This window comes from Protomyctophum parallelum (assembly GCF_964188405.1).
Source record: "Protomyctophum parallelum genome assembly, chromosome: 4".
In the NCBI taxonomy this organism is placed as follows: domain Eukaryota; kingdom Metazoa; phylum Chordata; class Actinopteri; order Myctophiformes; family Myctophidae; genus Protomyctophum; species Protomyctophum parallelum.
Window position 1 is genome coordinate 48,071,280 of NC_139700.1, and position 144,179 is coordinate 48,215,458.

General features: G+C 43.9%; 5 protein-coding genes across 5 annotated transcripts in view; 3 read left to right on the forward strand and 2 right to left on the reverse strand.

Annotated features, from left to right (window-relative positions):
* Nucleotides 1-5,733: 5,733 nt before the first annotated feature.
* LOC310857234 (transmembrane protein 178B-like) lies at nucleotides 5,734-12,204 on the forward strand (the record flags this gene model as incomplete). Its single annotated transcript, XM_083762846.1, has 5 exons — nucleotides 5,734-5,877; nucleotides 5,914-6,271; nucleotides 9,062-9,175; nucleotides 9,533-9,670; nucleotides 11,903-12,204. 5 exons carry the CDS (start codon nucleotides 5,734-5,736, stop codon nucleotides 12,202-12,204), a joined length of 1,056 nt encoding a protein of 351 aa, XP_083618972.1.
* Nucleotides 12,205-17,938: 5,734 nt separating this feature from the next.
* Nucleotides 17,939-40,589, forward strand: slc5a12 (solute carrier family 5 member 12; the record flags this gene model as incomplete). The annotated part of the gene is made up of 16 exons (XM_083762847.1): nucleotides 17,939-18,051; nucleotides 20,262-20,484; nucleotides 24,396-24,461; nucleotides 25,313-25,364; nucleotides 26,521-26,588; nucleotides 26,872-27,026; nucleotides 29,231-29,371; nucleotides 30,029-30,158; nucleotides 32,959-33,047; nucleotides 33,814-33,929; nucleotides 35,218-35,285; nucleotides 36,607-36,693; nucleotides 37,901-38,091; nucleotides 38,707-38,810; nucleotides 39,978-40,072; nucleotides 40,446-40,589. 16 exons carry the CDS (start codon nucleotides 17,939-17,941, stop codon nucleotides 40,587-40,589), a joined length of 1,842 nt encoding a protein of 613 aa, XP_083618973.1.
* A 12,099-nt stretch (nucleotides 40,590-52,688) lies between these two features.
* ano3 (anoctamin 3) lies at nucleotides 52,689-93,417 on the reverse strand (the record flags this gene model as incomplete). Its single annotated transcript, XM_083763541.1, has 22 exons — nucleotides 93,385-93,417; nucleotides 90,571-90,671; nucleotides 88,974-89,018; nucleotides 87,169-87,303; nucleotides 85,891-85,997; nucleotides 77,241-77,293; nucleotides 75,755-75,876; nucleotides 74,964-75,098; nucleotides 73,465-73,558; nucleotides 72,664-72,724; nucleotides 72,218-72,300; nucleotides 69,496-69,636; nucleotides 67,657-67,821; nucleotides 66,548-66,584; nucleotides 66,134-66,245; nucleotides 64,849-64,906; nucleotides 64,564-64,661; nucleotides 57,233-57,390; nucleotides 55,189-55,341; nucleotides 54,889-55,036; nucleotides 54,171-54,357; nucleotides 52,689-52,871 (listed from the first exon to the last, which is right to left on the reverse strand). Exons 1-22 carry the CDS (start codon nucleotides 93,400-93,402, stop codon nucleotides 52,689-52,691), a joined length of 2,394 nt encoding a protein of 797 aa, XP_083619667.1. The 5' UTR covers nucleotides 93,403-93,417.
* Nucleotides 93,418-100,531: 7,114 nt separating this feature from the next.
* Nucleotides 100,532-101,050, forward strand: LOC310857236 (PRA1 family protein 3-like; the record flags this gene model as incomplete). Its single annotated transcript, XM_083762848.1, has 1 exon — nucleotides 100,532-101,050. One exon carries the CDS (start codon nucleotides 100,532-100,534, stop codon nucleotides 101,048-101,050), a length of 519 nt encoding a protein of 172 aa, XP_083618974.1.
* Nucleotides 101,051-107,562: 6,512 nt separating this feature from the next.
* LOC310857237 (uncharacterized protein) overlaps nucleotides 107,563-144,179 on the reverse strand; it is a gene marked incomplete at both ends in the record, with an annotated part of 44,336 nt that continues 7,719 nt past the window's right edge. The window contains 2 exons of the mRNA XM_083762849.1: nucleotides 107,563-107,639; nucleotides 109,390-109,611. Coding sequence (XP_083618975.1) covers nucleotides 107,563-107,639; nucleotides 109,390-109,611 — 299 coding nt within the window. The remainder of the gene's footprint in view (nucleotides 107,640-109,389; nucleotides 109,612-144,179) is intronic.

The window sequence follows — 144,179 nt, forward strand, 5'->3', positions numbered from 1 at the left end:
AGTGCTATGTCTACATAAACATGCCATCTACTCTCTAACAGGGGTATAAAGCATGTAAACACAGATCAGTGAATGTGTGAAACACTTCTGAATGACTGAACCCACAGAAGCTACCAGAGCACATCCTTCAGAGAATGAATTAATTAGGTGCAGTCAGACAGTTTGTTATAATGACAAACATTTATAAAACGTGAAATAATTGTACAGTAATACTCAACTCCATCAGTCTCCAAGTAAGGTCAATATAGTAGGCTAATAGTTAAACAAAAGGTGAAATAATTGGTACTTTAATTGATAAGGAATATGTCTTTTCCAGACTAACTGTGGTTGAATGGTAGCCCTCCAAGCAGAACCCAATGGTAGGCCTACTGAAGTTTCTGACATTTTGTTCGACCCAGTCCATGGGGTCCTGTTGCACCACTACCATGCCACCTGGTACGCAGCCATTCTTAAACATAAACAAGTTTAGAGCCTGTCCGCGCTCTGTGACGACATTTTTCCTTGTGAGGCTTTCTGAATATGTAAAGTATAAGTACCCATACATGCCGCTGCGAATATCTCCTGTGGCGCGGAAGCCGCTAAGTATTTTTAATCTATGTTTGCCCGATTTGGAAGCTTGGATTAATCGCTTCCTTCCTTGTTTATTGACACCTCATTGTACCGCCTATCTGGCTAGCTAGTGGCGCTATAGCTATGACACAGCAGATCAGAGGCAGGGACGTAGCCGCACAAGCCAACCGCACACCGGGAGGCGGTACAATAAACGGTAAACAAACAAGAAGAAATAAAGCGACCAAATCGGTCAAACAAAGATTAAAAATACTTAACGGCTTCCGCGACACAGGAGATATTGACAGCGGAATGTAGGCTATAGGTACTTAAAGTTCCCGAATTCAGAATAATTTAAACTAAAACAGGCCGTCAAACGGCGAAGATTCTATCTTAGAGAGAATGTCTACTTCCGCGTTCCGAAATTCCCATATGAAAATATAGTTATGACCAGGGACCCAACATAAAACTCATCAAAATTTCAGAAAAGCTTTATGTAGGGTCCCGAAAGGGGCTAGTTGAATGGCTGCACAACCCACTTCTACAATGGTCACTTCTCTATTATGTCATCAACAACAACATCTGATGTAGGCCTATTAGTTGTCTCTCTCGCACACACACACATGTGTACACACACACACACACACACACACACACACACACAATTGTGTTGTGTTTCACAATTGAAATTAAAGAGTCCAATATGGGCTCAGAGGCGGTCAATGACACACGTTTTAACAGCACATTTCTGCACGGCGGCAGAAGCAATGAACAATAATGTGTGTCTTACTCACCTGGGATAAAGTTCCTTCCCTTTCCCCATGAATTAATCCAACAGGGTTGTCGCGAACCAGGCTGGATAAAGAGGTTGAATGCCGACTGATGATGTGAAGTTTCTTTAATAGATCAACGTGAAAACTAAAAACAAGACACAAACATATCAACACAGGCAGACATATACAATAATATGAGGCATTCATATAAACAAATACGTTTACAAATAACCAGTAAAAAGGTAGCCTACATATCAAACCATATAAACAAACCAATAAGGTACATATCAAACAATAATACCACATGAGCAAAATACCAACTAAACAAAATCCCACAACAATATGACACAAACCAATAACCATAAAAATTGACATTCACCTTGTTCCCTCTCCAGCTATAGTGCTAACTTGTTACCAGGTGTCCCAATATCATGATGTCACTCGACCATGTCATTCTCCAGGAAAGTCACTAAAACCAATAAATCAATAATAAAAATCCGGCAGTTCCATTTCCATTTAATTTGTTGTTTCATTTGTCTGCATTCACTTGATCCGTTTGGTGTTCCATTTCATCCCGTTGGTGAGGTTAGGCTTAGCTTTCAATGATCATGGTTTGGAGCACATGAGAACCAAACATTTTCTGTCTGACTGATGCTGGGCTGTCTTTATCAGTCAGTATGACTCTGGTGAGTGAGCAAGCTTCCCGTTTGCCCACATAGCCTTTCAAAATAAAAGTATTTCGTCCATTTCATTCCGGGGTCCGTTTAGTCAAGGCAGGATTTCAGAGAATGTGCTTATTTAAAGTGCTGAAGGCAAATCGTGTTAATTTATGGCATACATGTTTTCTAGGGGTATTAAGGTCTGCTGAATCCAAATCTGCTGTATGGCAAACTCAAAAATGGATGCTAAGCCCTCAAAATGGACCATTTAAAGATGGCGGCCAAAATTATGCTGAAACATAATAAAACGCCTATATTTTTGACTAAACAAGGTAGAAATATAGACTGAAGTGTCATTTTTTATGGTAGAAAGAAAGAAAACAGGCAGTTTTTTAGCTGATGCGCATTTGAAAGTCTAAAATGTAAAATAGCGAATGTAGAGGAGAAATAATTATATATTTAGTTACATAACCTATTTATCGATGAATAAATAATATAATCTTGGTAAACTTGTTTGTAAATAACCGAACGGACCGGATCTCAATCCTCCCCAGTCTTCAGTGCTCATCTCCCCCCTGCACTCCGCTCTCCTCTCCCGCTCTCGAGCGAAACCCTCCGGGCATTTCTTTATATAGCGGCTCTGTATGTAATGTTAATGTTGATTTAGCAAGAGCATACCGTAGAAATACAATTGTATATATACAGCACGTCGTAAAAGCAATTAAAACAGCTTATGTTTACGTGTGATTTCCGGACATTCAGTCCCAAGTCTCCCCCGCAGCGCTGTCTGTCTGTCACTGACCCTCCTCGGCTGGCTATATGTGGCAGTAGGAGACCGCTCTTCCACACTGCACATTATCATTTTACAGTCCTCAGTTCAGGACAGGTCGGATCAGGGATGTCGGCATGCATATCATACAACTGATATAATATCAATTATTGATATCTCTCGCGCGCACACACACACACACACACACGTGTCCCCGTGTCGGGCGCTCAATATCACACACACACACACACACACACACACACACACACACACACACACACACGGGGATTGTGTTCTATCTATCTATCTATAAATATAGGCTATCTACTGTCTTTCAACTTTTGCTATGAGGTTCATCGATAGGCCTACATGAACGCAATAAACCAATTGAAATGATTCCCTCAAATAAATGGGTGAATGCAGGATCAATTCTCCCCAGAAAAAGTGACAATCCAGTGGGAACACGGAACACAACCTGTTTTCACCGCTTCGACAACTTGTTTCTCATATAAACTTTCATTTCTATCGATAAAATCTGCTATGGTCTTGCCAAATATCCATTCATATTTCATATACAGCCCATATTCAAAAAGTTTATTTTTTAATTTGGAGATTCGGGCCGCACAGCAAATGAGAGGCAAATGGTTTTGTGAAATGATCTCAACTCCGCCTCCTCAAACCACGCTGTGCTCTGATTGGCTACACGCAGCTTTTAAAAGCTCCAGCGTTTCAAAGCAGCTTTCAAGTTGAGTTTTGGGGAGAAAAAAAGAAAGCACAAAAAAAAAAAGCTGTTCATTCCAAGCTTCAAAACGCAAAAGCTGCTCTGCATAGAGATAACATGGGACCACGAAGCTAAAGCAGAAGCTAGCTTGTGCAGTGTGAATGGTCTTGTATTAGGAACTTTGAGCAGGTCTTTACCTGAAGACCTCAGTGTTCTCACATTGGATATGGGGAATAATAGTTCAGTTATGTACAAGGGAGACAGCCCATGGAGCGCTTTAAAAGTAATTAATACAATTTTAAAAACAATTCTGCAGTCAATTGGAAGCCAGTGTAACGCAGCAAGCACAGGGGTGATATGAGACCTTCTAAAAGTGTTCGTTAAAAGTCTGGCAGCTGTATTCTGCACCAACTGGAGGCAATGTATTGAAGAGCGACTGAGGGTAGTGAATAATGAGTTGCAATAAAGAAATAAAAGCATGAATGGAGTTGTTCCAGATCTCGAGGGGTTAAAAGCGACTTCATTTTGGAAATCTTTCTACAAGCTCACAATGAGTCGCGATGTGACGCATTGGGGACTTGTAGATCTGTTATTTTAAAAGTATTTGTATACGTGTCATGTTGTGTCGTATTGCGAGGTTGTAGATTGTCTATTTTATTTTTTTGGTTTTTGGTAAAGTGATTTGGTGTAGACCAGGTAGACTCAGAGGGGGGGAAAGGAGTGGACAAATTATAGAGGCCATGCCCATGTCACCCCGCCCAGGAAATGATTCCCTGTTCATTTTCCTCTAGACATTTCAAAAAGTATTTATTTAAAGACCCTTAAGCGTCGTACAAAGCCAAATAATTAGGAAGAAGAAAACGGCGAAAATAGCAGATCTACACGTTGAGAGCTTGCAGATCGTCTATTTTCAGGGCGCAACCCAGCACTCTTTAGCTATAGGCTACTGCGATGCAGGTGTAACGACATGGATTTCTAAACAAATGTCTTCAGCGCAAAATATAGCCTACTGTGTTCACGTTCAGGCAATGCTTTCCGGCATGGCATGGAAAGGAGAGGAGGGCATTTGCATTTCTTTCACTAGTACATTTTACAGTTGTGGGTCTGGAAAGGGCAGTTGTTTTACAGACGGGAAAAAGGGCAGGAGCTGAAGCCCCCTTTGATGTCTATGTGTGCACGACTGCACGTCCCTGTGTTCAAATGCTACAGCATGTGGTTCACCAAACCTTTTAGCCGGGGACCCAAACTATAGTGAAAATAGCCAATCTACAAGCTCACTGCACGTCGCTTTGGGCCACATTGTGAGCTTGTAGATTGGTTATTTTCACTACTAGCCTACTTAAACATTTGTTTTCTATACATATGGAATTTCTTTGATTTTTCTTTCATTACTTTGTTAAATTACTGAAATTGTCATTTAATTCGTTTTCAATTCAATATATTCAATATATTTACACACACACACACACACACACACACACACACACACACACACACACACACACACACACACACACACACACACACACACACACACACACACACACACACACACACAACACAACACAACACAACACAACACAACACAACACAACACAACACCACACAACACAACACTATAGTGAACCAGCCAATGAGGTGCCCACTCTTCCTACCCAGTTAAAAAATAAGCACTCAGCATTTCCCAGTGCAGCTGAGTTCAGACAGACAGGCAGGCAGGCAGGCAGACAGACAGACAGGCAGACAGCCAGACAGACAGACAGGCAGGCAGGCAGGCAGGCAGACAGACAGACAGACAGACAGACAGACAGACAGACAGACAGACAGACAGACAGACAGACAGACAGACAGACAGACAGACAGACAGACAGGCAGGCAGGCAGACAGCCAGACAGACAGGCAGGCAGGCAGGCAGACTTTAAATTCCACCGGTGGAAATAAATCTGACACTAATATGCTGAAGGCATTCATTTCAGAATTCGGGACGATTCAGTTATTAAGCCATTACAAAATATATCTTTGAATTAATACCTAGGCTACATCGCGGTCTCCATTTATAAATTATTAATTAACAATAGGCTAAAAACCAGCAGGCAGCGGCAGCAACAGCCTTATATAGCCTACGATCGACCAGCGAACGGAATAGTAGCATATTATAATCTGCTCAGTCCCGTTGCAAGCAGCAGACCCCCCCACACCACCCCCATCCATCCATCCATCCACCCACCCATCCACCCAGGCAGCGGCACCACGCATGGAACCATGGCCGCTCTGAGGGCTCTGACGGCGGCCGGCCTGGCTCTGGCGCTGTGCGCGCTGGGACTCATCTCCGTGGCCGTGGGCACGGACCACTGGTACGAGACGGACGCGCGGCGGCACCGCGAGCGCTGCAGGACATTCTACTCCGTCTCCTCCTCCTCCAACAACAACAACCACAACCAGAACCAGAACCACAACCAGCGGAGCAGCGACCCTCACCCGGGCTACATCTACATATCCAGCAGCAGCCTGCCGCTGCGGCAAGCCCCACCGCCGCACGGCCCCGGCCCAGCGGAGGACTACGGTGTCAGAGGCGGAGCGCCGCTAAGAGCCAGGCGGCACTTCGACGCTCTTCCCCCGGCCTCGGAGGCCTCCTCCTCCTCCGCCGCGGCGGTCCCGCTGCAGGCTGCTACTGCTGCTGCCGCCGCCGGGATGGTGGAGTCTCTCTGCGGGCGGCGGTTCAACTCCACTGCGGCGGGGCTGTGGAGGAGGTGTCACCGCGAGGGCTTCGACCTGGAGACGGAGGACCTGATCTTTAAAGGTTATCTATTGATTGATGTACGATGATTGATTGATTGATTGATTGATTGATTGATTGATTGATTGATTGATTGAGTAGGCCTATACTATTAGGCTATCAGTTTGCAGGATGCATTGAAAATTGAGGATCCTGCATGTAAACAATGAAGTCTTAGTGCTTTTCATGATTTCGTGTGAAATACAAATCATTTAAATCAATCAATCAATCAATCAATCAATCAATCAATCAATCAATCAATCAATCAGGAGGGGGCGGCACCCAAGAAAGCATAGCCTATATGGCTGATTGTTTTCACTGTGGGTCCTTTATATTCGATTCGTCTGAACATTTCAAATACTATATGAAAAAAAGGTTGTTTTTTCTACTCTCTAGGCTTACAGTTATGCATATTATTTTTTACCGATATGAAATGCATATGAATCCGATAGTCTTTGATCCAACATGAGGCTGTACGACTGCGCAGCGCTTTATTCCTATAGTCCCACTCCAAATCTCAACAAAATAATAGCCGATCTACAATTAAGCTCACACTGCAGTCATGTTGTTGACACATTGTGAGCCTGTAGGCTCATTTTGGAGGAGGGGGGAATGTGTGTGCGTGTGTGTGTGTGTGTGTGTGTGTGTGTTACTGCCTGCATGCAAGTATGCAGTAACACAACGCAACACCACATCACACCACACAACAGCGTCATCATTATAATTATACAACACCTCATGTATGTTATATAGGCTACTGTATGCTGCATGTACGTGGGCCTGCATTATGCACTAGCTTAGAATGCTATGTGTGTACAGTATGTATGGAGAGAGGGGGGGCATGAATATAGAGCCAGGAAGAGAAAGAGGGGGCAGCTTTTTGAGTGGTGCAACCACTCCAAGGAACAGCAATGTCCGTGTCCGCCTATGTGTTCACCTATGCATGTGTTCACCTATGTATGTGTTCACCTTGTATGTATGTGTTAATGAGCACCATAATGAGTACCAGTAGGGGGCGCTGTTTGCCAGAAACAGAGAGAGAGAGACAGTGTTGCCTGCTAATGAGAGAGAGAGAGAGAGAGAGAGAGGAGGGGGTGAAGAGGGAGAGTGGAGTTGCACCACTCGGTTCACACGGGTGTGATTTTTTTGTGTGATTGGATTACTGTCTCCTAGCTGTGCACACATGCCTTCATGGTCACTTGTATATGTTGTTTATAGACCAGTGGTTCCCAAAGTGGGGTCCGGGGACCCCCAGGGCATGGGGTCCAGCAAAAATGATAGTTATAAACCAAATGGACCCTTATGGGTCTGTATAACTCTTGAGAGTGTTAATGGGTCCATTTGGTTCCATTTGTACACTCTCAGAGTTAAATTAACATTGATTTTACAATATAAATTGGGGGTCCCAGAGATAGAAATGCCATTAAATGGGGGGTCCATAATACTAATGCAGGTCTAACTGTGGGGGTTGAAATGAAAATGGTTGACAATCACTTCTAGAACCGTATAATTAAAATCACATTTCCTGCCGGCATGTTTTCGGGCACCTTACCGTAGATTGCCAGGCGAAAAACTACAAAATGACTACAATTCGCGGGTCTGTCGTCGGCCATTTTGAAACCCGGGAGTAAGAGCGCATCCTGTCCGTCCCCAACTATAGCATGTGTGGCGATATGCTAACCGGAGCGATGCGCCAGCCTTTTAGAGCCATCCTAAGAGCATACTTCATCTCATGTCACCAAATCATAGGATTACTTCGGAGATCGGAAGACCGTTTTTTCGACTGTTTTTGTTTATCTCTCGCTCGTTTCAAGATGGATGCCGTTCAGGTCATAGGCGGGTGCCATAAGAGGCCTTTAGCCGTAAACGGGGGGTCGCGACCCCCCGTTTACGGCAAAAGGCCTCTTACGGCACGGTTAAAAATCTTCTCTAATGGGGGTCCTTGGCATATCTTTGTGGCCAATTACATATATATTTGTGGGGGTCCTTGACATTAAATAGTTTGAGAACCACTGACATAGAAACATGAGTTTTTAAAAAAACTGTCAGGATTTAGAAGACATTTGTAGAATCGTCCTCAGGTCTAAATGGGTTACGTGTCAATTTGGGGGTTAGGTCCTTGATATGAAAAGGTTAATTGCGTATACCTTCTTATCCCAGGGGTTCTCAAAGTTGGAGACCCCCGGAAATGCTTTGACCATGTCTCGCGAAGTAAATAGAAAGACCATTACTGCATCAAAGTAATCAACAAACTGATCAAACATTGGCCAAATTCTCAAATGATATAAGAATGAGACACAACATTTTGAAAATAGCCAAGAATCTTCTATTTTCAAATCTGTGGAAGTGAGTCAAACTAAATGTAGGCCTAATGCCTCAACTGAATGGGACCACTGTGAGTGATTATATTGGAGGGTCCAAGTTCATATATTATTTTGGAGGGGTCCCGGCCTGAAAAGGTTGAGAAGCACTGTGCTAAATAGAGCACTGAAGTCTGACGTCAATATCGGTAGAGGGCGCTAAGTCCACAGGTCCACATGTACTTTTTATTTGCATTGTAATCCCCATAGGGGAATTTTAGATCGCCTCACTTCCTTTCGACATTGTGTGGTGTCTATGCTCAGGGTTGGTGCAGCGCTGCACCCCCATCAAATACTACTACAGGTCGTCAGGCCTGCCCAGGAACCTGTATTAAATAACTTACATTGTCTCCTCAGGGTTGGTGCAGCGCTGCACCCCCATCAGATACTACTACAGGCCCTCAGGCCTGCCCAGGAACCTGTATTAAATAACTTGCATTGTCTCTGTGCTCAGGGTTGGTGCAGCGCTGCACCCCCATCAGATACTACTATAGGTCATCAGGCCTGCCCAGGAACCTGCCCGTCGAGCTCACCAACACCATACGACAGGACGAGTGGCACGCGCTGCGTAAGTCATTCTCTACACTCACAATTACAACCATTTAGGGCATTTAGCAGACGCAGACTTACAGTAAAGCGGTATTCATAGTCTGGATTTTCGGTGGTAAGGTGACCACCGAACTACAACATGACATCACTGAGCCACAGTGAAGAGCAAACCACCGCTCTCCCAAGCCCTTCTCTCTGTTTTTACTCACCACCGCTCAACGTTATTACAGCTCCGGTGGTCACCTCACCACTGGAGCGGTGGTCACCTCACCACTGGAGCGGTGGTCACCTCACCACTGGAGCGGTGGTCACCATTCCATGATTTTTTTGCGCATTGCCATACCGGTGGCCCCATGGGTGTTGTTTCTCGTTGCAGACCTCCAGCGCATGACGGCCAGCTTCGTGGGCATGGCGGTGGCCATCATCCTGTTCGGCTGGGTCATAGGCGTCCTGGGATGCCTGAAGGACCACGACCTCATGCAGTATGTGGCCGGGTTGCTCTTCCTCATGGGAGGTATAAGTACATTGTGACATAATAGTCAATCAAACTTTATATAGAAAAGCATTTATTTTGCTTGTGAATGACCTGATTGCAGAAATAACATGGCAAATCTCATGATTCCCATTTCCCAAATCAGCCCCCATCAACCAACAGTCTATGGTTGCCTTCACAACAGAAAGCTTTACTGTGATTAAAATGAATCTTGCTGCACATTGTCAGAAAGTGCGCAGGTGTGAAGCTTCATTAGAATCCTAATGCACACCAAAGAACCGCATTCTAATCCGCCAAAAAACTGGGCTTTCGCTTCGCTTCAAAACGCAGCAGAGTCCGGAACACTGCAGGTGTGAATGCAATTGCATTAAACATAGTAGGGAGTGAATGTACCAATGTGGGACGAATAAGTTGGTATTTGGCACACTAGAAGATAGGAGAAGGCATTATTACACAGCGACCCATAAAGATGTCCCGTGGACAGACGTGGTCTAATGAAGAGATAGAACGAAGCCCTTATTGCAATATGGCCAGACCATCATACAGGCTTATGCTGAAGGTTACACACACGACAAATGCAGTGTACAGGATATATAGCAAGAGCATGGAGGCGATTAGGTTCCATCGCACCATCACTTTACGTCCTAAAGTCCTAACTATCACTCAAAGTATATTTTAACACATATTTCACTGTGTAGTTTAGATTGAACACATTGATAAAGGTCCCTGGTGCGTTTCCAATTGCTGCGGTTATACAGCGCAGTGTGAAGGCAAACTTCAGCAAATTAAATATGCAAGAATCCCAACTTCAAAGCCCATTCGCATCGAGTCTACTGAAGTATTAGGTGAGAGTGTGACCTATAGACAGTTAAAATTACATTATTAAGCATTGGAACACCTTTTATTTCACATGTCCATTAATTTTGCTTTATAATATTCACATATAATTTCATCTTAAATAGAGCCTCTATGTGGCGTTCGTCAGACTGCACTGCAGGTGGACAGAGAGACTCTTCCGGACTCTCAAATCTCGTGAGAGTTTGTTGAAGAAAGTCAATTTTCTCCTGATTTGTCTCGCTAAAAGAAGACAGTTTTTTATGAATATCTTGTAAATATTGTGTGCCTTTAAAGTAATTATTAATTTATAATTTGTTAAAAGGTAAAAGGGGCTTCGTTAAGACCTCCATAATATTATGGTCAATGCCCGTGTGAAAAGTGAGAGCGATTGGTGCAGGCAGTGAGGAGCAGCGGCAGTGTTTCAGACATTCATTCAGACATTGAGTGAATTATATAGTTTGATGATGATGTTGAGCACAATGATTAAACCAGTCAAACCTGGCATCACTGTTGTGTGGAAAGAAAGACATTTAACATTGTCTCAATATTTTTTCACATATCATGAACTTAAAAAAGCAAATAGCAGAAATACCATATCTCCAAGCTCACAATGGATCACAATGCAAAACATAGTGAGCTTGTAGATCACTATTTTAGAATATTTCTTCAAAACACTTCTTCAAATCACTAACCTTCTTCTGATCAGTGTTTATTATAGGCTATTGGGCTTTTGGTGCAGATCCAAATAAAACAATTAAAATGCTTGTGCGTCTCTCTCTCTCTCTCTCTCTCTCTCTCTCTCTCTCTCTCCGATAAATTCAACTCAAAGGTGCTTTAGTGCCATGAGAAAACGTACATTTACATTGCCAAAGCAAAAGTGGAACAAAACCATCAAGATAAAACAATGTATGTACAACAAAATATGAAATATCTCTGCTGTCCGGAGGAAACTTCATAACTCCAAAATGATCATTTTTCAGGAAATGAAAAATATACCTTTTTAAATAAATGAATAAAACCTTATATATTTTTAAACGATGCAATACTGCCTCATCAAAGTTGGTGTTGTGACTTTAGATATTGTCAATTACTTGCATGAGAAGGAGAGAGGTGGTGGAGTTAGTTGCTTTCGCAGACAGTTTGAGGGTCCAATGGAGTTAAGAGGTTTTCTCCAGTGTGTTTTTTACTACTTTCCATTGGTTCAATATTTTTGAAACAACACACAGACGTAAAGGGTGTTCAATATTATAGCAATGATTTATGGAATAAAATCAAAAACTTAAAAAATGGAGTTATGAGGTTTCCTCCGGACAGCAACGATATTTAATAAAGGTGTAAACAGAGATACAGTATGTTAAATCTCTCTCTCTCTCTCTCTCTCTCTCTCTCTCTCTCTCTCTCCCCCCTGCCATCCAGGCACGTGCTGCATCATATCGCTGTGCACGTGCGTGGCGGGCATCAACTTCGAGCTGTCGCGCTACCCGCGCCACCTGTTCGGCATCCCGGAGGACATCGGCCACGGCTACGGCTGGTCCATGTTCTGCGCCTGGGGCGGGCTGGGCTTCACCCTGCTGGCCGGCTTTCTGTGCACGCTGGCGCCCTCCCTCTACCCCCCGCCGTCCTCCTCACTGCCGCGGCGGCCCCCCCGCCACGCCCCCGCCCCAGTGCCGGCAGTGCACGACAAAGAGCACCACCGGCAGGAGAACGGCTGCGTCTGACAAGAGAGGCGAACAACCATGTCGTCGCCATAGACCGCAGCAACAAAAAGTATATATGTATATAGAACTCGATCTGTGCCCTAGATGTCTTTTTTGAAAGATTCTTTTGTGCTTTTATTCATAGTTACAGTGAAGACGGACGGGAAATAAGGAGAGAGAGTGTGAAGGCGAGAGACATGCAGCAAAGGTCGTCATGAACGGCACTCGAACATGCGATGCGCTGTCAGGCCAGAGCCGATACAGTATGTGGCATGATGCGCCTGGACCGCTAGGCCAGCGGGGCGGGCCTCCCTACCCTCAAAGTCTTTGACAACTTTTTTTTTGTAACATTAGAGGAACATCCATGGTTTCCGATGAGCTGCGGAGGCCCTCGGGACACGTTGATCACGTGAACGGAAAATAATGTGCGTGCACAGGACTGGAGTGAAAACTGCATGCCCGTATTTCAACAGCTTGTCGTGTATAGACCTTTCCCCCCCCCCAATTTTACGACATCCGTGCGCGTAATTCTTTTGAGAGCACTCGTGCACGGAATGGAGTGATGCAAAAATATTCTGTGATTTTTCTTTCTGGGCACAGAAAGAGACAAAATGGACAAAACATTTCTTTTTTTGGAAGGTTTCTAGTTCAGCGGAACTACAGTGGCTGCGAGTGCAAAACCAACCACCGCAAACCTGTGCGTGCTGCTGTTATTGGTCTGAGCGAGAGGGGGCGGGGTCATCACTCCAGTACAACCCAATCACAACGCAGTTTGTCTTCGTCTTTTCTTTTTAACGGGACCATGAGTTTATACAGAGACTTGAAACACAATCTTCATGAAACGTGTATTTTTCTCTATTTACTACGGTAACCAAGGTCAAGTCCAGGTTAAATTAAAGTTTTTGCTATTTTTGCGTCTGCAGCCACAGGAGGGGAATTAGCGGCACCTGCTGGCCTACTTAATAAGAACCACAGTGTTTTCATTCATTATAGACCCCCGCACTGGCTTCAGAATGAACAGAGACCGGTGCCACCGTTGGGCTGTGTGCGACAGTGACACCCTGTGGTCAGGCTGTGTGCATAATGCTCTTTTCCCACTACAACAAACTAAGTGAACTGCATTGTGTCATGTTTTGGGTATTTCAAAAGGGTAAGACCACTTTTCTAGATTTTTTGATTGTTTTCTTATCTTGGTATGATCAAACTAGTCCATTCGATGAAATATTTCAACAGCTCTCAAAAATTCGCCGAGCGAATCACTTTTGTTCGCCGCACTTGTAAACAAACGGATTTGATGTTGTCCGCGTGTCGCTAAAAACATACATGATGGACGCGTTTGAGTCGGGGAAGAGCGTGTCTGTGTCGGGGACTGCTCATCTGCAGCTGGGTGCCTCTCAAACAGCGCGGCGACTTGTTTATAGACGAAACCTCGCAAGATGTACCCCGCGAGAGTTGGGAAGGCCACAGTACCGCTTCAGTATATCTCCAACCAAAATAGTAACCTTTTATAAATCTTAAAAGACGAAAATAATACTGCATGCAGTTTTCCTGATATATTTTGATGAATTGAAAATGGTGGACCCTATTGTAAACAAGTGTGATGCTTTAATGGTGTCGTCTACTCACCGTTAACAGTTTTTGTATTGAGTTGTACTTGAAATGTACTGTAATTCTGCAAACAACATCAATCAATCAATCAATCAAAGTCAGAATCATCTTTTGTTGCGTTTGTTTATGTGCTAAAAGAGTGACTTTGAGAGCTGTTTCCCCGTTACAATGGAAGTCAATGACAGCCTATTTTTAGTTCTTAATTTGCTATTAAACTGCACAACGGAGCAAAGATAATGCATAGACTGAACTAGTTTGAACAAGGTAAGAAAACAACCCAAATCTCTAGAAAAGTGGTCTTACCCTTTAAAGGGCCACTTCACCCCTTTTGCAACCAAATCTAATTTCAATGATGTTTAGGATACAAGAAACACTTTCCTGGGATGTGTATGTGTATACTCTGTGTCATGAAAATGTGGCCTCACTTTACTTCATGGACTACATGTTGTCTCAGTAAGACAGCCCCACACGGGGTGTCTTCACTCCACAAGTGCCCCAAAGCATTATAGGACTTCAACAATCCAGTCAAATTCTAGTCAAAGACACAGACTTCATTCTTCTTCTGGCTATTATATGACGTCGAAATTTAAAAAAATGTAAATCATGACAGTTTTCTGAAAAACCTATGTCAGTGGTGCTAAACCTTTTTCATGTATCTGGCCGCCGACCCCTATCTGAAAATATGTTGTTCCAGGGACCCCCCCCCCAGAAGCAAAGATTTCAGTTAAAAACGTTCGCTCTGAAAGAATATATATTCAATGATTTGCATCACATTTTCACGATTTTTCAAAAATAGCAGACCTACAAGCTGGTGGCGCACTATGAGCTTGTAGATCTGCTATTTTTCAATAGCTAAATTATAACATAATGTTTAAAACACCAAAGTGTCATGGAAAAGTTTCAGTTTCTGGAATGTTCTGGACTAACCCTTCATAGTTGTGGAGAGACAACTGAAAAATTCTCCAGCCGTGAACAAAAAATCACACCTGTGTGAACTGAGTGGTGCAACTCCCCTCTCCTCTCCTCTCCCCCCCCCCCCCTCCTCTCCCCCCTCTCTCTCTCTCTCTCTCTCATTAGCAGGCAACAGTGCAGCACTAATACTATCTCTCTCTCTGTTTCTGGCAAACAGCGCCCCTACTGGTACTAATAGTCATATACTGGCGCTCATGTACCAGGTACATAGGTGAACACGGACATTGCTGTTCCTTGGAGTGGTTGCACCACTAAAAAAAAAGGTGACGCCGAAATATAGCCGGAAACCACAAACGGGAATACACTTTTCTTTTCGGGAATACACGTTTCTAAATCACACAGCGATTTAGAAACACAGACCAGGTTTTCCTCCATGGTTCAGCCACCTGCAGCATTTAAGATCACAAAAACGTGCGGTTGCCAAGAGATCCACAATAGCACAACTTTGGAATAATGTAATGAAACAATGTATGGGTGTTTCCCTCCCCCCCCCCCCCCCCCCCCACATTTCAGGAGGGCAATTAACCGTGTATAAATGATATGTACTCGTTCTGAAGAAGAACACTGTTGTACCTCTTTTTATTTGGAATTGTGTGTATGCAGTTGTACTGCTAAGAGGACTTGTGTGTATGCAGTTGTACAGCTAAGAGGACTTGTGTGTATGCAGTTGTACTACTAAGAGGACTGTGTGTTTGAGAGGGAGATTATGAGGTGGTCTCTCGCACACACCCCGATCGGTCAGAAATGTTTTGTTTTTTAATAAAAAATAAAATGGTCATGCAGAACACTGCCGGTGTCAGTCCTGTGTAACACCAGGTAACGCCGATGACCGCTAGGAGTCGGCACTGATGGACAGTGATGGCCTGACGACGATTATACAAATGACAGTACTGACAGTTTTCTGAAAAACCCATGTTTCTATGTCAGTGGTGCTCAAACATTTTCATGTCAAGGAGCCCCAGAATTATCTGTATTTGGCCGCCGACCCCCATCTTAAAATATGTTGTTCCAGGGAGCCTCCCCAGAAGCAAAGATTTGAGTTGAAAACGTTCACTCTGAAAGAATATATATTCAAAGATTTGTGGCCACATTTTCACTTTTTCAAAAATAGCAGACCTACAAGTTCATAGCGCGGCACTCGGTGTGTACGACCTGGATTTCTTGAACGTTGTTCAACGTAAAATGCTGCGTTCAATTTCAGGAGACTTCGGAGAGAAAAAGAAAAAGCTATTCTCCTGAATGCTGCCTTCCGGCATGGCATGGAAAGGAGTTTCTTTCTCCATAGTAAATGCTGCACATGTGGTCTGGAGAGGGCAGTTGTTTTACAGACGGGTAAAGGGGCATGGGGCTGAAGCCCCCTTTGATGTCTATGTGTGCACGTTCCTGATACTGTATAGGTATCGTATTGCTGGACACTTTGACAGTAACTCTGGGGGAGTTCCGGGAGTCAATCTACAGTTTATTTAGTCGACCAAAATGTATTTTGTCAGGCCTTGATGCCGTCGTAATGGCTGATGTTACACTTTGAAAATAGCTTTCAAAATGCAACCAAGTGTAAAATGACTTATACTGGATCTCTTGTCCACTAGTCCCATCCTAACATTTCTTTTTAACAATAATATATTGCATTTTTCCTTTTTTTTGTACAAACAGACAATACAACAAAACAATACATAATACATCAGACAATACAATTACTTAAAAAAAAGAAAGAAAAAAAAACATACAGTACATTATATAAATACAGTATAACAAAATAAGGGCACCCAGACTGGCAACAACAACAGAGTCCCCATGGCCACAAGACCAAACAGCCGCAGAGAATACAATTAAACATTTTCAGTTTCCACCATTAAATAAGATAAATCATTGACCGTAATATATTGGATAAACCGTCTTGTTTATTCTTCAAAGTATACGTGATTCCTTCCAGAGGAAGACACAATGATAGCTCCCTAAACCACTGAGCAATACTGGGTTTGCCTATCTTTTTCCACGATAAAGCTATAGCCCTTTTGGCTTGTAGTAAACATAAGTCTATACATCTTTGTTCGCTACTCTGAATCTTATGGCCAGGTGGGTAAAGATAATAGAAAATAGAAGCAGTTTTGGGTCAAGCTCAATATCTATCGACAATATCTTCTGAATCTCCCTCCTTACTTCTTCCCAGAATTCTTTCACTCTTGGGCATGCCCACAGACAATGGAAAAGTGTACCTTTACCACATCTGATACAAGTATCTGGAATATCTACACTAAATTTATTTAATTTCTCTAGAGTGATATACACCCTCATCAGCCAATTATATTGCAATAGTTTTAACCGAGCGTTACCCGTCTGGGATTGAGCCTCCATACAGGCTGAGCTCCACTCTTCCAATGTCAATTCCTCTTGTAGATCAGCCTTCCATGCATTATATTTGGATTCAGAGGATTCAGGAGAGAATTCTACTAACATAGAGTATAAATCAGAAATGATGCCCCTATTAAAGGGTCATCATCCTAACATTTTAGTCAATTTTTTATTTGTTGGCAAAATTGTCAATACATTTAGTCTTTAGTTTTAGTCACCGTCCATAGCTTAGTTTTCATTTAGTTTCCATTTAGTTTTCGTTGGTGAGAATAGGTACAGTAGTCGACATACATTTTTCGTCTTAGTATTAGTCGACAAATTCAACACTGCCTCCACTGCTGTGACCAGTATGTCGGGAATAGAAATGTGCTACTGTGCTCTTTTTGTTTATATTATGTCAATCAGTCAAGTCACTCTGGAGAAGAGGCTCTGTTAAATGCCCTAAATTGTTAACGTTTAAACGTGAAGAGATAATCTTTAGCAGAGCCTCCTGTATCATTAACTTTATCTCTCTCTCACACACACACACACACACACACACACACAGACCTTTGAGTTGCTCGGTTAATCCCTGGAGTCCATAGGAGAAGGCCGGAGAACTGACCTCGTCAATACCGATACTGACTCAAGACATGTCCTTATAATATTATTAAACAAATCAAATTAACGTTTTCTTCCCATCACCTGGAGTTTCCACCGGTTGTATACGTATAGCGCGTGGATAAGGAACACGTTATTCCAACCAGTTCCCTTTGCCCTCCATTTAGGCGCCCCGGGCTGGCCAGGGGGAGGCAGCATAGAGACCAGGACCCAGTCAAGCGATATGGAGTCCTTCGGTGTGTGGGATTACGTCGTGTTCGCCGGCCTCTTCGTCGTCACCTGCGGCATCGGCCTGGCTTTCGCCGTCAAAGACAGGAAGCAGAAGTTCTCGTCAAGGTTGATATCGTTTTAAAATGATGTATTTGGTTTGCACAATGTTTTCAATTTCACATTAGTGTGGAATGTGGATTCGTTTTTTAAGTGGGTTTGATACTTTATTCTTATTTGTTTAGTATTAGTTTTGTCATTGCGATTACAGGGTTATCAGGGGTGATAAAAAAACACAACATTTAAAACAATATATTCATAGTTAGAAACAGCACAGCTACAAAATTGGAAGACTAGTTTTGTAAACACGATACAGTTTCAGCTAGTTATCCTTTTCTATAAAGCCTTGTTTTTATTTTCATTTAATACAAAATTGTTGTAAATGGTGCATTTATTTATTAATTCTTAGCATTTGTATCCAAATCCGTTCGCGGTGCCATTTTCCGGCCACCCCTGCCACCCCTATAGTTCAGATCGAGGCTCTCAACCTTTTCTTGATCTTGAAAATCTCTAAATTGTTCATGCGTTGTGAACTTGTAGATTTGCTATTTTTGTCGTTTTTTATTTTCTTTTATAGATCGAAAAATAACAAACCAACTACAGTTGCAACTCAGGTCTGTTTTATTAAGTCTGGAGGGTCTAATAAGTGGTTAAACTGAAATGACGATCGATGAATTCAGAATATTATCAAAGTAGCCTGCTCTTGTGTCACGACTCACGGCACTATACTGTTGATTTGGACAGCACATTTTCATTTAGTCTTTTGAATAATATTTCAGTTAGTTTTTGTCATATTGTATAGTCACCTGCAATGTTTTAGTGTTTTGTCTATATAGTTGTCTCAATATCATACGATTTTAGTCGATTCAATCTACAGTCGATTTTGTCGTAATGCCTGATCTGACACATGGTTGTATGCTGACAACAGTAGATCCACGTTGTGAGCTTGTAGGCACCCACTCTGACAAGCCCTGAACAAAAATCGGGGCGACGTGCAACAGTCCGATAAATGCGCGAGTCCGACACGCACATGGCCGGTTAAGACTCATCCGTGGCGGTTAGGCCTCACTCACACCTAAAAAACATTTGTCTTGTCCGTGTCTTGTGTCTTGTACGTGTGTAATGGCCACCCCAATGCATCATTACGACGGCATCAATGCCCGCCATAAATTAATTTTGTTCTAAATCAACTGTAGATTTAGTCGACTAAAATCTTATGATATTTAATTGACTAAAACTACACTAACACTAAAATTCCAAGTGACTAAAATATGCCTAAAACTAAATGAAAACTATTCAAGAGACTATGACTAAAACTAAAATAAATATGTGCTGCCAAAAACAACACTGGTACGTCATAACTCATAACAAACATAATTATGCACCCACAATAATCACCTCTGGGCTATATAGTCTCGTCTCGCGTTGCCAGACCTTTAAAAGCTTCCGTCATACAGTCTGGAGCAATGGAAGCTCTAGCAATAAAGCAGAAGTGGAGACTCCTTCCCACTTCCGTTTTGTCTTTACAGTCACGCAAATGTATCCAAATACGAATAGAAATCATCTAAACATAATATGTTTACACATTATGTATAGCTTGTTGCTTAGCAGAAAAGTAAATACAAAAATCACACCAGTGTGAAGTGAGGGGCGCTAATATATTAAAGTCTAACTCATGTTGCTATGATTAGGTGATGTAATGGTGATGTGATACAAACGGTGACGAAACAAACTCTTTATTGTTAATGGCATTTCATGTTTGTGTTTGTCGTTTTTAAAACAAACATTGAACTAAAAACAAACATTAAACCTGTGTAGCCTATAGGAGGGGAAAGAAAACGTAAAGATATTTAGCTAAGTTTCCTTGCTCGGTTTTCGGGAGGTGTAGCTCCAGACTCTATATAACATTCGGAGATTGTGGAATAGTTGTCTGGCTATACCAGGGGTGGGCAACTTTGACGATGGAGAGGGCCACTATATTTTTGCTATATTCGAATTGGAATCCTGAAAATTTACATTTTTATGTAATTTCAAATGCCTTTAATTATATGTGTGTTGAGCAATGAGCTACTAATTTAGACTGAAGTAATTAAAGCAGATCATGTTTGCATGTTGTGGAATTGTAAACAGCTGAAACCAATATTATATCAGTATTCTGATATTAACCTGAGGGCCACATTAAGTGAAGGTGGGGGCCACATGTGGCCCCCGGGCCGCCAGTTGCCCACCCCTGGGCTATACTATACGTGAGACCTCTGGCTCCAATCCCATCCACGCAGGGAGTTCCTGGCGGGCGGGCGGCAGATGACCTTTGGCCCCGTGGCGCTCTCGCTGACCACCAGCTTCATGTCGGCGGTCACCGTGGTGGGCTCGCCGTCGGACGTGTACCGCTTCGGAGCGTCCTTCGTCCTGTTCGGAGTGGCGTACGCCGTCGTCATGGTGACCACCGCCGAGGTCTTCCTGCCCGTCTTCTACCGCTCTGGGATCACCAGCGTCTACGAGGTTTGTAAAACCAATCATCACAGTCATTTATTATAGGTAGGGAAGTCTGATATTATCGGACGATATTTGCATAATTATGGAATATCGGGAAAATATCGCTTTCATTAATTTAAAACAAAATTTCTCCCCAATTTATAATAATGCCTATTTTCATTTGGATAACCTTATACATTTATGGATGCATACAGCGGGACATCACAATAATACTGGGCAGATTGTGTTAAAGATGGAGTGCCATGATTTTTGTATTTTATCTGTTTTGCATGTGTTTATTGCTGTCACTCGATCCTGTAGGTTCACACTCTATAACATTATGACAAATTTGACCGTTCCTCAGCCAGGAGTCAGGCCAGCTCCTAATCCAGACATCTTGTAAAAACTTGACTATTGTAACTCCCTTCTTTCTGGCCTATACCGGCATGTGAACTTAAGCCTCTCCAACTGATCCAAAATGCTGCAGCTCGCTTGGTCTTCAACCAGCCAAAGTTCCACTGGCTCCCGGTCGCTGCCCGCACAGAATACAAAACTCTAATGCTGGCATTCAAAGCAACCAAAGGTATATGGCTCCCCCATATCTCCCCCATATCTGCCCCATATTATGATTGAACCCTCTCGCGCACTCAGATCAGCAAGATCAACGCAGGGAAGCTGGAAGTACCCTCACTAAAAACGTGGGGACAACGCTCCACACATCCCAAACTATTCTCCCTTCTGGCTCCAAAACTGTGGAATGCACTTCCCATTGCAGTCAGAACTGCAGCATCACTCCCAATCTTCCGCCGCAGTCTGAAAACCCACCTTTCCAGACTCCGTCATGGCCCATAGCACTTACCCCCTTAGGTTAAACTTTATAATATAAACTACATATTATGTAAAGTTTCATTATATAGATATATTCCACTGTTATGTTCTTAGCGTACGCATGTTTCATGATAACTACTTCTTATGTATGTAATGTATTGCCATGCTTTTTGTTCTTGTTTAATGCAAATCGCTCTGGATTAAGAGTGTCTGCTAAATGCCTATACATTGTAAATTGTTTATAGCTAACATTACTCTAATAGACCCACAAGTGTGGTTATAATATTCAAATTATGTCTTCCCTGTGTATTTTTGTTTTCTCCCTGAAAGCTGAAAGCCTTTCAGTCAAAAGGCCCAATCGAAATAACATAATTTTAGTGACATCATAACCCTAACCCCTCCCCTAACCCCTCCCACATCATCATACAACAACAGCTGTGGGCGAGGCTTAAGTTCAGGTGGGTGGTGCAATGGTGAAAACCAGGCATACTTGATGAACTGGTGCGGGTGTGGCCAAATAAAAACATAATTTTAACACTTTCTGTACACTTTTTTGGAAGAAATCTTCTTCCTAGTATAATCATAGTACCTGATGATCATGTTTTAGGCGGGGGGGAATCACGGCACTCCATCTTTAATAATAATACAAATCTACGAAGTTACTAGTCACTATAAAGTTTTGAAATAATCATAGTGGAGTCATAGTAAAATCATAGTAAAAGTAAAAATGTTGCCTGAAGTACAGAAAATTGGAAATACTCCAGTAAAGTAAAAAATCTATACCTCAAAACTGTACAGTACTAAATGTTCTTAGTTACTTTCCACCACTGGGTTTAAAGATGGAGTGCCACGATTTTTTTCCACCCTAAAACATGATCATCAGGTATTATCACAATATAAGGGGGAATAACTTTTTCCAAAAAGTGTACAGTATTTGTTAAAATCATGCTTTTATGTGGACACGCCCACCAGTTCATTAAGTATGCCTGGTTTGCCTGGTGGGTGTTGATCCACCTGAACTGAAGCCGCACCCACAGCTGTCGTTGTATGATAAAGGGGGAGGGGTTAGGGGAGGGGCTGATAGTGTGGTGTCACTATATTACTGCTTATTTCATTGGCCCGTTTGACTGTCAAGGGTTTACCCTCCAGGAAGAAACCCTAAATACAAAGTTAATACACCATTGCACATAAAACAACTCCAGGGTGTCTAATGAAGTACTGTCACCTCATAGACACATGACAAACTGGAAAAATACAAAAATTGTGGCACTCCATCTTTAACTAAACTGAACTAAACAAAAGTGAATCCAACAGACATGGTTCAACTCTGTGCAGGAGGCTGCTTTACACACCTTTGCAGTGGTGCGTAAAGCAGCAGCAGAACAATCTACATGTAAAGTCTGAAAAAGACAAAAAAGTGGCCGCACACTCATAGCCACAGTGTATGACACATAGTATAAGCGTAGACACCCTTTCCGGCTCTGGAGCGTATGTGCAAAACATAACCCGAGATTCCTTGCGAAGCCCCGCGGAAGCATGGAGCGTGCGTCACAGAGCGCATGTTCGGGTCTGATAAGTCCCGGAAAAGATGCGCTGTGATTGGCCAGTAATCACTCGAGTGGCAGCGTGATGTAATGTGCCTTCCACTCTTCCGGCGTACTTCCTCTCCCAGTGTAAATTCCTCCGCCCCTCCTTCAACACAAACACATCGCTCGAACGAACTGCAGCGGCCAATGAGGCATCTATTTTTTTAATATCTATGTTATGACATACCCTGAAGACAGGCCGAAGTCTGACGAAATGTTGGTCTTTTAATAATAATAATAATAATAAAACTTTATTTGTATAGCACCTTTCATGACATGAAATGCAGCTCAAAGTGCTTTACAGAACAATGGAGAATAAAAGAAAAGCAAGGCAACGACATTAAAAAAACAAGCAGTAATGCAATACAGTGAGGACATGAATAACAAAAAATAAAAAAATAAAAGATCAATTAAAAGCAATGTTGTAGAAGTGGGTCTTGAGCTGAGCTTTAAAAATGTCTACAGAGGCTGCCTGACGAAGGTACAGTGGGAGCTTGTTCCATGCCGACGGCCCGTAGAAGCAAAAAGCTGCTTCCCCGTATTTTTTAGTTGCCATTTTTTTAGGCAAAGCGAGCAGGCCAGCAGTGGAAGACCTTAGGGGGCGGTTTGGGACATATTTAGGCAGGCAGTCATGTAGGTAGGAAGGTGCGAGACCATTGAGAGCTTTATAGACAAGTAAAATAATTTTAAAATCAATCCTAAAAACAACCGGAAGCCAGTGCAGTGATGCCAAAACTGGAGTAATATGTTCTCTCATCTTAGTTCTAGTTAAAACTCTGGCTGCTGCATTTTGGACAAGTTGTAATCTGTCAGTTGTTTTCTTAATAGGCAGTCCTGAAAAAAGTGCATTGCAGTAATCAAGCCGAGAAAAAACAAAGGCGTGGATTAGCGTTTTTGCATCGTCCAAGTACACATAGGCTCTGATTCGTGCAATATTTCGAAGGTGAAAAAAGGCAATCTTGGTAACATGATTAATGTGTGAATTAAAATTCAATTCAGAATTAATAATAACCCCCAGGTTCTTTACTGTACTGTTACTTTCTACAGTCAGGTTGCCAAGTCTGCTTAATATTGATTCTTTCTGTTCACTAGAACCGATTATGAGAACTTCTGTCTTATCCTCATTTAGCTTGAGAAAGTTCTCACTCATCCAACATTTGATGCTAGACAGACAGGTAAACAGCGGGTCTAAAGCACAGGGATCATCTGGAGCCACAGAAAGATATAGTTGCAGGGTATCATCAGCATATAAATGAAAATTGACTCCGTGATTGGCAATGAGTTCGCCCAATGGCAGTATGTACAAGGAGAAAAGCAGAGGGCCAAGAATCGAGCCCTGTGGAATACCAGAACTGATGTTGTGTTTGTCTGAGTCAAACTCGGCTAGATTGTCAAAGTAACTTCTCTTTGTCCCAAATTAATGAGTAATCTGCACTTTGGCTATGAGTGTGTGCGGCCACTTTCTATTAAGACTGTACATTGCGACATGGTTTAACTAACAGGAACCATGATGTCTCTCTGCAGTATTTGGAGCTGAGGTTCTGTAGAGCGGTTCGACTCGCTGCCACACTGATATACATGATCCAAACGGTATGTGCACACACACACACACCCACCCACCAGTAAGACTCCTTAAAGCCAAGGCGAGAAGCGACCGTATGCAGGTCTGAAGCAAAGGCTGTGCAAAGCACACGAACATAGACACTTCACAGTATAGACCACTTGGAATTATACAAATCGTTTGAAGACTGGCAGAGTCTGGCATGAGTGAAGCCATTGTGTGTGTGTGTGTGTGTGTGTGTGTGTGTGTGTGTGTGTGTGTGTGTGTGTGTGTGTGTGTGTCCGGAGAATGACCCAAAACATTGAGTGCAGCATTACATGAAGAGTGTGTGGAAGCGTGTGACAGGCTTGAGCGTTACAGGCTTCCTGCGGGTTTGCATATTAAGTGCGACCTATAGACCGATTCAGAAACGGGTCTCATTTGTGTTCCTAAAACAGAAATATTGGGTATTGGGTAAGACTGATGTTATGTATCTTTCAGGACCTTTCACTGCTTTGTCTCAACCATTACTCAATGGCTCTGGTCTCAGCCACCGCAGTAGATATTTTGACATTCCGTTTTATTTATTTTTTGGGGGGAATGTTGCCACTACTGTTGCAGCAGCCATAAATTACATAGGTTCACCCCGATGTTCTGGGATTCTTTGTAATGTTAGTGTTAGTAAAAAGCAGGTAAAAGAGTAACGTTTGAGGCAGACTAACATTAGTCACTTTTCCATTCACTGTAGTAGAAGGAGGTGCGGGGAAACTGCAGATATGTCGTCTCCGCCTACAGCAGGAAATACGGTTGCCTGCGACCATGAGACCCATTTCTGAATCGGTCTATAGTCGCAATGACAATCACACATCATGTCTGAGGTACAAATGTTGAAATATTTCAGATTCTCTACACAGGGATTGTGGTCTACGCTCCGGCCCTGGCACTCAATCAAGGTAAACCTTTCAGATAAAATACACTAGACGAGTATATTTATTCTTTTGGTTCATAAATCAATGTCATTAAAATAATATTATTAACACTCGCATGACTGAAGTAAGGGCACCTACCACACAAGCTGAATTCAGATCGAAGAGTCATTGTTTTTATTGGCCACTGTCTCAAGACGCTTTGACACCTCCCCCTGCTGTCTGGACACACACACACACACACACACACACACACACACACACACACACACACACACACACACACACACACACACACACACACACACACACACACACACACACACACACACACACACACACACACACACACACACACACACACACACACACACACTTTGTCCTAGTGTGAAGGTAGCGTGCCAAGTGTGGGCCCAAAAATGGCACTGAACCAGCTCAAAAATAGTGAAAAGTACTGAAAACACAAGTCTTTTGATGCACAATCAATACGTTTTTATTCACCTTGCAGAGTTCACATGAAAGAGTCGTTCCAACAAACGGCATACAAAAAAATAAGTACTATATACAGCCCACTGGCCAGGTTGGCTCTATCAAGGTCAGCTCTGCACCCTGTGGTGCAATCCTACATCGATTGCCCGGGCAGTGGCAGGTGCTCCTTATAAAGGCTAGGCCCCTCCCATGGACCAAACCAACCCTGGATTGATTCCACAGTCATACCAGGACACCAGTGCATTCCCAATGTCCAGAGACATCACAATTCATAACATATTTTAGTGTCACATAATACTGTAAATTATCCACATAATATGATTAAAGAGTTCTCTAAACAAACCCTCCCACTGTTGGCATGTTCCCCATACCCCACAGTAGTTGCTCCCTTCAATGAAGTCAACAATCAATTATCAATCAACAAATAACAACAAACAAATAAATAATGTCAAACTAAATTAATTTTCTGCAAATTCAAACGCTGTTGGTTAACTTCAGTCTCAGTGGCAGGGTGAACTGCCACACACACACACACACGCACGCACGCACACACACGCACGCACACACACACACACACACACACACACACACACACACACACACACACACACACACACACACACACACACACACACACACACACACACAGTACAGTATCTATAGATAATAGTAAAAGTTGTAAATGTGCGTTCAGTGACAGGCTTCAGTATCTGGGGCTCCATAGCAGCTACAGGCATCGTGTGTACCTTCTACTGTACTGTGGTGAGATTATTATTATTATTATTATTATTATTACCCTTATTATTATTATTCCTTCTACTGTATTGTGGTGATATTATTATTATTATTATTATTCAAGATTAAAAAAGAATGGGGGAGATAATTGAGGTTATTCGATGTGAGGGCTTGCGTATAGCGGCCCAAACCTCCAATAATACAAACCTGTGTGTGCGTGTGTGTGTGTGTGTGTGTGTGTGTGTGTGTGTGTGTGTGTGTGTGTGTGTGTGTGTGTGTGTGTGCGTGTGCGTGCGTGATCGCGCGTCAGGGAGGCCTGAAGGCAGTCGTGTGGTCAGATGTGTTCCAGATGCTGGTCATGGTGTTGGGCTTCGTGGCGGTGCTCGCTCAGGGGAGCAGAACCGTGGGGGGGCTGCAGGCGGTCTGGGGGGCCGCGCGCAACGGCAGCAGACTCGCCGTGTTTGAGTATGACATCATCATCATCATCACCGCCCCTTCATGACATCACAGCCTGTTCCCATGACATCATTCTCACTCTCAGAGTCAGGCCCCTTTTCCAGCAGGGTTGAACCGGCCCGGTTCTTACAGTCCAAAATTTGAATGTTAATTATGAATTGAGTGGCAAAACCATACCTATATTAAATTGTTTATTGGCGCCCTCTACTGAAAGTGCGCCAATACACAGGTTAATGTATTTTTTTATTTGCAGTGAAATCTCCGTAGGGCGATTTTAGGTCACTTCATATAAGAACTGTGTTTGAAAAATAAACCGACCAACCCGGCCTTTCTGTCAGGGGAGTGGCTGTGTGTCGTTAATGATGTCCATTCATATTTGATACAGCCAGTTTCTGGAGAAAATGGAATTAAAGTGGCCGCAAAAGCCTTGGAACTACGAAGGCAATGTCGCTGCTAATATACGTCACGCCCAGCTGTCAACACATTGCGTTCCTGAGATTCCTCGTTGACGTAAGCTCAGCTGGTGGTGACTCGACTCGTACTAACCACGAAACATTAAATATCAATTAAATAAAAATAAACGTAATTAACATTCAGTTTCTATTGTGCGACAGGCAGATGCAGCCACCTGCCTACCCAGAAATGTAGTCTCTGGGTTGTTTGACTCATTTCTAACGCTTATTTTTTTACTCTTTGTGTATATTTGTACATTTCCACCTTCAGTCGATGCTTCATATCCATATGAGTGAAAAGGCCGGGGTGATCGGTTTATTTTTCAAACAGAGTTCTTATATGAGGCAAACTAAAATCCCCCTATGGAGATTACAATGCAAATAAAAACGCCCTCTACTGACAGTGACGTCAGGACTTCGGTGCTCTATATAAGTAGATTAATATATGATAACCAGTAAATGTGCACTTGTAGTACAATAAATCATTGTCTTCTTCGTGTAAGTAATCAACTGGGGAAGTTTCATGGTGATAACTATTCATATTATTTTTACCTAATCACCTATCATGTATACACGTAGGCCTACTGATGTTATTCAGACCGCGGCCATCATGCTAGCAAGATGCTAGTCTCGCATTACCAGACTGTTGCCTCTGCAATTTCCATACATACAGTCTGGACAACGGAAGAGCTGTCATGAGTAAACTATAAAGCGGAAGTGGAGCCTCCTCGCCACTTCCGTTTCGTCTTTACAGTCGCGCACATTTATCCTAATAGAAAACATCTAAGCATGTAGCTTGTTGCTTAGCAGGAAAGGAAATAAAACAAACGGAAATGGCAGCTTTCGTTACTCAGCTCATAGGGGCTATAGGTCCAGACTCTATATAGCATTCGGAGATTGTGGAAAAGTTGTCTGGCTACACGAGACTACAAGGTGCTAACAAGGTTCAACTTCCCATAGACAGCCCATTCATCCAAACAGAAAAGTCCTATCTAATTGTATTAAACAACGTCATACTCACAAACATTGCAGCTGTACGGAAAGTTTGAATTATCCTCTTTCTATCTGCAAGGTGTTTGTTTCATAAAAAATACACTGTAGACATTTTATGAGCTATACTTCCATGCAGTTCTTTTCGAAGTGTCAGAGTTTGGGAGTGCTCGTTGATTATCACTCAACAGCGCTGCGTAGCTGTTTTGAATTTGCACATTATGCAGGAGGTTGCTTTACTAGAAATCACACCTGTGTGAAGTGAGGGGCGCTAATATATTAGTTAAGTCTAACTCATGTTGATTAGGTGATGTAATGGTGATGTAAAACAGGTGCCGTGTCATTAGTCAGAAGCTTCATTGTTCCGAAATTACTATCCCTATCTCTAACCCTAACCTAAACCTAACCGCAAGCATGGGAGCAAACCTAAACCTAACCGCAAGCACGGGAGCAGTGCATGTTCGGACTAACGGGACTTCGGATCTATGGGCATTTTCCGTAAAACAAACGCTGTCAAAACAAACTAAATTATCTTTATTGTTAAGGGCATTTAATGTTTGTGTTGACAAGATGACGTACATGGCGTTTTTTAAAACAAACATTGAACTAAAAACAAACATTAAACCTGTATATAGGAGGGGCTAGCGCCCCTCAAAAACGAGTGCTTCCAAACTCCAATACTGAAAAAAATCACCTGCAAAAAAAAAGAAGAAATCCCTCATGTCGAGAGCCATGCACTGGTGTTGACCCCTCCCTCCCTTTGAACCCCAGCTTTGACCCCAGCCCTCTGAGACGTCACACCTTCTGGACACTGTGCGTGGGCGGGACGTTCACCTACCTCGGCATCTACGGGGTTAACCAGTCCGTGGTCCAGAGGTGCCTCTCCTGCAGGACGGAGGGCCACGCCCGACTGTAAGGGGTTAAAATAATTCAGGTTCATAATTAATCATCGTTATCACCTTCACTCCTTTATTACCCACTAAACCAGGGGTGGGCAACTTTGATGATGGTGAGGGCCAGTATATTTCCACACTCACTCCAGAGTGGAATAGTAGGAGAGTGGCGACAAGCTTTGATCTCGCCGCAAAGCGGGGTGCTATGGGCTATAGTTCCCTGGTTGGACGTAGCACGTGGAAGGAACACGTTATTCCAACCTGTTCCTTTCCCCTCCATCAGGCGCCCCGGCTGGCCAGGGGGAGGATGTTTAGAGACCAGGATTACTGCATGTTTTTTGTGAGGGTACCTACCCTAGGGGACACGGGGAGAACATGTGAGGGTACCTACCCTAGGGGACACGGGGAGAACATGTGAGGGTACCTACCCTAGGGGACACGGGGAGAACGTGAAGGTATACCTACCCTAGGGGACACGGGGAGAACATGCAAATTTAACAGATTACACAGATTTCAGATCAGCAGCGATTAACACGCCTAGTAATTCATTTTCAATGAGAACGGCGTTTTTTTTCTTTCATGTACGCGCAAAGAAGTCGCAGGGCTACAATGCAACGCACTAAGCATAATTATAGTGCACCATAGTCTCGGTAACAGTGTTGGTGGTGTTCCACAGGGCTCTGTACGTCAACCTCCTGGGTCTGTGGCTCATCCTGGTCTGCAGCGTTCTGTCTGGTCTCGTCATGTACGCTCTCTACGCCCGCTGTGACCCCCTGACCTCCGGCAGGGTCTCCGCTCCTGACCAGGTCAGTCACTGATTGGTTTAACTCAGTGGTTCTCAACCTGTGGGTGTTTATTTTTTATTTATTTTTTCATTGTACGCTCTCAAGAGTTAAAGAGTTAAATGGTCCATTTGGTTATACCAACTCTCCATCATTTAGCTGGGGACCACTGGTTTAGTGGGAACCAGCTGGCACTGGACGTCAGTTGACGTTGAATTTTGGTTTGGATTTAGGTTCTGACAACCAAAACCAAATGTCAGAATAACATCAAATTACAACGTCATATTGACATATCAATTTGACATCAACTGACGTTGATATTTGGTTGGTTTTAAGTTGTGTTGGTAAGTAAGGTCAAAATGACGTAAAATACTAACATTATGTTTTCGGTATTTTGACCAAAACCCAATGTCTGCTTAACGTTATTATACCAACGTCCAAACAATGTTAAATTATAACATCATTACACGATGATATTTGGTTGGTTTTAAGTTGTGTTGGTAAGTACCCAATACTCAACATCGGTGTAACATAATATCACAAGGTCAAATTGACGTAGAATGCAAACATTCTGTTGTCGGTATTTTGACCAAAGCCCAATGTCTGCTTAACGTTATTATACCAACGTCCAAACAATGTTAAATTCTAACATCAATGCACGTTGATATTTGGTTGGTTTTAAGTTGTGTTTGTAAGTAATCAATAATTAATTGCATTTGATAGCGCTTTTCCAAGTGCTCAAAGCGCTTTACAATGGTTCATTCAGTCATACATTGGGAGGTGAAGCAGCGAACAGTCGACGCCAGCTTCCTCACTTCCCACATTCACACACCAATGGTGGCAAGCTCACAACGACCAAATCATTGGAGGCAATGTAGGGTTCAGTGTCTTGCCCAAGGACACTTTGACATGTGGACAAGAGGAGCCGGGATTCGAACCGCCGACCCAGGGATCATTGGACGACCTGCTCTACCTCCTGAGCCACAGCCGCCCAATACACAACGTCAGTGCAACATAATACCACAACGTCAAAATTACGTAGAATACTAACATTATGTTTTCGGTAGACCCGACTTCACCAACAGAGACCCGAGTGCCACCTAAACAACAAGTTTGGACAGCCCCACCAATTAGTGTTACAGAAAATAGCAAGTGTCTACCCTAGACCCAGAGGGAGACACGTACAGAACTTAGATGCGGCTCACATGTTGCACGACTCCTTAACAAGCTGCCACCAGAGATGTGAGCTGAATTCCGCCGCACAATGCTCTGCGGCCCAGGAGCAACCAACACCCTGTTGGAGTTCTGAGTGGTTGAAGCACGAGTCCTAGCCATACACACAGAGCTCATGAGAAGGATGGAGAAACACTGGCAGGAGGCCACCAAGATACAACGCCCCAGAGACCCAGAGTGTGCCACCGCTGGCAGTAATGAGATCAACTGCTGCAGCAACGATGTCATGAAAGGCAAGTCTCCACCAAAAAAACCCTGAACCTAATCGGGGTGTCAAGAGACCAAAGTTTCTCCCCACAGTTCCCTGCAGTAGCCAGTGAAGTCAAACTGTGCATCTGTACCTGAAAGGGACAAGTCAAAGGCCAGAAAGCCCACCTCCTTTTAATGTCCTGTCAGTAGCAACTCAACCGGCACCTGAAATAAGCCCTGACCCCTCCCAGAGAAAGTTCATCCTTGAAAATGTAATGATTAGTCGCCAGAATCAAGATCCTTGGTGGTCTAAAACTTGAGTTATTGGTATAATAACAGCAGGTTGGTGGTAATTTTGAAAAGCAATGGCTTCCATGGTCACAGGACAAATCTAAATAGTACCAATGTATCCTACATCCTTGAAAATGTATGATTAGTCACCAGATCAAGATCCTAGGTGGTGTAGAACTTGAGTTATTATAAAATAACAGCAGGTGGCGGCCATTTTGACAAATGGCTGCCATGGTCACAGGGAAAATCTAAATTGTACCACTGTATCCCTCATCCTTGAAAATGTAGTCTCAGTCACCAGAATCAAGATCCTAGGTGGTGTAGAACTTGAGTTATTGTAAAATAACATCAGGTGGCGGCTATTTTGGAGAATGGCTGGCTTTGTCACCACGAGACAAATCTGTGATGGCCCTATAGCCAAAAATGTTTTTTAAGGCATGCTCTAACTGTGTGACAAATTAGAATACTTTTATTCAAAAACTATAATTTTATTGTTTTAGGAACACTTTTGTCAACTCCGTCAGATACATGTCAACTTCGTCAGACACAAAACCTGACGGAGTTGACGTCTGACGGAGTTGACAAAATGGCATTTGTTTTCATCTTAACCCTCTGTAGTACAATGTAGCCATTTCGTTTTTTTTTTTCAGTTAGCTAAACCTAACCCTAAACTAAAATACTAAACATTATTTTGGAATTCTTAACAAAGATCATAATAATGTCCTGACGGAGTTGACATGTAAAAGCTGTGACCACATTGATATCAACATTGTTTGTTTAAAACTGGCTTGATCCTTTCTCTAAACAATATGATCCTCGGTTACAAAATGTATGTTTTGGGTGAATTAAATAACATTCACGTAACATGTTACATAGAACTTACACTTCCTGTTATCCATTTCTGAGTGAAACGGCTTTCAAAATAAGACGGTCTAACGTTGAAGTGAAAAAGTAACTAGTTATCAGATAATTGTGAGTAAATGTACAATATTTACCTCTGTGTAGAGTAGAAGTAAAATGATTGAACTAAAGTAAAAGTGCCTCAAAATTGCACTAAGATACTTAATTAAATGTAACGATATACTTTCCACCACTGGTCATGTATTTTCAGATCATGCCGTACTTTGTGATGGAGATTCTGAGCGGGTTCCCAGGGCTTCCAGGGCTGTTCGTGGCCGCTGTGTTCAGCGCAACTCTGAGGTTGGAGCAGTGTTGTTTTCGTAGACTAAAACCAAGACGAAAAATGTTCGTCGACTACCTTTTTTCACTGACGAAAACTAAATGACAACAAAATGAAAACTAAGCTATGATGACTAGAACTAAGACTAAATATACTGACAATTTCGTCAACAAATAAAAACTAGACTAAAATGTTAGGAATTAGGGACCCAGTAATAATAATAATAATAATAATAAAACTTTATTTGTATAGCACCTTTCATGACATGAAATGCAGATCAAAGTGCTTTACAGAACAATGGAGAATAAAAGAAAAGCAAGGCAACGACATTAAAAAACAAGCAGTTACAGTGAGGATGTTACCGTAGGTGTTTGATGAGCGAGAAGGGGATCTTCCGCGGATTCCGTCGTTCTTCCGGGTTCTTGGAAACTCCCCCAGCCACTGCATTTAGTTTTACAGAGGTTAGGTTTAGATATAGTTTATTGAGGTTAGGTTTAGGTATAGTTTTACTGAGGTTAAGGTTAGGTTTAGGTATAGTGTTACTGAGGTTAAGGTTAGGTTTAGGTTTAGGTGTAGGCTGTCAATCACAGCGACTATTTATTATTTTATTTGTCCTTTTTTCTCTGGCACCTGCACAACACTTTCTGTCCAACAGGTGGCACTGATCTGTGTTGATTTTGTATGACTTTCGGTTTAGTTTTTTGAAGAAAACAAAAGGTCTTTCTCTGCAAAGTTTTATAGATGAATGGAGATATAAACCTTAACGTGACGTGTCGTCCTCCTCAGCACAGTGGCTGCCAGCATCAACGCTCTGGCCACCGTCACCTTCGAGGACTTTGTCCGGCCGTGCTGCGCCACCCTGCCACGCACCGATGCCAGCGTCGTGATCAGCAAAGGCCTCTGTAACTATGCACTCCCCAGCCTTAAAGACTCATTTCGTAATATATCTGTAAATACAGCCCTGGCCTTAAGGCCTTTTCAGATGGGCAGCGACTGACGTAGTAATTCATTTTCAATGAAAGGTGTGCAGGTTTTAGTGAATGATAAGGGGACGTCGCAGGACAACAGCAGTAGCTGTGTGGGGTGAGTTTAGTGAATGATAAGGGGATGTTGCAGGACAACAGCAGTAGCTGTGTGGGGTGAGTTTAGTGAATGATAAGGGGACGTCGCAGGACAACAGCAGTAGCTGTGTGGGGTGAGTTTAGTGAATGATAAGGGGACGTTGCAGGGCAACAGCAGTAGCTGTGTGGGGTGAGTTTAGTGAATGATAAGGGGACGTTGCAGGACAACAGCAGTAGCTGTGTGGGGTGAGTTTAGTGAATGATAAGGGGACGTCGCAGGACAACAGCAGTAGCTGTGTGGGGTGAGTTTAGTGAATGATAAGGGGACGTTGCAGGGCAACAGCAGTAGCTGTGTGGGGTGAGTTTAGTGAATGATAAGGGGACGTTGCAGGACAACAGCAGTAGCTGTGTGGGGTGAGTTTAGTGAATGATAAGGGGACGTTGCAGGACAACAGCTGTAGCTGTGTGGGGTGAGTTTAGTGAATGATAAGGGGACGTTGCAGGACAACATGCAGTAGCTGTGTGGGGTGAGTTTAGTGAATGATAAGGGGGACGTTGCAGGACAACAGTAGTAGCTGTGTGGGGTGAGTTTATTGAATGATAAGGGGACGTTGCAGGACAACAGCAGTAGCTGTGTGGGGTGAGTTTAGTGAATGATAAGAGGGACGTTGCAGGACAACATGCAGTAGCTGTGTGGGGTGAGTTTAGTGAATGATAAGGGGACGTTGCAGGACAACATGCAGTAGCTGTGTGGGGTGAGTTTAGTGAATGATAAGGGGGACGTTGCAGGACAACAGTAGTAGCTGTGTGGGGTGAGTTTAGTGAATGATAAGGGGACATTGCAGGACAACATGCAGTAGCTGTGCAGTGCACATTGATACGTCAAACTGGTGTTTTTCCTCAACCCGCACCACAGACCAATCAGAAGCCACTGTTCCATTTCAGCCTTCATATATCGCGCTTACCTCATGTGGAGAATAGGAGACTGTCCAGACTGAGTAACGCAGTGACATTTTCAGATCCGCGGAAAGCAGCGAATCAGGCTAGTAATTACGTACATTAAACGTGTGCAGGTGTGCTGTTTGGATGTGAAATGTACTGTGCAATTATGACAGTATAATTATAACAGGTGTGCTGTTTGGAGCAGCTTGCACTGCGATGGCAGTCCTTGCTTCCTACATGGGAGCTCTTATACAGGTAATGCTGATGGTTTAACCCAAAGATCAATACTGGTTGATTATCTGATTGGTTAACCCAATGATCAATACTGATTGATACAGATTGAGACGTACAGTACTGTAAGCTGCTGATGAAGGGACATCTCCCAAATCAAAACACGCGTTATTGAGTTCAATCTATGTGAAATACAATTAAGCAATATTGTACAACAGGTCGTTTCGAGGAAGCAATCTGACTGAAACAGCCTTCTAGCTGTGGTTCAAACGAGCACCACTCCACACCTAATCAAAACAAAGAATTCAGCTGCTCTGTTTTCCCAGAGAGCAGCAAACTCGGTGGCTAGGCTAGCTAGGTTTCTTGGGACATTTGTGGTCGTATTGACTACATCTGTCATTAAAAAGATATGTTTTAATATAACTTTTAAGTAACTGTTGTATAATTGCAATATTACACGAGAGGGTGTGGTTTAACGTGATTATTGCCACGACAGTGATGCGGTCAGGAACGAGACTTAGTCGAGTTCCGCAAGCATCACTGAAGTGGCAAGAATCCACACCCTCTCGTGTAATATTGCTTAATTACATGAGAGGGCGCTGCTTTACCGTCGTTAATGCACATCTGCGTTGCTGCAGGAATGAGAAATTGCCCTAAAAAAACATGTTGACTCAATTCAATTAAAACTAAAATAGTCTCTAAAACAAAATCTTTTTTTTTAATGACATATGTAGCCACAACGACCACAAATGTACGTCCCAAGAAACTCGGTAGCATAGCAACCCAGTCGGCTCCGCTCTAGGAGATCAGCACAGCTGTGTTTTGATTAGTTGTTTCATCATGCTCGTTTGAAGCACGATTAGATGGCTACTTAAACCAATCAGATTGCTTCCTCGAAACGACCCGTTACATTTAAACCCTGAGAACCTCTCTCCCAGTGGTGTAAAGTAACTATGTACATTTACTTAAGAACCATTGTATGGTATTTGTACTTTACTTCCACATCTCAGATCCAATAATGTTTCTTTTACAATTACAATACAATAATGTTACTTTTACAATTATTGTAAAACTTCAGTTACTAGTTACTTTGGGGATTCTCATTTTGATTAGAAAACATACATTAATCATTTCGGCCATTCGAAAATAGCAGATCTACAAGCTTGTAGATTGGCTATTTTCAAAACATTTTGTACACATTTTGAACTTTCTGCAATAAGAGCACTTTTACTTTTAGTACTTTAGGTACATTTTGTTGCAGATACTTTTGTACTTTTACTCGAGTACATTTTGAAAAGTATACTTTCTTTCCCACCCCTGCTGTCCTACGTACGTACGCCACCAGGCCGCGCTGAGCATCCATGGCATGTGTGGAGGACCCATGCTGGGGCTGTTCACGTTGGGGATCATCTCTCCATGGACCAACTCCAAGGTTTGATCCACCAACACACGGAAGATGCCCCCAATTTACTATAGTTGCACATGTTCTCTCAGGCGATTTGCAGTGGGCTAGTGTTTGAACCATTCAGAAGGTGCCATCCTCTCAGGCTATAGAGCGTCGCAATCCAGCCCCCTTTCATGATGACGCCAGGCCCAGGAAATTAATCCCAATGCATTTTTCCCATAGACATTTCACAAAGTATTTATTTAAAGACCTTTTAAGCGTTGTACGAAGCCAACTCGAGTCGTGACAAATCATGACAACAAACACAATATTTTGGACCAAACAAATAATTACAAAAAAATAATAAAAAAATAAGTGTAATCTGCCGTTTTCTTTCTACTTTCGAATTCTTTGTTTGGCCCAAAACATTGTGTTTATTGTCTTGATTTGTCACGACAAGAGTTGGCTTTGTCTGCGGCGTAAACATCTTTAAATAAATACTTTCTGAAAAGTCTATGAGGAAAATTAACGGGGATTTCTTTTCCGGGTCTCTCTAAGGGGCGGGACTGTGACGCTAATAGGGACGGTATATTTGCACAGGGCTATAGCACAGCCATAGATATTAAAAATCACACCCGTGTGAAGTGATCTTACCATCTTACAACATCGATGTGATGCAATGATGACGTCAAACAAACGGTGTCAGAACAAACATTAAATTCTCTTTATTGTTAATGGGATTTAATGTTTGTGGTATAATGACTAAACAAACAGTAATTTCTCTTCATTAATGGCGTTTTTAAAACAAAAAATGACCTAAAAACAAACATTAAACTTGTACATAGCGCCCCTCAAAAAATATAGATGCCTCATTGGCCACTGCAGTTCATTGGAGAGACGTGTCTCCATTGAAGGCAGGAGGTCAAGCGGAATGCTCGTTTAAAGTTTGCATTTTCAATTGAGCGCTATTGCGCCACCCTTTGGCCAATGGTGGTGGGCTTCGCTTCCTCACCGTTTTGCATAGCCCTCTACCTACCATGTTGCCAAGAAAAACGACTGCACGGTTAAGCCAGAACTCCTACTTTTGGCGGAAGGAGGAGAAGAAAAAAAAAACCAGACAAACACAATAAGGGACCTGCAACAAGTTATTTCGGCCTTTGTCCCATCATAAAAAAAAACATTGATGAATTAAGAAACTTCAGTACAAGAATACCTCCCACGCCTTTGACTGTGCAGTGTTCATGTCGGTCCACAGGGGGCAGCGGGGGGCTTGCTGGTGGGCATCGGCCTGACTTTCTGGACCCGGGTGGGTTCTCTGCTGTACCCGCCTCTGGCCCACAGCTCCAGACCGCTGGCACTGAGCACGGCGGGGTGCCAGCCGCACTTCAACATGACCCACCTTTCTACCGCTACCGACGCCATGGCGGATGCCAACTCTACAGCCAGGTAACTAGTCAGAGGGTACGGACATACATAATAAGTGCACAATAATATTACCCGAAACACAATGAGATAAAGACTATGCTGTCTGTAACTCTCAGAGTTAAAGGGGTCGTTGCAAATGAAACATTTGAGAACCACGAGTACTAGTTGGACTCCTAAGAGATGAATGCATAACGTCGTATCGCTGATGTATTACAACATGGGCGTGCAGCCGTGCACTGATGGTGGTGCTAGAGCACATGCACCAATTTGCCCTCTGGACAGCAATGTGCCCCTTTGAAAGACTTTGAAACACTAGCAATGATTACTGTCACAATATAGAGTTACTTAAGACTTATTTTAACAAACACGTGACTTATCACTTACATGCATGCAGTCTTAGTCTAATTGTCAGGTATTAATTAATTAATTATTCCACTCCCGGCCAGCATTTCTTACCTTATTTGGTTGACCCACAGAACCCACGACCTGAACCAGACATCAGTACTTTAGTTATGGGGACCCATAATATTTTCTGGAACCGAGAATGACCACCTGTAGGTCCTGGGACTCTTTTACATTGAAAACTGCAACACTGTCAGTGACGTGTAACGTTGCTCTGCTCTGTGCTGCCTGCAGGCCCCTGCTGGCGGACACCTGGTACTGCATGTCATATCTCCACCTCAGCACGCTGGGATTCACAGCCACCGTCGCCATGGGAACACTGATTAGCATACTCACTGGTACGTCAGCATGGGAACACTGATTAGCATACTCACTGGTACGTCAGCATGGGAACACTGATTAGCATCCTCACTGGTATGGTAATGATAGATGTTTGCAAAGTGTTAAAAAAAAGAAAAAGAAAAAAGAAAACACCTTTCGGGCCGTGTAGGGCGTAAAATGTGTGTAATTTATTTTTTTATATATTTTTTATCCCACGATTTTGTAACCCATTTTTCACCCCTGTGTCAATCATCTAATGTGATCCTGGGCTCTACACACCCTCCACCAACCTAGTCCCCATATATGGGGGACAAGGGGAGAGCAACAGACTTGAACTCATGCTCAACTCAAATGTGTGTAATTTCAATTTACATTTGAGGCATTTAGTCTTATCTTAATCCAGAGTGATTTACAGTAAGCATGAACAAAAGACATGGGTAATACATCAAATACATATTTAAGTTGAGCCTTTGCATACACCTGTAAGGTCATCAAGGCTATAATGTTTTTTCAGACTATGGCGGAAGATTGGGAGTGCAATGGGAAATGCATTCCATAGTTTTGGAGCCAGAAGGGAGAAGAGTTTGGGGCGTGTGGAGCGTTGTCCCGGAGTTTTTAGTGAAGGTATACCTCCAGCTTCCCTGCGTTGGCTGATCTGAGTGCGCGGGAGGGTTTGTAGGGTTCTATCATACTAGCAAGATATGGGGGAGCCTATACCTTTGGTTGCTTTGAATGCCAGCATCAGAGTTTTGGATTTTGTGCGGGCAGCAACCGGGAGCCAATGGAGGGAGCGCAGAAGGGGGAAAACATGTGAGAATTGTGGCTGGTTGAAGACCAAGCAAGCTGCGGAGTTTTGGATCAATTGGAGAGGATTAAGTGTGCATGCCGGTAGACCAGTAAAGACGTAGTCACAATAGTCAAGTTTTGACAAGACTGATTATATTTAGTATAAAGCCAGGCGGGGCCTCGGGCCTTAATTGTCGGGCCTGTTGAGAACTCTAGTTTTCCCCGGGTGCGGCTGCACTAATGACTTTGGAGCGGGCCCGTCTAGAGTTTGATGGACATGGTATCAGTCAAAGGGGAGACATCAAAGAGGAAGGACGGATGGGAAAGGATCAACATAATGGAATGTCAGCAAATCTCCAGATTGAGTTTTGTTTTTGTTTTTTCTTTCTTTTTTTAAGGAGCCAATAAGGGGAAGGATGTTAATCCATTGCTCCTCCGGCCAGCAGGGGGCCTCAGCTGCTTCAAGAGTGCATGTCGTGACGACGACAAACCAGTAAGAGATTTACTATCTGACCTGCTATTCAGTGATAATTTCGGTGACTAAAACTATGGCAAAAACTGTTTGTCAACTACTTTTACTTCACTGACGAGAACTAAATCAAAACTAAACCAGTCATTTGCACCTCCACATCACACTAAAGTTCAAACCTAGCCTGGTTATAGCTTAGTTTAATGGCTATGCATTGTATGTATACAGTAGCCTAAGATATTGACTTAATTTAAGCTATATAACTAGGCTAAGTTTGTGTGAGGTGGTGCAACTGGCTCTAAAAGATGACTTAAACATAACATAATTTTATTCAAAGACTGACTAAAACTTAATGAAAATTTGCTGTCCAAATCATACTGTGTGCGTGTGGCTTCAGGCCGAGGAGCGTCCAGACGTCGACACTGAGCGCCAGCAGGGCACGGACAAGATGGCCGCCACAGCCAGCCCAACATCATCTGGCCACAACAACAGAGAAGACGGGTGCTACATCAACGCTGCATTCAACACACAAACACACTAGAGACCTGCGTATGGCGGATTTAGCCGCGGTTGCTGCTGGTAACAGCGGTTGGCGGATGGTGCGGTTAATATAAATAGGATGATATAATTAATGCGGTTGGATTATGAGTTATGCCCTCATATATTTCAATGGTGGTGTCACAAGCCAGTAGAGACCTGGGGATGGCGGATTTAGACGCGGGTAACCACGGTTGGCGGATGGTGCGGTTAATATTAATAGGATCTAGAATCACTAAAGAAGGAAAGGCCAAGCCAAAAAAAAATTAAAAAAATAAACCAGCGATCCGGTTTGATATCAATAATAAAGCTTATCAGATGGAACGTTGCACCAATATCAGTTGCCGGTTGGGTTCCACTAGCAGAACCTTCCGTCAGGAGCAGTTGATTTGTTAAACATCACCTTTCCGTTCTGGAAGTTACAATAGCTGGCGGCCCGGGGCCACATGCGGCCCCCACCTTCACCTCCACCTGATATATTATTGATTTCAGCTGTTACAATTCCAAACATGCAAACACGATCCGCTTTAATCACGTCACTGTAGTTTAAAACCCTTTTCTCTCTGATTATTTTTCCAAATTGCGTTTTTGGATCAAAGCAAGCTGTTGTACCATACGGCTCATAAGTCAAAGCATCACCTTTCGCTAACATCCCGGGTAATTGTTACCCCTTTTTTTTTTTACAATAGCGCTATTGCTTCACAATGGCAAAAACAACAGAATTAAAATGTGATGTAAAAGATACAATCCATGATTTATTATTTTACACAAAAGAGTGATATCCAAATGATTTGATGGTACTCAGTTGTTTTTATACATTTCAGTGTTTTTTTGTAGTGCATACAGCTGTACGCCTGCATGGGCTTCCATTCCGAGTGTAGCGTGTAACGTTGTCAGACAACATGAGAAGGAAAACTAAGAAACGGATAAAACATCTTCACATCTTCAAAATAAAAAATAAAGATACATTTAATCATAATATTATCTCGTCTTCTTCTTTCCCAGGCTTTTTTGTGATACAGTCAAGCAAACGTAGTTAACTTTAAATATATCAAAATACATAAATGGTCATTCCAAATGTTTGCTCATTTAACCCTGTAACACCCAGCGTTGCAATAATACAACATATTTTAATTATTATATATATATATATTATTTTTTTATGATATTCTTTCACCTAAACATCATCATTGATGTTCATTGCAATGCCAATAGTCATAATATTTGTATATAAATACCCCCCCCCCCCCCGAGGCTGAAATTCACACAAATTAAAAATCCCCGGACTATGTGCAATTTAGATTTTTTTTAACCTTTGACCTTTAACTTTAAAAAAGTAGTAGTAAGGTTGAAATCTCGTTTTTGCAAGTATAAATTAATCCGGGTTTTACAGGGTTAAACACCAGTACTATTTCAATGTTGTCAGTATGGAATGTGAGTACAGACGTCCTGACGTCACTCGTTCGTCCCCCTGGGTTGCGGGATCGTCCCCCTGGGTCGCGGGAGTCATTTTCTCCATGCATGGAGAATAACATTGGATCATCTTAGAATCGTCTCATATAAAGCGTCGCAGTCCCGCCCCCTTTCAGAACGGCGAGTGGCCCAGGAAATGATTCTCCATTCATTTTCTCCATATAGGCTTTTCAAAAAGTTTATTTAAAGACGGTTACGCCGTGGACAAAGCCAACTCGAGTTGTGACAAATCATGACAATAAACACAATATTTTGGACCAAACAAAATAATTACAAAAAATTTGACGCAATGAAAAACAATATATATGTAAAAATGTCTGTGGGAACGCAACCCAGGTAGGATGTGTAAATTACGTCAGACTTCGGTGCTCTATATTGCTGTGGACACTTCAGAAACTCGCCTACCAGTGAAGTGTCATCATCATTAGTCAACTTTCCAGGAATAGAAAAGCCTGCGGTTTCAATTAGATTGGATTTCCCCATCGATGATGTTACTGGTAGGAAGGTTTCTGAACTGCCCTCCTCTGAGACACAGAGTGAGTAGACAGGTTACTGAACCGTCCACAGCCCTCCTCTGAGACACAGAGTGAGTAGACAGGTTTCTGAACTGTCCACAGCCCTCCTCTGAGACACAGACAGGGTAGACAAAAATTGTATTATAATGACCATTAGTGAGGATTGAGGAAGATAGGTTGAAAATGGGTGAAGTCTTCCTTTAATGTCCAGGGAACTGTGTAACCAAAGCTATAATTTATATACAACACGCACACACGCACGCACGCACAAGCACACACACATACACATGAAGTAATGAGTAACGTAGTGTAATGGTTACACTTCACTATTGCCATGATAAGAGGTGAAACAACAGCAGCGGTTTACACCACCGTGCAGCATTCATTGTGTTTGTGGAAAGATATTCAACATAAATAAATACCCCCAACACAACAAGGTCACATTATACAGACAGAACTAGGGATATAATAATCGGCATCCCGATATTATCGGATGATATTTGCATACAAATCGGAAAATACAGTTTCTCCCGAATATATGATAAGAATGTGACCAGATTTGACTGAGGGACTGCCATTGGATTTTTTTAAATTATCAAATGTCATATGAAAAGGGAATCAATCATAGCTTAAAATTTACATATTGGTTGTTCACCAGTTTTGGAGATATGGCTCATAGAGAAATTGATGTCTTGCAGAAAACAACGAGTGGAGAAAACAGCAGCGCCGTCGCTACATATACGCACAATACGCACTGCGAGTAGGGCAACACGCCGAGGGGGGCAACAAAATGTGCCAAAAAGTGCCAAGCCGACCCTCGTAATAAAAAAGAAATCTCCGCGGCTCTGCCGCGTAATAATGCACGCACATGTGTGCTTCTTCGCAAATGGCAAAAGAAGCCGATCTGCGTGAGATAACGCAGCGCTCTCCCGAATCGGCAGCGACGTCCCTGGAAAACAGGCTTGAAAGGTTCACTTCTGTGGACTCTAACATTACACCTAGCTACATGCTTAAGCATTTATTTCATAGTCGATGTAGCTCGATGTAGCTCTGATATTTATTTCAGACATGCTCTAGTATTTGAAGAGTCTATATTAGTCTATTAGTCTAATAGTGCTATTAACTAATTTTGTATAAAGAAAATAAATAGATATGTTATACATGTGCAATAAAGAATAAACAACATGCCAACACAACATTGTGAATGTTTGCGCCACAGTAGTGCACTTTGCACTCCAGTGCAAACATACGTGCGTGCAAAATATATTATGTAAAGAATAAATGAAAGCATTATGCCTTTGATTGCTTCTTAGGAAGAAAAAACAAAATTTGAGATCATCATCATTCATATGCTGACTGCACATTTGTACTTATTGATGGAGTTTACGTAACTTCATTCAAATGTCCGAGTGCACATCAGGTGTGGGACGATTCACACACCTCAATACCTAGGGTGCCGATTTATATTATTATTATTATTGGTTGCCCAAAGGCCAGACTATTGTTATTGTGACACTTTCCTTTTCCTCCAGAGTAATTGAATAATCAAATCAAGTAATCAAATAATCAAATCGAACTTCCGCTGTGATTGGCCGAGCTTTGCATAAGGTTTGTAGCTGCTAATTGGCTGTTGTTGGTTATGTAACCAATCTATGTTTTACAAACAGACTATTCCGGAGTAATCTAACTTCTGCTGTGATTGGTCGAGCTTTGCATAACGTTTGTAGTAGCTAATTGGCTATTCCGGAGTAATCTAACTTCCACTGTGATTGGCCGGGCTGTGCATAATGTTTGTACTAGTAGCTAATTGGCTGTTGTTTTACAATCGTTTATAAAGACAGTTTTATTGAAGGGCAGAAGACCAAACTATTCAAGCGTTACAGAAGTTTTCAAATTAGGGAGGGGCCTATGTAACCGACTGTGGCAACCACACTTTGCAATTTTTCAAAATGTGTGACTTTTCTAGTATTTATTATTATTATTGGTTTTACATTTTGCTAATATTCACTGCACAAACGGAATGCTATGATGAATACATGTCATACCATAGTATAACTAGAAAAAGTGCAGCCCCTCGGGGCACAGGTCTCCACCAGGTCAGGTAGGCTATTGTGGCCTCCTGGTGGCGCTATAATACTCTAATGTGAAAAGGGTGGGATATACTCAGCCTAGTAGGAAAGTGCGTGAACATTGTCACGTAAATTGTACAAGGCATTCATGATTTGAGGCTGTTTGTTCAAAACGGGCCAATCCTCCAAACTTTGAAAGCCAATGTTGGCCAATTAGGATGGAATATGAAATATTGGAGAGATCCGTCTCGTGCACATGCCTATATAGATAGTGTGTAACAAATTGCGGGATTATTGGAGATAATCTGGAGGAGTAATATCAAAGATATGTGTTTTACAGTAGTCGGCCTCCTGGTGGCACGGGATGCACACGCAGATCCGGCACACCAAAGATCCGACATGCGGGAACAACGGTCGGACGTGCTTGCGGTTAGGGTTAGGTTAGGGTTTGAGGTAGGTTGTCGGTCTAATGACACTCGGACCAATAGTATGTCGGAACTAAAGCCTGTAGCCGTTATAAAAGGCAGATGTGAAAAATGCAGGTCAAAGGTTTTTTCCTTGGCCTCCAGGGAGTGTGCATGCAACGTTTCACGCAGATCAGGGAAGTTATAGGCCTAGGTAAAAATGTGAACATCTGCCTCACGGTGGCGCTATAACAGTTTAGAGGAGTCAAAAGCCTAGTATACTGTCGTTAGTGGGAACACCTGGAGCCAAACACACACCTCACGTTTAAAATATACTTTTTGGCCAGAAAAAGAAAATATTTCACCGGAATGAAAAATCTGGTCAATGGAATTGTACGATTGACAAGATCTGTAGAGGGACGGAAGTACCATAGTGTTATTATAAGGAGAAGTCCTTTAAACGCCATGGACCAGAGCTATAAGTAACATAGCATTAAGGTCAAGGAGAAGTCCTTCTAACACTATGGACCAGAGCTATAAGTAATAGGGTTAAGGAGAAGTCCTTCTAACACCACAGCTATAAGTAACATAGTGTTAAGGAGAACTCTTTCTAACACTATGGACCAGAGCTATAAGTAACATAGCATTAAGGAGAACTCTTTCAAACACTATGGACCAGAGCTAGAAGCACCTTAACAGTTAAGGAGAAGTCCTTCTAACAACATGGACCAGAGCTAGAAGCACCATAACCTTAAGGAGAAGTCCTTCTAACAACATGGACCAGAGCTAGAAGCACTATAACCTTAAGGAGAAGTCCTTCTAACAACATGGACCAGAGCTAGAAGCACCATAACCTTAAGGAGAAGTCCTTCTAACAACATGGACCAGAGCTAGAAGCCACATATTACCTAAAAGGAGAAGTCCTTCTAACAACATGGACCAGAGCTATAATGGTAAAAACACATTAACATCACTGATTTCTATAGGAGTCACACGGTGATTATAACAGCTGTCTATACTTATTGCAAAGCCATTTGCTGAGATCAGCGGTTACTGTACGTACTGTACTCACATTTCACACCGCGAGCCGCGTGCATGTGCAGCCGCAAGCAGGCACACGACGTGACGACGACGACACACGACCACTGGAGGCACTATCACCACACACACACGGAACTCACTCAGAGGACACGCGTACAGGCTCACACACACACACACACACACACACACACACACACACACACACACACACACACACACACACACACACACACACACACACACAGGCAGGACCAGGCAGTCAAGACAATCTATCAAAATAAATATACAAAACATCGTTATTAATATTATTAGTATTATTAATATTATTACCATGCGTTTGACATTCCACAGAGTTCCTCTATCAAATATTTGAACGTTTACACCTTCGATGGATTTTTTTTCTTTTTCTTTTCTTTTTTTCAATACAAACTCACCAATGCAAATAGAACTGGGCATGCTGTAGGAAGAATGTAATGTAATTACAGTCCGTTTGCATAAAACACGTCACCAGAATCACTGTGTCTGTTGAGTTCTGTCTGAGCCGTAGAACCTGACTCATGGAGAGAGATGCATAGTCAAACATTACAATTACACAGGACTTCCCTAAAGTAGCCAGGACACCACACAGGGCCAATGGGGAAACTCCTACTTGAAGCCAAGGGGACAATGGGGAGACCCCTACTTGAAGCTAGGGGGCCAACGGGGAGACTCCTACTTGAAGCCAGGGGGCCAATGGGGAGACTCCTACTTGAAGCCAAGGGGCCAATGGGGAGACTCCTACTTGAAGCCAGGAGGAGGGGGGGGGGGGGGGGGTTGGGGAGACCCCATACATCAGGAGTTCTCAAAACGGGCTCCTTGATTTTGTGGGTGGGGTTCCAAATGGACCCTCACAGTTCTGTAACTGAGAGCGCACACATAGAATCAAATGCTATTTGTACAGTCCCAGTTATAGGAGTCCTTGGAAAAAGAAAAAAATTGACTGTGGAAAGACCACTATAAATGATCCAGGACCATGGAACCGAGCCCTACCAGGAGTCCAGGACTTTGAGAAGACCAAGAAATACATACATGATGACTCCATCACAGGCCAATGAGAAAGGCCCTATGAGTCCAGGAGAGTGCCAATAGGAAGGCTCCTTACGTGAAGTCATACTGTATACGTCTGAGGAGGAATGTATAAGTCACCGGGTGCAGTCCAGGGTGTTGCTTTAACTCATTCGCCGCCGATATCGTCTTTTGACGCTTAAAAAAATGATTATGGTTCACAACTCTGTTCTGTTCGTGCTCTGTTCTGTTTGAGAAAAAAGAATAAAGTGAAATGTCTGCTGGTTTATGTCGTCTATGGGAACGCATTTTTTCCACGCTGCATTTTATGATCAAAACAAGCTTGATATGTGGCTCACTTCTATACATGCTATGATCGCCGGTTACAAAATGTATGTTTTTTCCTGTTTCTCCGTTTCCGAGTGAAACACCGTTCAAAATGAGACGGTTCTCCACAGAGATGAATGTGGTTGGTGGTCTTCGAGTAACAAAATCAGGCGGTCTCGGTGGCGAATGTTATCTGCAGGAAGTTGAGGTCCAGTTCAGGGTCTTTTTTTTTTGAAGAGGAGAAAACCAAGGAGGGATTCTTCTTTGGTGTGTCTAGTCCCACAGAGCAGGACTCTCAAAGCTGTGTCCAGTCCAGTGGACTGTACTAAAATGTCTTACTTAAGTAAAAGTATCAACATTGCAATGCAGAACTAGGCTATATACAACGTTACAAGTACCAGTAAGACGTCCTTAGGGTGACAGCAGACTGCGGGGCGAGTGCTGGCACTTTGGTATGGGGGGTCAGATCAAAAGGAGTGTGACTTGAGTGTACAGGGTTTGATGATAGTCCAGGCAATCTAGCCCATTTTAGACCCAAAAAACAGACTAATTAAAATAGTTTTTTTTTCAACAGATATCATTTCTATGAGGTGTCTAGAATAACATACTAAAAGTCCTAAGAAATCCTAGATGCGGAAATATGTTTAATTCTCATCAATTCAAGATGTGTGATAATACCTCGAGAAAACTAAACACCCTAATGGGCTTTTTTTTTTCTTTTGTTCTATCACAATGAAACTTTCCACAATGAATCTTAACCTGACAACTAAACTTTTTTGTATTACAAGTTTCTCTGAAACTTAATTTGAATATGCAAATTAGCTTAATATATATTGAATATGCCCACATTTGCATATCACGAAAATTACTTTTCCCCAAAATGTATAATATTTACATTGTTGTTTGTTAATGATATCAAACACACTGATCAGACTTTCATGAACCATTTCATAAAAATATTGTGACTTCATATAATAACATCAAAAACATGTATGACAAATGCATAAATCCGTCAAATCTTCCTCCAACCATCCTACTGCTAATGGTTGATGGCAATGCTGCTTTTGGACTGGCCTCTAACCTGAAACCTGCCGGGCTTGGTTGTACCTACCGGGGGCATAACCCCCACCGGTATAGTCCTCAGGGTCACAGAGGCACACAAGCCTCCCCACCACGACAAGGTAGCAACAACAGGGGAGGTTCCCCTGCTAACGTGGCCCAGGAAAGAGAAGTCTGGAACTCTATGCAACCCGACTTCGGATGAGCGGATGAAGATGAATGGATGGATGAATTTGCAAAACATTAAAGGGATTGTGACATTAAAAATAAATGAATTAATGTCACATGTGAAACCTTTAAGGAGTAGGAAAGACACAACATAATTGTAGCGACAGCTGTGTGATGGAGTCTACCTGGAGGAGACAGAGCTGTGTGATGGAGTCTACCTGGAGGTGACAGAGCTGTGTGATGGAGTCTACCTGGAGGAGACAGAGCTGTGTGATGGAGTCTACCTGGAGGAGACAGAGCTGTGTGATGGAGTCTACCTGGAGGAGACAGAGCTGTGTGATGGAGTCTACCTGGAGGAGACAGAGCTGTGTGATGGAGTCTACCTGGAGGTGGGAGAGCTGTGTGATGGAGTCTACCTGGAGGAGACAGAGCTGTGTGATGGAGTCTACCTGGAGGAGACAGAGCTGTGTGATGGAGTCTACCTGGAGGAGACAGAGCTGTGTGATGGAGTCTACCTGGAGGAGACAGAGCTGTGTGATGGAGTCTACCTGGAGGTGGGAGAGCTGTGTGATGGAGTCTACCTGGAGGAGACAGAGCTGTGTGATGGAGTCTACCTGGAGGAGACAGAGCTGTGTGATCGAGTCTACCTGGAGGTGGGAGAGCTGTGTGATCGAGTCTACCTGGAGGAGACAGAGCTGTGTGATGGAGTCTACCTGGAGGTGGGAGAGCTGTGTGATGGAGTCTACCTGGAGGAGACAGAGCTGTGTGATGGAGTCTACCTGGAGGTGGGAGAGCTGTGTGATGGAGTCTACCTGGAGGTGGGAGAGCTGTGTGATCGAGTCTACCTGGAGGTGACAGAGCTGTTTGATGGAGTCTACCTGGAGGTGAAAGAGCTGTGTGATGGAGTCTACCTGGAGGTGACAGAGCTGTGTGATGGAGTCTACCTGGAGGTGGGAGAGCTGTGTGATGGAGTCTACCTGGAGGTGGGAGAGCTGTGTGATGGAGTATACCTGGAGGTGACAGAGCTGTTTGATGGAGTCTACCTGGAGGTGAAAGAGCTGTGTGATGGAGTCTACCTGGAGGTGGGAGATGGCCTGCAACAGCTTCAGGTGCGTCTGCAGAGTACAGGAACAAGAAGACTGGGATGGACTGAGACACTGCTGCAGCCAGGGGATGTCCTCCCAGAGGTAGGTCACCTGGCCTCTGTGACCCTGAGGACTATACCGGTGGGGGTTATGCCCCCAGTAGGTACAACCAAGCCCGGCAGGTTTCAGGTTAGAGGCCAGTCCAAAAGCAGCATTGCCATCAACCATTAGCAGTAGGATGGTTGGAGGAAAATTTGATGGATTTATACATTTGTCATACATATGAATGGTGTTTTTGATGTTATTCTATGAAGTCACAATATTTCGATGAAATGGTTCATGAAAGTCTGATCAGTGTGTTTGATATCATTAACAAACAACAATGTAAATATTATACATTTTGGGGGAAAGTAATTTCCGTGATATGCAAATGTGGGCATATTCAATATATATTAAGCTAATTTGCATATTCAAATTAAGTTTCAGAGAAACTTGTAATACAAAAAAGTTTAGTTTTCATGTTAAGATTCATTGTGGAAAGTTTCATTGTGATAGGACAAAAGAAAAAAAAAGCCCATTAGGGTGTTTAGTTTTCTCGAGGTATTAGCACACATCTTGAATTGATGAGAATTAAACATATTTCCGCATCTAGGATTTCTTAGGACTTTTAGTATGTTGTTCTAGACACCTCATAGAGATGATCTATGGTGAAAAAAATTATATTTTAATTAGTCTGTCTGGAAATGCTACTTTGCCTGGACTATGAGGTCAGATCAGATGGAATGTCAGAACAGGTAAGCTCCATATATGGAGATATAAGGGTGGAAGCAAGGGCAGTGTCTTGAGTGTACAGGGTTTGATGAGGGGCCCAGGTAGGGCCGGTCCTTAATCTCCAGGCCTGTTGAGAACTCTAGTTTTCGCCGGCTGCCGGTCGGGCCGGTCTAGAGTTTGAATGGACAGGTATATCAGTCAAAAGGGAGACATCGAAGAGGAAGGATGGATGGGGAAGGATCAACATATGGAATGTCATAACAAGTCAGCTCCACAGGAGCTCCATGATCTACAAGCGCAAAATGCATTGTGAGCTTGTACTGCAGATCTGCTTATACAACTGGACATTCTGCAAAACGAGTACTGCTTTCGGTACTTTAAGTACATTTTGAATTCCGGACTTTTACTTGTAACAGAGTGTTTCCACATCGCAGTATTGATGCTTTTACTTGAGTGAAAATGTGAGTACTTTGTCCCACCACTTGTGTGTGTGTGATGTGCATAAAATCTACACTACAGCTTACAATGTTGTGGAGCTGCGCTGGGCTTCACCGGGGCTATAACGTTACCCTCCTTTCTTTTTTTTTCAATTCAATGTTTTACCCCACAATTCTTGCGACCCATTTATTTCACCCAGTGTCAAGTATCAAATGTAATCCATGGGCGCTACACTCCCTCTGCTAACATGGGGAGAGCAACAGACCTCATGCTTCCATTTATAAATGAGGAGTCCAAGCCGCTTCTTCTGGACGGTGCATAGTTTTGGTGAGGGTACCTACCCTAGGGGAGGAGAGAACGCGCCCCCAGCAAACACAGCGGGAATCGAACCCAGGACCTTCTAGCTGCCAGGCGACAGCCATACCGACTGCGCCACCCTGCCACCAACATTCTCCTTCTTTCACTCCAAAAAATTGTTTGAATACTTCCACCATCGTACTACAGGCAAGGGCAACGTCTTTTCTCCAAGGAGTAATACCGTCTGTCAGTCACACCAAAAGTGGGTGACCCATTGAATAGCATTGATTATGCAATCACCGACAGACTGCTGGCCCGGTCGCCGATTTGTGCAAGTCTCTGTTGACAGAGACGAGCTTGTTCAATCATCAGGAAATGGCGGCGCAAATGCAGGCAATGAATTTCCCTTTACCTTTGTGGCAACAGTAAGAAACAGGGAAATGTAGGTCTTGAATGTAACAAAGTATAACACCACTATTTGAGAAAAGGTAACTTAAGTAACACCTACCGTAAGTCCAAAACTAACGCATGGGGTTACTCCGTTAACCAAAAATCATTGTTCCGACGGTGCGTTATTCCGGCGGTGTGTTGGTCCGACTCGCCATAGACATTGAAAGGTAGATGACTCATTCACCGCTGCAATTCACCTCGTCAAGTCTCGCCCGTGGTTGTGCCCCTCTTCGCACCCATTGGTTGCCGTTTCGTGGTTGGACAGAAATCCTCTCTCTCCATCCACTACCATTGAAATAACATGTTTTTCAGTTGCTTCATATTGATATTCTGTGCACTCAATTCTTATTTTAAACTTGGTGTCAGTAAAAAGGAACATCACAGGTGCAGCATGGTAACTGGGCATATCATGTTTGTTTTTAGTTTTTTCCCAAAAAGAGGTTTTAGCAAATTCAATATAAACAGGGCGGAACAAGGCAGAAAGAGCCTGCTGGTTAGTCAGTCAGAGACCAATCAGAAGGCTGACAAAGGGTGAATTCATCGGAGCGACATGTATCCAACCGATGGCGGACGTGTACCCATAGAGTTATATGGACATGGGTGTTGTCATGGCGGCGTCCAGTCACGTGACTCAGGTCCTTTCCTTTCATTAACGTTCCTTGGCACCAACACGGAAGCGTGCCCTCCCTTGAGAGCATTCGTTCCCCCAGAGCCGGAAGAGGCGTCTACCTTTCTTATGTCTATGTGCCTCGCCACATTACTAATCCCGTCCCTAACCCTAACCACACGAAAAAGCTGCGCAGTCGGAGTAATGGGATGTCGGAATTATGGGCAGTAGTCACCGCAGTAACGACGTCACCCCCAACACTGGTGATGTGTAGACACATGTGTTTGTGCGTGTGTGCGTGCGTGCGTGCGTGCGTGCGTGCGTGCGTGCGTCCATGCGTCCATGCGTGCATGTCTTAAGGCCACTCGTGGTGGAAGCGCTGCCCGATCTTCTTCCGGGAGGTCTGCAGGTGCTCCAGCTCCGCCTCGTACATCATCTCCTGCATCAGGTACTTCTCGCGCCGCATGCGGTCACACAGGCCCTTGGGCATGTCAGGGATCAGGTAGGCGATGAACGACTTGATGCCATACACCAGGTGCTGTTGACGAAGAGAAGGGAAAATAATCAGTGTGGTGGAAAGTTTTTTTCCAACCAAGATTAGAGTAAAAGATAATTTTAGCGATTTTTAGCTATTTTTGACAGGTAGGCGGGGGCATTCGAACAAGTGGCTAAATATGTATTTTTGTATCGTCTATTTTACAAAATTCCTCCGGTGGAAAAGAGGCCTCTGTGTTTCAGAGGAGGGCTGTGGACAGTTCAGAACCTGTCTACTCACTCAGGGCTGGGACAAAAATTCTGCCCGGTAATTTCCGCGAGAATTTGGCCCAGACCAGCCCACCACAACCAGCGAGCAGATAGCAGAAACTATACCGCCCACGGCCCACTCCGTCGAGGCACATACATACAAACAAACAAGCCCTAATACCACAGAACAACATAAATTATACAAACCAACAGACAACTACATAACCCTTTGTTGCCCTCACAAGAATGATGCTGGCAAAAGGATTCAAGATAGAAGAGGTTTTTATTTGTCACTCACTGATACAGGTACAGTGAAATTACCATGATGGCACTGACAGAATGGCAGCACATCCGGACCTTTCCTGGTGGCCTGCCGCCTATTGGCCTGCCTGCCTGCCTTTTCTTTTAAATTTATATCATGGCCTACGGTCACAGCCCCCTGGGAATATGCCCGGTACGTCCTATGGCCAGTCCAGCCCTGTACTCACTCCATGTTTCAGAGGTTCCAGGGCTGTGGACATTTCAGAAACCTGTCTACTCACTCTGTCTCTCAGAGGTGGGCTGTGGACGGTTCAGAAACCTGTCTACTCACTCTGTCTCTCAGAGGTGGGCTGTGGATGGTTCAGAAACCTGTCTACTCACTCTGTCTCTCAGAGGTGGGCTGTGGACGGTTCAGAAACCTGTCTACTCACTCTGTCTCTCAGAGGTGGGCTGTGGACGGTTCAGAAAACTCACATGTCTACTCACTCAGTTCAGAAACCTGTCTACTCACTCATTCCACATGTGAGAATGGTCCAGTAAAAAAAAAAAAAAAGGGTCTATGGGATCTTTCCTTATCACTCCATCACTAAACACGGGTGAAATTAATCCGAACACCTGCCTGTAGAAATAAATAAAATAAAAGGGGTGTGGGCAGGGAAACAAACCTATACCTTCTACGATGTAACGGAGCATCATGAAGGTAGGTAATTCTCAATGAATACTCTTAACGTTTCTCGTGTTTGGCACAGCAGGGTTTAAGCTCTATACACAAGATTGTTCGAGTTTGGCATACTGTAGATTGTGTTTAAAAATGCAAAAAACATGTCCAGACCTCGAAGACGATGATGAAGGCCAGCCGGGCTGCCAGGACGTGCCAGAACTGCAGCGTGAAGTCGTAGGGGGCGGGGCTCCAGGGGGGCGCCCGGTAGTCCCTGTAGCGGCAGTACGAGGGGGCGTAGCTGTCGTTGAGCGCCATGTCGAACACAGACAGACTGCCGTTCATGTAGCCTTGCAAACACCTGGAGAAAAAAACAACAACAAACACGGCCATGTCGTAACCTCACTAACATCTGGAGAAAAAGAACCCACACAACCATGTCATAACATCGCTAACATCTGGAGAAAAAAAATCACACAACCATGTCGTAACATCGCTAACATCTGGAGAAAAAACACAGCCATGTCGTAACCTCACTAACATCTGGAGAAAAACCTCGCACAGACCTGGCGACGGAAGCAGCACAGTCAACCGTCAAGACACCAATATTTTACTCATGATCAGAGCTTCCGTTGCTCCAGACTATATGACGGAAGCATTTATATTTTACTCATGATCAGAGCTTCCGTTGCTCCAGACTATATGACGGAAGCATTTATATTTTACTCATGATCAGAGCTTCCGTTGCTCCAGACTATATGACGGAAGCATTTATATTTGACTCATGATCAGAGCTTCCGTTGTATGATGGAAGAATTTGAAAATTACGAGAGGCAACAGTCTGGCAACGCGAGACTACGGTATCCGTGGCCCATGCAGGGCCCATACTCACTTCTCGCTGCGGTATCCCTTGCCCGCGCAGGGCCCGTACTTGAAGGCGTAGACAAAGCGGGGTATGTAGTCCGACGTGATCGCTATGACGAAGGCGTTGGTGATGACGGCCAGCACGCCGATGCCCTCCAGGACGCCGTGCCAGATACCTGGTGGTAACCATGACAACCAAGAGGATATTATCAGATACCTGGTGAATACATGGTGACATAAGTTGAGCCTTTGCATATACACCTGTAAGGTCGTCAAGGCTAGGACAAGTGCTGCAGACTAAGATAGATAGATAGATAGTTTAACTAACCTATATCAGTGGCTCTGGCGGGCATGGGCCTCCTCCATTGCGTGACAAACTTGTAGGCGTCCAGACGTATCTCGATGATGTTGTTGAGCAGAGCCAGCATGGGAGCCAGGGGGAAGGCAGCCACGAAGATGGTGGTGAAACCAAACTGAAGGACTAGAGTAGAAGAGACACAGGTTAAGCTTAAAGGGACACTTTCCTGAGGTTTTTATGTGGGTAATTTGTGTTTTTAGATAGTTTAGTATTTCCAATGTCATGGACACTGGGCTCACTTCCTTCCTGGACTACAATTCCCATAATGCTTTGGTGCACTGCTCCTCCTTGTGGATGGGGGGAGGACTGTCTTACTGAGACAACATGTAGTCCAGGAAGTAAGTGAGACCAGTGTCCATGACATGATGGACACTTTGAAATACTAAAATATCTAAAAACACAAATTACCAACATAAACCCCCCAGGAAAGTGTTTCTTGTCTCCCAAACATCATTAAAGGAGCATTCAGTGATTTGGGTGATTTGGAAACTCCCCCGGTCTGCCCCGGTAACAAGATGTGCACATGCATGCATTACAGTGGGGGGACACGCAACAGGCCAACAGCACACACACCAAGGCCTTCCATGATTGGCAGAAGACCCTCTCTATCCTGATTGGATGAAGGCTGGGCCACCTAGCCAAAAACGACACCTACGGTGTTTTGACCCCAGGGGTTAACTGGGGAACAGGAAGGAACTCCTTATATGGTCAGCACACTCTATAGTAGGGAGGATTATCACAACAAAACAAAAAAAGAAGTGATATTTGAATTAAGTGAAATCACTGAATATACCTTTAAAATAAGATCTGTTTGCAAAAGGGGTGAAGTGGCCCTTTAAAGGACTACTTTGTTGTTTTTGTTTTTCAACCAAGGCATTATACAGCTTTACATCGATTGTGCATTACATTCACCCACACATTCATTTCATACACCGATGGCGGATGAAACCATGCAAGGCACCAACCTGCACATCAGGAGCAATTAGGGGTCTAATTCTAATCTGGAGGAGCTCCGGGATGGAACCGGGAACCTCACGGTTCCCATCCAGCTGCTCTACCGGCCACTCCGATTTGGCTCTACCCCTGAGCCAAATCTATTTATTATTGACATGACTGTTTTTGCAAGTAATGATCTGCATTATGTTGCTGTCTGGTGCCATCCAGTGGATATTTGCGGCTGTGTGGGGAGACTCTGAATTATTAACTACTTCAGCTCAATGTTATACCTTTAGGATTAAAGTAGATTCATGTCTTAATTTTAACCATTTTAAGTAACTGGGCGATAACATGTTCTCTAAATTACATATACTTTTCAAAAGCCTGCAAGGACGTTGGACGAGGGCAAATTCCGGCTAAGGTGCACTGGAGTCTGAAGAGGTGACTTTTCAGACTACGGCCGAAGATTGGGAGTCCACATGTAAAGTGTCTTGAGACAACTCTTAATAACATTGAATTTAATCGAGTCTGCAGTTCTGATTGCAATGGGAACAGAGGTCTCTCTTTGTCTTTCCTTTAAAGGGACACTTGACCCTTTTTGCAAAAAGAATATATGTTAACGACGTTTAGAGATTTACAACACTTTCTTGGGGGTCTTTCTTTGTGTAATATGTGGTTTTAGATACCGGTATTTTAGATTTATCAGTGAGCCCAGTGTCTCTGATGTCATCGACATCCTTCCTTCCTGGACTACATTTCCCATAATGCTTTGGGTGCACTGCTCCTCCTTGTGGATAGAGGGAGGGCTGTCTTACTGAGACAACATGTAGTGCAGGAAGTAAGTGAGCCCAGTGTCCATGACATCAGAGACACTGGGCTCACTGCTAACATCTAAAATATCTAAAACCACATATTACACACATAAATACCACCAGGAAAGTGTTCTAAACGTCATTAACATACATGTTTTTGCAAAAAGGGTGAAGTTTCCCTTTAACTACTCAACAATTAGAACCAAGAGTACTTAATGACTAATTATTGGTCAGTTGTTGGAAGTAGTGGTGTTGTTGTTGTTTACCCATCTCCAGGTACTCGTCCACAAGCCCATGGGTGTTCATGGGTTGCAGGTTCCAATCCTTGTCCCACTGGGGCAGCTGTGCCTTGCTGCTCTGCACGTTGTGGCCCACGCCCCCTCCCTTCTTCATCTTCCTCCGAGACCACCAGTTCTGCAGCAGTCTGGAGAATAAAAATAAATAAAAAACACCTTACTGTCAACCCTAACGCTCACACACGGATAAACCAGACCACCAGTTATGCAGCAGTCTGGAGAATAATAAAACACAAACAAAAATCAAACACCTTACTGTCAACCCTAACGCTCACACACACAGAGAAACCAGACCACCAGTTATGCAGCAGTCTGGAGAATAATAAAACAAAAACAAAAATCAAACACCTTACTGTCAACCCTAACGCTCACACACACAGAGAAACCAGACCACCAGTTATGCAGCAGTCTGGAGAATAATAAAACAAAAACAAAAATCTAGGCCCAGGCCGTAGCGTAACGGTCTGGGCACCGGACTGGTAATCCAGTCGCAGTGTGCCGCGGGTTCGACTCCCGGACCCGACACGGCCTTTACTGCATGTCATCCCCCATCTCTCTCCCGTTTCCTGTCAGCCTACTGTCTGTCCCTTCAAAAATCAATAAAAGGCGTAAGCCGCAAAGAAATATCTTAAAAAAAATAAAAATAAAAAAAGAAATATATATAACACCTTACTGTCAACCCTAACGCTCACACACACAGAGAAACCAGACCACCAGTTATGCAGCAGTCTGGAGAATAATAAAACAAAAACAAAAATCTAACACCTTACTGTCAACCCTAACGCTTACACACAGAGAAACCAGACCACCAGTTCTGCAGCAGTCTGGAGAATAATAAAACAAAAACAAAAATCTAACACCTTACTGTCAACCCTAACGCTCACACACACAGAGAAACCAGACCACCAGTTCTGCAGCAGTCTGGAGAAAAAACACAGAGTAACTAGACCAAGGACGTGCACACATACATCAAAGGGGCCTTTTACCCGTTTGTAAAACAACTGCCCTCTCCAGACCACAAATGCAGCATTTGCTATGGTGAAAGAAATGGAAATGCCACTCCACTCCTTTCCATGCCATATCCGAGAATTGCTTTTTTTCTGAACTCTCCTGATCTTGAACTCAGCATTTTGCATTGAAAGAGTTTGTTTAGAGATACATGTCGGTTATAATGGCGGCGGACGGTGCATGGGGAATCATTTCATTGACAGACCACAGGCGAGCGTTAGCTAGCGACGGGGACACTGCTGGACACTGCTGGATATCAGCTAGACCGTTCTGCATTAACCCTAGAACACTAAACATTTTCACTCAGAAAATGTTTGTATTATTTTCTCACAATGTTGCTGATGGTGGGCGGGTCTTTCAGTAACTTCATGATGCTCAGTGACATCATAGAAGGTAGGTTTGTTTCTCTGCCCAATTCCCTGTTTTTGAGTGGTGCAACCACTCCAAGGAACAGCAATGTCCGTGTCCGCCTATGTGACGTTAACCCACCCATGCACCTATGTGACTGTGAGCACCAATATGACTATTAGTACCAGTAGGGGCGCTGTTCTGCCAGAAACAGAGAGAGAGATAGTGCTGCACTGTTGCCTGCTAATGAGAGAGGGAGAGAGAGAGAGAGAGAGAGAGAGAGAGAGAGAGAGAGAGGAGGGGGGGGAGAGAGAGGGGAGTTGCACCACTCAGTTCACACGGGTGTGATTTTTTTTCTACAGGCAGGTGTTCGGGTGAATTTCACTCGTGTTTAGTGATAGACTGATCCCATACACCCACAATGTTTTTTGTTTTTTTCACTCAACCATTCTCACATATCCCAGGAATGGGTGGACCAAATTAAGGAGAAGTTCCCAGCTCCATTTCCTTTTTTTAGGAATATTAAAAAAATAAAGTTTTTCACCGATTTTGCCCCCTATGATCCCGCCATGAGCAATTAGTTTTAGTTTTTTTGGTGAAAAGTCATGATGACATATTAAAGAAGGGTACCTTCAAGTTACTTCAATATATTTTGATGAGATATATGTTTTAATCAGGCGATCCAAGGCCAGTGAGTGCCTTGGTCTGCCCCAGGGTCTCCACCCAGTGGGACGTGCCTCAAGGACCTCCCTATAGGGAGACGCCCCAAGAGGCATCCTAACCAGATGCCCGAACCACCTAAGCTGGCTCCTTCGCAGGCGAAGAAGCAGCGACTCTACTCCGAGTCTCTCTCTCGCGTGACTGAACTTCTCACCCTATCTCGAAGGGAGATGCCAGCCACCCGTCTGAGAAAACTAATTTTGGCTGCTTGTATCCGCAACCTTATTCTTTCGTCATGACCCACATGCCAGCTTCATAATAATGTAATGGAGTTGGAACAACTGATGTTCAGGAGGAGGAGAAACGCGCATTGGCCCTGCCCTTCATGCCACTCTCCGCCCTCCACGTCAATCTACCTGCCCCCATTTATACCTGCCCAGTACCACCCAGAATCCTCCATGCTTCGCCTGCCTCGCTGCGTCGCACACCAGCCGCCTCCCTACAGGCTTCTCGCAATGTTTATTACTACCTTTTCCTCACTCACCGTTCGTCCACGGAACCAGCTTTCTACCTCCTTCGCGTAGACACGTTCGCCACGGGATACACAGACAGATGGCCTCCCCAACCTCAAAACCGGCACACCGTGACGACACGGGACCCTCGCCGATCAGACGACATCACCCACAGCCCAAGCGTCACGCCGTTCGAGCCAAACAGAACGATCCATCCGCCTCCCCAACACTACAACCCACAAAGCTAAGTTTCATTCAACCGTCCGTCCTTTCATTAAGCCACAGCGTAGCCCAGGGCTTTCCATTCATGCCCAAGCTCACACTACGCGCAGCCCGTCACGTCATCACTCCGTGACAGCCACAACCAGAAGCAGTTCCTGCTGAAACCACACGGGGCCGCTGAAGGCCAGCTAACGGACTGCACTCAGTCTCAGGCTTCCATGCAGCCTTCTTTAACGTTAACGGTTCACACTTTCACAGTGCTTCCTTGCAGCCAAGCTTCTTTATGTCGTGCATATCATACCGTATGGACATAACCCTTGCTTGCCATTCACCCAGTCAGACAGCCATGCTCCCAGCCTCCCATCCCCAGCCATTCAGCCTTCCATTCAGCCAGCCAGCCATGCTCCCAGCTCCCCTCACAGACCCCAGCCACCCCTTCAGCCATTCATTCAGCACCAGATGTGCACTTTACGTAGCCCTAGCACTTCTTAGTACACATGTTTATCGGCTAATATAATATAGCATAGCACGCATAGTTGACATAGTTTCATATTCGTGACGCATGACATGCTTTTGTTCCTGCTCTCAGTCTCTCACTCAGCCCCAGCCATTCTTTCAGCCTTTCATTCAGCCAGCCACGCTCCCACCGTCCCTCTCAGGCCCCAGCCATTCCTTCAGCCATTCATTCAGCCAGTCACGCTCCCACCGTCCCTCTCAGGCCCCAGGCTTCATTCAGCTAGCCACGCCCCCAGCGCCTCTCTCAGACCCCAGCCATTCCTTCAGCCATTCATTCAGCCAGTCACGCTCCCACTGTCCCTCTCAGGCCCCAGGCTTCATTCAGCTAGCCACGCCCCCAGCGCCTCTCTCAGGCCCCAGCCATTCCTTCAGCCATTCATTCAGCCAGCCACGCTCCCAGTGCCTCTCTCAGGCCCCAGCCTTCTTTCAGCCTTTCATTCAGCACCAGGATTGCTTTTACGTAGCCTAGCACTTCATAGATTATATATAGCATTTGATACAGACTTATAGCATGTTATGTAGACAGCACTGTAATTGTATTGTATGTAGTCATAGCACGCCATAGTACACATATATAGCATAGTAGTAAAGATGTATAGTTTATATGTATAGTGTATGTATAGTTTCACTATATAAATATTCCACTGTTACTTTCTTAGCTTACGCATGTTTCATGATAAATGCTTTTTATGTGATGTATTCCCATGCTTTGTTCTTGCTTAAATGTAAGTCGCTCTGGATTAAGAGCGTCTGCTAAATGCCTAAATTGTAAAATTGTAAATAGTACACTTTGTATATCGTATACTATAATATAGTATAGTACGCATAGTTGACATAGATACTCCACTGTTAGGTTCTTAGTTTATACTTGTTTCACGATAACTACTTTGTATTTGTGACGTATGACATGCCCCCCCTCCCCCGTCCCCTCCCTCTCTCCTATCCCCCCCTCCCTCTCTCCCATCCCCCGTCCCCCTGTCCCGTCCCCCCACTCTCTGCCCGCCTCCGCCGAGGCTCCGCCCGCCTCCCTCATGGCTTCTCCTGCCGAGGTTCCGCCCACCCTCCCTCCGGCCTCTCATGCCTTCCCACAGGCCTCACCCGCCTACCCTCCCTTCCCGGCCCCCCCTCCCCAGGCTCCGCCCACCTTTCCCTCGGCCTCTCTTGCCTTCCCACAGGCCTCACCCGCCTACCCTCCCCCCCCCGGCCCCCCCTCCCCAGGCTCTGCCCACCTTTCCCTCGGCCTCTCTTGCCTTCCCACAGGCCTCACCCGCCTACCCTCCCCTCCCGGCCCCCCCTCCCCAGGCTCTGCCCACCTTTCCCTCGGCCTCTCTTGCCTTCCCACAGGCCTCACCCGCCTACCCTCCCCTCCCGGCCCCCCCTCTCCAGGCTCTGCCCACCTTTCCCTCGGCCTCTCTTGCCTTCCCACAGGCCTCACCCGCCTACCCTCCCCTCCTGGCCACCTACCACCCTACGCTGGATCTCCCCAGCGTTCACTCCACGCTGCTACCCCCCAGCGTCCTTTCCGACCCCTCCTACCCTCTCCCCCCCTCCTCCCAATTTTTCTCTCTCCACAGCAACCCCAGCGGTCTTCCCGCCCAACTCCCCTCCACCCCTCCTACCCCCCCCCCCCCGTCCCCTCCCTCTCTCCTATCCCTCCTCCCTCTCTCCTATCCCCCCTCTCCCGTCCCCCCATCCCCTCCCAGCCACCTCGCCACCGTGGTACCCCTTTTCATAATAGTCCATATTCGTAATATTCCATGTCAAATGTTTGGTCACCGTGCCAGGACAAATGTGCCTTGTTATCAGTCCATATCCGCAATATTCCACGTCAAATGTTTTGGTCACCGTGCTAGGACAAATGTGCCTTGTTATTAGTCCATATTTGCAATATTTGTCTTTTGTCATTTACAGATGATCCGCTGCCCGCCGCCTCACTCCCCTCTCTCCCTTCCTCGTACCCTCCCCGTCCCCCCCTCCCTCTCTCCACGGCCAGACCAGGGCCGCTCCGAGAGTGCCTGCCCCAGGAGATCCAGCTAGACCACTTCCCCCACGCTCGATCCACCTTCCTCCCGACCCACTCCCACCCCCAGTTCTAGACCTTGCTTGTTTTTTGTTTTTTTTGGGGACCTAGAATACAAACTACGCACAGACACGGGTTCCTCTCTCAGACCCGTATCCTGCCCCAGACCCTCAATTTCAGGTTCAGGTTTAGGTTCAGGCACAGGTTCAGACTCTTTTGTCACGTGTATAGATTCAGAGTATAAATACAATGAAAATTATTCGGCGTTAAGCGTTAAGACCTTGCGACATGTGATGTGTATGCCCAAGTCACCTTTCTCCCCCGGAACTTCCCCTCGACACCTCTCCGTAGCGGCCTTCCACCCTCCTCGGCCCTCACTAGCCACAGCCACCTCGCTCCTCCGCCCTCACAACTCCCCCTTCCCTGGACCTCGCCACGCTCTCCAACCTTCTCCAGTCAATTTCACTAGCCACGGCCACCTCGCTCCTCCGCCCTTACAACTCTCCCTTCCCTAGACCTCGCCACGCTCTCCAACCTCCTCCAGTCAATTTCAGTAGCCATGGCCACCTCGCTCCTCCGCCCTTACAACTCTCCCTTCCCCAGACCTCGCCACGCTCTCCAACCTCCTCCAGTCAATTTCACTAGCCACGGCCACCTCGCTCCTCCGCCCTTACAACTCTCCCTTCCCTAGACCTCGCCACGCTCTCCAACCTCCTCCAGTCAATTTCACTAGCCACGGCCACCTCGCTCCTCCGCCCTTACAACTCTCCCTTCCCCAGACCTCGCCACGCTCTCCAACCTCCTCCAGTCAATTTCACTAGCCACGGCCACCTCGCTCCTCCGCCCTTACAACTCTCCCTTCCCTAGACCTAGCCACGCTCTGCCTCCTCTAGTCACTTTCAGTAACCACGGCCACCTCGCTCCACCCCTACAACTCTCCTTTCCCTAGACCTAGCCATGCTCTCTGCCTCCTCTAGTCACCCTCAGTAGCCACGGCAACCTCGCTCCACCCCTACAACTCTCCCTTCCCATAGACCTCGCCACGCTCTCCACCTCCTCTAGTAACAACTTCCACAGCACTCCCCCCACATCGGCGCAGCATCCACCGCTGCCAGCCGAGGCCCCCCAAGACCTCGCCGCCCACCTGCTTGGCAGATGGGCTTCCCAAGCCTACCAGTTCCACCCGTACGAACCTCCCTGCTTCCCTCAATAAGTAGTCGCGGCCCGTTTGTCCTTTTTGGGGATATCGTCCATGCGCACCGTAAGACGAACGCCTTATGACGAACGCCACACGACGAGTGCCATTCGACCTCCTCCCCAAAGACTCCAGGGTCGGCGACCCCCCCGGAACCTACACATCCGCATTCATTCATCCCTCCTTCATCCCTCCATTTCTTGTCAATAAATTCCTTAAACCTCCCCAATGGCGTGTTTATTCCTACTAGTGAAATGGAGTTGGAACAACTGATGTTCAGGAGGAGGAGAAACGCGCATTGGCCCTGCCCTTCATGCCACTCTCCGCCCTCCACGTCAATCTACCTGCCCCCATTTATACCTGCCCAGTACCACCCAGAATCCTCCATGCTTCGCCTGCCTCGCTGCGTCGCACACCAGCCGCCTCCCTACAGGCTTCTCGCAACCCACCCCCACCCCTTCACCTCCATTGCAGCTCCTCTCCCCGCTCCCCCCAAAGGAGCTACTGCATCCACCTCGCCAAAAGTGGATCAAACGATTAAAACAAAACTCTCTCCTCTCCTTATCAGGTTCCTGCGGGGGGATATCGTCCATGCGCACCGTAAGACGAACGCCTTATGACGAACGCCACACGACGAGTGCCATTCGACCTCCTCCCCAAAGACTCCAGGGTCGGCGACCCCCCCGGAACCTACACATCCGCATTCATTCATCCCTCCTTCATCCCTCCATTTCTTGTCAATAAATTCCTTAAACCTCCCCAATGGCGTGTTTATTCCTACTAGTGAAACGATATTAAATGCTCATGAATGATAACTTACGGATATCCCAGCTCCATGAAGTTGTTCCATATCTGCTTGAAGAACATTATCACTCCCATCTGCAGACACAGATCAATCAGACAGCCGCTGGGATGACACTGAGGAGAGAAATATGTCATGATTAAATACAATTGTATCGTTTCTAGGAAGCAACCTGATTAAGTAATGTATACTTTGTGGAGTATAGAATTAAAAGTACTGACAGTTGGAAACGCTCCAGTAAAGTTGAAGAACCTCAAATTTTTACTTCAGTAATTAAGTACTTAAATATAAATCATCACTCACCTCCTCCAGTCTCCATCGATTAAACAGTTTGTTGTATTTCCCAGGCCTGCCAGCGAACCTGCACACACACACACACACACACACACACACACACACACACACACACACACACACACACACACACACACACACACACACACACACACACACACACACACACACACACACACACACACACACACACACACACACACACACACACACAGACATGAAATGGCCAAAATGTACAGGGTTGAAGTGGTTTTAATAATAATCAAAAAAACTAGTAGTTTTCAAATAAATGTAGTGTAAGAGTAAAAATACAAAATGTAAAGAACAACAATAGAAAAAAGAAAAGTATTGATTTCGTTTTTGGGTGCTACCCTGATGTTCAACACTGTATGTTAGTGGTTCTCAACCAGTGGTCCGGGGGACCACCGGTGGTCCTTGATGGAGAGTTGGTAACCAAATGACCCTTATGATCAAAATAAATAATGGGCCTTGATATGAAAAGAGTTGAAAACCACTGACTGACTGTGGAATTATGGAATAATCAATGTTCTTTCAATGCTGTACATGTGAGTATTATTGAATTTGTAATGCCAAATAAAATCATTAATTAATGCATTCATTCATGATTCAACACATTGACTCATTTACTGGACATAAATAGTTCTACATTTTAACGAGCATTGGTTCCAAATAAAAGGCTGGGGTCACCCCTGCATATATGTCTTGTTTTTGGGACAACCAGCAGTCAGGGTCAACTCCTTGACACCCGAGAACAAGAGAACGAGATAAACTTAACTTTGCACAGGCAGTATTTTTTGCTAACCACCGCTATAGCGTCTATGTAAAAACAGCCAAAACGGGAGGAAATAGGCATGATCGGCGTGTAATAAATCATTAATCCATCTTCCTGCTAATGAAAACAGTGATCGAAGCGCTATAGTAGGCCTCGTTGGGCCTCCAGCGACCCCGCGGTCTATAGATAATATTAAAGTTCGAACAAAATCCCCCATCTCCGAACATGTTACAGATTGGTCTGGCACCCGCTACCTAAAGCTACCTACCTTATAGGTAGCACCAGCTACCTAAAGCTACCTACCTTATAGGTAGCACCAGCTACCTAAAGCTACCTACCTTATAGGTAGCACCAGCTACCTAAAGCTACCTACCTTATAGGTAGCACCAGCTACCTAAAGCTCTGGCCAATTCATGTCGTTTTTATATAACTTTTATATCTATAGTTACGGTACCTTCCCAGGAACAAATAACTTGAAGGCTATATCTATAGTTACGGTACCTTCCCAGGAAGAAAGCGATGTAGAAAGTAGAGCTGTTCAGGTTCACAAACTGGAACAGAAACATCTTGAGAGCGAAGCTGTTCTCCCATTCTGACTCTGTGCGAGGATGCTCTGTAATATAATAATAATAGTAATTATTAATACTAATACTAATACTAATACTAATACTAATACTAATACTAATACTAATACTAATACTAATAATAATAATAATAATGATGCTTCTGAGCTTTTAAACGGGCTCTTTACTTTCACAATTCTTCCACAACATTTCATTGTGTGGCAAAATATGAAATAGCCTACTGATTCAAATGGTTAATTGCATCGTTGATAAGATACAAAAACAATAATACTCCACCAAATTATATTCAATGAATCAAAAGGTAATCAACAAGTGACAGGGCAGTGCTCACCTAGGTTGGTCAGAAGATAGGCCACTTTCTCATAAACCTGACAAGAAGACGAAAGACAGAAGACAGCATGAATGAGCTTCCACATGGGGAAAAAAAACATGATTTTTATGATCTGGTAAACATGACCCCCTGGATACTGTTATTGTTGGCGTAATAAAGCTTTGCTTTGCGGGGGAAACAGTTCCAGCAGAGAGCTCCACACTTCCCCTTTCCTGGGAAAGTTCATTCAAGCTCCTCTTGTGTGTCGGCTGGTGAGACACTCCTAGCGAGACGTATAGAACGTTCCAGTCCCGCCCCCTTTCATGACGACACCAGGCCCAGGAAAAATTCCCAATGCATTTTTCCTTTTAAGCGTCGTACAAAGCCAACTGGAGTTGTGACAAATCATGGCAATATGATGGACCAAACAAATAATTACAAAGAAGAAAAACAACAAAAAAAGTGTTGTAACCTGCATTCTTTTCCTTCTAATTATTTGTTCGGCCCCAAAAAATGTGTTTGTTGTCATGATTTGTCACAACTCGAGTTGGCTTTGTACGAGGCTTAAAAGGTCTTTAAATAAATACTTTTTGAGGAAAATGAACGGGGAATTATTTCCTGGGTCCTTGTAGAGGGTGGTACTGCTCTATACAGTCAGGCCCGGATTTACAGTTGGGCGAGGGTGGGCTGCAGCCCGGGGGCCCCGCGACTTTTTTTATGATGGAATTGTAAAGTATTGCAATCCAATTCAGGTGTGATTTGTGTTTAGTAATTGTATAATTTGTTGTATTATGGTTAAAACATTGAGAGCTTCGATCTGCTCTTCTGTGTTGTGTGGGGTAGCTGTGGAAAGCCTGATCCAGTCTAAAGCCTGCCTACTGTCTGTGTCACACACGCGCGCACACGCGTGAGCGCGCACACACACAGTCAGTGTCAGTCAGTCAGTCAGTCAGTCAGTCAGTCAGTCAGTCAGTCAGTTAGTCAGTCAGTCAGTCAGTCAGTCAGCCTGCCTGCCTGCCTGCCTCTCTTTTGGGGGGAGGCTAGATAGTGGGTATACCACAAAATTATACCAAGATGAAACCAAGAATACCGGTTGATAACATTCGAAGCCTACGTTAAAGTTCACTCACCACGTTGAGGGACATGATGATCATGAAGTTGATGCACACTCCGGTGCCGGAGGTGGCGAACTGCCAGTTCTTCTTCACAAACTCCCAGTCGAACGAGGCGAACTTCTCCATGGCAATCAGCCTGAAGACCACCACGGCAAACACCGCGGTCAGGACCAGAGAGATCTGAAATATGGACCAAACACTGTCTGTCAGGACCAGAAAGATCTAAAATATATGGACCAAACACTGTCTGTCAGGACCAGAGAGATCTGAAATATGGACCAAACATTGTCTGTCAGGACCAGAAAGATCTGAAATATATGGACCAAACACTGTCTGTCAGGACCAGAAAGATCTGAAATATATGGACCAAACACTGTCTGTCAGGACCAGAGAGATCTGAAATATGGACCAAACACTATTCCATTTTATATCGTTACTTTAAATTACTCCACAAAACTCCACAAAAATTGTAGATCTACAAGCTCACAAATGGTTGCATTGTGAGCTTGCAGATCTGCTATCATATCCTATTATGACCAGCATAAAGTGGTTACAAATAAATCATCAGTACAATAATTGGAATTGGAATTTGGTATCGTGTGATTGACAGGATTGTTTGTCCACTGGGGGGAGATATTGAGCCATGGCTGAGTTAGGACACAACACACACACACACACACACCAAGCTAGACTGCAAATTATAGTATATTCTTAACCATTATCTTAAAGGAGAATTCCATGCTAGAATGCTTTCTTATCTTTCTTACCTTTCTTTGTAGTCGTTACGTCCCCACCAAAGAGGTCCAGGTGTTTTTTGTGCAAAAGCTCCTTATTGGCTATTTCCCCTTCCATAAGCCCTCAATGAATTGCATTGCATTGAATGGGAATTGAATGGGGCTATGGGGTGTTATGCTAGTTTGCTTATTTCCATCGAAAGAAGTAGTAAAGTGTGCCGCTTGGGATAATATTTACATTATGAAGAGAGGATATATACAAAGAAATTATAATTTTGAGCAATGGAAATAAGCGAATTAGCACAACACCCCATAGCCCCATTCAATTCAATGCAATTCATTTAGGGCTTATGGTAGGGGAAATAGCCAATAAGGAGCTTTTGCACAAAATAACACCTGTACCTCTTTGATGGGGACGTAACAACTACAAAGAAAGGTAGGAAAGCATTTTAGTATGGAATTATCCTTTAACCACTAAGCCAAAAGGGATAACCCTAACTGGCTCAGGGGAGAACAATATACATTTGAGGCCATCAGTCTGAGGCTGTGAGCCACTCTGCTACACTATAGCGCCACCATCAGGCTGAGGCTGTGAGCCACTCTGCTACACTATAGCGCCACCATCAGGCTGAGGCTGTGAGCCACTCTGCTACACTATAGCGCCACCATCAGGCTGAGGCTGTGAGCCACTCTGCTACACTATAGCGCCACCATCAGGCTGAGGCTGTGAGCCACTCTGCTACACTATAGCGCCACCATCAGGCTGAGGCTGTGAGCCAGTCTGCTACACTATAGCGCCACCATCAGGCTGAGGCTGTGAGCCACTCTGCTACACTATAGCGCCACCATCAGGCTGAGGCTGTGAGCCAGTCTGCTACACTATAGCGCCACCATCAGGCTGAGGCTGTGAGCCACTCTGCTACACTATAGCGCCACCATCAGGCGGAGGCTGTGAGCCACTCTGCTACACTATATTTAAACACCTCTTTACCATGAAGCAGATACCATGCTAAATAATGTAAACACTAAAGTAATCATGATTATAGTGTATTTTAGCATAGAGTCCAGACACAGACACAATGATGATAATAATAACAACAACAACAACAATAATAATCACCATAAAGCAGATTCCAGACACAGACACCAGGAGTCTGCTCAGTTTGTCGGTGAACGGTTGGAAAGGCTCAGGTTTGCCAGAGATGGGGTTAACCCTTTCCACCCTGGAGTACTTGGCTTCAAACTGTGGTCGCAGCTCGTCCTGAAAGAGCAGTGATCTACTGTCACTTTAAGAACATTTAGGGATGGAGATCTATGACCTACTATAACCTACTGTTACTTTACAGTAAGAACATTCATAGTAGGGATGTCCCAATCAGGGTTTTTTTTTAGAGAGAGAGAGCGAGAGAGAGAGAGAGAGAGAGAGAGAGAGAGAGAGAGAGAGAGGGAAAATCAGGAATTATTCATCAATGTATTGATAATTCTGGCCATCCCTAGAAGAATGATTGGCTCATACTATGTATGTTACGGATCCATGGATAACAGGCATTCGATCAGTAAGTTATATGATATTGATCCATTCATAACAAGCATTAGATCCATATATGATATGATATTGATCCATGCATAACAAGCATTAGATCCATATATATGATATGATATTGATCCATGCATAACAAGCTTTAGATATATGATTTGATATTGATTACAATCGGTTAACATCATGTGTGTTCTGCAGACCGGTCAGTCTGGCCCAGAGCACTGGGTGGGCGTTTAGCACAAATCAAGCAGTGGAAGGGCCAATCAGAGTCTGTCAATCACAGCACCCCCATGTATTTCTTGCCTCTCATTTCAGGGTTAGCTTCGCATTGCCAGACTGTTTCCTCTCGCAATGTTCAAAAGCTTCCATCATACAGTCTGGAGCAACGGAAGCTCACAAGTAAGCAATAAAGTGGAAGTGATCGAGCCTCCTCCCCACTTCCGTTTCGTCTTTTCAGTCGCAATGTTTACCCTTATATAAATAGAAGCATCTAAGCATAATATACCTTGCTGCTTAGCAGAAATAGAAATAAATATGATAAGACGAGATGCAGCCTAAAGATATTTTAAAATATAATTTTAGTGAACGGAAATGGCAGCTTCCTTACTCCGATTGCGGGAGGTGTAGCTCCACTCTATATAGCATTCGGAGATTGTGGAATATAGTTGTCTGGCTACACGAGACCAGAGCCACAGAGTAAGACAGAGATACGACAACTCTGTTCACTTCATGGGGCCATGCAGTCCAATTCTACATAGACTTCTATTGGCGAAGAGCATTGCGAGGAGCGACAATAATGTCCTGGACACGGAAGTAGGCAAAATGCACTGGACTCGCGGGCATCAGCCCAGCTTTAATGAGCTTAAATGATTTTATTTTAGATATTTTTTTCGCGGCGGTGACGCGGTGCGGGCGCGTTCCTCTTCCGCTCTGTTGTTGTGATTGCCACTTTGGAATAATTTTCTGAACACTACGACAAGCGATTTACACCGTTTTAAAGTGGATTTTATTTGGTTTAATCTCGGCATTAAAACTGTTAACCCATTCTGAACGGGAACCCATTTTGGTGTTAGCATCACGTTATGCTTTAGCTTGTAGGTCTGCTATTTTTGAAAAATCGAAGAACGACATTTTTTTAATCTGATCTCAGGTCAGAATGGGTTGATCAGACCAGTGTGTGTCCAGTGGAAACCTTAACCGGGTTAAAGCAGTTGTCATGATGCACACATGCCTAAAATTGCTGATATTTGTGACGCCCTCGTTGAAAACAATGCATTTCAAACTCCAGCTTAATTGTCACTGTCTAGGCTGCACGAACAGCGCTCCATGCTGCTCAATTTTCGACCCCCGCAATGTCTCTTACTCTATGGCTCTGCGCGAGACGTCAGGGTTAATAACGTGGGCCTAAGTGTTGTTTTTGGCAGCAAATAGTTTTAGTCATATAGTCTCTTGAAATTTGTTTTAGTCACATTTCAGTAACCTGGACTGTTTTAGCATTAGTCTAGTTTTAGTCGACTAAATGTCATAAGATTTTAGTCGAATAAATCTACAGTTGATTTAGTCGACTAAAATGTATTTTGGTGGGCCTTGATGCCGTCGTAATGACTGTTTTACACCTGCTGAAAATAGCAGATATACAAGCTCACAACGAGTCGTGTAGATCGGTTTGTAGATCTCTTGTCCACTAGTCCCTTCCTAACATTTTAGTCTAGTTTTTATTTGTTGACGAAATTGTCAATAAATTTAGTCTTAGTTTTAGTTTCTATTTAGTTTTCACCAGTGAAAAATGGTAGTCGACGAACATTTTTCGTCTTAGTTTTAGTCAACGAAATCAACAGTGCAGTCGTCCATGTCCATATAAGGAGTTCCTGCATTGACCTGATGTCAACACTAGATGTCTCTGTCGTCTCCATATGTGAAACTCTCGTGAGAGCCTTCGTTACAATTTCGGGATGTCCCGATCACATTTTTTGGCTCCCGATCTGATTCCGATCATTTGATTCCAATATAGATTTTTCCCGATCTGATATTCATATTTATAGAACACATTTATGCCATATCATACACAATAATACAATATCCCAAATCACAGACAATAACCAGTCTAATATCATGATATGGATATTATATTGATACTAGGGATGTCCCGATTACGATTTTTGGCTCCCGATCTGATTCTGATCATTTGACAATGACGTGATCGGCCCCGATTTCCGATCACCCGATCCGATCGGGACAACCCTAGTTACAATGGCAAAAATAGCTACTTTTGAAAACAAGGTATTGATGAGGTATTGATGACCTCCTCCTCCTCCCAGTCGATCAGGTCCCAGTCGTAGGTCAGCTCTGCTCGACGCCTCTTCCAGAATTCCAGGAACACGGTGGCTATGACACAATCAATCAATCAATCAATCAATATATCAATCAATCAATCAATCAATCAATCAATATTATTGATCCGCTCCTCCGGTGAGTGTGGAATATAGTGGCCTTCTGGAGTGAGTGTGAAAGTCCACGGGTTTGTGTATTTATTTTTTTGTATTATAAGCCCCATAGATCACCTCATCTAAGAACTGTGTTTGAAAAACGATACAGAGACACATCCCCGGCAATATCGCAGAGACAGTTTGTTTATTTTTGGAACACAATTCTTATACTGTACGAGACGATTTTAAGATGACCCCATGTAATTCTCCATAGAGAAAAAACTTCCTCAAACCCTTTGGAACACTCTCGTACAGTACTTACCCCATATCGCCATGAAGATGGCGAAAAACACGGTTCCCCCATTGTCAAAAAGATGGGTCACCTAGAGAACAGAGGAAAGCAATTATTAGAAACTAAGTTGTTGAACATTGTACAGAAGTACAGAAGACACTAAGTAACTCGTGTCATGGAAGTAATTTTTTCAACAGAGAATCAAATTGGGTCATCTTAGAATTGTCCCGGCGCTATTTTCGGGGAGGTATCATTGGGGTTTCATTGGGGTGACCTCCTGTAATGGGAAAATGACATTTCAGTCTATGTAAGATAACTGCTGACACAATTTGTGTGAATTCTAGCAGACTGGAAGAACAGCCATATAAGGCCATGTGTTGGCCACATAAGGCCATGTGTTAAAGGAGTGTCTTGTTGCTTTTCAACCATGTGTGTTTTTATTTTGAGAACTCTCAAATTGTATAAGAGAGGTTGGAAACTTGTAATCAGGAGATGTCATGATACTTTGGTGTTGTGTCATTCTCCAGGAGCGCTCTTGTAATAAATCTGTGATTGTGTTCTCAACACTTTTAAACCTTTCCTTGATCTGGACTTCGACTTCATTACACTTTGATTGTGAGTTTAAGATATCCAGTACACTCCGCACTGACCTTACGACCTCCCCACTGTCCTTACGACCTCCACACTGACCTTACGACCTCCACACTGACCTTACGACCTCCACACTGACCTTACGACCTCCACACTGACCTTACGACCTCCACACTGACCTTACGACCTCCACACTGACCTTACGACCTCCACACTGACCTTATGAACCTCCACACTGACCTTGGCGAACACGCAGCTGTCACTCAGCGTCCAGGGATTGCAGTCCTCACACATCGGACACATGATGGTGGTGTTGGCCTCGCAGATCTCTTTACTGTTAACACATTAACAACATACATCATGTTAACAACATGTTAACAACACACAGAGGACACTTGATGGTGGTGTTGGCCACACAGATCTCCTTACTGAAGAAACAAACAGCATGTTAGCAGCCATGATGACTAGGGAAGGAGCTCGATAACCGATATCCGGACAAGCTTATTGAGTACCCGTTATCAATAAGCTTTGGGCTTAAACAATCAAGACAAGAGGCGATCAAGAAATAAATGTAATCATCCATGCTGGCACAAACATGTCTGTCTAAAAGTGTATTGATACCTGCCAACCAGTGCTGTCACTTTTAAAGTGATGGCACACGCATTAAACAGTTTATTTTATATTATTTTATTGGTAAACTGTTCAGAATGTATTGTCTCCCGTCTCCCGCCAATAGTGGGCTCGATAAGGTGCTCGTTATCAATAAAAATTTACGAGCTCCATCCCTAATGATGACCATTAAACATGGGGCAGCAGGAGTAGAGCGGCTGCTCGGGAACTGATTCCGACCCTGAAGGGCAGTGCATTCCAAAGTGTTGGAGCTATAGTGTTGAAAGCCAGATCTCCTTTGGTCTTTTTAATGCCAGAGACGTTAAGACGAGTTGAATCCAATTATGCACTGATTGCCAAGTTTATTTTGGTGGAAAAAATAGTTTTTCTTTTATTATTCTTTTTTTTACATTTTTATCCATATTTTGAAAATTCCTCTAATCTGGTGTACAGGTGATGACATGCACATTACATGCATAATATAATTACATTTTCTTTCTTTTCTTATAATGGGCTAATTGGCAACGAAAGCCAAAACTTGTGGCGCTGAAAGAGTTTAAATTACAGACTTGGGGATCTGGACGTTATTTTGCTGGACGATGTGAGACAGCGAGGTGGGACATACGGATTGACAAGATCAGAGCTGTAAGGTGTAGCGAGACCCGACTTAGGCTTAATGTATATGGTGAGCATATAGAATGTTTCAAGGAAGCAATCTGATTGGTTGAAACAGCCTTTTAGCCGTGCTTAACATTTTCAGAAAGCAGTGATAATTTTACAGCAATTGTTTAGAATACAATTCAATTCATATTTCTTTCAAATTTCAAAATTCAAAATTTAAATTAACATTTTAGTCACCTGGAATGTTTTAATTTTTGTCTTGTTTTAGTTAGCCGTGAGCCTAACATAGACCCATAGGAGTTGACGAATATATTTTTGTCATAGTTTTAATCAACTAACTGGCTGAAATAAGAACATTTCATCATTGTTACCTTCAGCAGTATATTGCCAGAGCTTACAGATTGTGTGCGTGTGTTTGTGTGTTTGTTTGTGTGTGTGTTTGTGTGTGTGCGTGCGTGCGTGCGTGCGTGCGTGCTTGAATGCGTGCGTGCGTGCGTGCGTTCACTGACCTGACTTGACTAGAGTCCATGGTGAACAGACCGTACAGGAAGACAAAGAGGCCGACGAACGCAGCAGGGATCAACATGCCCGTGTACCAACCGAGCCACGCAAAGTACAGCCCGATCTTCTCCCCGAAGTAACGTCTGAAATGAGACAAAACACATTAAAGGAGAATGCTAGAAGGCTTTCTTACCTTTATTTGTAGTTGTTACGTCCCCACCAAAGAGCTCCAGGTGTTATTTTGTGCAAAAGCGTATTATTGGCTATTTCCCCTGCCATAAGCCCACAATTCATTTTATTGAATTGCATTGAATGGTGCTATGGGGTGTTGTGCTAATTCGCTTATTTCCATCGCTCAAAAATCATTTTCTTTCGCATATATCCTCTCTTCATAATGTAAATAGTATCCCAAGCGGCACACTTTACTACTTTACTACTAGCACAAAAACCTAACCCCCATTGAGGGCTTATATTAACTAGTATTAGGTATGCGGTCTAGTCTAACTTGGACTCGGGGGGGTGGACGCCTCTGCCTTGCATAGTCCCCAGTGAATAGGCAGGTTGCCCTTCACTGGTAACCCTATTTTGGACTTATTTTTTAAATATATGAAGGTATTGCGGGCAGGGATGTTTTACAAAAAAGCCCCCCTTTTAAAATACATACACACATACTACATACATTTTAGAAGTTGAAGCAGTTTTTAAGGACCCACTTTTAGGCCAGTGCACCAGAGCAAGCTTTTGCCTTTTTTTTAAACCCTACCCATTTTAACCAAATACACACACACACAGTACATACCTGATGAGGTCTAGAGGTTGGTACTTGTACCACATGCCCCAGCGCGCCCAGCACTCATACAGCAGGTGTCTCTGGTTCTGCGCGCCGTGCGTCTTGATGGGATGTCTGCTCTTGTACCCTCCCTGACAACACAGAGGTCAAAAGGTCGATCTCTGCTCTTATACAGTATAAGGAGTCCTCGGAGCATAGAGTCATAGGCATCGGAGTCGCTTGGCTTTTGACTTTAACTTACTCGCTATTAGAAAGCAAAGCAGACACGTTTAATCACACAGTGTTACTTTAGTTGATTAAAAAGTGATAACAGGTGAAGCTGAAACTGAGGCAGACAGTTCGACGACAGACGATTTCTCAGCACCAAACGCGGACGGCGTATATAGAGAAAGAAAGAGAAGGTTTTACTACATATCAGGCTGCAATATTTAATATTAAAATGATATGCATTCGACATTCGATAGGTTTGAATGAGTTGAACCCATGTCACGTTTAAAGGACCACTTCACCACTTTTCAACCTATCTTCTTATAATTGCTCCTCACTATAAAACCTTCATGATAAAACGCTCAGTCTGTGTATCATAGGAGGGACCTCATCGTTAGGCAGATTAGATATTCGTTAAAGATTAAATTTTTTCATTGTGAGAACGATGGCTTCCATGATCGAATTGCAACTTTACAGGAATAGAGGGCCTGCAATTGAATTGATGTCACTGGTCGACGGGTTTCTGAACTGACCACAGCCCTCCAATGAGACACATGACTGAGAAGAACAAAATGGTGATCGTGAACATTAGTGAGGACTGGAGTGACCAATTACACGAAGATAGGTTGAGAAGTGGTCCTTTAAATGGACACTTCACCCCTTTTGCAACCAGATCTTATTTTAATGATGTTTGAAAGACAAGAAACACTTTCTTGGCGTTCTCATGTGGGTAATATGTGTTTTTAGACATTTTGGTATTTCCAAGTGTCCATGATTTCATGGACCAATGATCTCACTTACTTCCTGGACACTACATTTTGTCTCAGAAATACATCTCTCCCTCTATCCACAAGGAGGAGAATTATTGGAAATGTAGTCCAAGAAGGAAGTGAGCCCAGTGTCCATGACATCATATACACTTTGAAATACTAAAATATCTAAAAACACACATTACCCTCATAAAACCCCCCAGGAAAGTGTTTCTTGTCTCCCAAACATCATTCAAATAAGATCTGGTTGCAAAAGGGGTGAACCCATTCTGGACGGGAACCCCTTTTGGTGTTTTAACTAAGCATTATGTTATACTTTAGCTATTGAAAAATAGCAGATATACAAGCTCATAGCGCGCCACCGAGTGGCTATTCAGTAGGTCTGCTATTTTTGAAAAATCGTAAAAATGCGGCACAAATCTTTGACTATAATTATATTCTTTCAGAAGACGTTTTTTTTTATTTCGACGTCAGGCCTAAATGGGTTAAGAAGAAGTGCAGAAAGCATGGCCTCTTACCTCGTGTGGAGGGAAGGCCGCCTCATAGGTCCCGTTCAGTAAACGATTAATACCTGCAAGAACAACAGTAGTACATCAACACTACTCTAATAATACCTACAAGAACAACAGTAGTACATCAACACTACTCTAATAATACCTACAAGAACAACAGTAGTACATCGACACTACTCTAATAATGCCTGCAAGAACAACAGTAGTACATCAACACTACTCTAATAATACCTACAAGAACAACAGTAGTACATCAACACTACTCTAATAATACCTACAAGAACAACAGTAGTACATCGACACTACTCTAATAATACCTACAAGAACAACAGTAGTACATCAACACTACTCTAATAATACCTACAAGAACAACAGTAGTACATCAACACTACTCTAATAATACCTACAAGAACAACAGTAGTACATCAACACTACTCTAATAATACCTACAAGAACAACAGTAGTACATCAACACTACTCTAATAATACCTACAAGAACAACAGTAGTACATCAACACTACTCTAATAATACCTGCAAGAACAACAGTAGTACATCAACACTACTCTAATAATACCTACAAGAACAACAGTAGTACATCAACACTACTCTAATAATACCTACAAGAACAACAGTAGTACATCAACACTACTCTAATAATACCTGCAAGAACAACAGTAGTACATCAACACTACTCTAATAATACCTACAAGAACTACAGTAGTACATCAACACTACTCTAATAATACCTGCAAGAACAACAGTAGTACATCAACACTACTCTAATAATACCTGCAAGAACTACAGTAGTACATCAACACTACTCTAATAATACCTGCAAGAACAACAGTAGTACATCAACACTACTCTAATAATACCTACAAGAACAACAGTAGTACATCAACACTACTCTAATAATACCTGCAAGAACAACAGCAGTACATCAACACTACTCTAATAATACCTGCAAGAACTACAGTAGTACATCAACACTACTCTAATAATACCTACAAGAACAACAGTAGTACATCAACACTACTCTAATAATACCTACAAGAACAACAGTAGTACATCGACACTACTCTAATAATGCCTGCAAGAACAACAGTAGTACATCAACACTACTCTAATAATACCTACAAGAACAACATTAGTACATCAACACTACTCTAATAATACCTACAAGAACAACAGTAGTACATCAACACTACTCTAATAATACCTACAAGAACAACAGTAGTACATCAACACTACTAGAATAATACCTACAAGAACAACAGTAGTACATCAACACTACTCTAATAATACCTACAAGGACAACATTAGTACATCAACACTACTCTAATAATACCTACAAGGACAACATTAGTACATCAACACTACTCTAATAATACCTACAAGAACAACATTAGTACATCAACACTACTCTAATAATACCTACAAGAACAACAGTAGTACATCAACACTACTAGAATAATACCTACAAGAACAACAGTAGTACATCAACACTACTCTAATAATACCTACAAGAACTACAGTAGTACATCGACACTACTCTAATAATACCTACAAGAACAGTACAGTAGTGCAGTGCAGCGCTACAGTACAGTACAGTACAGTACAGTACAGTACAGTACAGTACAGTACAGTCCCCACCTCCCCATATATACCTCATGTCGTCTGTTTCTAGCGAAAATGTAACTAATTCAGCAGTAGTAACAGTTGATGTGCTTATTTTTCAATTACAGTTCTTACATGAGGCGATCTAAAATTCCCCCCTATGGGGATTACAATGCAAATAAAAAAGTACATGAACCAGTGGACTTAGCGCCCTCTACCGATATTGGCGTCAGACATCGGTGTGCGATGACGCAGCAACGACACATTTTACCCAGGTTATAAACAGACAATTGGTGTAACTATAGAGAGCAAGGCAGCGAGTGAGCGCATATGAGAGAGAGAGAGAGAGAGAGAGAGAGAGAGAGAGAGAGAGGGCCATGGGTGGCAGGGCACAGGCAGGGGGTTGACTGGCGCCTGACGGTCAGACGGAGCTCGGAGGCCCCCCTGAGAGTGGAGGCCCTCAATTGAAACTGGTGCACAGTGTACAGTGCAGTACAGTATAGGCTACAGTACACAGTGAATACCGAAACTAACAGGGTTTCTTTGGTTTAAGTTGAGTAACTCTTATGTTTTTGCTACTGTACAAGAGAGAGACTTCAAGAGAGGTTTAAGTCGAGCACTGTTTAAAGCCACAGTAGTTGGCTCCAGGTGCCACATTTGTTGAGCAATGAACATTTTCATGGAGAAGAAAATGTGAATTGTGTGAGAATCGAGATTCACAATTGAGCAAGAATGGTGCACAACTACATGATTAACCATGTTAATTGTTAATGAATGAGGAGCGGCTGAGTTAGTGTGGAACTGACACAGGCACTATGACACCAGGACTTAGACACAGTACCACCCCTTACCCCCTTATGTTTTTTTGCCATTTTTTGGCAAAAGGAAAAAAATAAATTAAAAAAAATTACATTTTCAAATAGCCGATCCACAAGCTCACAACCGATCGATGTAGATCGGCTAGTTAAACTATTTAACCCATTTTGGGCGGGAACCCCCTTTTGGTGTTTCAAGCATTCTGTTATACTTTAGCTATTGAAAAGTAGCAGATCTACAAGTTCATAGCGCGCCACTGCTATCTTTGAAAAATCGTAAAAATGCGGCACAAATCTTTGAATAGGTATATATTCTTTCAGAGGGAAATATTTTTTTATTTCGACGTCAGGCCTAAATGGGTTAAACATGTTTTAATAATAGTAAAAAATGGCAAATACGTTTAGGGATAATGGGTAAGGGGTGGTGCAAGAGAGGGGGCCACCAGTGTCTGTTGACACGGTCACTATAGACACCATGAGCCCTGGAACAGACAGATGAGATGAGTCCATGAGTCCTCCATGCACTCCACGGGGTACATACGTTTGTCAGACATACAAACAGTCCGACAACGCCGTCGCTCCCGACAGGCGTGGCCGTTAACGACTAACCTGTGGCAGGTTAAAACTTACCCGTGGCAGGTTAAAACTAACCTGTGAGGTTTCGTTTTGGGTAGGGTGTCGGACGAATGCCTGTCAGACTGTTAGTATGTTGGACCAAACACACTTCGTTAGCTGTAGCGTTAGCCTGACGCTGTGTAATTGTTTCCGACGGTGCATTATTCAGACACCGCGTTCGTCCGACCCGCCATATTGCTAACCCTGTTCCCTATCCCTAACCATAATAGTTGTTAATGGTATATGGTCAGATATTATGCCAATTATGAAAATTGCTCAACATGTTGCTCATGCAAGTTAGCATCTGGCGGTTTCTACATGCTGGGGACCCATAGGGGGTGGAGGGGTGGTCCCGATCATAGACTGCAACGGTAGCCACGCCCCTCAGAACATACTCGACTTTATGGTCATTTTTTTAATAAATGGGACCATCATTTTCCAAAAATAATATTATGACATGAGAAATGAGACTTTAAACTAGTGACTGGAAGCAGAAAGTATTCATGACCATGTTTATTACGGTAATACAGTCTAGGTGAAGTTGACAGCGCCACCACAGGCCATTATATGAACTTTCAGGAAGTCAGGATTCCCTACTGGCTTCAGACACTATTTGCTTCACTGCCCCCCTGATTCATACTCCAGTTTTTGGTAACCTCGCGTCACCAGGCTTTCCACCTCAGAGGAAAGCCTGGCCTGTGTTACAAACAAGTGCCGTGTGAACCTGATGATACAGTATCATTACGTCATGTTGTAGTATTGTTTTGTCGTCATCAGGCCGGAAGAATCACCGGAACTTCCTTTTTCCCTCAAACCGGAAGAACAACAATAAAAGCTATCGTAGCCTGCAGCTTTCGGTTTTACATGACGTAGCGATTATCATCCGCTCCCGACCGGATCATAAACCCGAAAAGCAATGCTGCCCAGGCTAGGTTTTCGGCGATGAGGTGACCACCGGAAAGGTGGCCACCTCGTAAGGTGGGATTATATACGGCAGATTCCTACCCGGCCCACTGAGCCTAGCCTGGTTAATAAACCAGACCGAATCAGCCGTTGGCAAAAATAAATTGCCTGCCGCCGGATTTCGGTCTGGAGAGGCTCAATTGTACGCCCATTTCCTACACCAGAGAATGTGAGCGGCCAATCGGGACACGGTATGCAATATGGGCGGGCTTTGGTACAGTGACTGTCAATGCTTGAGACCTTTGACTGACAGTAGCTCTGACCAATTGCGTCAAAGAGAAAATGTTTCCCTGGAAATGAAATCCAAGCTGAGCCTCCCCAGACTAATATCCCGCGGTCCGTGCGATATTAGTCTGGTTTATTAACCAGGCTACACTGAGCCCATGTGCGTCTCGGTTCCTGGGTATTTTGGGAATCTTTGGGGGTCCTGTGAAGAGCTCTAGTCTCCACACACACGCACACACGCACACACACACACATACGCACCTTCCCAGGAGCTCACAGACTGGGAGAGCAACAGCCGGTCGCGCCGACCGTAATAATTAAGTAGCGACAGACAACAAAGAGGTGGAGCTGTTGGAAAATAATGGAGGACAAGTAACCAGCAGAACGACACACTCACACATGTTTTACATTAGTGTGCGTGCGTGCGTTGGAGGGAGGGGGTATATTGACTCATTCACGCACAAAGGAGTGACATAAATCAATAGGAATGATTATGGGAAGAAATGTACATGAACGACCCAATCATTCAGACTGAGAGGGGCTTTTCTCTACGTTATTTATCGACAAAATAACATTGAGAAAAATGTGCTTTGGGAGTCAGGTTCGCCAGGGCCCGATCGTGCGGTCACCCCCCCGGCCCGGTACCAAGTTGTTCTGCCAGTGGCTGTATAGCACTGAATGTAGTGCTCCACTACATGGGGGGGGGGGGTCACACGTGGCCCCGTGGCAGTAGACAACCCCTAAACCTGCCTGATGACAGCTCAAGACCCACTTCTACAACATTGCCTTTAATTGATCTTGTATTTTTTATTTTTCATGTCCTCACTGTACTGCATTACTGCTTGTTTTTTAATGTCGTTGCCTTGCTTTTCTTTTATTCTCCATTGTTCTGTAAAGCACTTTGAGCTGCATTTCATGTCATGAAAGGTGCTATACAAATAAAGTTTTATTATTATTATTATTATTATTAAACGGCGGGCCTGACTGTGGCCCCCTGCATGGGGCAGCAGCAGAGCAGACCCCTGACAACCACGAGTGTTGATGCCACGTTTGGTGCGGATCGGCACAGTCTGGATGTTGGTGACGTCCACCAGCCAAGTTTATTCGTGTCATGTGAAAGCAGGGAATCATAGCTTCAAATTGACTTATTGGTTGTTCAGTTTGACCCACCAGTTTTAGAGATAATGCTTATAGAGTAATGTCTTGCAGAAAACAGCGAGTTGAGAAAACAGGCTTGAAGGGTTCATTTCTGTGGACTCTTAACATTACACCTAGCTACATGTTTAAGCATTTATATTTACATGTCGATTTCAGCTCTGACATTTATTTCAGACATGCTCTACTATGAGGCCTGTGCTAATGAAAAAAAAAAAAAAAACAATAAAGTTTTTCTCCTCTCCTGAACAGTTAGTCTTGCCACCATGTATCAAAAAGAGTCGCATATATCTGTCCATCAGTCCGTCCACAATGTTTATAACAACATGTATCTGTCCGTCAGTCCTTCCACTACTATGGTTATAACAACATGTATCTGTCCGTCAGTCCTTCCACTACTATGGTTATAACAACATGTATCTGTCCGTCAGTCCGTCCACTATGGTTATAACAACATGAATCTGTCCGTCAGTCCGTCCACTACTATGGTTATAACAACATGTATCTGTCCGTCAGTCCGTCCACTACTATGGTTATAACAACATGTATCTGTCCGTCAGTCTGTCCACTATGGTTATAACAACATGTATCTGTCCGTCAGTCCGTCCACTACTATGGTTATAACAACATGTATCTGTCCGTCAGTCCTTCCACTACTATGGTTATAACAACATGTATCTGTCCGTCAGTCCTTCCACTACTATGGTTATAACAACATGTATCTGTCCGTCAGTCCTTCCACTACTATGGTTATAACAACATGTATCTGTCCGTCAGTCCGTCCACTATGGTTATAACAACATGAATCTGTCCGTCAGTCCTTCCACTACTATGGTTATAACAACATGTATCTGTCCGTCAGTCCTTCCACTACTATGGTTATAACAACATGTATCTGTCCGTCAGTCCTTCCACTACTATGGTTATAACAACATGTATCTGTCCGTCAGTCCTTCCACTACTATGGTTATAACAACATGTATCTGTCCGTCAGTCCTTCCACTACTATGGTTATAACAACATCTGTCCGTCAGTCCTTCCACTACTATGGTTTTAACAACAAATATCTGTCCGTCAGTCCGTCCACTACTATGTTTGTAAACAAGATAATTATCTCTAAAATTCACCACAGATTGAGCTCTCAGTGGATCAATCCTATTGGTCAGTGAGTGACCCCATGACCTTTAGTCTGGTGCTACGCTTATCGGAAACCAGGAACTCTTTCGCTTCCGATCAGCCTAAAATGCAAGCACCATGACATGAGTCCAGTCCACCCATCCATCCATCCATCCAGCCGGGACTTGATCACCCCGGCTGGGTCACCTGAGTGGAGGGGTATGATGTCCGAGAGACCCGAAATCCCGATGACCTTGGGATATACATCACTGAGGATACGTCCCAGGTGCATCCATGCAATGTTTTTAGTTCTTAGCGTTTTCTTGAGTGTTCTTGCTGATTTCTGATCGGCTGCACCTTTGTTAAATTGACGCACACACGCACACACGTACACACACTGCACACTCCTCTCTCTCTCTCTGTCGCTCTAATTAATTAGTCTCATGTCGTGCAGCTGTGTCTAGATTCTCCCGGCAGATCCTGCCAGCTTGACTGAGGGGCTGCAATTGGATTTTCTGTAATTCTTTTGATTATTTCATGTCAATCATAGCTTCAAATTGACATATTGTTTGTTCAATTTGACCACAACAGTGATATATATGGCTTCTAGAGTGATCTCTTGCAGAGAAACAGGGGGTTGAGAAAACAGGCCTGAAAGGTTCACTTCTGTGGACTCTAACATTACACCCAGCTACATGTTTAAGCATATGTATTCACATGTCGATTTCAGCTCTGACATTTATTTCAATTCCAAGTAAGTGAAGATTCTGCCTGTGCTATTATTAACTCATTTTGGATTAAAAAGAAAAAAATATGGAGTTTTACACCTCTGGTGAAACGTTGGAGACTGCAGAATTCAGAATGGGGGTAACTCGCAACTCGGGTAGGATGTGTACGTTATTGCTGGTTTGGGATATACAGTAAGTAAGATAATTAACACCCCAAACGCACAGGGGTATTTAGGACCATTAAATCAGAGCGCCCAGTGATTTGCAGCTACGGAGGTAGCACAAGGCGCCATCTTGGATGTAGCTAGATGTAGCCAAAACACCCCTGAGGCGACCGACAACAACAACGGGAAGTATATGATTACTTCTAACGCGACTAGCGACGGGGCCGCGATGTGCCGTCAAAAAACATAATAATCTTTGGTTTAGAATTGGACGGATTGATTTAGATCAAGAGTTATTCACGTTTGAAGATGTTTCCTCTCATCCACTAAAACGGAGGGGGACCACTTTGGATGACGTCCCAACTGGAAATGACATCGAAATGCTGCCCAACGGGCGCTCCCAGCCTGTGGGGCGATGCGCTCGGTTATGATATGATTGGCGGAACGCTCCGCCATAAGGAATGTAATTACCTTCCGCTCCTGGCGGATTGATCCGTCAAATAAGCTTTATTATCGCTATCAAACCTGATCACTGATTTCTATTTTTTCATTATTGTTTTGGCTCGGCTTTTCCTTCTTTAGCGATCCTAGACCGGGTTGCGTAACCTCGCCTCCGTCCGCATCCCATTATACAGGCTGGCTAAAAGCTGAATAACTCCTAATCTACGGAGCTCTCCGTGGTTTGGATAAAATGTGCGATGTTCGGAGGTCTTTGCTGATTATCCGGTGGTTTAGATGGAAACATTGGCGCTTTCTAGAGCAAGGATGGCTTCATTTTAGCTCTCTAGCATTGACGCTAATTATTTAGCATCAACATCGGAAGCCCAAACAGCATGCAGTGAGTCCAGCGTGTGTTACACTGAAAATTGTTTTGGCAGTCTGTGTTTGGTTCTGCGTCCAGCAGGTGGATGTATATGAGTTAATGTTCCGCCCTGTGATTAATCTCCGTCCTGGGTGACGAGCGGGATTATTTGACAGGACGGAGACCTCCGTTTATGCCGCTCGGAGTGCTAACACTACACGGAATGAGGAGATGGAATGAATGGATGGATGGATGGATGGATGGATGAGAACAGAAATAACTACATCTATCACACATACATTCACCATGATTGCTCCATGGACAGTGAACAGTTTTTTTTAAACAACAGAGGGTTGTTTTAAAAGCCATGTTTGTTTCATTGTGTAGAATTATGTTCTGACGTATATTAATAACAACAACAACAATAACAACAATGATAATGACAGCATTCCTACCGATCTTGGACTTGCCGTCCTCATACTTGGTGCGCTGCAGTACATGGTGGACTATCCTGCTTCTGGTGGAGTTGGAGAAGAACGTCTTTCTGTTGCTGATGCTGAAGCTGTAGAGAAGAGACCCAACACAACCTGCATTATGTTAATGAAGACGCAACACAACCTGCATTATGTTATGATATGTTAATGAAGACCCTACACAACCTGCATTATGTTAATGAAGACCCAACACAACCTACATTATGTTAATGATATGTAAATGAAGACCCAACACAACCTGCATTATGTTAATGAAGACCCAACACAACCTGCATCATGTTAATGATATGTAAATGAAGACCCAACACAACCTGCATTATGTTAATGAAGACCCAACACAACCTGCATTATGTTAATGAAGACCCAACAACCTGCATGATGTTAATGAAGACCCGAGACAACATGCATTATGTTAATGAAGACCCAACACAACCTGTATTATGTTAACGAAGACCCGACACAACCTGCATTATGTTAATGAAGACCCAACACAACCTGTATTATGTTAATGAAGACCCAACACAACCTGCATTATGTTAATGACGACCCAACACAACCTGCATTATGTTAACACCTAGAACACAGTTTATTTATATGAAAACGGATCGCATGGCTACACAGCCTGGCGCCTGTTGGGCAATCCTCGATGTTGTTGCGTAAGAGTGAGACGTCATCGAAAAATGCCCTCCCCTTAACTCCCCCCTTAAAACATTAATAACTCGCAATCTAAATCATCCCGTCTAATTATGAAAAAAAAGTTAGACGGCCCTCCGCGGTCCAGTCGCTCGTTGCGATAGATTTATTCTTACCTCCCGTTGTTGTCGATCGATTCTAGAGTGGTGTGGCTATTGTTAGCTGCTACACACACATTCACAACAACATCCGGTCCGTCTGTAAAAGTGGTCCGTGTTTATAAATTGACTGGGTGCTATAATGTAATGCATTAAATAACCCCGGGTGTTATAGGTGTTAATGAAGACCCAACACAACCTGCATTTACCTTACAACCATAGAGCAGTGCCCGTTGGGCCACTGGCCTACTTTTGAACGATGCATGACCCAGTAATTATGTCTGTGTCCCTTTTATGCCCCTTATATGGAGTTCCTTGTCAGGCATGCCCTGCACAAATATAGAGTCTAATGAAGATGTCAGAATGATGTCAGGCCAGCTCCGTGCATGCGTGCATGCGTGCGTGTGTATGTATTAACTGGTGCGTGCGTGTGTGTGTGTGTATTAACTGGTGCATGCGTGCGCGGCTGAAGGGCGCGGTGTAACAGTCGCTCTCCTCCAGGTCAGGCAGCGCCTCCTTGTCCAGCTTCATGGGGTTTCTGGGCAGCCAGGAGCGGAGCTGACACCACCGCCGATGGAACCTGCTGCAGTACACACACACACACACACACACACACACACACACACACACACACACACACACACACACACACACACACACACACACACACACACACACACACACACACACACACACACACACACACACACACACACACACACACCCACACAAGTAAGTCAGTGACTCGCCTGTTTTAAAATATCAATATCAATACTGCAATGTAGAAGTACTCTCTGCTACAAGTATAAGTCTGAAGGTATTGGCATCAAAATCTTTGGCATCTTAAAACCCATTAAGACTCTGAAAAATGTCTAAATCAGTTTTCTATATCAGTACGGTTCTCAAACTATTCTGGAAATCTATTGTTCCAGGGACCCCCCAGAAGCAAAGATGAGTAACACATGTTTTGCTGTGAAAGAATAATAATTATATTCAAAGGTTTGTGCCACATTTTCACGATTTTTCAAATATAGCAGATATACAAGCACATAGTTTGGGCACTCGGTACCACGATATGAGCTTGTATGGCTGTCATTTTTCAATATCTACAGTATAGCATAATGGTTAAAAGTGACAGATGCGTTCCACGGCTTAACACACTTGATTCGTGTATACTTGTGTATTCGTGTATACTCATCCTACTAAATAATTACGCAAGGTGCGTTTGAACCCATATACTGCCTCCTGCTGGACGCAGAGCCAACCGTAGACTGCCGAGCCTATTTCAATGTAGGACACGCTGGACTGTCATCCTGTCTGGAGCGTCCATCTTTAATTCTAAATAAATACCGTCAATACTAGCGAGCTAAAATGAGGCCATCCTTACTCTAGAAAGTGCCAATGTTTCCATCTAAACCACCGGGTAATCAGCAAAGACCTTCGAACATCACGCATTTTATCCAAACCATGGAGAGCTCTGTAGATTTCGAGTTATTCAGCTTTTTGTATAATGGGAAGTGGACGGCACGGTTGCGCAATCCGGTCTAGGATCGCTAAACAAGGAAATGCCAAGCCAAAATAATAATAATAAAAAAGGAATCAGCGATCCGGTTTGACATCAATAATAAATCTGACCAGACGGAACATTACGCCAGAAGCAGTTGCTGGTTGGATTCCTTCTGACGGAACATTCCGCCAGGAGCAGTAAAACCGTTAACAGCGGGGGACAGTCAGACCAATTTTCCGGAAGTGCATTTTTTGTCAATGTGACCCGGTGGCAACTATACTGGCGATAGCAGGCAAACAGGTCATAGTCGAAAAGTGGGCGGAGGAACGTCGCCCGAAAACATTGTACGGCGATAGGGGGGGCGATTAGGCGATAGCCAATGAAATCCATGTGTCACTCGCCGTTGTTGCACGGTTGCTAGGGCCTCGTCTGCACTGCGACTGCGCGACCAACCACATTAGCTTCTGTATTAGCCACGGCTTTTGCATGCTCTTTTCTCGGAAACTACGCCGCTGTCAGTGGTTTTGAACAAATCGCCGATGTTCCGAAGTAATTTCTTATTATCCAGTGATCGCGATTGGAACATTGGCGTTTTGTAGGATGGACCTCGCCTTAGCTCGCTAGCATTGGCGCTATTGCTTTTAGCATCCACGATGGCATCCAAAACCAGACGTGCCACAGCTTTTGTCCACCAGGTGGCACTCATTGTGGTAATGCGTTAAGGTATGGTACAGACTTGTATTTACCTGCTCATGGTCTTGCCCTTCCAGTCTGTGAAGTAGGATTTCTTCCTGAAAACAACAATTAATTTAACCACGGATTCAGGCCAAAACTCAACAACCTAATTATTGACTTATGACATTTTAAAACAGTAATCCTGCTGTTTTTAAGCATCCAATCTAATTAACTTTATTATCAAGTCCTTGACCTTGTGTACATTTCATCTTTTTTGGCAACCTCTTCACACAAATGAGTGTGAAGGTAAGCCCGACACCCAGAGTGAATATATAAATATCCGTGTATTTTTGGTTTCTGCCTTGAAGCTGAAAGCCTTTGAGTCAAAAGGTTCAATCGAAATACACCATGTTTTGTCTTAACCTATACCCTAAATCGCGGCACTCCATCTTCAACGCTGGATACTTGTAATAGTAATGTTGGCTAGCAACAGTGTTGTTTTTGGCAGCACATTTTGATTTTAGTTTCAGTCATAGCCTCTTGAACAGTTTTCACTTAGTTTTAGTCACATTTTAGTCACCTGGAATGTGTTTCCATGTTAGTCTACTTTTAGTCAACTAAATGTCATGCGATTTTAGTCGACTAAATCTACAGTTGATTTAGTCGACTAAAATGTTTTTTTTTGGTGGGCCTTGATGCCGTTGTAATGACTGATTTTACACTTGCAGGCTCTCAGTCAAATCTGGTCACAGATCGTTGAGATCCTATCAGGGCGTGCGCAAATCTCTGCCACGACCTGCCCCCTCTAGACCAGAAACCTTACACATTAGCTCAGGCTACCGAAGTCGTGACGTGACGTCTCTCACTCATCCCCTGGCTTGCTCGAAGGAATGTCTCTATGGAGAATAACATATCGGTGGTCCAAAACAAATTGTCTCTGCGATATTGTCAGGTGTGTGGCTATGTATTGTTTACGATAGACACTCATATTTGATGTTTCTGGTGAAAATTATACTCTTTGGCGGCGGTAATAGTATCATTTTCTCACGTCAGTTGATCCGTCATATCCACATGAGTCAAACCGCCGGGATCATTTGTTTATCTTTGGAACACAGTTCTTAGTTGTCTCGATTAGAACACAATACATAAAAAAGGTCTATGGGAGATTGAATGGGGAAATAAACTGCAAACTGCGTAGGATGTGAAATGACGTCAGACTTTGGCGCTCTATAGGTCGGGGCCATTCGGCTCATAGGGTAACATTTCCACCGGACAATTTGGGCACGGGTCCGAGATATTGTAGCACCCGTATAGACCTCTCGACAGGATACAATAACATAAGCATGCAGTATTTGAGGCGGCTCACAATGCTTCGCATCGCGACGCATTGTGAGATTGTAGATCTGCTATTTCCAAATGGCCTAAATGAATCTAGAGCTGAAGTGGTTAATGTATGTTTTGTAATAATAATAATAATAATACAAGTTTTGTAATAATAATACAAATTTTAGTATAATTTTATAGTAAAATGTTCTAGTAAAGTAGCAAATGATTGTAAGTAGTAAAAGTACAATATTTGCCTCTGATATGTAGTGGAGTATAAAGTAAAATTAATTGGAAATACTATTAATAAGTTAAGTATACTTAAGTAAATGTACTTCTAGTTACCTGAAGGGCATGCGTATGTTCATCTGCTCTGCATATTTGCACAGGGTTTCCCAGGGAGCGTGGATCTTCACAAACATGATGTCGTTGTTGGTCAATGAAGGCTAGCGAGGACAACACGCACCCACGGCCCACGCACCCGCGCACACACACACACACACACACACACACACACACACACACACACACACACACACACACACACACACACACACACACACACACACACACACACACACGTCAGGCACTTTTCAAACCCAGTACTGCACAAAACATACTGCACAATTTGCATTTTAAATGATTGTGTGGCCATCATCGTTAGTTTATCACTCCATGGCAGCAGATGCCATGGGAGCTCAACACAGCACAGTGGTAAAGGTGTGGCTCCCAGGCGTTCAGTTGCGTCTGTGTGTCATCATGGTGTTAAATGAAACAAGCATGTGACACATTCTAAAAGACAAAATACATCAGAACAGAGACAATACTAGACTGCACTCGGGCGAGGTGCCAAATTGCGCCCTGTGCAGAGCAGGTCATGTCTGCTGTGTTTGTGTATCAACACATTTTTTGCCATCACCCCGGGATACGTAGCCTGGCTCCAGCCCTGAATCGCTAGCCACGCCTAATAAGAAAATATGTTCTGGCGATTCAGGTCTGGAGTCTCTGCCTACGGCGGCGTTGGTGTCGTTCCGAAATCCGATCACAGCAGCTGATTGGCCATCAGCCCCGTCACTCGACAACAAACGTGGCTGCCCCCACTGCGGTGACTCACGACCGTATCAATCTGGCTATTAAATCGGCGTATGATAAATAGTTTCTTTACGGAAACGACAGGTTTTATAAACATTATCCGACATATTTTACTACTTTTGTTCACATGCTAGTAGCGCTCGTTGGCTGTGGTTTGTTTGGTTAGCAAACGGGTTAGCTATAGCCTCATGATTGACAACAACGTCATCTGCTGTCCTACTATTCATATTGGTTGGTATGAACCAATCAACGAAGACTGCCGCTTTGACAACGGCCATCCCATAAACTGCTGCCGTGGGGAGGGCTTTCAGTCTGAATAATGAAGTGAAACGAAATGAAAATTCAGACTGAGTGTCAGGCTACTGGATACGTACAGTAGGCTACACTATGCATATGGTGTGTTAACAGGCACTATGGTTTCTGTCAAGTCCTACTTCTGTTCACATTCAAATGGCATAAAGGAGATAACTTTCCAACTCAATTCAACTTTTATTTTCTAGCTTTTGCTCTGTTTATTGGCCTCACTTGTTGATTGGTTGGTTGGTTGGTTGGTTCAGTAATTCTACAACAGGTCGTTAAGAGGAAGCAATCTGATTGGTTGAAACGGTTTCTAGCCGTTGATCAAACCACTACTGTTCACCACCTAATCAAAACAAAGAATTCAGCCGCTCTGTTTTCCCAGAGCGCTAGCAAACTCGGTGGCTAGGCTAGCTAGTTTCTTTGGACATTTGTGGTCGTAGTGACTACATCTGTCATTAAAAAAATATATTTTTTCAGCGATTTTCTTTGTTTTAAGGGTAACTGTTGTAGAATTGCAATATTACACTCGAGGGTGTTGTTTAACGTGATTATTGCCACTTCAGTGATGCTTGCGGAACTCGACTTCGTCTCGTTCCTGACCGCATCCCTGTCGTGGCAATAATCACGTTAAACAACACCCTCTCGTGTAATATTGCTTAATTAGTTATTAGTTGTGAACCTTTGAAGACAGAGAAAACTAAAGTTAACAACAAATGATAGTATTCCTTTTAAACAACGTAATTAATGTTTTTCAAACAAGTCCTGTTTTTAAACCTTTAAATGTCTATTAAACAAGTAAATTGTTAAAAGTCAACATTTAGAATTCATGAAACCATTAAATCGATAAATAATAATAATTAAAAAAAAAATTGCTGATCTATACAAGCTTGTAGATTGGCTCTTTTTCCACATAAATCCGTTTTAACATGGTTCGGTGAAATCCAGTGCCGTCTCTATTATTTATGACTCTTATGGCCTCTGGTGGGCGAGTCCCAGGTACTGCAGCAATAATTAGTTTTCGAGCTATATGCTGCGAACAATATCTGGTCACATAATGCACACACACCCAGGCACATATCTACCCACAGACACCCAGCCACCTAGGAACATATCTACCCACAGACACCCAGCCACCTAGGAACATATCCACCCACAGACACCCAGCCACCTAGGAACATATCTACCGACAGACACCCAGCCACCTAGGAACATATCTAAAGACAGACTAGCCTGGTTAATAAACCAGACTAACGGCTGATTCGGTCTGGTTTATTAACCAGGCTACCGACAGTCACCCAGCCACCTAGGCACATACCCACCCACAGACACCCAGCCACCCAGACACATATCTACCCACAGACACCCAGGCACCCAGGCACATACCCACCCACAGACACCCAGCCACCCAGGCACATATCTACCCAACAGACACCCAGGCACATACCCACCCACAGACACCCAGCCACCTAGGCACATATCCACCCACAGACACCCAGCCACCCAGACACATACCCACCCACAGACACCCAGCCACCTAGGCACATACCCACCCACAGACACCCAGCCACCGAGACACATATCTACCGACAGACACCCAGCCACCCAGACACATATCTACCCACAGACACCCAGGCACATACCCACCCACAGACACCCAGCCACCCAGGCATACCCACCCACAGACACCCAGCCACCCAGGCACATACCCACCCACAGACACCCAGACACATACCCACCCACAGCCACTATGCGTGCATGTGTCTATACCTCCTTCTCCAGCATCATGCCTTCAGCGCGGAGGTTCTTCTCGAAGGTGCATCTCTTCTCCACCTGCGGACTGGACTTCTTATAGACCAGGATGTAGTCGATGCGCTTCTTCCCGTCTCGGAACAGCAGCCCAGAGGGCGTGTGGACCGGACTCTTCCGCTGTGGGAGGAGTTAGTATAGTTTAACCCATTTAGACCTGTAAGTTCGATTCTAATTCTTCTAAATCAGGGGCTCTCAACCTTTTTTGGCTGGGGACCCCCGGAAATGCTTAGCCATGTCTCGCGACCCTCACCACCAATACAAACTGACTGCAAGAATAACCTTAAAGGAGAATTCCATACTAAAAGGCTTTCTTATCTTTCTTTGTAGTTGTTACGTCCCCACCAAAGAGGTCCAGGTGTTATTTTGTGCAAAAGCTCCTTATTGGCTATTTCCCCTACCATGAGCCATTCAGTTGCATATATATATATATATATATATATATATAATATTGACAAAAAAGGGACTCCTGCACATCCAAAAAGACCCGTAGGAGGTACAAGTTTAGTTAGCAGGCATAGACATCAAAAAGTGAAAAACCTTCCAAGGAAGGGACTGCACACTCCAGGGAACATGATGGCTAAAGTATAACATAATGCTTAGAACACCAAAAGGGTTTCCCCGCCCAAAATGGGTTTGGCGACTTTGATGATGGAGAGGATCAATATATTTCCACTACTCACTCCAGAGGGCGACTATATATTTCCACAAAAATAGCCTAACCGCACGCGGAAGCCACGGGTGATTTGCAACCCAAAGCACAACGCATGTCTGGGAGCGACGTGATGACCGTTTGGTAATATTGTTGGTATACAGTATGTCTGATGAACATGCCTCCAGTCTGGCCTGTTGTGTCATCGTGGGTTTAGGTTTCTGGTTTAAGGACTACAGTGTTTTGTACCATGCAATTGTATGTATGTAAGTACAGAACAAAGAATGTTGCTTGCTTTTGCCATCTTTGGTGAAGAAGAGTCTGGGCCTTGGGCTAGGGTTAGGTACCAGCAGTGGGTTTGGGTTTTGGGGTGTGCGGGGTACCTGTGGGGTACCTGCAGTGAATCTGTGCGGGCCTCCAGTTGGGTTAGGTTTAATGTTAAGTCAGGTACTACTGGGGTGTGGGTACCTGTGGGTGGTGGGGAAGTGAATCGGTGCGGGCCTCCAGTCTGGCCTGTTGGATTAGGTTTAGTTAGGGTTAGGTACCTGTAGTGTGTGGGTACCTGTGGGGTGTTTCGGTGCAGTGATTCGGTGCGGGCCTCCAGTCTGGCCCGTTGGGTCACCGTGGGTTTCTTGATGAGCAGCGACTCGTCGTTGCGCGCCTCGCAGGTGGTCGACTCGGACTCGTCCATGTACAGCTCGTTGAGGTCGTGTTCTGCGGGACAGGAAACAGGATGTTACATCACAGGAAACAGTGTAGGTTACATCACAGTTCTTTTCAACATCAAACATCATAGGCCAGTTCCATAAGCAGGAACGAGACGATAGGCCAGGTCCATAAGCAGGAACGAGACGATAGGCCAGTTCCATAAGCAGGAACGAGACGATAGGCCAGGTCCATAAGCAGGAACGAGACGATAGGCCAGGTCCATAAGCAGGAACGAGACGATAGGCCAGGTCCATAAGCAGGAACGAGACGATAGGCCAGGTCCATAAGCAGCGTTGAATTGCCATTAATGAAGGGTAAAGCACGACCCCTTGTGTAATATTGCGATTATATTATACAACAGGTCCATCCGTCCATCCAGAATCAGAAGCCTTTATTGACATGACATTTAAACATGTCAGGAATTTGGTTTAGTGCCAACACGAGTCAGCACTAAAAACCTAGGCTAGGGCCTGGACTTTTTTTCCATTGTGGTCCATTGTCTATAATATTGGAATCGGTCAGAATCGGTAGCGGGCCTAGCGGCAGATATGACCCTGGAAATAATCCGAGATCGGATATCGGTCATAATTTCATAATCGTGCACCCCTACATTAAACCGTTTCCAAGACGATTTGCCTGTCTGCTTCCTTATTGGTTAGTCATTGCGACCGGGTTCTTTTCGACCAATGACAAAGCTTCTAGGAACATCTTTGAATGCAGATTGTGGCCCCTAGATGTATCACAGGGACTCAAATCTTTGTGGGAGCGTTCTACCCATTTCTGGCTGTCTGAATATCAAAAAAGAAAAAGAAAGAAAAGGTCATTAAAACTTTGACATATATTGCTTATAGCAGCTTTAACTTCTTCAAATTGACCTCGGATTACAGGCAGCCAGCAGCGGAGTACGAGGTAAGATTCGCATCCAGGTGTTATGTCGGCTGTGATTTCTCCATCACGATCACAATACTTTTTTCTCAAACTCTGTAGCAATGTATACATAAGACCTATTCATTCACTGCACTTGGAAATGAACGATGCCTGGAGAGCAGCAGTGCTTAATTTCACCTTCAGCTTTTCTGAGCTTAGCTCCGCTACCCGTCACTTGAGCTCCCCCTACCTGTAGAGGGCGCTCCGCCACCCCAAATGCACATTACGATATACAATACGTCTCTATTATTATTTTAGTTTCATTTTCAAGTCAACTAGGTTTCTTCCTCGTCATAGCTACTTCTATTTCCAGTACGATTCCAAAATAAAACATGGGTTGAATGATCACATTTCAAGTACAAACAAAAACAACAGTCTTATTTTGAAATGTGTGCCCGCTTTGAGAGGAAATAGGTGGCTATATGGAACCCCGGCGTCGTGAGGCTTGACGCCTCACTGTTGACGGTGCCGGGTGGGTAAATAAAAATAACTCTCGTCTCGACTGTTGCACATGGAATTATGGAATTATGGAACTTTCATACTTTTATGGAATGATGATGGAGGATGATGGTCATAGAAGGGGAACATTCTGAAAACTTCATGGGCAAAGATGATCAACTTAAAAATCTAAAAATAATTGGTCAAAATTACCTCTCAGTCATGCGAGTGAAATGTAAATGTACCACTTTTGGCTGGTGATTCCCTGCATTCATGGGCTAACAGCTGGTTCCGACAGCTGTGTGTGTGTGTGTGTGTGTGTGTGTGTGTGTGTGTGTGCGTGTGAGAGATCAAGAGCGTGAAAAGCAATTACAGGCTGACAGCGTGAAGCAGTTTGATTAAATACACATGATGCTTGGTGCGTCGCTTTGCGACGTGCCGACATGATGTTAAAATGACACAGTGCTCTCTGTGATGGGATGCGTGTGAGTGTGAGTGTGAGTGTGAGTGTGAGTGTGTGTGCGTGCGTGCGTGCGCATGCAGTGCATGTGACAGGCTGCCAAGGATAGCCTCAGTAACCACAGGCAGTAGACAGAGACCTGTCACAAGCTAACTGTCTGCCATCTGTCAGTCTGCCTGTCTGCCTGTCTGCCTGTCTGTCTGTCTGTCTGTCTGTCTGTCTGTCTGTCTGTCTGTCTGTCTGTCTGTCTGTCTGTCTGTCTGTCTGTCGACTTTCCATTCAACTCCCGCTGACCTGTCATTCTCCACTCAGCCAACGGATGGCCTCAGACCAGTGGGGGTCTCAAACGTTTTATTATTGTTATTTGTTTAACCTTACAAGGGCCATCAGTTAGTTTAATGCAAGATTAGGCCACAGAACACTGTACACACCCTCAATGTTGGTTGAACTCTGAGGGTGTACCAGGGGTCACCCTCAGTGTTGGTTGGTCAGGTGTACTCAAATTGACCCTTTGAATTGATTGAGTCCATTTGGTTCCATTTGTACACTGTCAGGGTTAATGGGGTGCTTGCGATTAAACATTTGAGAACCACTAGTACTAGTTGGACTAATGTGCCATACATAGTAAATCAGTCAAAGGTCGACATCAGGGGTGGGCAACTTTGACGATGGGGAGGGCCACTATAGTTCCACACTCACTCCAGAGAGCCACTATAGTTCCACTCACTTCCACACTCACTCCAGAGGGCCACTATAGTTCCACTCACTCCAGAGGGCCACTATAGTTCGACACTCACTCCAGAGGGCCACTATAGTTCCACATTCACTCCAGAGCCACTATATTTCCACACTCACTCCAGAGAGCCACTATATAGTTCCACACTCACTCCAGAGGTCCACTAGTTCCACACTCACTCCAGAGGGCCACTATAGTTCCACACTCACTCCAGAGGGCCACTATAGTTCCACACTCACTCCAGAGGGCCACTATAGTTCCACACTCACTCCAGAGAGCAACTATAGTTCCACACTCACTCCAGAGAGCCACTAAAGTTCCACACTCACTCCAGAGAGCCACTATAGTTCCACACTCACTCCAGAGAGCCACTAAAGTTCCACACTCACTCCAGAGAGCCACTATAGTTCCACACTCACTCCAGAGAGCCACTAAAGTTCCACACTCACTCCAGAGAGCCACTAAAGTTCCACACTCACTCCAGAGGGCCACTATAGTTCCACACTCACTCCAGAGGGTCACATTGCATACTGTCGTAGCAAAAATAAACGATCTACAAGCTCAAAATGCGTTGCAGTGCGACGCGTTTTGAGCTTGTAGATCAGCTATTTCTGCTGTATTTGAATTGAAATCCTGAATAATGTTTTGCTATTTATTTAATTGGAATCTTGAAAAGTAACATTTCAAATGCATTTAGTTATAGTTATGTTGACTTGATGAACAAAATACAAATATAATTATTGAACATAAAAAACATTAAAACATTTTAATACTAGTAACAGGTTAATATCAGAAATTCAGAATACTAATATATTATTGATTTCAGCTGTTACAAATCAGGATTCCAATTTAAAAAAAATTGCAAAAAAAACTATTCAGGATTTCAATTCAAATATAGCAAAAACTAGAACTGCACTCTGTCGAGTGCCTACTTGCTTGTGGCACACTAGTAGACGCGAGTACTGTCGACCGCTACAAACTGTCAAATCTCAGCTTCTCTGTGAAGGAACGTTTGAAATGTTGAATTATTAGGTTTAGCTATTTGCTACCTACCTACTTTAGCAAAAGAAAATGCAAAATAACAAACAGATAAAAATCAGGGAAATGCAAAGGCTATTCTATAAAAACGGGTCTTTAGGAGGGTTTAAAAATTAGTTAGAGACTGGGTTAGCCTCAGCTCCTCTGGTAGGCTATTCCAGAGCCTTGCGGCCTTAACCACAAAAGCCCGATCCCCTTTAGTGACCAATTTAACCTTCAGTAGACCCTGACCCGATGAACTTAAGGTACGTGGCGGCACATACAATTCAACCATGTTGCATAAGCAGCTAGGCGCTAGACAAGTGCCAGGGACGTTATCCCGTCTTATTGCCGTCTTTGTAATAGATGCCACGGGCGTTAAGACGTCTCTCCCTTGGGAATTCATTTTCTTTTTAATTTTTTTTTTTTTATCCATATTTTGAAAATTCCTCAAATCTGGTGTACAGGTGATGACATGCACAATAGAATTACAAATTCTTTCTTTCTTTATAATGGGAGAATTGGCACTCAGAGCCTAAACTGGTGACCACCAGGTGGCGCTGAAGGAGTTTTAAGAGCTTTAAAAGCTAATAATAAAATCTTAAAATCAATGCGAAAGGATACTGGCAACCAATGAAGTGCAGCTAAAACCGGAACACATAGAACCAAATGGACCTCTTTTTTTTGCCCGCTAGGTGGTAGGTATACCATAAGCACACCTGACCTGTGCCAGCCATTCACTCTCAGTCTTCAATCCTCGGTTTAATTTCCGGGTTATCAGGGAGGTGTGGGCTGTAGTTGTGAGGACAGTGGTCGTTAGCATTTATAGGGCATATATACCCTTTACCTCTCGTCAGAAACGGTTACATGTCCGGAGCGATGCGAGACAAAGTCACAAATTGAAATCCGATCGTCGGGATGCGCGACGGCTCACCATGGACAGCGCTAGAAGCTTTAGAGATATACAGGGCTTTGAAAATCCTGTTATAGTAATGGAGGCTCAATAGAGCTGGATGGAAGAAAATCCCATAGCTGGTGGGGACGGAGGCGTTGCATAGCAACCGGAGCAATGCTAAAAGGTAAATTGACGGTTTCATATTATGGAGTATACGGTGGTCTACGGACATGTACGTATAGGTACCTGCCGTACCCTAGTCTATAGGGGGTCAGGATTTGTTCGTAGATGGCGCAGAAATGGCTGCGCATGGATGGCTGCAATTCGAAATTGGCCCCCGTAAAATCTGAATCCGCCACCCAACCCTTTTTCTCCTTACTGTATAGGCTTATGTCTTCTTTTCCCTTTTTGGCTATATAGAAGTGTATATTTGTATGTCTCTAAATGTCATGATGAATTGAACAAGGTGGACCCTCTTGTAAACAAGTGTAATGCTGTATGGTGTTGTGCACTCACAGTTGACAGTCTTTTGTATTGAGTTAATTGTGCTTGAAATGTACTGTAATTCTGCAAACTGTTAATACATAGTTCAATCAATCAATCAATCAATCAATGGCAGTCAGACAGGGCTGAAACCTTATATGGCTCATATTTGGATATATCATATCATATCATACCGTCAGCTTGTAGATCTGCTATTTCCAGAGTGCAACACCCAAGCGCAACCAAACATGAAATTACTTGTCTTAGTTTTAGTTTTCGCCAGTGAAAAAAAGGAAAGATTTTCGCAATAGTTTTAGACTAAATCAACACTGGCTCACAGTCACACATGCACGTACACACCCACACATGCACACGCACGCACACACACACACACATACATAGTGTCCTATGCATTACATCACCCTGATGACACACCAACTGGGAGTGGTCTGGGATCTCCGTCTATGGACACGTACATTTCAACCAATCAACTTGAAAGAGTTAAGGGATCTCCATGAGTGGCAAAGTGTTTCAGACAATCGGCTTGGTTAGAATTCAGGGACTTTCCATATATGGGCCTTAACAGTGACACAGACAAGTGTCACACACGCACATGCATGAGATTCTTGGATTCATAGCTTATAAAGTAGAGGAGCAGGACGATCCAGTGTTGGCCCCGGGGTGTAGTGCTGTACAGGTGTTCTCGCGACATCGCTTTGCATCAATTCAACAGAGCCGATCGCTCAATAACAACCACAGACAATCCATAGCAGACCGGTGAAGACCTGATCGATGACGGCAGCGCTAGGACTCGCCCCTCTCCGGGCATGGGAAGACTTCTACCCCGGCGCCGGTGGCTTCTCCAGTCCGGACTTGGACTTGGCCAAGTGGAACGACAGAGTCGTCCACAACCTGCTCTACTATCAGACCAACTACTTTGCCATGGCTAAAGTGGTGTTGCTGGCCCTGGCGCTCATGAACCCTGCGGGCGTGGCGACGGGCGCGGCGGCGGGTGCGGCCGCCGTCGCCGTCTGGCGGACGCCGTGGGCCAGGGACGCCAGAGCCGCCGTCAGGAGACGGAACCGGTTGGTGTACTTACTGGCCTCGCTCGCGCTCGGCTACGTGCTGGTTTGCGCTGTGGCGCTCCTTGCGGTGGGGATGGCGTTCCAGCTCGGGCTGGCGTTCTCCCACGCTTTGCTCAGACGCCGCGGCGCCGAGAGCGAGACAGAGAACACGGTGATGAAGGCGGGGCTGGAGAGGTCGCCGATGGGCGTCTTGCTGGCGGCCGTGCAGAGGCTGCAAACCCACTGAAAAACGTCACCTTGCGGCTGAAAGGCTGAGGCTGTCAACCTCTCCATGGAGGAGAGGTGGATGGTGATTAGTTTTCTATTTAGTTTTCGCCCGTCAACGGGTACTTTTAAAAGGAAAGGGAAGGAATGGACGCTGTGAACCCACCGCAATGGTCACCTTGTAGATGAAAGTTGATACCGTTGGGGTAAGAATGAACATGGGCTCCCCTAGTGTGTGTGGGTGTGGAGTGTCGTTTGAAATAACCAATTTATTTCAACCTATATAAAAAAAAATATAGGTTGAGATTGGAAAAAAAACTGATGATGTGATGTCCTCCCAACATTTGAGAGGGGCCAGACTTATTCGGCCTGGGGCAATATATATGCATTGCAAAGGCAGATGGAAGGTCTGCTATACGCAAGGCTATAGCTGTTACGGTTCGCTCTCCATCACCTCTACATCCTTGTGCTGTGGGTGTTCTGGGCACTTCAGCGCCACCAGGGGACTCCAGAGCACTCCACAGCACCTCTCTCCCTGTTACTATCTCCCCACCTGGAGGTCGTCTGCAATCACCTGATGAGCCTACAAGAACCAGGCCTGTCTGCAGCTCGGCGCCAGTTCTTCACCAGTCTACGGTTGGTAATGTTAGACAGCTAGACTTAGGCTCTCAGTGTTGTAGTGTTAGACAGTTAAACGTCACGCCGTTACTGTGCGCTTCCCTTTACTCTGTGAACCTGCCATTGACTCGACCTTCTCTTCTCCTCTCCAGTGTTTCCGGGACCCGAGCTCTGTGGAGCAACCTACGGACCCCTGCACTCCTTTCACCCCCCGTGTTTGTGAATAAAAACACGGGTGGGCTTTACTCATGATCTGTCTCTCCTTGCTGTGCTTTTGGGTCACACCACACTCGAGTCATAACAGTAAGAACTGGCCATTTTGACCCAGCCAGCATGGAAAGAGAGCAGCCAGCTCTCCAGGCTCAGGGACAGGTTTTGGAGCACAACTCCCGCCTGCTGTCGGATGCATCTGCCGCCGTTTTAAGTATACAGCAGGAGCTCCGGGATGTTTCGGATCTTCAGCAGTCCCAAGCCGCTCAACAACACGCTCAGGTTAAACAACTCACATCGGTGGTCAAGGATCTAGCTGACCAGGTCGCCGCGCTCAGCGCGCATCTCACCGCCGCTCCTATCCAGACGGTACTAGTGCCTGACACGGCCCCTGCGCTGGCAGCGCACGCTCCTTTTCCCAGCCGGGAGCCCTACCTCACTGCCCCGGCCACCTTTGACGGTACTTTCTCCCTCTGCAGGGAGTTCCTCATGCAATGTGAGTACGTGTTTGATCTGCAGCCCAGCATGTATTCCACTGACCCCGCCCGCATAGCTTACATTACTAACTTAACCACCGGAAGGGCGCGCCGATGGATTTATGCAAGCCTTGAGGGTTCAGCCACATACATGCAGATCTACAGAGACTTTGTGTTAGAGTTTAAGGCTGTGTTTGACCATGATGTCCCAGGGCATGACGCCGACACAGCTCTCTCTGCCCTCCACCAGGGCTATAGCTCAGTAGCAGATTATGCCACTGAGTTTCGCATCCTCGCCGCCCGCTGTGACTGGAACGAGCCTGCACTCCGCAGCGCGTTCATCCGGGGTTTGAGTGAGGCTACGAGGGATGCCCTGACCGAGAGAGAGAGAGACCCCCCACTCTGACCGAACTCATCTCTCTGTCCATTTCCATTGACGAACGACGCCGTGCACGTAAGCGTGAGAGGGCTTCCCAGTATCACGCTGCTGTCAAGCTGTCTCCCCCCGCCCCCACCATTCTCACTCGGCCCGAGCAAGTTCCATCTGCCCCCTCCAATCTCACTTTCGAGGAGGAAGCCATGCAGCTGGGCCGAATCCACGTGACTTCCAGGGGTCGCTTATCTCCAGCTGAGCGTGAGCACCGCCGACGACATAGACTCTGTATGTAGAACCAGGCCTGTCTGCAGCTCGGCGCCAGTTCTTCACCAGTCTACGGTTGGTAATGTTAGACAGCTAGACTTAGGCTCTCAGTGTTGTAGTGTTAGACAGTTAAACGTCACGCCGTTACTGTGCGCTTCCCTTTACTCTGTGAACCTGCCATTGACTCGACCTTCTCTTCTCCTCTCCAGTGTTTCCGGGACCCGAGCTCTGTGGAGCAACCTACAGGACCCCTGCACTCCTTTCAACCCCCCGTGTTTGTGAATAAAAACCCGCCCGGGTGGGCTTTACTCATGATCTAGCCTCGATACCCAGGCTTTCATTTCGTCTGCGCGAAAGATGAAAGCCTGGAAAAAGCCGTGGGCTGAACCAGTCTAAAAGTGGGAGTCAACCCTTCCGGGTGGGCGTCGCTCTAAATGATGTGACGTAGCGCTGCACTAGGGGGGAGAGGAGGGGCCGGGGGTGACGGACAGATCGATGAGATCCAATCAGGGTGCGCGCATTTCTGAGGCGCGACCCGCCCCTCTAGACCAGAAATGTCTCCGTTTAGGTCAGGCTACTCATGATCTGTCTCTCCTTGCTGTGCTTTTGGGTCACACCACACTCGAGTCATAACAATAGCAGCGCTAAACTCTGGTACCTTCTCAACCTGAGGATGGTGATGGTGCCTCGACCTCTCCATGAGGATGGTGATGGTGATGGTGCCTGAAGGCTCATACATAGTCTTTTCGGTGGTTAGGTGACCACCGAACTACAACATGACGTCACGAGCCGCGGTGAGCAAACCACCGCCACCGTTCCAGCCCTTCTCTCTGTTTTTACTCACCACCGCTCAACGTTATTTCAGCTCCGGTGGTCAGCTCACCACCGGAGCGGTGGTCACCTCACCACCGAAAATCCAGACTATGAATAGGCCTTCAACCTCTCCATGAGGATGGTGATTGTGCCTCGACGTCTCCATGAGGATGGTGATAATGCCTCAACTCTGGTCTTCCTACATCGTCCCAGTACCCGAGAAGAGAAGGTCCCAATTGCGACTGAAATAAGAGATGGGGTTCCGCAACACCTGCCACTACGGGCCCCACCTGCCTGGCCCTCCTACAGTTTGCATATTATACACACACCTTGTGGCCATGGGAACTGCCCATAGATCCGATGTCCTGTTAGACCGAACATGCATTAAGGTTGGCGAACATGCGCTGCTTTCCGTGCTTGCGGTTATGTTTAGGTTATAGGTTTAGAGATAGGGATAGTAATTTCAGAACAATGATCTGACTAATGAAACGGCTGGAGGATGCCATCATCTAGAACCCACTTTACCAAACAGTGGTACCGCAAATGGACCCAAACATTTTAGTTATTTTAAATTATTATAATATAAACATAAAAAAAACAAAGTTTGCATGAATTAATACCAAAAAAAAAAGAATTACACTTAGTAATTTCTTGAAAAAGAAAATAGAAATTAAAAAATAAAACAGAAAGAAATCCATAATAATTTAGAAAACAAATGTTTTAGTAGTGAAAATAGCAGACCTACAAGCTTCTCAATGTACTGCCTTGCGCCACGTTGAGAGCTTGTACATCATGCTATTTTCACTCATTTGGGTCCCAGAGGAATATATTTTGGGTCACGGGCCTAAAAGTCTGGGAGCCACTGATCTAGAAGTTTCCATCTGGTGGTCTGAGAAAGTATTGCATGATGGGGACCCTGAGCAGTAGGCGTATGATGACGTATCAATGTTATCAATTAACACAATTGGTGTTATGTCGGGATTCCTTCAAAATAGAAGCTCGGGGTGCCTGGAAGATATGGCCGCTTTTACTCTGTAAAGCCCCCCCCCCCTTCCATTCCGGAAATAAACCGGAGACATATTTTTCCCTGGTTACCTTTCTCTTGTTTCAATATTATCGCTCGACCATCGCTCGCGTTCATATTTTGAACGAGAGGCAGGTGAGAAGTCAGAAATGAAGAGCTTAGTATATCCATCTGATCAAAACCACCTGCAGCGGTAAACTAGGAAGTGACCGGAACGGAGTATGGTTGCCTTCGAGGCCAACTAAAAAAAGGAAAAAATATATATATATTCTTCTCTCGTTTGATATCATTGAAAATGTGCTAGGACGTCCTAGCAGCCCGCCGGTTGGATAGCTTATTATTACGTGCCCACACGTTGTAGGGTCTGAACCAGTTAATGGGTTACTGGGTGACCCCCAACCCCACCCACCCAGCGCATACTCCCTTTTCACCCCTTATTCCGGGTTGGACAAGTGTGACGACCGGGGGCCTATTTGGGGCCTCTGTGGCATGTTTAGCACCATTTTGCATGCACAGTAGCATCACCTCCATGCACAACCCATACATGAACGAGCATGAATGGCTCTCAGTCTGTCTGTTATGCTACTGTCTTATGGTGCTTTCAGACTCTTCACACGTGTACACTCAGAGTGGTATCGGCACTGGTTGCTTTTCCCTCTGACCGTGAGGGGGAGAGCAAACTAATAGGCGAGTGCGCTCCGGTGCGCTGTTTTAAAAACGCACCATAAACTCATTAGGTCAAAAATGCTCGTCACTCTGCCAGTTTTCAAAGCAGAGGGCTGTATTTTGCGTGTCTTAAGTACCAGGTCTTATTCCCTAACTTGAGTAAACTAAAGACCTGGAGGCGTGATCAATGCTCTTTGGCCACTCAGAATAGCCAAATATCATTGATCACGCCTCCAGGTCTTTAGTTTACTCAAGTTAGGGAATAAGACCTGGTACTTAAGATACGCAAAATACAGCCCAGAGAATCCATAGAGTTACCAGAGTTAAATAAACAGTGACAATTCTTCTTCTCAGCTGTGACGTTATATGCCTGTCTAAAACAAGTCATCAAGTAAAAATCAGTGGAACTAGTCCCAACAATATTTTGCTGCTTGTTAATCTGTCAGTCAGTACCAAATAAAGCTTCTTGAATATGCAGCACGATTCTAAAGTTGTAATGTACTGCATTAGGATGCATGTTAAAACTAATTCAGTGCCACCTGGTGGACACCAGTTTTGGCCCTCGTTGCCACCAAAGGCCATAACTAAAAGAAAGAAAATGTAATTCTACTAGAATTTTGTGGCCCTGACGGGCCGCTCATCCCAGTTACGTTGCAGCGCACTATGAAAAGAAGGAAATTGTGGGAGTTGACTCCACATGAGGCTCTGAGGCTACTGAGGCTCAGACCAACTATTGTCGAAGAACAATGTTGTAACTAAGAGATTCGCTGATTGAGCTATATTTTATATACAGAGATTTAGAAGGAATAAGCAAAATCGTGAGCCGACAATTGCTCATAGATGTCTCTGCACATCCCAGCAGCCAAAGGGGGAGGGGCTGAGAGCTAGTGTGGCCAATTAGAAGATGGGGTGCGCACATGTTTTCATTGGCTTGTGGGCACATCTTTGCGCTGGCTTGTGGGCACTGCGGACATGTTTTCATTGGCTTGTGGGCACATCTTTTTCGCACGTGACATGTTTACACTTGTTATAATAGATTGTGCATGGCATGTGCATGTCATCACCTGCACACCAGATTAGAGTAATTTTCAAAATACGGAAAAAAAAATAGAATATAAAAATGTAAAAAGGCACTCTACGACATAAAGGGGAGGTGTCCAAAGGCGTCCTGTGGCACTGAGTGAATGTTAAAAACTGAACATTCTCATTTCTCACAATAGGTAGGATAATCCTCATTCTTATTATTATTATTTTTTACAAATGTAATGTAGCCTAAGTAATTCATGCTTGAGAGAGATTAGGACATACTGTAACAACAGCACTTTATAATTGAAGAAAAATATGCAATATAAGTTTTTGATGAATCAAAATTAATCGAGCTGCATCGTAGAATCACATTTGCTTTATAGAAATGTAGTCTAGGTGTAGTAGTTATAAAAATTAACTGATTTACACATGATATGGAATAGGCAGAAGTTAGTTTTGCTTGTTTATTTTAGGGTTAAAGTAGGGTTCTTTATTTTAAGGAAAGATTTTGCAGGAATCCTGGAGAAGGCCTGGCAGTATGCATATCCGGTCTACATGTGTTTTGTGTATTCGGACAAGGCATATGACCGGGTCCCCCGGGAGGTCCTGTGGGAGTATGGGGTGAGGGGGACCTTGTTGAGGGCCATCCAATCTCTGTACACCCAAAGCGAGAGCTGTGTCCGTGTGCTCGGGAGTAAGTCGGATTCATTTCCCGTGGGGGTTAGCCTTCGCCAGGGCTGCGCATTGTCACCTATCCTGTTAGTGATTTTCATGGACAGGATCTCGAAGCGAAGTCATGGCGGAGAGGGTATTCGGCTCGGTGAGCTAAGGGTTGCATCACTGCTTTTTGCAGATGATTGTGGTCCTGAGGGCACCATCGGTCCGAGACTTTCAGCTCTCACTGGACCGGTTCGCAGTAGAGTGTATGGCGGCTGGGATGAGGATCAGCGTCTCCAAATCTGAGGCCATGGTTCTCAGCAGGAAACCGGTGGATTGTGCAGTCCGGGTAGGGAATGAGGCATTACCCCAGGTGAAGGAGTTCAAGTATCTCGGGGTCTTGTTCATGTCTGAGGGGAGGAGATCAGCCGGAGAATCGGTGCAGCAGGCTGACGTGCGGTATTGAAGTCGCTGTAACGCACTGAGAGTTGAGCCATAAGGCTCAACAGATTAATCTGTTTACCGAGCAATCTTCGTTCCTACTCTCACCTATGATCATGAAGTGTGGGTCATGACCGAAAGAATAAGGTTGCGAATACAAGTGGTCGATGGGTGGCTGGCATCCCTTAGAGATAGGGTGAGAAGTTTAGTCTCACGAGAGAGACTCGGAGTAGAACCGCTGCTCCTTCACCTGGAAAGGAGCCAGCTTAGGTGGTTCGGGCATCTGGTTAGGATGCCTCTCGGGCGTCTCCCTAGGGAGGTCCTTGACGCACGTCCCACTGGGAGGAGACCCCGGGGCAGACCAAGGCGCAGTTGGAGGAAACGCATCGACTCACTGGCCTTGGAACGTCTCGGAATCCCCCAGGAAGAAGGCACTAATGTTGCTCTGGAGAGGGAAGTCTGGAGCACTCTGGTGGAGCTGTTGCCCCCGCGACCTGACTACGGATAAGCGGTTGAAGATGGATGGATGGATGGATGGATGGATGGATGGAAAGATTTTGTACCAAATTTGTGTAATTTTACTTATTATGGCGATCGACACCTGATGAATGTCCTGGGCCAGTCAGTGGTTATAATGGTGGAGCCAGTGACTTTGAAATAACTCCTCATTGACCTCATATCACTTTATTAAAGAAAAACACATTATTTCCTGGACCCTCTCAGAGTTACAGACCCATTTGGTTCCAAACTATCATTTAGCTTGGGACCCCTGGGAGTCCCTCAAGGACCCCTGGGGGTCCCCGGACCCCACTTTAGGTGGTACTGGTACAGAGTACAGTACGTATAGTTGCACCGCTCGGTTCATATGTTGGTTTTTCCTTCCTTTTCTTGTGGCTCTTGGAATGAATTTCAGACTGGAGTCTGAAGGAGAGCTTTGGAATCCTGCCTGCATAGGTTTTTGTACCTCTTCCAAAAAAAACACCTAAATGGAATAGAGTTTTTTATCTGCCAACAACAGCAGAGCCATTAGTAATCTTCCAGAGTGGAGTGAGATAATGGAGGACAACACATTTTCATTTAATGAATTACATTCTGCTTTCAGTACGTGCCACTAAGGGACAGAGGCAGCTGGAAACCCCAGGCAGCGTGAAATTTCAAGGCACTTGCATGAAACAAAAAAACAAACAAACAACCAAGTTTAAAAATGTTTTTAGCAACAAGATAACATTTTGCAACCCATTTTTTTCACACCTGTCAATTATCGAATGTAATCCTGGGCGCTGCACGTCCTCTGCCAACCTGGGAGGGCAGCGGACTGACCTCGGCTTCCTTCTATGCATGAGGAGACCAAGCTGCTTCTTTTCACCTGACAGGGGGGAGTTGCCCCGGCCGGACGTAACGCGTGGAAGGAACACGTTATTACGAACAGTTCCTTTCCCCTCCATCAGGTGCTAATTATCGCTGAGTTATCACTCAGGTCTGGGGTGGGAGGAGTTAGGAGTGGGAGGAGTTAGTTATCACTCACCTGTCTGGGGTGGGAGGAGTTAGGCTGGGAGGAGCTAGTTATCAACTCACCTGTCTGGGGTGGGAGGAGTTAGGGTGGGAGGAGCTAGTTATCAACTCACCTGTCTGGGGTGGGAGGAGTTAGGGTGGGAGGAGCTAGTTATCAACTCACCTGTCTGGGGTGGGAGGAGTTAGGGGAGGGAGGAGTTAGGGGTGGGAGGAGTTAGGGGTGGGAGGAGTTAGGGGTGGGAGGAGTTAGGGGTGGGAGAAGTCAGTTATCAACTCACCCGTCTGCGGTGGGAGGAGGGAGCAGGACGTGCTGACGCTGTGTGCCAGCAGGCCGCCATGGCCAGGTTTGGCCACCGGGGGTACCACAGACCTCAGGGGCACGGAAAGGAAGTGGCTGAGGTTGACGGGGTGGGTCTGGCTCTGGGCCAGGCACGGCAGGCTGCGGCGGGACGGCTTCAGACCCTTCTCCTTCAGGGTCTCACTGATGCTGGTGTGCATTCCTGGAGGATGATGAGGAGGAGGAAGCATTAACACTATAGGATTGTTGTCCCGATTGGATCGGGTGATTGGAAATCGGGCCCCATTAGCCCCAGAATTATCTGTATTTGGCCGCCGCCCCCCATCTGAAAATATGTTGTTCCAGGGACAACAAGGGAGGCAAAAAATTGACTTAAAAACGTTCGCTCTGAAAGAATATATATTCAAAGATTTGCGCCACATTTTTACGATTTTTCAGAAATAGCAGATCCACAAGCTCGTATGAGCTTGTAGATCTGCTATTTTTCAATATCTAAAGTATAACATAATGCTTAGTTAAGCTGCTATAAGCCATAATATGTAATTAAAAAATTAAAAAGGTATTCAGACAGCCAGCAATGAGTAAAACGCTCCCCAAATTTTTTTTCTCTGCGACACATCTAGGTGCCACAATCTGCATTCAAAGATGTTCCTAGAAGCTTTGTCATTGGTCGGAGAAAAAAAACCCGGTCGAAATGACTAACCAATCAGGAAGTAGACAGGCAAATTGACCAATGACAAAGCTTCTAGGAAAATCTTTGAATGCAGATTGCGGCCCCTAGATGTGTCACAGAGACTAAATTTTTTTGGGGGGGGAGCGTTTTACCCATTGTTGGCTGTCTGGAAAAGAAAAAAGGGTTAGAGGAGCGCCCTTGTTGCCGAAAGGTTGCCGGTTCGACTCCCTGGACGGGCAGGAAAAATCTGTGCCCTTTAGCAAGGCACTGAACCCCCAACTGCTCCAGTGGAGCTGCTTAGTGGCCAACAGTATAGAAGACTGTGGTTGTACTGGTCAGCTCCCAGGTTTTAATGTGTGTGTCTGTGTGTTTCTATGAGCAGGTGTTTAAGCACCTGCACACAGCTACTTCCCTGGGTAAATAAAGGATAAAAAAATATATATGAAAAAAGATCACACCCGTGTGAACTGAGTGGTGCAACTCTTCTCTCTCTCTCTCTCTCTCTCTCTCTCTCTCTCTCTCTCTCTCTCTCTCTCTCTCTCTCTCTCTCTCTCTCTCTCTCTCTCTCTCTCTCTCTCTCTCTCTCTCTCTCTCTCTCTCTCTCTCTCTCTCTCTCTCTCTCTCTCTCTCTCTCTCTCTCTCTCTCTCTCTCTCTCTGTAATTAGCAGGCAACAGTGCATATCTCTCTGTTTCTGGCACAACAGCGCCACTTTTGCCCCTACTGGTACTCCGTTACACATAAAATAAACATAGTCACATAGGTGTTAGGACATAGTCACATAGGTTGGGACGGACATTGATTGGAGTGGTTGCACGCACTCAATACAATATTGCGGCCCTTAGATGTGGAGGGGTGTCATGAGACTAAATTTTTTTGGGGAGCGTTCTACCCATTGGTGATCCACCTGAACTGAAGCCGCACCCCCTGAGCGATCTCAGATGGATGCTGTCTTGGGGAAGATGGTCTCATAAACCTCAAATACAACACATATCTTGCCACCCTTATCCCTAAACTCATTTGCCATTTTTCACTATTTAAAAAAACCTTTTAAAATAGTTCAAATAGCTGATCTACAAGCTCACACCGTGTAGATGTAGATCGGCTAGTTGAACTATTTTAAAATGATTTTCAAAATAGTAAAAAATTGCAAATAAGTTTAGGGATAAGGGTGGCGCAAGATGGAGCCCTATTTATATATATATATATATATATATATATATATATATATATATCCGAAATCGATGTATTGTGCAGCTAGCGCTTTTATGCATATGCTATGGTTCACATGACGGTCCACACACCGTAACTTTGCAAAGGGCAAAATATATACTTTTATGATCCAAATCCAACCAATTATATTTATTTTCAGTTGACGCAATTAGAGCCGCTTCGGCTCTGCCAACCAATGTCACGCGATTCATATTTTGTATATTATTTATTGACCACATTATGGAATGGCATCGGAAGTGGCCTGAATCAGCCAAGTTTTAAGCCAGCTCTCCAGCGCTCTCCTCGAAAGGTATACGATCATGCCTTAACCCATTTTAGATTCTACAAATGTCTTGAGTTTTCTGAAAAACCTCATGTTTCTAATATATCAGTCGTTCTCAAACAGTTTCATGTCGAGGACCCCCAGAAATTATGTAATTGGCCGCCGACCCCCATCTGAAAATATATTGTTTCAGGGACCTCAGCAGACCTACAAGCTGACGCACCCGCCCCACATGGAAATATAAATTGCATAAGCTACTGTATACATAGACATATATTTCCTTTTTATCCACATATAATGCATATATGAACCTGAATATGGCATAATATATGCATATATGCAGCATAGGCTATATATTCTGCATTACTTGCCATTATATTGGCATAATATGTTAATTTAAAATAAAACCACAGCACCACCATTAGACAAGACCTCAGCAGACCTACAAGCTCGTAGCGCGGCACTAGCGCTACGAGCTTGTAGATCTGATATTTTTCAATAGCTATAGTATAACATAATCATTAAAACACCAAAAGGGGTTCCCGTTCTAAATGGGTTAATGTCGCAGGGCACAGATGTGACAGTTCCACCCCCCTCGGCCCTCTGTGTTGTGGTATTAATTCATCTTATTATTAATGTAGGCTACTGTATATCCATCACATCATGAACGCCAGAACACACATGCATGCACGCCTCGGCAACTCAGCAAACCATTTATTACTATTTTTTGGACGACATATATCATCACATGAACCCCATCTGTAGCCTGTAGTAGGCTACTTACCATCTGGCGAGGAAACTATAGCTGTGTTGTGTGCCTAGATTCAGATCTATTTCCCCAGGCATTCCGACATACGACAGTGATATGATATTAACAGGTTCCGTCCATCCGACGTGTCCATACGTCATAGGGAATCAAATTGACGGATGCTATGGACGCGCATCCTCAACACGAGGCGAAACCTGGGCGTGAACACGAGGCGAAACCTGGGCGTGAACACGAGGCGAAACCTGGGCGTGAACACGAGGCGAAACATGGGCGTGAACACGAGACGAAACCTGGGCGTGAACACGAGGCGAAACCTGGGCGTGAACACGAGGCGAAACCTGGGCGTGAACACGAGACGAAACCTGGGCTTGAACACGAGGCGAAACCTGGGCGTGAACACGAGACGAAACCTGGGCGTGAACACGAGGCGAAACCTGGGCGTAAACACGAGGCGAAACCTGGGCGTAAACACGAGACAAAACCTGGGCGTGAACACGAGGCGAAACCTGGGAGTGAACACGAGACGAAACCTGGGCGTGAACACGAGGCGAAACCTGGGCGTGAACACGAGGCGAAACCTGGGCGTGAACACGAGGCGAAACCTGGGCGTGAACACGAGAGGAAACCTGGGCGTGAACACGAGACGAAACCTGGGCGTGAACACGAGGCGAAACCTGGGCGTGAACACGAGGCGAAACCTGGGCGTGAACACGGGGCGAAACCTGGGCGTGAACACGAGGCGAAACCTGGGCGTGAACATGAGACGAAACCTGGGCGTGATCACGAGGTGAAACCTGGGCGTGAACACGAGACGAAACCTGGGCGTGAACACGAGGCGAAACCTGGGCGTGAACACGAGGCGAAACCTGGGCGTGAACACGAGGCGAAACCTGGGCGTGAACACGAGACGAAACCTGGGCGTGATCACGAGGTGAAACCTGGGCGTGAACACGAGGCGAAACCTGGGCGTGAACATGAGGCGAAACCTGGGCGTGAACACGAGGCGAAACCTGGGCATGAACACGAGGCGAAACCTGGGCGTGAACACGAGACGAAACCTGGGCGTGAACACGAGACGAAACCTGGGAGTGAACACGAGACAAAACCTGGGCGTGAACACGAGGCGAAACCTGGGCGTGAACACGAGGCGAAACCTGGGCGTGAACACGAGACGAAACCTGGGAGTGAACACGAGACGAAACCTGGGCGTGAACACGAGGCGAAACCTGGGCGTGAACACGAGACGAAACCTGGGAGTGAACACGAGACGAAACCTGGGCGTGAACACGAGGCGAAACCTGGGCGTGAACACGAGACGAAACCTGAGCGAAGCGCCTGTGAAAGAGGGTAGTGTCCGGTGACTGTCAGGCAAAATTGAGCTACAGTCGCGATATGCACAGATGAAGGCAGGTACAGTTCGCCATGTTTGATGAATGGCACGTGAGATTGTTACTTAATTTACAAGAATATAGAGTAGATTGTATAGAAGAATTGTTATTTTGATCAATGTTTTGCCCGTTATCTCTCCTAATGGTATACCACATCAATACAGCATGGAGTTGTGGACAAAATCTTATCTATCTATCCATCCATCCATCCATCCATGATGCTGGCGTCATTCCTGGAGGCAGAACCATGACACATCTCATTACGAATGCATTCCCCTCAAATAGCCGTTATGTGTGCTTCTCAAATAATATCAATAATAATAATCTCTCGACAACCACCTTAACCGTCTTTTTTCCCATTGCATAATGATTAATATCCTTCTCCAAGCGCCACCCGACACTACATCATTCAGCAAACACTCAGCGTGCAATTTCACACTGAACTTGAGAAAATAAATCATCATAATGGAGAAAGAAAACGGGATACTGGGATGACACCACTGCCCTGAGGAAGGCTGTCCCGATTCTAACTTGAATAAATCTATCCAATAAAAAAAAAGATTTTAACCCAATTATACGGTCTGCTGTTCCAATCACAGCGCTGTTGTCGGGCAGATACGTTATTAACTTGATGTTTTTTTGTTTAGTTTTTTTCGTAAATTAATGAATGTCCTACTTCGTTAGAGTCTCAAATACAAGTAGCAAAATTGACCGTTCAGTTCTCAACCAAGCTTGTATAGAACTGCATATTCAATATTACCCAAATACAGCTCAATGTGTTCTTATATTATCCTTACTTTACCCAAATACAGCTCAATATGTTCTTATATTATCCTTACTTTAAATACAGCTCAATGTGTTCTTATTATTCTTACTTTACCCAAATACAGCTCAATGTGTTCTTATATTATCCTGACTTTACCCAAATACAGCTCAATATGTTCTTATATTATCCTGACTTTACCCAAATACAGCTCAATGTGTTCTTATATTATCCTGACTTTACTCAAATACAGCTCAATATGTTCTTATATTATCCTTACTTTAAATACAGCTCAATATGTTCTTATTTCTTATATTATCCTGACTTTACCCAAATACAGCTCAATGTGTTCTTATTATTCTTACTTTACCCAAATGCAGCTCAATGTGTTCTTATATTATCTAGAAAATTCTAGAAAAATTACATTTTTTTTTAAATTATTATTTTCACATTTTTTTATTTAACTACATTGCAAAAGAGGTACATAGCGTTACTTTTGACAGTTCAGAAACATAATTGCCTTCCTTGATGAGCATCAACGACCATCATCACGTGGGCACAGTCAGACACACACAGCTCCCCTCTACAGTGCTCTACTACTGAAAATTACTTCTCTCCAAAATATAATGGAATATGACTAAAGCTCACATTTCACAGCACACACCATAATTCACTAGCCCCCCTAAAAAATATATAATGTTTTCTTTTTTTTTCAATAAATTGATTAATATCGTCGGGATTAATTATATATCGATATACGATATATCGTTACATGCCTAGTTCTTACAGTATATTATCCTTACTTTATCCAAATACAGCTTAATGTGTTCTTATATTATCCCCACTTTACCCAAATACAGCTCAATGTGTCCTTATCATCACTTTACCCAGAAATCTTATCTCATCATCACATTTTAAGTGATCCTACATTGCAGTATTTGATACTTTTACTTAGTAAAAGATGTGAGTACTTTTTCCACCACTGGATTTATCCTTTTTATAATCGCACACAGTTTATCAGTGCAGTCACCGTGATCAGCAGACAGTAATCTGGGTTTATAGATGCAGTTGGTAGAGCAATGGTTCCCCAACTTTTTCATGTCAAGGACCCCCAAAATGATACTCATTAGCCTGCGGACCCCCATTTGAAAATATATCCCAAGGACCCCCCCATATAAGAGAAGGTATATTATATGTTGAATCTTTGAAGTGGAGATTCAAATTTGCATCCATACCCGTATATAAACAAAGAAAATCTATAGGCTACTTAGATAATACATTACATTTTAAGCATGGAATGTACATTTTATTACATACGTGTATTTATTTTAAAAGCAAGTAGTTTAGCTCAAGTACAAATGAACTCACGATCAGCTCCCAATACGATCCGAATCACGATACAATACGATTTTTAATGATATATTTTTTAAACAAAATAAATTTATATTTTTTTAAATGGTTTCTCTTATACAAATCCAGTATTTTATTTCGCTTTTAATCTTCTTCTCTTCTTCTCTTTTCAGTACAGTATCAAATGACTGAAACTCTTTTTTTTAACAATTCTCTTACAAAGATCCTGTATTTTCACGATTCAAATTGCGATTTAACCATGACAATTTAAAAAAATTGTCACCAGTTTGAATGAATTTCAATTGATTTACAGATCAATTAAATGCGTAGTATTTGAGTAGTATTTGATCAGGAGTATGTATACTTTGAGCGGTTGATTATACTCTGTCCACCACTGCAGTTCACACTTCACAATTATTAATAATCCCACAGTTCAGTGCAGTGAGCAGTGATGGAAGTAATTACTTTTTATTTTTAAACTTAAAGGTATCAACACTGCAACATAGCAATACTCTGTCACAAGTGAATGTCTGGTATTCAGAATTTACTTGAGTAAAAGTAGGCTACAAGAGTATTGGCATCAAACTGCTCACGTCCCAATCTAAAATGTAGGTACAAATAGGGTTGGGTGACGATACGAATACATCGTCAATCGCGAATATACGAATCCAATCGCCGAATATTTTTATTAGGCGATTTTTCAGGACGATTTAGCCCAATTAACCTGTAAAGTGAATGTGAATCAATTTGGGCCAGCAAGCGGCCGGGTGGAAATCCTCGCCTCCCGTTATAACGGTATGCTCCCACAGTCCCCGCACTCAGCAGTCAGAAGCATCGGGGAACGGCACTTACGGCAGCCGCCTGCCAGAGTAAAGGCTGGGAGCCGAGGGAGGCTGTAGCCTACATGTTGTTTTAGCTCCGGAGTCCAGACCCATGCAGTTTAATAATATACAGTCACAACAGAATGCACACTGCTGTCTCGTGTCTCATCACAATCCCAATGCTCCACCCGTGAAGTCGGGGCGGAAAAAATAAAAAACAGGCTGCTAGTGTTAGTATAGGCTTATAGCTTAGCGTTAGCTTAGCGTGTAGCTACTGATTCAACACACTGAACTTCATCTCCGCCTGTAATCCAAGTTATTTTTTTATTGACAACGTGAACAAACCCCGACACCAGCGCTGCAAAAATAGACAGATCTACAAGCTCTCAACGTGTAGCGAACGGTGCTGCAGAAACAGGCAGGACGCTGCGCCTTGAGAGCCTGTGGATCAGCAGCAGCATGTGGGCGCCCCTCTGAGCCTCAGACACCGGTGCGGGGAGGCAAGACTTCTCCACTGTATAGGCTCGGGGATCATTCGTTAGCTTAGCGCTTAGCTTAGCGTGTAGCCCCTACTGGTGCAACCCACTGATTGAACTTCATCTCCGCCTGTAATCTAAGTTATTTTTATTGACAACGTGAACAAACCCCGACACCAGCGCTGCAAAAATAGACAGATCTACAAGCTCTCAACGCGTAGCGAACGGCACTGCAAACAGGCAGGACGCGATGCCTTGAGAGCCTGTGGAACAGCCCGGCCGCAGCCCGGCTCCGCTGCTCCGCTCCAAGCCTCCGATGGACCGGTGCGGGGAGGCAAGGGAGCAAGTTACCCTGGCTGCGCAGCAGAAACAGACTGATCTACAAGTTCTCAATGCCTAGCGAACGGAGCGGCAAAAACAGGCAGGACGCGGCGCCTTGAGAGCTTGTAGATCTGGCTTTTTTGCGACCTGCAGTGAGCTGTTCTCACTTTACTTGTATGACACGAATACATCGTCAATCGCCGATTTTTGGTCAGACGATTGGCGATTGAAAAAAATTGGCATATCGCCCAACCTTAGGTACAAAATTAATACGAAAACAGTATATCTACAAGCTCACAACGTGTCACACCACATATCTTGTAGATATGCTATTTTCAAAAAGCCAAAGTATAGGGCTGAAGTGGTTAATGTATGTTTTGTAAGAAAAAAATCAACAAAGTGGAGTAAAAGTAAAGAGTAAAAGGTACAATAGAATTGCCTCTGAGATGTAGTGTAGCGTAGAAGTACAATATAGAAAATTGAACATACTCAAGTAAAGTAGAGGTACCTAAAAATGGTACTTAAGTAAAAGTACTTGAGTACACGTACTTAGTGACTTTACACCACTGGTAGTGAGATGACGTTCTCAAGAGTTCAAGAGTTCACGAGACTCACGGGTTAACGGTGAGTTCATGTTCTCATAATGTGCGTTTTAAAAGCGGCTCGACAGCCATGGCATATTTTCCGGTGGTCATTGTTGATAGATAAATCCCCCAGTCCGTGTTGTCAAAATATTACACTAATATATATTATAATATAATAATTAGGGCTGTCAAATGATTAAAAATTTTAATCAGATTAATCACAGCTTCAAAATTAATTTAATCATGATTAATCACCATTCGAATATGTCCAAAATATGCCATGTTTTCCTGTTTATTGTTGTGGAAAAGGAAATATAAATGACAGAAAGCGGATATACATTCATTTTTGAATGTTTTTTGTTTTCTAATGCATTTAGTATAGACATGATGTGATGTGAGCATTTGTAGGCCTAGCCTACACTTTGAGTTAAATCAACACTGGCTTTTGGCCATGTAGACTGCGGTCCCCCAGGAGGAAGTCACTAATGTTGCTCTGGAGAGGGAAGTCTGGAACACTCTGGTGGAGCTGTTGCCCCCGCGACCCGACTAGGGATAAGCGGTTGAAGATGGATGGATGGATGAATGGAGACTGGGGTCCCAGTCCAGAGATGAAAATCATAATAAAATGGCCTAGGCTACTTTCTATCAATTTAATTTGGGGGGCCTTGAAATTAAAATAGCTGAGAAGCAATGGGTTAAACTGTAGACTATAGTTAATTGAAATTCACAAAATACAATAATGGCACATAAGCATTTTTGGAAACAGGGCTTGGTTTAGAAAAGCCTATATTTTGCGCTAAAGTAATTATTGAATAACATATAAATGTAGGTTTTAAGGCTAGAATGGCATTGTAGTGGACTGTAGTGAGAGGCGAGATTGTCTCTCCTTCATTGCGGGACTGCAGGACTAGTCTGGAGATAGTTAGTCGTGAATCAGCTTCAGTCAGTGTTTTGGTTCGTACCTGGAGAGTTGTGCATTATCTCCGCTGTGCACAGCAGCACAGGGGAACTGTCTGTAATATATCCATGGTCGTTTTCAGTTGCTTTCCATGTGCGACACAAAAGTGCCATGTGTTTGTTTTGGTAATAGCCTACTGCAGGCGCAGCCACGCTGATTCACGTAATCGCGTAGGACAAAACGAAACCAGCCGGACAAACATTAATGGCATTTTCAAAATGTCCACAAGTTGCGACGGACCCGAGTGATTCTTGCAGCGCGCTGATAGCTAACACTAGTAGTGTGTGTGTGTGTGTGTGTGTGTGTGTGTGTGTGTGTGTGTGTGTGTGTGTGTGTGTAGCCTAATGGGGCTTTGCTAGGCAGACAAAGTAACGCAACAGAGTTACAGAATCAAACCACTTTGCAAACAAACTTCAATACACAAGCTATCTCTCTGGTGTTGTTCAATCATGACTGTGTGCTACACAGTGACAGATTTGTTATGCTCTGGACGTTCCTGAGCCGCGCGCACGGGCGCATGTTAGGGGGAACACTAACATGCGTTAATTGCGTTAAATATTTTAACGCAATTAATTAACGCAATTGATTAATGCCATTAACGCGTTATTTTTGACAGCCTTAATAATAATATATTATATATATTATATAATATATATTACATATAACACTAATATACTACTTATTACTTATTACTTTTTAAAAAAGGAATAAAGGTACACTACTTATTACTCCCTGAGAAAAGTAACTAGTTACTTATTACTTTTTTCTCTCGCCTCCAGTAATTGCATAGTTTGTCCCCAAAAGTCTTACTTTGCATTTTCAACATTAGCAGTCCCCCCTCCCCTATTCTGCAGTGTTTATTTAACTCTAAAAAGTGTACTGTATAGTGTACACATGATGATGGGTCCATTTGTACACTCATTTGAATTAAATGAACATTAAGACTTTTACTGTGTATGAATTCTTTAATTACAGTCTAAAGTGTTTCTTGATATTTTAAGTAGATTTTTTCGACGTGGAATATAGCTTCTTCCCTATATGCACAACTTGTAGCGGACAATAATGTTCTTCTCGTCTCGATCGCGGACATACAAAAAAAAAAGCGAATACTTCCAAGTATTGAATGTTATAACGCTTTGTTGTGCCGGTGTTTCTGTCTCCTCCACCTCCTCCATGCTTAGTTTGTTTACGTCTCTTCTCTCTAACAGTGCAGTATAACGAGTTACACACACTAGTTTAGGTTGTTGTTCCGTGTTCCGAACCGTTTAAGGCCCTCCCTTCTGCATCCGATACTTCACACATACAGTACATACCGACGAGTGTGCATCGTTTCGGTATCCGCTCTAGAGTCTAGATCTAGAGCGGATCAGCAGCCTGCAAAGCAACTTGACCCCTATCCAGTCTACAATAAACACTCAAACCCACAGTTCCACCAAGGCTCGTGAAAATAGTAATAATATTACTTTTGGAAAAAAGTAAATGTAATATTATTACTCAAAATGTGAAAGTAACTAGTTAAGTTACATATTACTGGAAAAAAGTAATAATATTACTGAAAGTAGTATATTACTTAAGTTACTTGACAACACTGACAATGACTACCCAGCCATACATTATAGCCAGCATGTGAACCTGGACATTTAGAGTACCCTAAAGTTTTCTGTTAGAAGTATGGGTCCCCCCAGCATCTAGAAACTGCCGAATGCTTTAACTTGCATAATGTTGGGCAATATTCAGACCATATACCATTAACAACCTAGATGGCAAAACATTTCATGATTCTGAATTCATTCCAAGCATTAGTTTTGCACATAAAAAAAAACACTTGTTGGGCTAAAAACGGCCATAGTCGTCATCACGAATGTGTTGAGGTCAGCACATTTGGACACATGGCTATGGCCGTTTTTAGCCCAACGAGTGTTTTTCGTGCAAACCCTTTGTGAAAACCCCCTGGTTTTACATGTCACAGCATGCTGCAATTTAGAAAATTGGACCCATACTCGACATTTCTGACATAAAACTTTAGGGTACTCAAGGTCCCCTATGGGGTTCACAATGGGGCACTATAATGGGCTGGCAACTATTATCCCTTGCATGGGACCAGACAGCGTCGCAGTCCCGCCTCCTACCAGGGCCCAGGAAATGATTCTCCATTCATTTTCCACATAGACATTTCAAAAAGTATTTATTTAAAGACGTTTACGCCGCGGACAAAGCCAACTCAAATCATGACAACAAACACCATTTTTTGGGCCGAACAAATAATTAGAAGAAAAAAACGGCAGGTTACAACACTTTTCTTGTTGTTTTTCTTCTTTGTAATTATTTGTTTGGTCCAAAATATTGTGTTTGTTGTCATGAGTTGTCACGACTCGAGTTGGCTTTGTCAGCGGCGTAACCGTCTTTAAATAAATACCTTTTGAAATGTCTATGGGAAAAATGCATTGGGAATAATTTCCTGGGCCTGGCGTCATCATGAAAGGGAGTGGGACTGGGACGCTTTATAGCGATCAAAGAGGCGATAGTCGAAAAGAGGGCGGAGGAACATCATTAAAAAACATGAAAATATCATATATATATGTTGCTTTGTTTACCCTCCACGCAGAACCATACTGTACCCCCGATATATTTGGTTCCTAGTTCCACTTTGCAATGGAGGTACAAATTCATAAACATATTTACGGCAGTGTTGTTTTCATCGACTAAAACTAAGACAAAACATGTTCGTCGACTACCTTTTTTCACTGACGAAAACTAAATGGAATCTAAATGAAAACTATGATGACTAAAACTAAGACTAAATATACTGACAATTTCGTCAACAAATAAAAACTAGACAAAAATGTTAGGAAGAGACTAGTGGACAAGAGATCCAGAATAAGTCATTTTACACTTGGTTCCATGCTGAAAATGGCAGATCGGCTATTTTCAGCAAGTGTAAAATCAGTCATTACGACGGCATCAAGGCCCGCCAAAATACATTTTAGTCGACTAAATCAACTGTAGATGTTGTCGACTAAAATCCTATGATATTTAGTCGACTAAAACTAGACTAACACCAAGACATTCCAGGTGACTAAAATGTGACTGAAACTAAATGAAAACTATTCAAGAGACTAAAATCAAAATGTCCTGCCAAAAACAACTGTGATTTACGGTACTCATTTTCACTCTGGTGTAAAGTGACTCAATCTCTGACCCGCTCTTTCCTCGCTGTATTGTACCTTCATGTGTCTGTTTCACTTCACTGGGTCTCTGTGTTCTGCTTAATCTAATCTAATCTGCCGACGACGTCCCTCCACAAACCATGCCGTAATCCCTGGATCATCTGCCACGTTTCTTTGTGTGTTCTCTCTTGCAACGTTTTCATTCATTCTTAATCCCGCCAGAAGGCAAAGCTCTCCGTCTATACCGAGAAATCTTCCTTCCTATACTCTCACTATATATTGGTCATGAAGTGTGGGTCATGACCAGGGTTGGGAAGTAACGGATTACATGTAATCCGTTACTGTAATCAGAGTAAAAAATAAACGTAACTGTAACGTCTTAGAGTACATTTTAAAATGTGTAATCTGGATTACAGTAACGGGGGTGTTGTAACGGGGGTTACATGAGGATTACATTCTCCCCTTCCCCTCATTAATTTTACAAACAAGTTATAAATTATTATAACACCAAACGGAATGGATTGGAGTTGAGCGCAGCGCGCACCTCTCTGACTCTGTGTAAAATCCTCACAGTGGAGGCTGCTGCTGGCGGTGTTGCCAATTTGCGAGAGAAATAAGCAACCAGGTCTATGAAAACAAGCCCAAAAGAAGCGACTATAAAAGGCCACACGAGCACTTCAAAGCTATATATATCGTCCATTAAACAATGTGCATATTTATATATGTTGGCTATTTGAAAATAGACGATCTACAAGCTCACAACCGTTCTACCATTATTTACAAGCAACCAATGTGGCTTATAATAATCAGACCAGGCAACACTGCAGAGATACTAAATAGGAGAGCATATGATATATTGGATTAGGGATAAATAATGGGTAGCGCAGTCTTCTCTTTAAGGTCAAATACAATGAGGCTTTTTATTTAAAGAGTAGCCTACGGGGTATAAATATAATTGTATAGGGCTGAGTTATTTGTAGACTATATAAATTAGTCTTTACTGTCTAGTCAATGTTTTAAACTCATGCCATGTCTATCTAAATGAGTGTCAGCCAGGAATGTAAAAAAGAGTTTTTATTTGCCACTTTGACCACACATGGATGAAGTTGTTGGTTGTCAAAGTTGTTGGTTGTTGTCAATCAAACAATCAAAATGGTTCTGTAGGTCAAGATGCATTTTTCTTATGATCTGTTATAAGTTGACACAATGACTCAACAGTAATGTAACTGTTCAGAGAGGTCAAATTCTTAACAATGAAATGACCTTAACCATATTTCAGTTGTCCTTATCTTAATTTCATAGGCTCAACATTCTTGTCTATCAATGGTAAAACTTGTATTATCTAATTAAATTGAGTTTTACTTAAAAGTAATCGAAAAGTAACTGAAAGTAACTTGTAGTTACTTTTTAAATTGAGTAATCGGGATTACGTTACTGACTACATTTTTTAGCAAGTAACTTGTAACTGTAGGGGATTCCTTTTTAAAAGTAACCCTCCCAACCCTGGTCATGACCCAAAGAATAAGGTCGCGGTTACAAATGAGTTTTCTCAGTCGGGTGGCTGGCATCTCCCTTAGAGATAGGGTGAGAACTTCAGTCACACAGAGAGAGACTCGAAGTAGGGTCAGTCACTGCTTCTTCGCTTGGAAAGGAGACCGCTTTAGTCAGGCATCTGGTAATGAACCCATTCAAGGCGGGAACCCCTTTTGGTGCTTTAAGCATTATGTTATACTTTAGCTATTGAAAAATAGCTAGCTCATACTCAAGCTTGTAGACGTGCTATTTTTGAAAAATCGTGAAAATGTGACTCAAACCTTTGAATATACAATGTGTATTCTTTCAGAGCGAACATTTTTAACTCAAATCCTAGGGACCTTCCTGGTCCAGCTGCCTAGCTGGAACAACACATTATTAGATGGGGGTCCGCAGCCAAATACAGATAATTCTGGTGGTCCTTGACATGAAATATTGAGAACCACTGACATAGATGGGTATTTCAGAAAACTGTCGGGATTTTATAAGACATTTTCTACATTTCGACGTCAGGTCTAAATGGGTTAACCCATTTTGGGAAGGAACCCCTTTTGGTGTTTAGCTATTGAAAAATAGCAGATCTACAAGCTCATAGCGCACCACCGAGTGGCGCGCTACGAGCTTGTAGGTCTGGCAAAATGTGGCACAAATCATTGAATAGGCTATATTCTTTCAGAGCCAACGTTTTTAACTAAAATCTTTGCTTCTGGGGAGGGGTCACTGGAACAACATATTTTCAGATGGGGGTCTATGTTTATGTTTATTTATTTGATATGGACATAACAATCACATTGCTCATTGCACAATTGTACAACTTGTAGATGCATCGTTTACAGTGTGTTAGCACGAGTGCTAGTTTTCACCACTTGTCCATAGGAGACTTTTCTGAAAATACAAAGTTAAAAGAACACCCAATCTAAAAATAAGAAGTACATTCAATAAAAAGTACATTCAAGTGAAAGTTGCTAACAGGGTCCCGTTAGCAACAAGCTAACAGCATACCGGTGGTACGTCCGTTCCATAAAATGAGAGATCCACAACGCGCATGGAGCTGCGCCAGTGCGCCAGGATGCAAAACCCCCCATGCGCTCATCGATCTGCCGTTTATAGAACCAACGTTCGTTGCATGAAGGGCAAATCTGTGGGGGCTCTCTCCCGAAGTTAACTTTGTTGTTGTATTGTGTGCGAGCCGAGCACCGCGGCCACGGCATCTGGACAGTGGACGTTGACGTGACAGGCACAGCCAGCCAGAGCAGCGAAAGTAACAGATACGGCACTTGGGAAAAAAAACAACACAAAAAACCCCGGCTCATAAAAGGAGGCCGGAATTTATTACTTAATTCAACGCCATTCCCGGTGATTAATAGGGGCCCGGTAATTAATAGAAAGGAGGAGTTTATTGGAGGATTTACGGTAATCATTCTCGTAACCAGTCAGGAGCTATACATGTGAGCACAGTTGATCTGATTTCAACCATAGTTTGAGACCTCTATAGAACACATTACCATCCGTCTCTAGTTTTAAGACCGTAGGCAAGGAGTTCCATAAGTTAGCTCCCTTTACTGAAAAGGCAGACTGTCCGAATGTGTTGTTACACCTGGGAACAACACAGTTACCACTTGTTGAGGCGCGAGTGGTTGCTCTACCAGAGCTCGGAAGTCTAACTATCAATCCAGAGAACAAAGGTGAGACACCACAAATGTGCCATCTCATTGGTTTTTGATCCATGATTTTTATAGCCTGTTTGTATATTGATGTTATTGGTTTTAAGACAGTTTGAGAGGATTGTGACCATGTTGTGATGCTGTATGATAGGTGTGAGAAAATCATAGCACGCATATACAGCTGTGCAGTTTTGGCTGATAGGTCCCTTCTAATATGACGAAAACAATTTAGATTTGGTTTGACCTTCTTGCATATATGCTTGACCGGTGGCCAATTACATATATTTTTGGGTGTCATTGACATTAAACTGTTTGAGAACCAATGACATAGAAACATGGGGTTTTTCAGAAAACTGTCATGATTTAGAAGACATTTGTAGAATCGTCCTCAGGTCTCATGGGTTAAGGATGCCTCCCGAGAAGATGGAGGTATATCTCCACACTGGCCTGGGAACGCCTCAGGATCCCCCAGGAGGAAGCTACTAATGTTGCTCTGGAGAGAGAATTCTGGATCTGTTGGAGCTGTTGCCCCCCGCGACCCCACTACAAATAAGCGTTTGAAGATGGATAGCAGATCTACAAGCTCATTAGATCTACACAACCTGTGTAATTCACCACTTTAGTGAAATCATAACCCCTAACCCCTCCCCCATTATCATCCCACAACAGGTGGGTGGTGCCAAGGTGAATACCAGGTATACTTAAGGCCTGTTCATAGTCTGGATTTTCGGTGGTGAGGTGACCACCATTCTGGTGGTGAGCTGACCACCGGAGCTGAAATAACGTTGAGCGGTGGTGAGTAAAAACAGAGAGAAGGGCTGGAGCAGTGTACGGTGGTTTGCTCTTCACCGCGGCTCAGTGACGTCATGTTGTAGTTTGGTGGTCACCTAACCACCGAAAATCCAGACTATGTATGAACCTTTAATGAACTGGTGGGTGTGGCTACATAAAATCATTGAAAGAAAAGATCTTCCTCCTATAGTATGCTTATTTTTAAAGGAATCTTTTCTTTAAAGGAATTGACGGATGCAGGAGTGGAGCCCTGCATGTGGCTTAATTTGACTCAACACAGGAAAGCACGCGCGCATGCACACACGCACGCACGCGCGCATACACGCATACACAGACAGGGGAGGCATACTATCATCCGAGGTGCGCTGCGGGTCGGGAGAGGGTTGCGGTTAGGTTTAGGTGTCTGCCCCGGGGGAGGTTAGGGTTAGGGTGAGGGAGGAGGTAGGTTAAGTCGTTCGGACCAATGCTCCGTCGGATGAAAGTACTGCACTCCACAGACAGATCCATCTGCTCTATCATTCACAGCTTTATTTCCATGAGGTGACTTTGGGGGATTAAATGAGACACCTGGCGGGACAGCCGAGTGTCATTAAGCTGATGAACAACAGGTGTGTCTTCACACCTCGTCGGCCCCAGAGGATAATTAATTCATTTAGACACCAGGCCAGGTGTGACTCTGCTATTTTCGGCAGAGAGCTTTATTGGCGTGGGACTCCCTCTGTTCCTGTGGTGTGCAAGGCCGCCCCCAAACGCTGAACTTTAACAGTTTGACTGCGGGATTCATTAAAACAGTTTCCCTGCATAACCCACCATACACAACATTTATTGTCTTTCCATGCTAAATACGCTAAACCCGCTATTTATGTTTAATTTGCCGTTTTGTAATGACTTGAATGAAAAACCGGCTTTTTTCGCGGACAAAGTGGTGAGGCCGATGCGTTATGATGGCGTAACCCGGAAATCAACCAACCGCCGGCTTGCAAAGGCTTCTGGGAAACTGAGTCCAATGCAAAGTGAATGAGGGGGTATGGACAATCTTATCTCGCTTTGCTCTTTGTCTTTGTGAGCCGGATCACGGGAGTGGCTTTTCTGTCGGCTCAAAAACAAACCGTGGAACTATTTTCATCATAAGGAGGTAGAATTGCGACGCTTTGACGCCTCAAAGGTAACTGTAAAACGCCGACGACCAACGTAACATGTTAACTTATTATAGACCATAAAGCGTGGGAAGTATCAATCGTAATCCCCATTTTAACTACCGTTGTCTTTCACCAACCTTTGAAGATCCACCCGGCCGTGATCGCCGTTCCTTTTCATGAAAATCCGCCTTAAAATAGTGCGATGGTTTTTAATTGTGTCCAAAAATATTCCATGCTCCCAACAACAACAGCAGCAGCAGCGGGGAACTCCAATAGACTTTTACATTGCACCTCAATTTCCTCCCGAGGAGCCAGGCTCAGTGATTTTTGGTTTTCCCGGTCACATGACCCAAACATGTGACGTATCCTACTGTGTCCGAGGGGCGACATACTAAATCCAACACGGGTTGTGCTTATAACCACGCCCCGGGGCAAGTTACGTTTACTGAGGTTTAGGTTTAGGTATAGTTTTACTGAGGTTAAGGTTAAGAATAAGGTTAGGTTTAGGTATAGTTTTACGGAGGTTAAGGTTAGGAATAAGGTTAGGTTTAGGTATAGTTTTACTGAGGTTAAGGTTAGGGTTAGGTTTAGGCTGTCAATCACAGCGACTGGCCAATCACAGCGTGTCCTTGCACAACCTGTGTAGGCTTTGGTATGACGCGTCCGAGGGAAACCATGTAAGTCTTAAAAGTTATCAAAAAAACGACGTAAGTAAAGTTACCATCTGCTCCCGACCAGATCATGAATCTGAAAAGGAATGCTTCCAAGAACACTATGCTATTATAAGTAAGTATATAAGTAATTAAAGTCCGGTAATCAAAATGCTATAGTATTGGTATCACAATGGACTTAAAGTACCAAAAGTAGAAATGGTAAATTGTGCATTTATATATTGAAGCAGCAATCTAAGGCAATGCGAGGTACAATCTATAAATAAGCCATTTAAATCATGCTAATTTATTCATGATCTGTCTTTCACCTTCACAGAGGAAGTCTCTCGGCTGACCTTCAGACACAGCTGTGCTTCATTAAGAATGAATCCACCCTGGCTTAGCCTGGAAGCCTAAAAACTACTTTCCAAAATATTATAATTCATACACCCTGGCCAAGTCATTTTTAAAACAGAATCCACCCACCCTGGAAGACTAACAACGACTTTATGAAACTGAATACACCCTCCCTGTAGAAGCCTAGCTGAAAACTACTTCATGAAACTGAATTCTTCCACCCTGGAAGACTAAAAACTAGTTTCTAAAAACAGAATTCATCCACCCTGTTGAAGCTTGAAAACTTTCTAAAACAGATCCTTGGCTGGTTTCCCTGATAACACACACTCTCTAATCTACTCCTCTAGAGTACCATCTTAAACAGGGGCGGCGATATAATAGAGGCAGGCGAGGCAGTCGCCTCAGGGCCCGGGGGGGGGGGGGCCCGGCCGGCCGCTCCGATGCGTGGTAGTAAACTGTATACTCTCTCTCTCTCACTCTCTCTCTCTGGCGCTCTCTCCCACAAACACGCTGTTAAGTTACCGCAACTAAGACTACATTTCCTGTCAATAATAAGCAGTGTAAAATGTAGTTCATTGGGAGTTAAAGGGTGACGCTTTATTGTGAAGGGCCCTTCACGGCGCAGGCAGGAAATAGAGGGTTTAACCTGGGCTGCTTGGCTGCACGTTAGAGTACTAGAGTAGATGGATTTGCTCGAGTATGTCCGCTGTGGCTGTATACAGTTGTTAGCCCTGCACTGCAATCGCCTGATAAAGTTGAGTTTTGATTATTTGAACAGTCATAAACAAGACATAAAATTACCACAGGCAAAAGAGGGCAAGATAGATGGAGTAAGGTGGAATACAAACACAACAGCAGCAGCTCCATCCACATGCACTGGAGGTGAGTGAAGTCGCAATGAAAGGAATACCAAGACAACAACAGTAGCCTAATCATACAGATGGACGGACATGACCACGTGAACTTTATCACTTGAATTGAAACATTAAGAGACTATTTAATCAACTTTCCCGAATCCCGAAGCTGTCCCATTCATCACAGCCATGTACAGTAGCCTACAGACAGCAGGCACAAGTGAGTAGCAGCCCTACGCTCTCCAGTATGAATAGCTCCGTTAGGAATGAATGGTTATGGACATTTCAACATATAACGTGATTTTCAATATGCAACCTGTGTATTCATTGCCCCCTCAACTGAGCCACGTTGAGGGGTTTAGTCCGAAGTGGCATTTACGGTTCCGTTCGGCGTTGGGTGGCGGCGGGGGGGGGGGGGGGGGGGGGGGTGCGGGTGGGGGCCCGGGCTGTCAATCTCGCCTCAGGGCCCGTGGGACACTCCAGCCGCCACTGATCTTAAACCATTAAATACACATTTCACCACTGGAAGAAAGTGCAGTCACTCAATGTTAATAGTATTTGTAGTGGAGAACAGTAGCACAATTTGAAATTTGCACCCCTGAGGTCAGACAAATAATGAAGTCTATGTCTGCATGCGCACACATGTATGCACCCTGACATTCTGAATGAATATGTTACTAATTGATGCTTTGATCCTTTCATAAACATGATAAATAAACGATCAATATATGTCTGCTGCCGGGAGGAAACCTAATAACTCCAAAATGTTCATTTTTCAGGAAATGAAAAATATATATTTTTCTGCAGGAAATAAAGAAAACCTTATATTTTTAAAACAAAGCAATACAGCCTCATCAAAGTTGGTGTAACTTTATATATTGTCAATTACTTCCATGAGAGGGGGAGAGGTGGTGGAGTTAGTTGCTTTAGCAGACATTTTGAGGGTCCAATGGAGTTAAGAGGTTTAGTTCAAAGCACTTTTTACTACTTTCCATTGGTTCGATGTTTTCAAAACAGCACGTAAACGGACGTAAAGGGTGTTCAATATAGCACGGGCAGACTCTTATACATACTAAAGCATGTCTCAAATAAATATCAGAGCTGAAAATCGACATGTATAATGAAATAAATCCTTAAACACGTAGGTGTAATGTTAGAGACCACAGAAGTGTTCAGGCCTGTTTTCTCAACTCGCTGTTTCTCTGCAAGACATTACTCTATAAGCCATATCTCTAAAACTGGTGGGTCACACTGAACAACCAATATGTCAATTTGAAGCTATGATTCCCTGCTTTCATATTATATGATTATTTTTTATTTTATTTTTTTAATCCAATGGCAGTCCCTCAGTCAAATTTGACCACATATATTCGTAACGTCATTAACCCATTCTGAACGGGCACCCATTTTGGTGTTGGCATCATGTTATGCTTTAGCTATTGAAAAATAGCAGATCTACAAGCTCATATCGCGCCACCGAGTGGCGCGATACGAGCTTGTAGGTCTGCTATTTTTTGAAAAATCGAAGAACGACTGACATTTTTAGAATCTGATCTCAGGTCAGAATGGGTTAATCAGACCAGTGTGTGTCCAGTGGAAACCTCGTATGAATCTGATCTCAGGTCAGAATGGGTGAAGTGGCCCTTTCAGACCTGTGGCCGACCCTACACATGGCTATAGCTTTGTGCGCAGTTCTGGTGGCCAAGTCAGAGGGACGTGCACACATAGACATCAAAGGGGGCTTCAGCCCCTGCCCTTTTACCCGTCTGTAAAACAACTGCCTTTTCCAGACCACGAATGCAGCATTTACTACATGGTGAGATGAATGCAAATGTCTCTCCTTTCCATGCCATGCCGGAAGGCAACATTCAGGAGAATTGCTTTTTTCCCCGAAGTATCCTGAACTTGAACGCAGTATTTTGCGTTGAACAGATGTTTTTTTTAGAAATCCATGTCGTTTACACCACATCTCCACTGGCTAAAGAGTGATGGGTTGTGCCCCGAACATATAGCTGATCTACAAGCTCTCATGTCGCAGCACGACACGGTCCACTAGGGACTAGTGGACAAGAGATCCAGTAGAAGTCATTTTACACTTGGTTGCATGCTGAAAATAGCCGATATACAAGCCCGACACGTTGTGAGCTTGTAGATCGGCTATTTTAAGCAAGTATAATCCAGGTGACTAAAATGTGACTAAAACTAAATGAAAACTATTCAAAAGACTATATGACTTCAACTAAAAATCAACACTGGTGTTGAAAGAGTGTAAAAGAGCCTTTTTTTCCTCTGTATGGCATCAACGACAGGCACCCAGCACACGGGAAATCATCCCATATAAATATGGGCTCTTTATGTCCTGTGCGGACCATGGGCGTCACGTGCAGTAGAAGGTGAAGGCATCATGAATAATGAACAAAGACAATGTTAAATTGGAAATGCTGACTCTCAGCTCTGCGCCTCTCTGCCAGGCAGACGCCATTAACCCATTAGGCCTGACGTAGAAATTTATAAAATTTCAGGATTTTCTCAAAAATAGCAGACCTACAAGTCGACGGGATCGATTTTTATAGATTTAGTCGACTACAATCAGGAAAGAGGGGGCACGGTGAAAGAAGGGGCACGGTGGCACAGTTGAAGTGCCCTCGCCTCACAGCTAGAAGGTCCTGGGTTTGATTCCCGCTTGCGGGTGCTGTGTTCCCTCCTCCGCATCATCAGTGCCCATACCCCGAGGCGGGGTTGGCGAAAGGGCCTTTCTGCATGGAGTTTCTCCCCGTGTCCCCGAGGGTAGGTACCCTCACAAAAACATGCAGTTATCCTGGTCTCTAAACTACCTCCCCCTGGCCAGCCGGGGCGCCTGATGGAGGAGAAAGGAACTGGTCGGAATAACGTGTTCCTTCCACGCGCTACGTCCAACCAGGGAAACTCCCCCCCTGTCAGGTGAAAAGAAGCTTGGACCCCTCATGCATATTGGCAGAGGAAGTGTAGCGCACTGGGTGAAAAAAATGGGTTGCCAAAATCGTGGGATAAAATTAAAAAAGGAAAGAGGGACAGAAGGGGAGGGACATGCAGCAAAAGGTCGTCATGAACGGGACTCGAACACGCGACGTGCCATGGGCGACTCTTAATCGGTAATATGCCGCCGACCCCCATCTGAAAATATGTTGTTCCAGGGACCCATAAGAAGCAAAGATTTGAGTTAAAGGTATATTCAGTGATTTCACTCAAAAAACCTTAGGTTTCGTTTTTGGCTGGGACCTAAGCCTTTCATCCAATCAGGATAGAGAGCCAAAAACGAAACCTAAGGTTTTTTGACCCCCAGGGGTTAACTGGGGACAGGGAGGAACTCCTTATGGTCAGCACACTCTATAGTAGAGAGGATTATCACAACAAAACAAAAAAATAAGTGATATTTGAATTAAGTGAAATCACTGAATATACCTTTAAAAACTCGCTCTGAAAGAATATATATTCCAAGATTTGCGACACATTTTCACAAAATAGCAGACCTACAAGTTCATAGCGCGGCACTCGGTGCCGCGCTATGAGCTTGTAGATCTGCTATTTTTCAATAGCTAAAGTATAATGCTTAATGTTTAACCGGGCCACACATGTCGGACTGTTAGTACGTCGGAAACCAACATAAACGGACCCCCTAAATCTCGTGGCTAAAATATGAAGCTCCACCGTTCTCTGTTGATCATGAATCAGCAGCCACTGATGAGACACACCTGTGAAGGGCAATCTCTTGACTCGCTGACAGTCGATGTATTTGGTGTTGCACGCACGCGCGCGTACACGCACACACGCATTAATCATTTATTTATGTCCACATAAGAGATACAATAAAGGACACAAATATTTACAAGGTGCTGTACAGAGTGCAAATGCAGTCGATGTATTGGTGTGCACGCACGCACGCACGCACGCACGCACGCACGCACGCACGCACGCACGCACACACACACACACACACACACACACACACACACACACACACACACACACACACACACACACACACACACACACACACACACACACACACACACAACGATCATGTGTTGGTGCTGATCGCTCCCGCAGTTTAAGCAGATAAGCCGTGCACAGACAGAGACACGCACGCCCACGCACAGACACGCACGCCCGCCCGCCCGCACAGTGATCACATGATCTCTATCTTCCTGGCAGATACACACGACGCACACCATCGTGACTGTGTAAAAAGGAGACACATTTTTTAAGCTGGCAACCTCAGGCACGGTGCCACGGTTGGCACAGGGGAGGGTGATTACGGCATGACGCACTGGCATTAGTGTGTGTGTGTGTGTGTGTGTGTGTGTGTGTGTGAGAGAGAGAGAGAGAGAGAGAGAGAGAGAGAGGTTTTGTTTTGTATTTTGGACATGCAGTAGCTGCCAGGTTTATGCCCCACAGCAAGAGATATTATCTGCAGTGTTGGGCAAGTTACATTTTAAAATATCATAGTTATAGTTACTGCTCTTAAAAAAAGTAACTAGTTACTCTTTACTTGTTCCTAAATTATAAAAGTAACTAGTTACTTTACTTTAGTTTACTTTATAAAAAAAAGGAGTAATAATAAAACAAACAAAATCAAGGTTTTTGTGTTGTTCTGTGGCAATTATCATTATGAAATGTAGCGGAACAACACAACACAAAATATATAGGCCTGCATAGTTTACATTTGACCACTATGTGTGTGTGTGTGTGCATGCGTGCGTGCGTGCGTCACGTTATGCCCCGTGGAAGCCAATTTCCCATGTGCACCCTGTCAGTTTACATGACAGACTCCACACTGGCAGGAGACGGTTCTTTTGGATCAAACTACAGCACCAGTTAGGGGGTGGCCTTAGGGCTGCGTTCACAAATTCAAGACACCTGTCTTGCGTTTGTCTTGTGTCTGTGTTTAACCCATTCTGACCGGGCACCCATTTTGGTGTCGGCATCATGTTATGCTTTAGCTATTGAAAAATAGCAGATCTACAAGCTCATATCGCGCCACCGAGTGGCGCGATACGAGCTTGTAGGTCTGCTATTTTTGAAAAATCGAAGAGCGACTGACATTTTCTAGAATCTGATCTCAGGTCAGAATGGGTTCATCAGACCAGTGTGTGTCCATGTGGAAACCTCGTATGAATCTGATCTCAGGTCAGAATGGGTTAATGGCCACTCCAATGCATTTCCAATGGAACCCCATATGGTTTGACCAAACATTTTGTTTTGAACAAAGCTGTGTTCAGACACAAGGCAAGTGTCTTGAATGCAGCCCAGTAAGGTCATGTCGACCCCGCCCGCTCACCTCTGCCCGACCCACTCCTCGTGCTGTGGCCATTTTGGATCCTAAATCACAGGGAGAAAGGTGGGGCCGAGAAAGGCCCTTATTATATGAAGATAAGTGGTGAAGTGAAGTACAGTACTGTTTACTAAAGTAAAATTGTGAGGTGTTTGTACTTTACTTGAGTACCGGTATTTCATTTCCAATTTCCAAAACTAGCTTTTATTTCTACTCCACTATATCCCAGATCCAAATATTGCACTTTTACTCGATTTGACAGCTTTAGTTACTCTGTAGATTTTGATTATTATTATTTCAAAACATGCATTACCCACTACAGACCTACAGGTGCATCCATGCGATGTTTATTGTTATAGTTATTCTATTTATAGTAGCAGGGCCGGCCTTCAGATCAGGCAGATCAGGCAAATGCCTGGGGCAACAGGAGCGTGAGGGGCAGCAGAGCCGTCAGCCCAATCGCAGAAACATTCACTTTTTTTAAAGCAGGCACGGAGCGCTCCTAAACAGTTGAGCAGGCTGCTCCTGTGGTCATTTTTATAGCCACAGGAGGGAGCTAATCGTCCAGTGTGAAACAATAATAAATCAGTCAGTGTATTATAGCCTTTGTGATATAAATTACTCTACATTGGTCACGGGAGGGGGGGCATCTGGAAATATTATGCCTGGGGCAACATTTTCAATAAGGCCGGCACTGTATAGTAGCCTGGGCAACATTCCATTTCGGGTTCATTAAAACCTCCGAGGTGGAAAGCCTATAGCCTGGGGAGACGAGGTTATATGCGAGACGAGGTTATACGCCTGTTTATGCTCCTACCCTCAGGGAAAAGGTACAGGAGTATTTGGGCAAGGACAACCAGGATGAAAAACAGTTTTTTCCCAAGTGCAGTGAGGCTCATAAACGAACTGCGCCCCCTACCCCCCCTCCCCCCCCCCTCCCCCGGCAATACTGAATGAAGTGTTGGACTGAACTGGACAGAAAATGCACTTTTGGATGCACAACAGCACTTTAAAAAAAACAGTGCTGGTAACGTTTTGTTTTTAAGGATTGCACCATGCCACTTTATTTATTTATAGTTGTGCGTGGTGTTGGTAACTTTTAACTTGTCCATATGAATTGCACGTCATCATACATACTGGGGCTCTTTTTAAATGTTTGTCCATGTTTGGTTTTAGTTTTTAGCTTGTGTTTTAGTTTTTAGCTTGTGTTTTTAAATAGGCTCTATGTTTTATGTTGCACTGCCAATAACTGAGGGGAAACGATATTTCATGTTCTTTTGTATGCAAGTACATAGGAAAATGACAAATAAAATGATTCTGATTCTGATATAGTGACTCATAGGAATAGACTATGTGACAACAACCAGTTATAGTCTGGTGACCACCGGAGAGACGGGTGACAGCCGAGAATGTAGACGTCTAAATGGGGGACCGTGGGCTAATTAGTGTCAATTTGGGGGTCCTTGACATGAACAGGTTTGGGAACCACTGGTCTGAGATACACAATAATCTACGCAGAGCAGACTCAGTCAGTGCTTAATGGAGCACTTGGGTCCATGTGTACAACAGCTCACAGGATTAGATGATTTTACAGCTTTATGTCGGACGGAAAGGGAGGCTAATGGCTCCTAATGGGACGTCCATGACTCTCTGCAAGTTTAAACTAGTTTGGTTTTATATTAGATAGAAGGTATTAGACAGAGACGCCCTGTCCTAAATGAATGTTAGGTTACTTTCAGAACCCTCTTACAGGGTCCAACACCAATACCTGGTCATCTGGAAAGGTTCAAAGTAGGGATGTGCTGATGAGACATTTTGTCCGATATCGATATCCGATATGGCCGATAACCGGTATTACCGATGTCGATATGATCTCATTCTTTATTGAAAAATTATAATAATTTCGTCCATTCTTAAAAATGCATGTAACATGGTGTCTGCACTGCAGGCTTATAGTCAAGTCAGATTAAACTCTAATACCTTATATTTAATATTGTGAGCTTGTAGATCTGTTCAAACTTCAAGCTGTTACTTTGGGCTTGTTTATCTGTAACGACAGACCGATTAATCCGACCGATTAATTAATCGGTCAGATTGAAAAATCGAACCGATGCCGATTAATCTAAAAACAACTAAAATCGGCCGATACGATTAATCTCCCATCACTAGTTTAAAGCGCACCCTCGAACCCTCACCAACTATGTGAGCATTTTCAGAGTATGTCTATTTTGTGTGTGAGAATGTTGACTGGAGTAGTATTCTCTTTTTGTTAAAGCACATTGCCTGCTGTTGACTTATATATATATATATATATATATATATATATGTTATTAATAGCCGTCTATTGTCTGTGATTGTCGCTTTATATGGATCTGAAATGGCACCGTTAAAGAAAAAAGCACACCAGTGTGAACCAAGTGGTGCAACTCCCGTCGTCCAGCAGGTGGCAGCCATGTCACATACTTCTCTCGTTCCAATTTCACGCATGCGCACACCACTCGTGCTAAGGTCACAGGTACCTACCTACACACATCACAAACACGTACCTACCTACACACATCACAAACACGTACCTACCTACACACATCACAAACACGTACCTACCTACACACATCACAAACACGTACACAGCTACACGGACATTGCAAGCTGGATGTAGAAGTGGTTGCACCACTTAAAAACTTTTAGCCCTTAGCCGGTTGCTAGGCAACGCCTAAATTGCTGACCCCCGCATGCGTTCTGTGCACGTGTGCATGCGTAGACCGTTATGATTAGGATCTTCTATGGCCCCTTTCTCGAAAATCACATGGCTGTCCGATGTGCTGATCAGACATCCGAGGTTCGGATCCGATTTCAGATTTTCTTTTCCATCGCATCGCGATTGAAATATAAACGTTTCTCGAGAAAGATAGCTAGCGTGAGCTAATGCCAACATTAGCCTTTTCAGCCGTTTCTTACAGTGGAGGTCTGTGAGCGGGGGGAAACGGGGGACAACTTGAATAGTAATCTCCCCAATTCCCGCCGCCCGCAAGTTATTTACCACTTTTGGCCACACGGCCGCAATCCAAGTGTTAAGTTCCCCGCCTATAGGGCGAGATCGGACGAGATTAATTCATGATCAAAGATCGCCTAGGGCGAGTTTGGACGAGATAAGGGTTTATAATGTTGAACCCATTTTGGGGCGGGAACCCCTTTCGGTGTTTTAAACATTATGTTATAATTTAGCTATTGAAAAGTAGCAGATCTACAAGCTCATAGCGCGCCACCGAGTGGCGCACTACGAGCTTGTAGGTCTGCTATTTTTTTTTTATCGTGAAAATGTGGGGCAAATCTTTGAATATATATTCTTTCAAAGTGAATGTTTTTAACTCAGGCCTAAATGGATTTTAATACGAATTTTTACCGGCGTTTGGCGTCAGGGCTGGACTGGCCACAGGACGTACCACAGGGCATATTCCCGGTGGGCCGCGACCGTAGGGGGCAGCCATGATAAAAATAAAAATAAGTATTATTATCTTTTATTTTTTTGGACAGGCAGGCAGGCCAATATGCGGCAGGCCACCAGGAAAGGCCAGTGCCATCATGATAATTTCACTGTACCTGTATCAGTGAGTGACAAATAAACCCTCTACAAAGGGTTGTGTAGTTGTCTGTTGGTTTGTATCATTTATGTTGTTCTGTAAAAGTGGTGGTATAAGGGCTTGTTTACAATTTACAATTTACAATTTACAATTTAGGCATTTAGCAGACGCTCTTAATCCAGAGCGATTTACATTAAGCAAGAACAAAAGCATGGGAATACATCACATAAAAGCATTTATCATGAAACATGCGTAAGCTAAGAAAGTAACAGTGGAATATCTATATAATGAAACTATACATAAACTATACATATTTACTACTATGCTATACCTATGTACTATGGCGTGCTATGACTATATACAATATACAATATACTTGTTTGTGTGTGCCTCGACGGAGCGGGCGGTAGAGTTTCTGATATCTGCGCGCTGGTTGTGGTGGGCCGGTCTGGGCCTAATTCACGTGAAAATGACCAGGCCAAATTTTTGTCCCAGTCCAGCCCTGGCGTCACCATCACCAGGCCAAGGGTTCACTTCCGTGTTGTTGACATGATGAGTTACTTTCCATCCACGGGTCCCCCCGGCTAGCGCGTATCCAAAACAAAGCTCGTTTGTATTGGAACTGAGCTCAGATTGAGGTGATCATACAAAACATCCATGTTTTTGGAGGTCAATAAAACAAATCATCGCGACCTCGCGGGACCGTTTCCAGCGCTTATCCCTGTAAAACCCGGATTAATTTCTACTTGCAAAAAAGAGATTTCAACCTTACTACTACTTTTTACTACTAGGACTTATCAGAGGAAATTATGTAAAAAGTATCTAAAGTATTTTGCAAATTATGCACATTTATAATAATTATTAAAATAATGATAATCATAAAATAATAATTTACATTTGGGGGATAGATTTCACAATAATAAATAAAACATGTTCTAGACATTCTAATGATCACAAAAAACATTTTCTTTACAGTTATTTTACTTACTTTTATTAAAGGTCAAAGGTCATAGGTTAGAGAGATTTTTAATTTGTGTGAATTTCAGCCTCTGTGGGGGGGGGGGGTATTTATATGCAAATATCATGACCAATGGCATTGCAATGAACAACAATGATGACGTTTAGGTGAAAAAAGATCATAAGAAAAATATATGAATGAATTCATTAATTAATTAAAATATGTTGTATTATTGCAACGCTGGGTGTTACAGGGTTATGATGAAAACGAAAGTATGAGCTCAAAACACGTCTCAATGCGCCGCGTTTTGAGCTTGTAGATCACCTCTCACTAACGATTCCGTTTCTGACAATCTACCCAATTACCAAAGGGTGGTCATGTGAATTTCTCAAACGGCACAAACTGTAGCAATACAGAGATACAACAACCAAAATCGAATGATTTCAAAGACATTGCATGCAACCATGAAAACAAACATAAATGCTTCGTCTGATCAAATCCTGCCTATAATCTAGCTGGGGCTAGAGGGGCGGCTGGATCAAAGTGCTTTACGGACAGAGTTAATCCTTTGCGTGTGCGCGTGCGTGCCTGCGCGCGCGCGCGTGTGCGTGTGTGCGTGTGTGTGTGTGTGTGTGTGCGTGCCTGTGTGTGTGTGTGTGTGTGTGTGTGTGTGTGTGTGCATGCCTGCGTGCGTGCGTGTCACTAAGTGCTTGACAGATGAAGGCACTGAGAAGCAGAGTGACGGGCCGATGACCAGTGGTGGAAAAAGTACTCACGTTTCCATGTAGGCCTGACATCAAAATTTAAAAAAGAAAAGTCTTCTAAATCCTGACAGTTTCCTGAAATACCTCATGTCTTCTATATCAGTGGTTCTCAGTATTTCATGTCGTGTACCCATGCATTTGGCCTCCGACCCCCATCTGGAAATATGTTGTTCCAAATGTCCCGTCCCCCGCCAGAAGCAAAGATTTGACTTAAAACGTTTGCTCTGAAAGAATATAATATTCAAAGATTTGCACCACATTTTCCAAGACTTTTCAAAAATAGCAGACCTACAAGCTCATAGCGCGGCACTCGGTGCTGTGCTATGCCTCTCCCCCTCCCTTCCTGAAGGGGCTCAAATGCTCATTGTGTGTAGATCTCACACTATCACACAATGGCTGCCCCCATGCGAGCGTAGCCTACTCCAGTCAACAGTAGGGCTGCAACTAACGATTATTTTCATAATCGATTCTTTAAACAATTTAAAAGATTAAACGATTAATGTTGTGACTAACAATAAAAATGAATACTCTTTCAAAATTAATATTTTACCCCCTTTTTTATCCAATTTGATTTCATTGCCATTCCCTGTACTTATAATGATACTGCAATCTGTAATGTTGACCGTGTATAGCTGACTGTCTTTCTTTCCATTTCTATCTCTGGGACCCCAATTTATTTTTTATTTCTATTGTAAAATCAATGTAAATTTTGAGAGTCCATTTGGTTCCATTTTAGCACTCTCTGTTACAGACCCTTAGGGAACTTTTTACCCACAAATACAACATGCTCGTTATGAAACTGCAAGAGAAAAGCGGATGTAGCAGTACGATGCTACATGAATGAAAGAATGAATGAATGATTACCCCTTTTAGCCTTTTGAAGAATATGGTGTTACAAATAATTCATGGAGTGAAAGAGTTGAAATTACTGCCTCGTGAGCAGATTCTACACAGCCATGTTAAATCTTTAAACGTAAAATCCACTTTGGCTGCTTTACTGTCATATTGTCGTATCCACATTCTCTCGTGTACTCCCTGTAGAAAAACAACAAAAAAGGTGTTTTGTGTTCGGCTCAGACTTTTTTGTTTATTGTGATAATTTGTCACCATCCGAGTTGGCTTTGTCCGTGGCTTAAAAGGTCTTTAAAAAAAAAAACACTATGGAAAACATGTATGTGAAATTGTCTTCCGGGCCGCTCGTCGGGGGCGGGACTGCAACTGCATTACGCTATGAACCATGAGCGCTATTATTAGCGTTGTCGAGGGGCAGCGGCTTCCGTGAGCCAATGGCATTTCCAGAATACCTTTACTTATATTTTACAATCATCAAACGTAGGCGGTGTAGTTAGTCATCTAGGCTGCTGTAGCCTATAGCGATGAACAAAAAGTCTTCTATCTAATTTAATTGTAATTCTAATTGTTATAAATCTAAGTGTTATTGGCCTGAAGTTAATCCCCCGTGGTTTGACAGCGAAGGTTTTTTTTTTTTGCAGTGTGTGTGTGTGTGCGCGTGTGCGTGTGTGTGTGTGTGTGTGTGTGTTCGTTCTAACATACAAAGGCTGCAGTTGCCGTGCTAAAAGGAAAGTGCTAAAAGGAGAGTGCAGTTTGCACTCTCCTCTCAACTGTGCCGGAAGAACAAGTAATCCCCGGACACATTGATAAATAGTCGTTCACATACCCTAAACTGGGAGCCTTTTTTTTTTACAGTCTTTGATGTCATGGACCTGGTCGCAGTGTGGACACTCTAACCACAAAGTAATAAGATACAGAACCAGTGTGTGTGTGTGCGTGAGTGTGTGCGTGTGTCATAGAGTAGCAGACAGACAGACAGAGAACCAGGTCAGTGGGATAATTCCCAGAATGCCTCAGTCTCTGCTCCCCGATTCCTCACCTCAATTATTCATCCTTTTTAGCCGGAGCAGATGCGCACACACACGCGCGCACACGCACACACACCTGTAATCTAACAAGAGATGATCACATAGTGATATTATGTCATGTGAAAGAAGCCCCCTCCCATATTAGTATGATTATTACTTTAGCAGCGGTCACGTGCCTACATGTGCGCATCGCGGCATGTGCGAAACCCCCCTGGCTGTTGATCGCCACACCTGCGGTGCTCTATACCCGTCACCAGGGGAATCCCTCGTCTTCAGGAGAAGCTCACAGAGAGGAGAGTACAGCGGCGTGCACAGAGGCCCCGACGTGCCGAAGGACCACCGACCATGACTGGTGCCTTAGGACCCCCCCCCCTCCTGTGACAAAGTCTGCGGATCACGCGTCGGTCTCAACAGCCACCTGGGCTATATGCGTCAGACGACTGACGAAACACCACAATAATGAACTATAAATCCTATTTGGAGCAACGTCATAATCGACATCGACGGACTGCCATAAGCAAGCAAGCAAGTGTGTGTGTGTGTGTGTGTGTGTGTGTGTGTGTGTGTGTGTGTGTGTGTGTGTGTGTGTGTGTGTTCGTGCGTGACAGCACTCTCTCAGTATCACATTACACAACTGTCCGCGGCACAACCTCGGTGTTACATAACTCCAGGAGATTAGACACAGACCGCCCTCCCCCCTGCACATGAACACACACACACACACACACACACACACTCAGTCTGTGAGTCTCACCGTTCTTCTCACTGTACATGATGTGTGGTGATTGCCTGTGATGTTAATGATGACGTCAGGATGGGATTTGGTGCAAAGCCTTCAGTTTGACCTTGACAACATCACACCAGTGGTTTCCAACCCTTTTCACGTTGACGTCTATTATGTATGCCCTCATTTGAGCCACGGACAATACAGAATTAATTCCAAATGTTGATGTGACCTCATCAAACTCTGTACACTCAAGACACTTAGATCCCCACTTAGATCTCATATATGTATGGCCAATACAGAATTCATGTTCATAATGTTGATCTTCCAAAAAGTTACTTCGACAAGCTGGAGACCTACCCCACCCCCAAAATGTCCATTAAAAAAACCAAAATGTCCATATATAGGCATTCGCAGACGATGCCCTGTTAGGGGTCGCGACCCCACGGGGGGTCCAGGAATTATTTTGGGGGGGGTCCCCAGATGATTACAAATAAATAAATAAATAATTGCAAAAATTGCTTAACCATTCAGCTACAGCTACAGCCACTCCACTGAGTCAGAAATACCCAAATGTACTGTAGGTTAGGGCTAGGGTTACTGTAGAAGTAAAACTCCGGGTATTGGGGTATCCGAGTATTGGTGTCAAAATGTATATTGTAGTAAAAGTACTCATTGCGCAGAAAGTTTTCAGTTCACACATTTTCAAATGTATCTTTCAGTTTCAACAAGCCCACAATGTGATGAGCAAAAGCACTTCCTGGCATCTCTCTCTCTCTCTCTCTCTCTCTCTCTCTCCAATTAAATTAAATTCATTTCAAAAGAGGCTTCATAGGCGTGAGGAAAAACTGCGTTTACATTGCCAAAGCAAAAATGGAACAAAGCAGTCAAAAGAGAGCCAGGTGCGATGTACCACTATAGCTTACAAAACCCCCCACACACACACACACACACACAGACACACACACACCACTGTGTGTGTGTATCAGCGTCCACTAAACACAGTGTTGAAGTAGTATTTTCCATTAGAAACATGAGCTGAACATTGTTTGATGCGCCTCATAGATTTTTCCATTACAGTAACTCCACACAGCGTCGGTCGGTGGCCAAAGAGCATTGATCACGCCTCCAGGTCTTTAGTTTACTAGGGAATAAGACCTGGTACTTAAGACACGCAAAATACAGCCCTATGTGTCCACTCTGTGTCCACTCTGTCCACTCTGAAGCCTAAACTATTCCTCGATGTACGGTCCTGCAGTGTCATAACTGCAGCGACTGATTTACAACCGTGTGATGCTTTGTGAGCTTGTAGATCAGTTGTGGGACTCGCAGGACTCCCACCGGCATGCAAGGAGCGCAGTGGTGGAAAAGGTAACACTGTTTTACTTAAGTAAAAGTACCAATACTGCAATTTGGAAGTACTTTGTTACAAGTAAAAGTACGGAATTGAAAATGTACTTGGGTAAAAGTACAAAAGTATTGGCATCAAAATGTGCTTAAAGTACTACAAGTAAAAGTACTCATTGTGCGGAATGTGCCTCTGTCCACTCTGTGTCCACTCTGTGTCCTCTGTCCATCGACCTGAGGACGATTCTACAAATGTCTTCTAAATCAGTTTTCTGAAAAAAAACATGTTTCTATGTCAGTGGTGCTCATAATATTTCATGTCAAGGACCCCAGAATTATATGAAATTGGCCGCCGACCCCCATCTGAAAATATGTTATTCCAGGAACTCCCCCAGAAGCAAAGATTTGAGTTAAAAACGTTCACTCTGAAAGAATATATATATATTCAAAGAT